The 143,105-nt window shown below is 40.2% G+C and overlaps 4 protein-coding genes across 18 annotated transcripts; 3 read left to right on the forward strand and 1 right to left on the reverse strand.

Annotated features, from left to right (window-relative positions):
- The first annotated feature begins 7,744 nt into the window (after nt 1-7,744).
- Nucleotides 7,745-55,820, forward strand: MYH15 (myosin heavy chain 15). 3 transcript variants are annotated; one of them, XM_026058370.1, is made up of 42 exons: nt 7,745-7,835; nt 8,991-9,094; nt 9,622-9,765; nt 11,482-11,638; nt 13,260-13,287; nt 14,195-14,288; nt 15,652-15,672; nt 16,271-16,363; nt 17,706-17,769; nt 17,864-17,962; nt 19,934-20,037; nt 20,470-20,608; nt 21,239-21,357; nt 22,565-22,714; nt 23,492-23,662; nt 24,740-24,919; nt 26,217-26,349; nt 28,183-28,250; nt 29,991-30,078; nt 30,288-30,405; nt 30,664-30,787; nt 31,477-31,613; nt 31,975-32,230; nt 32,686-32,928; nt 33,372-33,548; nt 34,097-34,242; nt 34,837-34,927; nt 35,955-36,344; nt 37,815-37,941; nt 39,006-39,124; nt 39,597-39,793; nt 40,863-41,212; nt 42,332-42,456; nt 44,764-44,879; nt 46,944-47,136; nt 47,721-47,924; nt 49,046-49,171; nt 50,532-50,702; nt 51,415-51,519; nt 53,049-53,144; nt 53,645-53,782; nt 55,696-55,820. In XM_026058370.1, the coding sequence occupies exons 1-42, from the start codon at nt 7,745-7,747 to the stop codon at nt 55,711-55,713; spliced, it is 5,814 nt and encodes a 1,937-aa protein (XP_025914155.1). In that variant the 3' UTR covers nt 55,714-55,820. The 3 variants fall into 3 exon arrangements, with proteins under 3 accessions (XP_025914155.1, XP_025914156.1, XP_025914157.1); XM_026058371.1 differs by lacking the exons at nt 7,745-7,835; nt 8,991-9,094; nt 9,622-9,765; nt 11,482-11,638 and adding an exon at nt 11,699-11,947; XM_026058372.1 differs by lacking the exons at nt 7,745-7,835; nt 8,991-9,094; nt 9,622-9,765; ... (3 more) ...; nt 15,652-15,672; nt 17,706-17,769 and having other exon boundaries at nt 16,284-16,363.
- Nucleotides 55,821-56,216: 396 nt separating this feature from the next.
- On the reverse strand, nt 56,217-69,247 carry HHLA2 (HERV-H LTR-associating 2). Of its 5 annotated transcripts, none has more exons than XR_003252256.1 (7): nt 68,055-68,954; nt 64,701-64,797; nt 63,379-63,699; nt 62,696-62,956; nt 60,663-60,956; nt 57,211-58,017; nt 56,217-57,096 (listed from the first exon to the last, which is right to left on the reverse strand). XR_003252256.1 is itself a non-coding variant. In XM_026058392.1 (7 exons), the coding sequence occupies exons 3-7, from the start codon at nt 64,762-64,764 to the stop codon at nt 57,860-57,862; spliced, it is 1,098 nt and encodes a 365-aa protein (XP_025914177.1). In that variant the 5' UTR covers nt 64,765-64,797; nt 68,055-68,275; nt 69,194-69,247; the 3' UTR covers nt 56,217-57,859. The 5 variants fall into 5 exon arrangements, 4 of the variants coding, with proteins under 4 accessions (XP_025914177.1, XP_025914179.1, XP_025914175.1 ...); XM_026058392.1 differs by adding an exon at nt 69,194-69,247 and having other exon boundaries at nt 56,217-58,017; nt 68,055-68,275; XM_026058394.1 differs by having other exon boundaries at nt 56,217-56,508; nt 57,923-58,017.
- A 275-nt stretch (nt 69,248-69,522) lies between these two features.
- Nucleotides 69,523-91,595, forward strand: IFT57 (intraflagellar transport 57). 6 transcript variants are annotated; one of them, XR_003252249.1, is made up of 12 exons: nt 69,523-69,719; nt 72,321-72,483; nt 73,566-73,684; nt 74,658-74,748; nt 78,109-78,177; nt 78,728-78,850; nt 81,553-81,624; nt 82,238-82,369; nt 83,639-83,701; nt 85,474-85,540; nt 86,250-86,394; nt 86,744-86,823. XR_003252249.1 is itself a non-coding variant. In XM_026058355.1 (12 exons), the coding sequence occupies exons 1-12, from the start codon at nt 69,538-69,540 to the stop codon at nt 90,616-90,618; spliced, it is 1,257 nt and encodes a 418-aa protein (XP_025914140.1). In that variant the 5' UTR covers nt 69,523-69,537; the 3' UTR covers nt 90,619-91,595. The 6 variants fall into 6 exon arrangements, 5 of the variants coding, with proteins under 5 accessions (XP_025914140.1, XP_025914138.1, XP_025914141.1 ...); XM_026058355.1 differs by lacking the exon at nt 86,250-86,394 and adding an exon at nt 90,607-91,595 and having other exon boundaries at nt 86,744-86,907; XM_026058353.1 differs by lacking the exon at nt 86,250-86,394 and adding an exon at nt 87,447-87,908 and having other exon boundaries at nt 86,744-86,907.
- Nucleotides 91,596-106,328: 14,733 nt separating this feature from the next.
- On the forward strand, nt 106,329-128,047 carry CD47 (CD47 molecule). Of its 4 annotated transcripts, XM_026058336.1 has the most exons (12): nt 106,329-106,466; nt 110,337-110,684; nt 112,100-112,147; nt 115,371-115,460; nt 118,255-118,356; nt 118,732-118,824; nt 119,426-119,521; nt 120,815-120,907; nt 122,428-122,459; nt 124,828-124,852; nt 125,526-125,553; nt 127,466-128,047. In XM_026058336.1, exons 1-12 carry the CDS (start codon nt 106,421-106,423, stop codon nt 127,485-127,487), a joined length of 1,023 nt encoding a protein of 340 aa, XP_025914121.1. In that variant the 5' UTR covers nt 106,329-106,420; the 3' UTR covers nt 127,488-128,047. The 4 variants fall into 4 exon arrangements, with proteins under 4 accessions (XP_025914121.1, XP_025914123.1, XP_025914122.1 ...); XM_026058338.1 differs by lacking the exon at nt 124,828-124,852; XM_026058337.1 differs by lacking the exon at nt 112,100-112,147.
- The last annotated feature ends 15,058 nt before the right edge of the window (nt 128,048-143,105 follow it).

Genomic DNA, 143,105 nt, shown 5'->3' on the forward strand with positions numbered 1-143,105 from the left:
GCCTATTCTCTGACCTGACAGGCAAGTTAGGACACTCAGAATTATTGGAGACTGACAAATTTTCTTTGGCGGAATAGGGCAGCATCAGCTGTTGGAGAGAGAAGAGTAAGAATGAGCCTGATGAAAGACCTTCCTTCCCTTCCTCAGTGTGCCTCCAGAACTAGAGAGTTGAGACCCCTCATTTAATTAGGCTCACTTCTTACTGTTTTTGCCTTTCTGTTTTTCCTAGGGCTGCGAGTCAGTCTGCGATGGATTTATCAGCACCAGTAATCTGCTCTCAAAGAGCTGTCAGTCTCGCTGCCAGAAGCTGAGCTCGCCCATTAAAACCCTGACCTATTAAAGCGTTCTTAAGATACCGTTAATGATCAAATGTCAGCGGGGGAGAGGGACTAATGATGGCTCTGAAATGTTTATTCTCCTGGCCTGGGTTAGGAAGGGAGTGTGTTGGTGCAGCGTGGCGCTCGGTGTCTGGCGCAGGATGACAGACGGAGGCCTGCCGAAAGCGCCGCGGCGGCATGAAGGCTTCTGTGCCCTATGAAGCTAATAGGTTAGGCTGCTCTCCTCCGTGGCTGCGCATGTTGATTCTCTGCAGTCACTAGTGATTTTAAGCTGTTCAAAGCAGGAAGAGGTATTTGGTTTCAGGCGTCTGCATACTGATGGCAACAGATCATGCGTTTTAGTGGTTTAAAAAGCACTTTAAAATTTTTGAGGGACTTAGAAATTATTTCTTCAGGCGCATTTGCTCAGAAGCAGATGCTCTCCATACAGAACTTCAAATTTGCACACCACACTGTAGCTGTCAGTAAAGAATTAAATGATGGACACTATTAAAAATGATTATTCAGAAAGGAGTGTGAACAGAAGTTACTGATATCTCTTCAGGCTGTGGACATTTGTGTTCGCAATCTAATGTGTGCTGGAGCAAGGGAAGCACGAGGGCTTGCAAAATCCAGAAAATCTGTAGTTCTAGTAACATGAGTCTAGCCATCTGAAACATACTTTAGATGTACTGTTTAGCCCCAGTTTTCTCATCCTTTAGAGATGTAGCAGAGTGCAACTATTTTTAAAGCTAAGCTCCTCTCCCCCTTCAATTTCTCTTTGGGGCACCAACCACTTCAAGAATTAAACCATAATTCTTTGCAAGAGAAAATATATCCAGTCATACAGAATGGGCTTGGATTTGCTGCTGGTTAAGATGTTCACGTTTTTCTTCTCCTGAAACTATTCCCGCGTGGATGACCTTTTTCGAAGGGCACCCTGGCTAGTTCATTTTAACTCTTTCCCACTTGTCTTTTAAATGGCGAGTGCAGCAGCAGCAGCAAGGAGCAGTGACCAGACAACCCTAAGGTAAATGGTAAGTTCTCAATCTCATTTAGCTGAGGGATACTCTTTCTGCTTGTTTTGGAGCAGTCCAGAGGATCATGACTCAGAAGACATTTTCTCCAAACATCTGTTTCTTGAAATAGTGTCCTCCTATGTCACGGATCTTGCTTTTCAGGTGTGCCAGGATATTAAAGTGAACACTTTATTAAGAATATTATAAAGGCCAGATTTTGTCAAAACAGTTGGTTCTTTTTTTTTTTTCCTCAAGAAAATAGAGAGGTGTTGGAAATGGGCTTTTACAGATCCAACATGCCAGCTTTCCTAAATAAGACCACAATATTGACACTATCTTTGTCTGGAACAGATAAATGTTATTGCATTCTTTTCCAATATGTAATGTTATTAAAAATAGGTTAGTCACAAGGGCTTCTTATCAAAGTTCCTCGTTTCCCCAGAAACGGTGACCAGCATTAACCTTTCTAAAAGTAGCCCCTGCGAGAGACAAATGTCTTTGGTTGTCACTGATGCAAATTTAATCTAGGGGAAATGTGCTGTGTATCCTGGTTCATATTAAAACAAAGCAAATAGACTCCAGAAAGGCAGAAATAACAGATGTGCAGTGCCAATTCATGTCAGGCTAGCAAGGAAAATTAATTGATCGTGTTTGACTCAGTGCTGTCTGTGTCACTTTTCAAGTGACATAAACATGGCAAGTGCATTGGCATCAGCTGCTAAAACAGTTGTTTGCAGCCCCAAAAAAGAAAATGGAGGTATGGGAGAGAGACTGTAGTGTTCATGCAGGATTGACAAAAACTGAATATTTGCGGTACAGAAAATGTGTAAGTGATAGCAGAGTATTTGTAAAAGATGCTTTCTTCCAAGCAAAGTAGGTAATAATGGTAATATTGTGTCTAGAAGTAAAGCTACTGGCAGAGTGAGAAAGGAGCAAGAGGGCAGAGTGTGAGTGCATTATATCCTCATGGTGTGAAATAATCATATTCACAGTCTTCAGCAGCAGGTTAACGGCGTCTGTAAATCCAAGTGATGTGTGTGATCCACCTTGTTCTGAATTATGTGACCAGGAGCTGCTACTTGAGTTCTACAGAATCATTCATTATTCACCAAAACAGCCTATGCCAAGATCACTAGCTCCATTTTGCTTGTAGCCAAATTCAAAACAGAAAGGTGAAGCATCAAGTACTGGAGCCACCCGTGAGGCCCCAACACAAGCAATCTGGAACAGGAAATCGAGAGAGGTGGGGACAGATAAGGAAACCATTGCTACATTTTTGTCCTATGTTCAGTTTACCAGAAGCCTCTAAGGGGGTAATGCAGTTCTGCTGTGGTTTTTGTCAGTGGTCTCAGGCAATGTTCTTACCTCACCCTTAGCCTCCCTTTCTTACTTGCAAATCAGTAGTGATGCTTATTTAAGTGGAAAAAACCTCACCTCTCACTGCAGTCTTACAGAGCAGGTGGGTTAAATCGTACATCAAAAGACATCCCTGCTGAAGGGCACGGAGTATCTCTAAAGCAGCAGGCTCGGAAGGGTCGGAAGTGATTCTGATTTAAGGAAAGGTGAGAGAAGAGCACAACAGCCAGTCAGGCACTGGGGAGTGACGTGCACGGTTCATCTTCTGCTCAAGCATAGGTTCCTTGTGCAGATGTGTCCTAACAGCACAGTACACTGAAACTCTCACCTCTAGCTTTAACAAAGGATCCTCTCCTCAACTTAAATCCATCTGGAGGTGGACATGGCTCTAGCGAAGGGGTAGTGCTTCTCTGTTGCTTGGTAGCATTCCCTGACAACTAAAAATATAATGTCAGTGAAGCACTCAGATCCTTAGACTTGCCACATCAATCTCCTGTCTTTAAGCATCTCTTCTATAAACCCCTCCTTTTTCTTACAAACCTCCTTTGTCTGTGCAACCTGTCACTGTCCAGTCATCAGCACAACAGCTTTAAAAATAGCAGATTCAGTATGCAAACATTTTTATTCTTGTCTGGTCACAAACCAAACCACTTGTTCCTGCGGGTATCTAAGAATTTGATGAAGCTGTGGGTGAGCTCCCTCCCTCCTCACCCTTGCTTCCTTGGAAGTGAGTTTTCTATAGCCCTAATATATTGTCTTTCCTTGTGGCCAGCTAGCATTATCCACAATATTTATTTTCCTCTGTTTGTGTATTCAGTTCCTTCTGAAACCAAATGAAGCCTATATATTTACCTACGCTGGTGAAATCAAATCAGTCTGGATGTGTCAGTTGTTTTGCTATTTATGGGCTGAAATGAAATGAGACCTGAGCTACTTATGGCATTTCTTTTATAGGAAAAATGGGTTTATGATGAGAAGGCCAGATATTGCTCAAGCTCAGTCTCAAAAATGAGTTTCCTGAAGCAAAACTCTCGCTAAAATTGATGCCTACTTTATTCATTATCTGTGATTCACTTTCCAGACAGAATCAATGTATTCTTAAACTTCCGCCCTATTCTTGCCTTTTTCGTAAACTGGGGAATGCCTGTGTAGTCCAAACCTGAGCCTATGGACTTGGTTCTGATTCTCCAGGGCCAAGCAAGGGGCTTCAAGGTGCTGGACTGTGACTTGAGAACTCTCCTCCCGGCTCTGTCACTTGAGGACAGTGTTCGGCTCATGTAACCGGCTTCCCTTGAAAATCACTTGTCCCTCATGCAAGAAGCTTTGATTTTGCCTTTCTTGGGGAATTGCATCTGAATAGTCCAAATTTTTCCCCACTCTCCCACCCTGCCCTGGCCAATGGTAATTAAGTTCTTAGGCACAAAGAAAAGAAATACTCGCCACTGTGAAAACACAGCGTGGAAGCAGGAGAAGTTTCTTCCATGAAGTCACGGAGCAAGAATGAGGCGGCGAGGGGAAGCACACGAGGAGCCCACTGCTCCTGCCGACATTCCTGCCCTCCCCCTCAGCCAGGGCCCAGCCGCACATGTTCCCTGAGCCGGCCTTGTCTCCTCATCGGGGAGCCGGGCGACAAATATAGGCACAAAGGAAAGCTGCTGATGCCTTTAAAAAGTTATCACTGGTGACCTTGAGATAGGTGTATATAAAGTGTGGGCTGGGCAGAGCTGTGATACTTTCTGTGTGCTCTCCAGGGTGAGTACCGACCTCTTTCGCTTCTCCATGTGTGTCACTGGCTGGGCTCTAACGCTTTACCGTAGTTTTCATGTCACTAACAGCTTAAGGTTTCAGTGGTATTTTCACTAAATGTATAACACCGTCGGTCCTAGGATGCAGTTTGAATGCTAGAATGGCAAATATACCTTTCTTCAGGCAAGACGTTCATGAAAGCGGCAAGTCCCTCGTAATTATGCAACTGATTGGCCAGTACACGCAAGCTGTATTTTCTGTCCTCTCTATCATCTGCAAAAGATGACAAATTACGCAGTTCACTGTTCTAAGTGCTGCAAGGAGTTCTTTAAGGAGTTCTTTAACCCAAACTGAGCTACAATAATGATTGGGTTCTCTTTCAAATGTGCGAGATACCCACTTTTGTTGCTATAGCAGGTGGGCCAGGTGCACTGTGCGAGCTCTTCCAACAGCCACATTGAAGAAAGATGAGGTCCCTGCTTTCCGCGTTTGAATCCACCACCAAACTGGTGGTGGTCCTGGGCATGCCACTTAATTTTCTGTAACTATAACACTTTTCTACAGGGAGTAGGTGTTTTCAAGGATCTTTCAAAGTTCACATGCAAGTGAAGGCTCTTTTTGTTATTTGTCAGGACAGATCAAAAGGAAAGTCAAAGCGTTTAGTTTTACCTTGTATTTCCTGACTATGCTACCCTTTAAAAATAATACTATGACCACAGACTTTACCAGTTTCTCTTATCTTGCAAAGGGTTTTTCTCATTGACTCCTAGGCACCTACAGAATGGGTGCTTCTTGGACTCTCACCTCTGTCTTCAGYAATCTCATATGCTTGGAGTTAGAAAAGATGGATGATCCCAGATGAATCAAAGCGTTTTTGCACCATAATATGCTTGCTATAATCATTGGCCCTGAACATATATGGAAAAAAATACCCCACAAAAAAACAGAAGGTAATAGCTGAGTAAGTGTCCCTAAGAGGTCTACCAATGGAGCAAAACCCCACGAAGCAGAAACAGTTTAGAACAGTTTAATGTATATTTGGACTTGTGAGAATCTGTGCTGAGTCCTCAAGATTAATATTGGAGTGGCTCCTCTTATTTTTGCACATGTGATGTGAACTAACACTTGCATGCTCTACTACTGCTCTGTTTAGATGTATGAACTGACGTAATTTCACTGCTCTGCCAGTGCTAAGACAGGTCCCTTCCTGCCATGGTACCACACCTGTGCCCCATGGGAGAGAGACACTTCCATGCTAGTTTTCAGTTGTCTCTCCAGCTGGGGTTTTTGTCAGCTCTGACAATGTTAAAATAATTGGTGTGAACTGTGCTTGTGCAGGCTCTTAATCTTCAGAAAGAAAGAAGTTAAGGCGAGTTCTGGGGAAGAAAGTTGTTTTGGTGCTACAGCAACAAGACAGCAGATCTCCAGTTCGTCCTGCAAACTGGGGGAGTGGGGTGGATGTAAAGCATTTGGCAGTTTTGCTGCCTTTGGGCTTTGCATTCCCCAGGAGGAATGCGCTGAAAAAACTGCCCCAGTTGATGAGGAGATTTGTCATTGCATGGATTTTGTTAGAAATTGAAAATGAAACTAAATTTAAAAAGACTACAGCGTCTGTTTTGATAGGAGTCTTGAAAGTTTGTCCGCTTGCTCTGGACATGGCATAATGAATAAAATGAGGGAAGAGGTAATATCTGAGGATCACTTGTGCGGCTTTGAATAGTAATCAAATGGTACCTCAGTTTGAAAGAAAAAAAAAGTCTGAAGAAATTCTGTTAAATTTGGGGGAGGTGGAAACCTTTGGGCTGTGGGACTTCTAAAACAATTCCCTGGACAGCACTGTGAGCAAGAATACTTCACACACTGTGGTGTGTGTATACATATATATACACACGTGCACACACACACATATATACATGTATMTATATGTACACACATATATACACATTACATATATGTGTATATACAAATACACATAAAAATGTGTATGTATGGGTGTATATATACAGAGAGAATTTATTTCTATAATCATTATAGAAGTTAAGCCATAAGAATATAGCAATCAAATGAATTCCTAGTGAAAAGCCATCAGTTTCACTGTTGTTCAGTACAGCTTAGTTTGGCCTACTTGTAAAATCCTGCATCTTTAAAAATAGATATAGCCGTGTAAATAAATATAGTCAGGACATAGCTGTTTAAAGGGTAATTTTTCTTTGAGACCACATGGTGTGTTTAAAAAGTTTTCATTATATAAAGTGCTGCTGACTCGAGCTGACTGTCTCCTTTCCAAACAATAAAAATAAGCGTGTCATGGCATAACCAATTAGCTCTTTAGCGCTTGGCAGTACAAACCAGCAAATTGGTCTCACTTACGCAAGAGTACCCTGCCATGGCTTTCATGGTAAAAGGCTCCCAGGCACCATGGCCTCGTCATTTGAAAGGCAAGTGTAGATATTAAGCTGGGCTAAAAAGCCCAGATCAATCTGGAAAGCTCGCAAGCCTTTGCACCAGTGCTGTGGTGGCTGTGCAGGGATACCCACACTGGTGAATTTGGAGGTCGCAGCACCTGGGGAGCTGTGCCAGCCCCCAGCCTCCCCCTGCCGCCTCAGTCCTGGTTTCACGCAGGGCTAATTCATGCAGTCAGAGGGCTGCGCTGGAGGTAGCCTGGTTTCTTTGCCAGCATTGCCTGACACAAGCTCAAGTACACTTTCCCGGAGCCGCGCTAAGTGGCGTTAAGCACAGCCCATAACAATTTTGAGTTTGCAGTAGTGCACTCTCGCTCTGGGATTTCCAGAAAACGCCTGCTGAGTTGACACGTGAAGGGGCCATGTGGCAAAACCCCAAGAAGACACGCTAGAGTGCTCAAGATAGTGGCGCCAGCTCCTGGGGGATTTGAAACGGGGCAGGACAGGCTGCCGCTAAGAGATTTTCAAAATCACAGCATCAAGTGGTTCCTTTTGCCAATTGCTCTTAAGCACCATTTGTGCCATAAAGAAGAGATTAAATTCTCCCATGGAGATAACTGTGATCCATGTCAGGGTTTTGAACCACACAGGATCTGACTGACTTTAACTAAGCCAGGGCAAGCGAAGGGTTTGACTGAGGGTGCAGTATAGCCCTAAACCTGTGTTAGGTATTTGCATTTGAAATTAGTCATCACTTGTACTGCAGCCACCTGCCACATGGTGCTGGGTGTTTTGTGTTGCATCAGATGGACCAAGAAGTAGATCTTCTTCCCCCCTCTTCTTTGGTAGACCAGGTCCCTTTCTTTCCCCTTATTGGGCTGTGCTACCTTGAAATCTTGCCAAGATGATGGACATGACGGAATTTGGGGAGGCTACTCCCTTCCTCCGAAAGAGCGAGAGGGAGCTGATGATGGCCCAGACCGTCGCCTTTGATGGTGAGTTGCCCTGTCTTTTACTCTGACAGGGGCTGGCTAACCTGAATAAGGGTTACATCCATAGCATGGTTGTGGGAATGCAGAGCTAACCAGGCTGTGAGGCCTGTGTTGTCACTGCTGTGTTGTTGCTGTTGTTTGAGGTAACTGATTTAATCAAGCTTTGATTTCTTTATTCCACAAGGCAATAAAAAGCCCTCAGGTAGTATTAACTAGAAAATAATTCTAGTTGATCTATATTATCTTAGTTAATTTATTATTAGCTAATATTAATTTATATAAGTTTAACTTCTGTTGAATAAGTAATTAACTAGTTTTGGAAGTTCAGATCTATATGAACTGCTCTGCTAAAGTAGAAATCACTCCTTTTTCTTTGCCAATTTGAGAGAAAAGTGCCTCACACTGATGTTCCTACAATGAAAGAAATTCTGTGGCGTGACTAGATGTCTCTTTAAATTGTATCTGTATGTCTGCTGGACTTGCCCTCTGTATGACAATCTGCGATCTTAGATTCCAGCTTTCCATAAGTTAATTTTCATGAAATGGATCTATGTGAGCTTTGAGGTGTAATAGTAAGTATGAATATACCAATAAGCACAGTAATAGCTGCTATTACAAGCAAGCCGCCTAAAGTCTAGTGCAGCTACTCCAAGCTTCTAAAAAGAAGTATACATAACAATGCACAGTTATTAATATTACTGTTCTTCAAGACAAACTAGAAGAATGTGCAGACATAAAGTTAAATCTGATAGCTGGCAGGCAAAAAATGTGGGTTGTATTCCTCATTCACATAGCAATTTTCTGTGTGACTTTTGGCGAACAGCTTAATTTGGGCTTGGCTCTCAGTTCCTCTGTCTGCACACTGATGATGATTATGAATTTCCTATGGAGGCTGAGGCTTAGGCAGCATTTGTGAAATATTTTGACATCTTGTGCTGGAAGGACCTCAGGATGACAAGTTGTCATTTCAAAGGAGAAACAACATTTGGGAGCCCTGTACCTTCTGTTTTGGCATGCAGCCCCCATAGTATTGCACATTTGTTGTGGCCCCAGGGGTTTTGTACGCTTGGAGAAGTAACCTTAGAAATCTAACTTAAAATTGGGCATGGTGTTACTATTTTCCTGAAGACTGAACCCTCTGTCTCCTTAATTTCACAGGGAAGAAGAAATGTTGGGTTCCTGATGAAAAGAAAGCTTATGTTGAAGCTGAAATTATAGAAACTAGCAATGGCAAAGTGACTGTTGAGACAACAGATGGAAGGGTACGAAACCTTTTTTGTCTGACCAGTGACTAATGAGGCCTGAGTGCTAAGCTCCAGAAAATACGTAACAGTTTAAGTGCTGTTACCTGATTCAAACCATTCATGACACAGGCTGTGAATGAGAAGCCCTGATGACATATGAAAATGACATACCAAAAACAACCAAGGGAAAATAAAAACACAGTTGAGTCTAAAAGAGTGTTAGTCACTGCACAGCAGTTGGCAATCTGTGAGCAGAGGTATGCAACCAACCAGTTCTGGTTTTGATCCTGCAGGAAGAAATGAGGAGACGGTAGGTAAAATCCCATGCTGTAGTTAGCATGTGTCACAGTCGTACAGTTATAGTCCTTATTTTAATCACCTCAGCCTTCCCTCATTCTTCTGCTATCTGTGAGAGCAAATGGTGTTATGCATGTTTGAGCGAAAGAATTTCCCTCTATGGGGAAAATAGGTTCTCCTATAAGGTGCGTGCAGCAACATAGGATCTCAGTGTTTTCCAGCGGTGTCATTCCTATCTCTCTTGGCAGACCATAACTATAAAAGAAGATGACGTGCAGTCAATGAACCCACCCAAATTTGACATGATTGAGGATATGGCTATGTTGACCCACCTGAATGAGGCGTCAGTGCTGTACAACCTGAGAAAGCGCTACAGCAACTGGATGATCTATGTAAGGGTCATTAKTTGGTATATTTAGAAATCTGCATTCCAAATGTTGTGACGTTTGACCATGTTGTGTTCTTCATATTCAATTTACAACTTTGTTATGCCACAAAATTGGCAGTCTTGCTCATTTCTTCAGGAAAACACTGCTTGCGTTTGGTTTGTGTCTGAATACAGACAGACAACAGTAAATGAATAAGATGGTGTTCTTGTTCTCGGTTTTTGCTTCTTTATCTTGCAAAGTGGTGTCACTGGATATATTCTACAGTCAAAGCCTCCTGGACACCTAGTTTCTTTTCTCCACTCATACTATTAATCCATGTTATTACTAGCCATGGAGATTTCCTTGTTAAAAAAACAGTGCCTCAGGCTTAGAGTACACATATAACTTCATTTAATTATGAACCTTTCTATCTTTAGTTCTCTTCATTTTCAGTGCTGATATCTATCTTGTTTTGCTCTGGACTCTTCCCTTACTCTGTGTCTTCCCCAAGAAAGCATTAACATAATTTCTGTCAGCACCAGAACAAGCTTCAGTAGCATCTAGTTTCATGAGGCCAAATTTTGCCCTAAGTTTGCTGTATCCAGTTGTGTCCAAAGTCAGTGAGAGTGATGTGTGTATATTCTAGCCAGTCCCTGTTCTAGTTTTTGGGTTTGACCAAAGAAGGAAACCACCCTTTGCTTATTTAAACTCCAGTCATCATACACTTTCTGCATCTATCTAATAACCCCAGTATGGTCATGTAGGGCCCTAACACATGGCTTTGTCTTGGAGGTCAGTACAGCTAGACAATGAAATTTGTTGTCTTGCCTGAATCCAGTTATCAGTCCACTAGTCGTTTTCTTTTCCTTGTAGAAAGTTCTACTCTAAGACTCAAGGACTCATGCAAAAGCCATTGTGTAGCAGGTCCTAATGCTGCATTTAGGAAAGGCCCCTGCATTTCACCTGAAGCTTTTAGAATGTAATTGAGCTCCTTAAACAATATGTACGTGGTGCTTTTGCCTATATAATATCTCAGTTTCTTTAAAGACTTCTGTTTCAACCCAGACTAAGTACCTGAAAAGTTAACAGCTAACACCAGTTCTCCAGATCTACAGCTGGAAACTCATTCTTCCTCAGAACTGCTGGGCCCTAGCTAATTAATATAGATAGCTCAAAGAATGATTATAGAGATAGGTTTTTACCAACTATGTTTCTCCAAAAGCTAAAAACACTCTGCAGCTTTGGGGAATAACACTATGAAGTTGTTTTCTTTTTGAACATCCAGCTGAAATTTGCCCCAAGGTGCTCACATCAAATTAATAACGGGAGACTGTTTCTCCCAAATTTCCCTTCCTAAGAATGGAGTTCAGGCAGGAAAGCTGCAATTTTTCCTTCCTCCATAATTCTTATTTTCAAGAGGAAACAACTCTTGTAGAGGAACAAGGTAAAAAGCTTGGACCCAGAAGATGGTCTGTGCTGCTTCTTTGTTCTGCTGAAGGGGCTGCTCCTGTTTGCTTGTCATCTTGAAAATATTTTTCGCCTCTGGAAAACTGTTTATTATCTGTCATTTTAATATCATTTATTGCCAATAGGAAGCACATGGCAGATCAGTGGCTTTAGAAATACATATCAAAGGCATGCTATAAAATCAGATGGGTATTCATTTTTGAAACCGGCAAACACTACTTTTTTCCATTCTTTTAGAATTTTTTTTCGCTCTTATTTCGGGTCCCTTTCTAGACCTATTCAGGTTTATTCTGTGTGACTATAAATCCCTACAAGTGGTTGCCTGTCTACAAGCCGGAGGTGGTTGCTGCATACAAAGGCAAGAGACGCTCGGAGGCTCCTCCTCACATCTTCTCCATCGCTGATAACGCGTACCATGACATGCTGCGTAGTAAGTAGCACTGTTTGCTTTCAAGTTTGGTTTCACTTTCTTTAGCTTACATGACGGATATGGGATAGAGCTTCATGAGAGCATTTGCAGTGCAAGCCCTCAGCACCAAATATGCAAATACTCCACCAGGAACGGGGGTTTAGGAGTCTGCATGAGTAATTTTTTTTTTTTTTCTCACTGTCCCTGTGGTAGTTCTGGTAACAGTAAGCTCTGTGCACTGCTTATCTGTAAGGCCTACAGTTCCTAGCTGTCTGGTCTGAGATCATCCGACTTGGTTTGTAATTGAAATGGGCTAGCCTCAGAAAGGCTGTAAGTATATTCCCAACTTTACTATCAGTTTATGTTCAGTGTTCTAATGCTCGTAAGTTACCTACATTCATTAAAAGCAGATGTGAAACTTGCCTATTCAAATATTTCTACAGAAGAGGCATCCTCATTCGAGACGGCTCAGCATCTGGTGAATTAATGTAAAGCTGTTCCAAACTCTTCTGCCACAGTCTTAACCCAGAGGCAATTAAAAAAAAGGGTCTGATAGTATCTGTTGTAATATTTGTATGAACGTAGAACCTGGAGCCAGCTATTCAGGCTGCTGCATGCACATCATTTGCTCAGACTTGATGTGGCTTTGTGCATCAGGATTACACTGACTGCCCTAGGGTCCTGGCACTTGCCTTGTGGGAATCAACTCTGGATTTTTGTGAGAAGTCTTCCTGTCCTGACCCTTAAATGACTGCGAAGAGAATTTATCAGCAGAGGGCAGCAGTGATGTACTTACACCAGGCCCTACGAGGTTGCAGAGATAAATCCCAAAGAGAATTAGGGGGACACATGCTGCTGCCACCCGGCTTTAATAGCATGGAAAGTGCCACAGCTGTGAGCAGGCAGAAGTGGCCAGGGGAAAGGGGCATCCTGATGTACCTGTGGCTGCAAAGAGATGCTGTTTTGTCAGATAAGGGTGGAATACGGCCAAGCTGGGTCAAATTAACTCTTGTTGTAACATGTGATGAATGGAATTAAAAAAGTATGGAGGAATTTAACCTCCATGGTTTGGGAAGTTGTTCTCATTTTAGCATTTGTTGAACTTGGTTAATAATATATTACGGTTGCAAAGTGTTATTATAAATACTTGTTTCTGCTCAAGCCATTAACAATAGGGAGACTATAAAACTTTGCGTCAGCAGTGTGTCTAGTGAAAGATGAGTATACATAGAAAGGAACAGTTAGTGAACAAATAGTAAAATTGTTTGAGTTGGTCCAGTAATACAGGAGCAGAAAGGTCAGATGTAAGCAAAGATATATTCAAGAGTCAGAAAAGAAACATTTTGCTGACAGGAAATTACTGCCAGTTGTTATAGTTTCCCAGAAATATGGGAATGTTCCTGATTGGCAGGTTTTTAATACTGACTTAAAATATAGAGGAGGATTCAGGGCAGAACTTGCACTGATGGAGGTTGGAGTAGATGATACTTATTTTTATCTTTCCATCTCTGCTTCTTATGATTCTTTCCTATCCTCTTGGGAATGATTCTGGAATAGTTGGTACTGATTTGCAGTGATAATAAGCAATTTGTACAGCCTACTGACTTTGCCTCATTTACTTGCCTTTTTTATTTCTCCTCAGATCGGGAAAATCAGTCTATGCTGATTACGTAAGTATTTCTTTTTTGACAGATTTGAGACTCTGTTCCCCCCCCCCCCAAAAAAAAAAAAAAACTTTAAAAAGAAGAAAAAAATCAACTGAAGTACAAGTTTGCTGGTGAAAGCTCAGCTAATTTGTCTGGAACTTGATCCAAGTCAAGTAACTGGCCTTTTGGCCATCTGATAGTTACACTGAGCCCCCTGGGAAAGGAGTAGCTAAGCCTCTGACAGAGCTGGCCTGCTTTCTGGTCCCTGTTTGGTGTTTGTTCCAAGTGCATGAAAAAGGCTCAGCAGGCAGTTAAAAGAAGCTTGTTCCAGGGTTGTCCTTGCTGTGTGTGCCTGGTTTGCTCACAGAAGACCCTTTCTCAGTGTGATTGCCCTTGCTGCAAAATATATTTAAGAGCATTGGGTAGACAATTGAATGTAGCGATGGAGATGACCAAGGCAGAAAAGAAGAGGCACATCACTTGCTGGCAAGCATAAAAGATGGAGAGCTGGGTGTATTTGTCTCTTTACACTGTTCTCAACTGCTCCTGGATAATGCTGGGAAAGTACTGCAGGTTTTCTGAATGTTTTCCAACTCATTAGCTGTACTTAAGTATACCTCAGTGCCTGAGTCTGGTTGTTTGTAATAAAACTTCATGCCCTTAAGGATGTTCAGTGTAATGTGAGTTCGTATTAGATTTCTGAGACCAGTAGCACGAAGAATTGGTAGCTGTTATCACAGGCATTCACCTCTGTTCATTCAGTTGATTTGATGTGATTTCCTCTGGAATAACCAAACAACAGATTGCAGAAATCACTGTCAGCATCTCAGAGAAGTGCCTGTGCAGAGGGAGGAGCTGGTGGGACTGGCAGGTAAAAGGATGAATTACAGCTGGTTGAGCAACATCATTGTTCCCTTCTTTTTTCCCTTAGCGGAGAATCCGGCGCTGGCAAGACTGTCAACACGAAACGTGTCATTCAGTACTTTGCCACAGTGGCAGCCCTGGGGGAACCTGGTAAAAAGAGTGTAAGTCTGCCAGCATTTCAAACTTCCAAGACTTTTCTATTGTGTACAACAAACCTCGCAAGTCTGTATCCCAAACACCAGATCATGTGCTACACCTCAAAAGACATGGTTAATAAAAGTATTTTTCCCCTTTACTTTGGGAAAGATATTGCTGCCTCTGTAAGTGGCATCACTGAGTCTGAAGGTAGAAAGCCAAAGTAGTTCTGAACTTGCTGTGCTCCAGATGGAGCAGCCAAACCACTCGTGATTTTGAACAACTGCTTGTTGTTCCCTCTCTTTTTCTAGGAGTTTCAGTTTTGGTAATGTTAAATACGTTTGCAAATGTGTTAAAGCTGGTCAAAAGGTGGGGAGACTCTGAGGATTTAAAAAATTCATGGATTTTTTTCACAGAGAACCTAGTGCTGAAAAGCAGAGCTTTCTCATCAAAATGTCTGTTTTGTTGAAAAGCTTTTTTGTCTGCAAAAAAAGAATGTTTTGGCAAGAGATTTTCAATTAGCTTTTCTGTATTTCCCTTTGGATAAGTGCTGTTCTGCTTTTAAGTGCACTCTAAGGTTACGGTGAATATTATATTCATGTTGCTTTTTATCTTGTATCGCTATGAGCTATTCACTAAGTGTTTCATTGCACTTGGAGGCTCAACACACTTTTATGGCAAATTAAATGATTCCTACGAACTCTATAGTTCCTCTAAGGCCAAAATTTCAGCCAGTCTGGGATTCTGCGCACATTACTGACGTCACCAAAATTTGATATGCATTCATCTGTGGCCTGCAAAGCTCTCTTAACAAATAGCTGAGTGCTCAAGAGTGAGCCTTTTATGCCCAGTGAGGTTGGTGCTCATTTTGGTGGCTAAAATCAGATGTGCTCATGGAATAATTGTGCAAATAATAGATACTGCAGTTGGATGCTTTTCCTAATAGATTGTCAGCTGAGGTCACATTTTATCTTCTTTATCACTCCTTTTTACAAAGAGTCCAAAAGTCCAAGTGCAGCAAGATCTAGTTGTCTAAAGCTTGTCCATTTGCATTTATGTCCTTTTATTCTTATCACCCAGTACCAACCTCTTTTCTGTGTCCAGTTTGTCTTTTGGCTTCTTGTGGAACACCTCTAGAGCAAAACCAGGTAGACGTCTGGACTAGAGGTAAAAATAACAAGCTGAGTAGGAACAGCACTTGGCTATTTTGTGATGTGCAGGGAACATAAAGTAACAGCTGCAGTGTTTTTTTGATGCAAAAACAATCCTACTGCTTGCTACATAGATGCCAGCTAGATCTCTAACCTTGCTAATCTGCGTCTTCTGTGATGTCCTTCATGTTAGTACTCACGTTCTGTTTCTTTTTTTCTTCTGTTCCTCTTTTGATAGCAACCGGCTACCAGAACTGGGGTAAGCAGTCAGCTTAACTACTTTATCTTTTGCACGTGCAAATGGTATCAAGCTCTGTTGATGCATTTCGTGAACCTCAGCATTGCTCTTCACTTGGTTCCCCAGTGGAAGTGTTCCCTGGGGCCCAAGCTGTTAAAGCAGTTTACTTCAGCGAACTGGAGTTAGTGGGAGTGGCAGCTAATCTCTGAAAATGCCAAACGGTACAAGCGCTGAGTTCTTTCAAAACTAATGCATTTCTTTTCAACGCTTGTCACTTTCTTCAATAGCCCCTCTCCTACCCACCTGCGCTTGGATGTCCCCGCACGCACCAGGGTACACTGAAAGACATGGTTGCTTCATTTGTATGCAGATGGCATAAAATATAAAATACACAAAGCAAAACAGTAGAGAGCAGCTGAACGTTTGAGGCCTTTTAAGCACTCATTATTGACTGCTGATGTTGCCATTAGGCTGTTAACGCTGTGCCTACCCCTAGTGGGGAGCTAAATCACTTTGCTCCAGATAGTTCCCACTATAAGTGAAATGCATGGCTGCCATAGTTGCCAGCTGAATTTTTAGCCTGCAGGTTTCTCAGCAGTATTTCAACCTTGATTTCTAGGGAACCTTGGAGGATCAAATCATTCAAGCAAACCCAGCCCTCGAAGCTTTTGGAAATGCCAAAACCCTGAGAAATGACAACTCCTCGCGTTTTGTAAGTCCAGAGTGTAATGATGTCTTGTTCAGCAAGGGCTAGTTAATAACATCTCTGTAATAATCTTTTCATGAATTGCTTCTTGTTTCATCCATTAGAATAGTTGGATTCCTACACAGGTAAAGAACAGCAAAGTGGGACTTAAGCAGGAAAAACTATAGGAAGGATTAAAAAAAAAAAAAAAAACAAGAGAAAAAGAGCCACCCTGAATAGCTGTTTAAACTGTTCCATGATCTGGAATGAACAAAGCCTGGTTTTATGAAGCCCTTCACATCCCCTGACTTCCCACAGCAATGGCAGCTCCTCCCCAGGACTGCATCTCCTGCATAGCCTTATTTTCCTACCATGTTTTCCATTAGCCTAGCTTGTTCCCTCTCCCCACAATATCGCTCCTTTCTCTCTGTCTGAAACATAGCACAGTTGCCCTGCTCTCTCTCACACCTTCCCCCTCTGCAAACACACAGACAGCTATGTTTCATCCATGTCATTTACTTTTTTTTGGCTGAGTAAGCCACCCCTGCTTGTTCCTCGGTGCTGTCATTAACTTGGGCATCTCTCCTCATTTTCATTAGGCTTGCAGGAGAGAAATCTCCTTGGGAGCTCTGCCTCTCTGCCACATGGGGTTGATGTTGGCTGAGAAGTTCTAAAGAAATGGTGTGAGGATGACAGTCCAAGTTTGTAGCCCATGTTTCCCTCAGAAACCCGCTTAAAAGTGAGATTTGAAGAAGTGGAAAAGGTCAGAGGTTGTAAGCACCTGTGGGAAACCACACAACTGTATGAGGAGTTGTCAGCTGGAATGGAAATGAATATCAAAAAAAAAAAAAAAAAAAAAAAAGCCAGTGCATTTTAATATGATAAATTGGATTAAATCTACTCAGAGGTTTTCTGGAATTCTGTGGACAAATATGCAAATTTTGTGGGCTGAGTGGTATAAAAAGCACAGACCTCACTGACATAAGTAGTGCATACAGGTCAAGATTGCAAATGTGGAGGAGTCCAGACCGTGTGTCTCATGACCAAGCTTATTGCCCTGAGTCCTGCTTTACAGTAAAGCTGCATCATGAAACTGAAAGCTATGTAGGTTCCCCTGTGACTTAGCCTGGCAGAGAAGGACACTGTTATCCTTTCCCCCCAAGCTGATTACATAGCAGTGTGTATAGCTTTAGGCTTAGAAAAGTGCAATATCATTGTTTAATATTTCTTGTCGAAAACCTGCCTGCGAAAAGTCAAGGAGTTTGCATAAACTGAATTTTTTGACCAAATCACTCCCTTTAAGTAGCATCCTTTGTTTCCTTTGTGTACACTGTATACATTAATTAGAATATTCTTCCATGTGAATTAGGGAAAATTTATCCGAATCCATTTTGGAACCACAGGCAAGCTGTCATCTGCTGATATTGAGATTTGTAAGCAACAAGCTCTTGTCTTCTTCTAAAAATACAATTTCTCATCTGAAACCTTAGAGAATCTTTCTCACTGATTTTTTCACTATGTGACTAGATTTACTGGAGAAATCCCGAGTGATTTTCCAGCAACCAGGTGAAAGAGACTATCACATCTTCTATCAAATCCTGTCTGGAAAGAAACCAGAGTTGCTGGGTAAGCATTAGTTGGATGCACATCTTGCAAGAACCAACCTTTAGCTGAATAGGCAGTGGCTGAAGAGGGTGCTTGGGGGAAACTGGCTATGTTCAAAAAGGGTCTTATGCTTCCACTTGTCAAAAATGAACTTCCACTGACAAATAGATTTTTAAAAGGTGGTGTTCTGATGGCAGTAATAAAGCCAATTTTTCCATGATACACAGGTGCAGGTACCCTTTACAATGAAGTGATATTGCAGAATGGAATAAGGGAATGGAGACTTAGACACGACTTTTAAAATATAACATTATAAAGGCAAAAAGCAGCACACTGAATTTGTGTAGTCTAAAGCCTCAAAATATCTGGAAAATGCTCAAGCCTCAAAAAGCATTTATGGCAATAAAGCCTTTAGCATCCTGACTTTACATATAAGGAGACTGATTAAAGGTCCATAAAGAAAAACTTATTCTCTGTTTCTGCCCCAAATGCTAGAACTGGCATCCTGTCATGCTGCATAGCAAGGGAGAATATGAAAAGCTGCACAGAGCTCATTACATGAGAGACCACCTTCCAGGTTTCCYCCTGCTTGAACGTGGTCCCATAGACCTGCTGGAGAAGAACAGACAGCAGATGAGATCTCTGCTCCCATCTCCCAGTGCTTTGAAAAAACCTTCACTAGTTATTTCTCTAACTCTTTCTCCAAGTAATGTGTTTTGATTAACCTGTGCTCTGAAGAAACACTTTGTAAAACATACTGAAGAATCGTTTTATTGCTGCACTAAACTGCTGCTAAGCCATAGCAATCATAATCTGTTTTGAAGTCTTATTATCCTGACAATGTGTGGTCAAGTCCCTAAATCCCTAGCCTTCTTAGCTTTTATGTGGCCTAATTAACAAAGATTAGGGGAAAGACTTCAAGGAAGTGCTGCACTAAGATTTTTGTGAGAATCTCTATGCTGGGAAAATGTGCTCCTTCTCATAAACTTTCCATCTGTATAATCCACACCAGCACACACCCTACTTGCCAGCAGAAGCACATCTTCAGGCTCTTGAAGAGGTTGAAATCAGTGGTGGCTTTGTTTTATATACAAGAAATATATATACTTATATATAAATATGTACATATCTAAATATAGATAAGTATAAATATAGACAAATATATAAATATAAATGTAGGTAAGTCTATATAATAAATATAACTTTGGCTACATAGCAAAGTAACATATAAGACATATAGAGAGTATGATTTTTATATATACCTATATTGGTAGGCATATATATGTACATACAGACACACAAACACATATATATATATATATATATATATATATATATAAAAAAAAGGCTGAAATCTAGACCAAAGCTTGGTCTGCTGAGTATGGGTGAAACTTCTTGTTGACTTAAGGAAGCAGGGAAGCAGGACTTGCCTGTTGTTGTGGAGCCAGCTAGTTTTTTATAAAACAACTTCACTTTTTGTTTTTGATATGAAGGAAAAGGAAGGAGGAAAGAAGTGGAGAAGTTTGTTCAGACTTGTATTGATTGAGAGCTGAGTGTCTTCTCCAAAGAGTCCTGAAACTCATTTTTTGGGGAATCTCATGTAAATGGAGGGTACCATGCCCATTGTCACTGTCTTGGATCATACTAAAATCTTTTTTCTCCTCTGTATTTGGATGGGATTTTTACCCCTAGAGCCAGGCAAGGCAGACAAGTAGGGCTATACAGGAAATGATGACCTTGGCATATTGCAAAACATCCTTTTGTAGATGTGTATGCAGTATCCACATATCCTTGTTATTCACTTTTTCTCTAAATCTTGGTCTTCAGACTGGAATAGTAGAATAAGAGTTAGTTGCTGCCCTGCAGTTGTAAAAAGTGTTGCACGCATGTTTGTATAGAGACAAATGTATGTCAGCATTAATCTTTTCAATCTCCGTTTTGTTGGGATATCCTAAATGGATGGCAGTTTTGACCCTGGCAGTTCTTTTACAGATATGCTACTGGTATCTACCAACCCATATGACTACCACTTTTGCTCACAAGGCGTAGTTACAGTGGACAACTTGGATGATGGAGAAGAATTGATGGCAACAGATGTAAGCCTGTACTGATTTGACATTTTGCTTAGTAGGCGCGTGTGGGGAGGAAAAGTGCTGGCAGGAGCCTAATTTCTGTCACTGAAATTTTTAGACTAAATAGAAGTAGAAATGGGTCTCAGTTGCTTTCATAATATGAAGTGTGAGAATATTGATAAACTGCTATGCTTTTGAATGTGGTCTTGCTCCATGTAATGTCCATGGGCACAATGTTCTTATCACTCTGGTGTATAAAATGCTACATAATGGAAGCTCTCCCATTGCTCCCCAGTCACTGCTGGGCACCCAGGCTGTGCCAGTGGCTGCTTTGTCAGGTAACACCCATTGGGAGGTTAGTAATATCTGCCATACAAAGGTAGATTGTGGGGCTGCAAGACGTCATTGTTACTGAAGAGGCAAATGACAAAATATCCTGGTGTTTCCTTTTCACAGCAAGCCATGGACATCTTGGGATTTGTGCAAGATGAGAAGTCTGGTGCCTACAAGCTCACAGGTGCAATCATGCACTTTGGGAACATGAAATTCAAGCAAAGACCCAGAGAAGAACAGGCAGAGGCTGATGGCACTGAAAGTAAGAATAACACCTAACATTGCTCCTTACTGTTAAAAGCCTGGCATGTATTTTGAGGGACATTCTGTTGAGGAAGAAACAGGTCCTTGTTGCCTTGATCTTGCACAATGTACTCCTTGCTCAGCCAAGAGTGCTGTATTTTATTTGTAGTAGGGCTTATACAGTGATGGGTGAACTAATTTAGCAGAAGCTGAATAGACACAGTCTGAGCAACCCAATGAATATTCACAGGCTCTATGTTTTTGTGACCATATGAACAAAATGTCAAAAGTTGTTGCCTTCACTCTCTCTTTAGTGTCTTCAGGTCTTGCTTCTTTGCTTGAAGGAGGAGGAACTCCCTCAAGCACCTGAAGTAGTTTTTTAAATTTTTTGAACTGTCTATGATCAATGCAAAGACCTGTTGTTTTCCCTAAAGCTGAAGAGTTTCTCAGGTATGATTTTTGCAGCAAATAGGGTCTAAGCTGAGCTTCTCTACCACAGGGTAGAGCACAGGCACACCTAACATAAATCATCATAAGAGCAAAGTTATCCAGTTTTTCTTAGGAAGTGGAAGTGCTTAACATTTTTTTGGCTACACACGTTTTCAAGTAGTAATTCAAAGCCAGCTGAAATCTTGTTTCTCTTTCTCAGGTGCTGACAAAGCTGCCTACCTAATGGGAATCAACTCCTCTGATTTGGTTAAGGGTTTATTGCACCCTAGAGTGAAAGTTGGAAACGAGTATGTGACCAAAGGTCAAAGTGTTGAACAGGTAAGAAGAAACTTTCAGAGCATTTGGGTGCCTGTCCTGCAAGCCCTGAGGATTCGACTCTCATGTCCCAAATAGAGAGACAGCTGCTAGAAATATTTACGTGTGTCTGTGTTACATAAACAGTGGATCCTCTGGTACGTATTCTCTTGTTATATCCCCAAACTTGGGGAACAGAGAATAATGGAAGGAGAAACTGGTAGACAGCAAAGAGACCAACAGAGGAACAGCAGCCAGTACTGCCTTACTGCCTTTGATAAGATTGTTTCAGTGATGTGTTAGTTGCAGCCACTCAAGGAAGCTAGACACAGCAAAACCACATGGGAACTGGTATCTAATTCGGGATCTGAATAGTTAACTAGGAGAGCTGAGCCATAGTTTATTCACTCATTCATCATTCATGTAATTTTAAGCTCTGTGTGACCTCAATTGCCTACAGGCAATATCCACTTAGAAGTACCTCTTAATTTATGAAACAGAAGTCCCTGGATTAGCAGTGCTGCTTTTCTGAAATGTCCTAGTGGTATCATAGATGAGGCTTCAGCATTTTGGTTATGATAAAAATTGCTGTCTGAAGACAGGTTGTGGTATGAGTCAGTAACCAGCAAACTGCTGGAGACARCTATATCCTATTGGTATAGTTGAGTATTTGGCAGGCTGAATGGCACCAGCGCCATTTAGTTATGTTCCCTGCTTATTGTTTTGATTGCTCTTTCAACCTCCTGCTTATGCATTTGAGATACAAGTCCAAAGTCCCATAGCTTCCCTCACAAATTGAAAGCAAATCACAATAAGTTACTTGAGCACAGAGCTTCCCTATTCTTACAGTAGTTCTGGACTTCTTGGACATCACAGCTGGTGTCAGGCCCACAAGTTTTATGGTATCTAACTTCCATGGCAACATAAGGGATTAAACCATTTGCAACTTGCTGCCCAACTGCTCCCCATAAGGTGCTTTACTAATACTTTATGTACATGTGAGCATATATATGACTGACACATACATACATAACAGTAATTTGAAGAAAACTGAGCACAGATAATAGGAGAAACTGTGTGTTGTATTAAATAGGCATTGGTGATTATATGAACCATTGTGAAATTTCAGTTAAAGCCCAAGCAGGGATTGAAAAAGGCTGCCGTACTGAAAACCTTGTGTTCCATAATGAATTCTGTTCCACCTACTGTTTTTCTGAAACATATATTTTAGGTTTTGTATGCTGTTGGGGCCTTATCCAAGGCAGTGTATGACCGAATGTTCAAATGGCTGGTGGTCCGTATCAACAAGACCTTGGACACTAAGCTGCCCAGACAATTCTTCATCGGAGTCCTGGACATTGCTGGATTTGAAATCTTTGATGTGAGTATTAACGCATGAGGACTTGGGGGAAGGTTGTGAAAGATACTGATCAATAGCTCTTGGGTGGGGCTTTCTTTTTCTAACTGCACAGAAGGCAAACAGCCTAGAAAGCTGAAAAGAAAATAGTCTGTGTAATTTCGCAAGATTTTGGAGTGAACAGATGTAGACAACACTCAGCATTTAGCACAACTGGACATGCTGATAGCTCCTGGGGAGGGAAGAGGCTGGCAACCTTTAACAAAGACAACATCTCATATGCTTTGGGCTGTGTTTTAGGAGAATGTATTACGCCCAATCTTCCTCTCTGAGAGAAAGCACCTTTTATAGGGTGTAATATTTCTCCCACTTTGTATGATCATTGTAAACAGGTATATGTGAGAACAGCACTTTGCAACTTCTGTTTCTCAGAATCCATTCCTGAAGGCTAGCGTTTAATGCTGTTACTGCTGCATGCTGCTCTGCAGTGGAGCAGAGTGCCTAGGCTCTGCTTGACAGGACTGGTGTGGCATGCTGCTGAAGGAAAGGATGCTGCCCTTCCTCAGCCGGAGACCTGAGCAAATCTGGGTATCCTCCTGCTGCGGGGGGACTGCATGTGAGGCAGGTGGCAGCCTGCTACTGAGCTCCCTCCTCCTTTGCCTCCAGTATTACGCTGGTAGTTTCTCAGTCAGTTACTGTTTAGGAGGTTTTAGATGTAAACAGTTTCCTCCTTGCTTTTCCACGAAACCCTTGCCATAGTTAACTGTGTGCAAATGCTTCTCTTTTTGTCCCTTTCTGCAGTTTAACAGCTTTGAGCAACTTTGCATCAATTACACTAATGAAAAACTGCAACAGTTTTTCAATCATCACATGTTCGTCCTGGAGCAAGAAGAGTATAAAAAGGAAGGCATTGAATGGGTCTTCATTGATTTTGGCATGGACCTGCAGGCCTGCATTGATCTAATTGAGAAGGTATGTACAGGAGTGCTAAGAGGTATTTACTGAATTGTTTTTTATTTGTGATGGTCCCTTAGAAATGTTCTCAAATCCTAGTGATAGGAGCAACCGTGGTGAATAAACAGCAGGACAAGTTTTTCACCTTCCAACACACAAAACAGATTTAAAGGAAAATCAGTATTTGTGGTTACTTGCCTTTACCTCAGTAAGTTTGCCATACAGAACCAATAGTAAACGTGTTGTAACTGTTTATCTATATAGCTGTGTAATCTTACTTTCTCTTCCTTCTCTTTCCTTATTCCCCCTTTTCTCCCATCTACCTTGTTCCGCATATGCTTAATGTCAGACTTGCTTGTCAGCTTTTCAGGACAAATGCTGTATTTCAGCCATGTGCCCTGTACCTCCCCCCATGAGGCCCTGATTCTTACATTGCATTACAGGGTGATGTACAACGTCCTTCAGGCTCTTCCTAGACTTAAGCTATTGCCTCCCTCCAGTCTCTTCCCCAGAATGGGCTATGCCTTTCCTTTCCCCCTCCTTATGAGTATAATGTGATCCTGGTGGGGATAGGTGTCCTTGCTATATCTCTTTCTGCCATCTCTTCTTGGCATGGTATGTAATCTCTGCTGACCTGTGAGGAAAAATTAAATTTTGAGTCTTGTATTAGCAAGGCTTTTGGAACAGCTGGAGTTAGAGGGCTGATTATTAAGTGCTCATGTACTTGATCACTTTGTTCTCCAGTGGTAGGATTTCTATGCATGTGATCCCAGCCCCTTCAAACCATTTGTGCACTCTTAAGTTAGTCCATCTTGCCCTGATGGATGAATGATAAAATATGAGTTGGTCCAACTGCCTTGAGAAATAAATCAAACCACTTCTGGAAGTCATCATAAAGCATCCTAAGGCACAAATGTCATACTGAATAGTCAAAGGTGTGGTTACCACTTTAACAGACTAATCAAGGGATTCCTCACCAGTATAAGAAGAAATCTTGCAGGCCTAAAATTCCAYCAGATCAAACTTAAAGACTGCACAGATTTTGAAAGCAGGTAGCCTAAACATTTTCTTACAAAAATCTTTTTAAATTAACAGCCACTGGGAATCCTGTCTATCCTTGAAGAGGAATGTATGTTCCCAAAAGCTACAGATATGACGTTCAAAGCTAAACTCTATGACAATCATCTCGGCAAGTCACCTAACTTCCAGAAACCCAGGCCTGACAAGAAAAGGAAATATGAAGCTCACTTTGAGCTGCTTCATTATGCCGGTGCAGTAAGTTCCTCTGCTGGAGGGTAGATCTATATTAGAGGTTTTCCAGGTGGGGTTTAGCCCATAGTGCAGAAGGGAGGGGAAACAGTGGGAAGGAAGAAAAGGGGAAGAAAGGAACAGTTAGAAGTAAGAGCAGACTTCTACTTTCTCTGCATAGGTTTTGCAACATATTAAGATGCTACCAAACTTCAAGATATATGGTCCTTGGACACACAGATAAAAGGAAACAAACTGAGGAGGGCTGATAATGGTTTTTCTGAATGGTTTTCCAGTAATCAGGGTCAGATTAGTGATTAAACAGCGGCAGCATCTTGCTTTCCATCTTGGTTCCCTGTACAAATGAACTGAGTCATCTCTACCTAACTTCTGTGATGACACCCTGAAAAAAAAAAGAAAGAAAAGAAAAAAAACATATTTCACATCCCTTTTTGCTCATGTTAGGACCAGTATGTTAAAATAGCCAAGGAAAAGGTGGTTGATTCTGCTGTGGAGGTTTAGCTAAAAGGACGGCTGATGATGGGATCAAGAAGAATCCAGCACTGAGCTACCTGAGCCAAAACTTACCCAGTTTCAAAGCTGAGTTTTCAGACCACATGGGCAGAAATAATTTGAGGAGAATGCAATAAAAAACAGAGTTTATATGAAGCCTCAAGAGAGTAGAGCTAGAACCTGCCTGATGCTATTTATGTTGCTTTCAAAATATAATCAAATGTTAAGCTAATTTTCTATTCATTAAGAGAAATAATGTCCATTTTGCTCTTTATGTGTAGATGTTAATGTACTCAGAAAAGAAAATGAATATTTATATCCCCATGTGATACTGAGAGTGGAACTTATTTGCCTACTAAACAGAGCTGTGGCAAAGCCCAGGAATTAGATTTTTAATCATGAAGTTTCTAACAGAATATCTTAATTATTCCAGTGTTGTGTGCTGTTGCAAAGTGAAATTATTACTTGTGTATTTTATAGTTCAGCAGTTACAAGTAGGGTTCCTGGGTCATTTATCAAATGTGGGATCTTTCCAGATGACCACATGGAGACTATGAGAGGATGCAGGGACTGGAAAGCTTGGAAGGAGTGTGCAGGATTCAGATGGTAATTATTAGGAAGAGAAATCTGGGAATTTGGAAGCAGAGAATTGGATGGGAAGTGATGAAAAATCAAATGCCTGATACCACTCTGAAGCAGCACTTCACAATATGTCATTGGCTTTAAGCCAAACCATAAAGAACTACTGGTGCCCCTGAAGGAGAACATTTGCAACCTCTAATTTATGTTTTTAATACGTTGCTTGCTGTAGGTGCCCTATAACATCATTGGGTGGCTTGAGAAGAACAAAGATCCACTTAATGAAACTGTAGTAGGTATTTTCCAGAAATCATCCAATAAACTGCTGGCAAGCCTGTTTGAAAGTTACGTTGGTGCTGACAGCGGTAAGCAGAATTGGCTCACGTGGGTTTTTTTTCATTTCTGGGATGCATGCCTGGCAATGAATTTAAAAAACAAAACAAGACTCTAAACTGCAGTTGATGCAATGCTAAATGAGGCACTGGCTAATTGTTCAGATGTGTGCAGCATCTGTATGAGTTTACCATGTTATCTTAAGGAGGTGATTAACTCAGCTAGTTTGTACATGTAAAACCTCTGGGCAATTCTGGCAAGGATTTGTGTGTTGTGAACGCTGCGATGGGGGTTTGAGCATGCAAATGTTCAGATATGCAGACAAGTGATGCACAAAAGCTTCCATACATAAAAGCAGAAGAACAAGAACAGCTCTTGTTTCCCACACTGTAGCCCTCCTTGCTAGCCATCCTCAATTCAATAAGAAATATAAACTCTGAGAGAGACCTTTGGAATATTTTGTCGGACTATTGGCAGGGAGCCTGTAAGGTAACTGAGCACTAGTCCAGCTTGGCAAAAGCAGCAGAAGGTTGCAAGAATAAACATTCTTTTTCTGTTGCTGTTGGTTTCTCCTTTGACAAGACTGATGTATGTCTGAGGACATATTTAAGCTGTCTGCATTATATACAACTGTTTTATTTGTGGGAAGACAAGTAGCAAGCATCCATAAAATTGCTGTTAAGTAAATAAGACTGGCATTCATTACAAAGATGTAGCTCTTATGTCCTGAAGTTGCAATCACTTACAGCCTATTTATTAGTAACCTCATTTCTATAGATGTTGCTGTCATGAATCGTAAGATACTTTCTGAGAAGTAAGCAGGCTGCAGACTTCATAATGTGGATAAGAAATGGAGCTGAATATAAATAACAAAAATCCTGCCACTAGCAAATTCTTGCAAGTTACTAATTGCATATTTGCCTGTGGATATTCCTGCTTGTCAGAATACTACCTGGCTTTTCTTTAGTGTCAGGAGAAAAGAGCAGCTTGTCCAGATTAGCCTCTTCCAGGCTTGGCAGTGTCACTTTCAAAGGGGGAGAAGTTTTTGATAATTGCATCAAACACATTGCACCCTTCACTTCTCTTTTTATGCTGGCTGCTGTTGACAGGTGAAAGAATGCAGACCTCCTGGGAATGACCTAATAGTCCAGTATTTAGAAAGCTGCAGCAATTGCTGAACATTTTTGGGGTAGTTTTTGGCTCATGTATGGTGAAACTTCATAAGGTCATGTCAAAAATTAGCATCCTCTTTGAGGATCTGAGTGAGTTTGACTGAAGCTTTAAGCAAAATTCAGGGGATACAAAGCTACAGGATCTAAAGTCACAAGAAAAATACTCTCGCTTTCCCTCTATTCTGGACAAATGTTACTTACACAGCTCCAGTATCTCCAGAACAGATATGTGGAAGCTATGATTTCAATTGCATAGTACAAAGTCTCCCTAAGCATTACTTTTCTTTAGCTTTTTCTTTTGCTTTTTCTGCATTGTCTCACCTATCAGTTTTTTAATGAACTACAAGCTACTCTATTTTCTTAAAAGCTATTTTTGCCTTATTCATATTTATGGACTTTCTGCATAATGAGTGACGTTGTTTGGATCTGAAATGAAAATGTAATCCAGAAAGCTTACAGTAGTCTTTGACAAAAACCATGAGTATGGACAGAGAACGGCAAACTTGTGATATATAACACAAGTTCAGAAATTTTTGTATAATATTTGAGCAATCACAGCCATGCAAGTCATTTGCTATGCCTTTCTTTCAAATGAAGTTGTGCTTTTGGAAAGGTTTGTCTGTCTCCTCTGCCATGCCTTGCACCCCACATTAAGATAAAAAATGTGACTTTTTATTTCATTTTTCTTCTTAGCTGATCAGGGCGGAGAAAAGAAACGCAAGAAAGGTGCTTCTTTTCAAACAGTGTCCTCGCTACACAAGGTTTGTTTCTCCCACCCCACCTCCTAGTTTGAGTTAAGACTCAATACACTGAAGAGGAATGTTAAGGACTGTCCTAAATGAAATCGAAATCTCATAACAGATTTTCATTCTGGGCCTGGGATACTGGCCTTGACTAAATGAGTAAATTGTTATTAAAACTGCATGTGTGATGGGCTGTTTGGTTTTCTCTTCTTTGAGTATTCAGTAGAATATGGGATTTGTATTATATTTGAGAAAGTATCACAAATTTTGTGAACTACTTTTATTTTGTGGCTTGTTGCTTCATGCATGTCTTTGGAACTGGAAGTGTTTACAAGTTATTTGCTAGTCCTTGTTTGCTTACTGTTTGTAACTGGATCCTAAAATTAGAGTAACCATGGAAAACAAAAGTCGTAGAATGCAGTGGAGAATAACCCTTCTTTTTTTCCCCTGAGTAATTCCATCCTTCTAGGACTGGAATGCACTCCTGGTGGGAGCTGTCACTTGTGTCGTTTCTGGGGAAAAATGGAGCTATATTTGCCATTACTGAAATTTCTTACAGGGTAACACTGAGGAAGCTGTAATGTAGCTAAAGTTCAGGTGAGGAAGGAGATAGTTGTCTTCCCCTAGTTATGTCATTTTATCTTGTTAGGAGTTACTCCTCATGAAGTGAAATCACTGGAAATTGAGACCTGTATCTTGCCCGTGTAGATACAGCTGAAGAAGTGTGAAGATAGCTGAAGAAAGTGTTTGTAGACAACGGTTTAATAATCCGTAAATAGAAACCCATTTTCCAGGACACAAGGAGCTGCTAAGTACCCAGCTCCTGTTGTTTCATTTATGATTCTGGCTAACATATGAGAAATTTTCAGTTTGAACAGTCTGCTGATGACATCATATTCCACCTTGAATCTTCTCTATTTTCCACATACTAGACAAAAGATGTTTCACAGAGTTTGGTGATCACTGGCAGGCACTGAACGCTTGATTTCCTCTAAGCTGTTTGCTGCCTGTCTGGAAGATGTCTGATTAAGATCAATAAAAGGAAAATGTTGGGACAGGAGGACAAAAACCTAGCTTTTATGAAGAACAAATGGGAAAGCTGATTTATCTTCACTGGGCGAGGAAGTCACAAGGCAAAAATGCAGTTCAAATCAGAGTTTCACTAGGTGAAAGGAACTTAATACTCATAGTAGATGGTATGAAGTCATAGTTCAGACAAGATGGGACAAAAACCTAATTGAGATAGTGCAGTGGGAAGAGGGAGTCCTAATGCTCACTATGGAATTTTATGATTAAACAAGATTTGATGTCAGCAACGTGTGTTAATGAAGTTAGTCATCAATATATCAATACATTATCACACACCACTACATGAATAATATGTCCTTTAGTTAGTGTAAGAGACTTTCAGTTAGTGTAAGAGAAAAAGGTATAAAAGCATAGCTTTACAGAAATGGTCTGCAGGATGACATTGCATCTTGCTTGCTGGTCATATTGGTTCTGATGTCCGGGATTGTGAGTAAAACACCTGTCTCTTTAGGACTTTGCTAAAACTGATGTGGATTCCTAAAATAGAGTTGACTAATATTTGGTTTATTTGAACACATTTCTCTGTAATGATTTTGCTAAGCTTATCATTTTGTTGGGACTGTTCAGGGAGATGACCTTAAACTTAACTGCCAACAAATCAAAGAAATGAATAATTGGAATTCCACTGAAGCATTAAAGCTAATTGTGTTTTTAATATGTGTTTTCTAGGAAAATTTAAATAAGCTGATGACTAACCTAAGATCTACAGCCCCTCACTTTGTACGATGCATTATCCCCAATGAAACAAAAACTCCAGGTATGGAAAACACAGCAATCTTAAAATGTCATTTCAATATTTACTTCCAAGTCACCAGACTGTACTTAAATACTGTCTGTGTTGTCCACCTTATCAAATAGAGTTGCTTTTTTAGGAGATGACACCTTACATTTTCTAATTCCCTCAACGAGATGAAGATTAGCGCTATGGAAGATCCCCATTTAGTTTAGCTTTGTTTTTCCCCGTAGGTGAAATGGATGCTTTCCTTGTCTTGCATCAGCTCCGCTGTAATGGTGTTCTGGAAGGCATCCGCATTTGCCGAAAGGGTTTCCCAAACAGGGTGCTTTACGCTGACTTCAAACAAAGGTAATGCCAAGCTGTGTTGTCTCCTGTCCTACCCTATCAGTCAAAATAAACAAAGCACGTCTTCTCTTTTTTATTTGAGGTATTTTATTCCATTCCAGTTTATTTTCCATACAGATTGTCTGAACATGGAAGGCAGAATTCTGCTCTTGCTTGTGTCTGTGTAGATATGATGTAGGAAATTACTCTAGGTGATATTTTTAGTTTTGAATAAAGCAGAATCTAGGCCAGTTTTATTCATTGTTAATCTGTTATTAACAGGTACCGCATTCTGAATCCAGGTGCAATCCCAGAGGATAAATTTGTGGATAGCAGAAAAGCTTCTGAAAAATTGCTGTCATCTTTAGATATTGACCATAACCAGTATCGTTTTGGACACACCAAGGTAACCAGAAGAGTCCATCAATGACTATGTAAAGAGGAAGGAGATGAATGTAATGTGCAGAATAGGACATTATGAAATTTCTAGTGGTGGTAGTGAACAGTTAATAATACAAGGAGCCAGCAATATAGCAGCAAATTGATACTAAATTTTAAGCTGTGCTAGAGGAATTGTGTTTCTCGAGCTTAAGCTCCCACAAAGCTTTTATTGCAGCAGCACTACAAGCAAACAAAGGAGCAGCTGATCGTCCATGTCCCCCAGTAAAACAACAGCTTATGTAGTATAGATAGGCTCAAACATACATGGACCACAAGATCAACTGCAGCTTTTGAAATGAGGCCATGTGCAATTATGACATGATCTCATTCACAGGGATCTGCGAGCTGGGAGCTGTGGTTCAGTTGACCTGGTTTGAACCCTGCCACAGTTGAAAGGTATTGTGTAATGTGGCAATAGGATAGCCTGGCCTGCTCAAAACTGAGAAGATGAGACCCAGTTTTAAAACAGTTGGGAAACTGTACAATGCAGTCCCTGATGCAAGTAGTATTGGGCCATCTATTTTTTTCTGCTTTATAAATGTGCCAGTAAAAATACCACTCTTCTGGGCAATTGCAATAAAGTCTGTGTAACTGCTGATGTACTGTCAAATAAAATAATTCTTTATGGTCAAATAACATCTGTGCACCTGTCAGGTGTTCTTCAAGGCTGGTCTCTTGGGTCATCTAGAAGAAATGAGGGATGAGAGACTTGCAAAGATCTTAACAATGATCCAAGCAAGAGCGCGTGGCAGACTGATGCGAATTGAGTTTCAGAAGATAGTAGAGCGCAGGTATGAAGGTACCCTCTTAAGTCTTAGCAGATAATGGTCATTATGATTTAATTATATGTTGAATAGAGCCATTATTACAGCACTTAAGATGCTTGCTAATCCTGAATTAAAGGTTTAACATGGACATATGATAAAAATAATAGCAACCATGTATTAGTTGCCCACCACTCTCATAAAAATCAGATTTGGAAATTCTTCCTATGGATATGGAGGAACTTTCTTGCGTATTTTAGAACCTAGTACAATTTCTAATATTACTGAAAACAGAGCAGTAAAGGTGGCTGAGGATGAAAAAAAAAACCTCACTTTCTCAATTCAGGCTAAGCTTTAGGGGATTTTGTTTATTTTCTTCTTAAACCAGGGATGCTCTTCTTGTAATTCAGTGGAACATCCGTGCTTTTATGGCTGTGAAGAATTGGCCCTGGATGAAGCTTTTCTTTAAGATCAAACCTCTTCTGAAGTCTGCAGAAACTGAAAAGGAGATGGCCAATATGAAGGAAGAGTTCTTGAAACTGAAGGAGGCTCTGGAAAAATCTGAAGCCAGGAGAAAGGAACTTGAAGAAAAGCAAGTCTCTTTGGTTCAGGAGAAGAATGATTTGCTTCTCCAGCTCCAAGCCGTGAGTAGGCAAAGCTAATTTGGTTTGCATAATTGTTAGATGTTCTTTCAAACTCAGAGGCTTACAAACCAGGGAATTAGTGCAAAGTCAATGCAGATAAGCTGTTGGTCTTGTCAGAATATTGCCAAAAGCTTACAGCAAATAGAAATTCTTATGTCCTAGGAAATAACCAGGTGGGCTAATGATGCAAATCTTACAGGGCTTTGTCCTGGTCAATGTCCATGGCAATTAAATACAGAAGTGTTCTTACAGGGGCATGCATGATTTGTCATGCTCACCACTCATCCTGCTCCATTAATTGTTGCTCTTGCCTTTTGAAGTTATGAGTAGGAGTTGTTCCTTATGCTGCTGTGAAGTGTTGGGTCAGGCTTTGTGACCACTTACAGGATAGGGGACAAGTGAGGAAGAAAAAAGGTCAGGCAGTCATGGCTGTCCTCTTCCTTGTGCCACACCAGGAGCAAGACACTCTGGCAGATGCAGAGGAACGATGTGACTTGTTGATTAAATCTAAGATTCAGCTGGAGGCCAAAGTCAAAGAACTGACAGAGCGGGTTGAGGATGAGGAAGAGATGAATTCTGAGCTGACTTCTAAGAAGAGAAAATTGGAAGATGAGTGCTCTGAACTCAAGAAAGATATTGATGATCTTGAAATAACACTTGCAAAAGTAGAGAAAGAGAAGCACGCTACTGAAAATAAGGTACTTTTAGAACTTGAGGATATGTTTTCAAAAGAGACTGGGGATGGATTGCCTCAATGACAAGAGCTACCAGTCTTCTGACTGCTTCATTCAGGCCGTGCTGCAGGGTCAGAGTATATACAGAGTCATTTGTCTTTGACTTTATGAAGGAAAATTTTTAAGTTTGAGCCTGAGTTTCTCTTTTTTGGAAGTGAGTTGTGCTGCAATTGAAAAGAATTTAGTGCATTTCAAAGAAAAACACCCGCAAGAAGAATTGGCACTTCCTGGCTCCCTTGACGGCAGTTTCACTCAAAATGCCAAAAACGGGGGAAGAAAAAAAATCCCCTTTCCTTCAACCCTTTTCCTGCATACACATTCAGTATAGGCAGTCCTTTAAGCTTTATGATAACCTGTCACTCCAAAGTCTTACAAATACATCCATCACTGCTTCCTCTCTCACACAGGTCAAAAATCTGACAGAAGAAATGGCAACTCTTGACGAGAACATCAGCAAACTTACTAAGGAGAAGAAGTCCTTGCAGGAAGCTCACCAGCAAGTTCTGGATGACCTACAAGCAGAGGAGGACAAGGTCAACACACTGAGCAAAGCTAAACTGAAACTGGAACAACAAGTGGATGATGTAAGCTGGCTCTGCCTTAATTTTTCTCCAGGCTTGTTTGTACACCATTTACAGTTTTCATGAGTCTGAAATGTCACAAAGCTTTGAAATGTATTTCTGTCCTTTTGTAAATGATCAAGGATGTATAAATACAGTCCATGTAATACTGTCTGGAAAAAAAAAAAGTATAATTACAGCAACTGTGTAAAAACTTCTCCCTGTAGTTAAGCCTTTGAAAGGAGTGCAATAATGAGGGAAAATCCACTACTCAGTTGCATTTTCACTGTAACTGGCATGTAGTCAAACAGAGCTCTGCTACCAAGAGAACTGTAATACTTGCACTGTCATAAATCATGGAGTAGCCCTTATGTTATATTTCTTTAGCTCATATGTTCTTTGTACAGGCCATTGGCTACAAGAAAACAAAAAATGTAAAATCGGACTCTTGTACTTACGCGCTTCTGCTACAGCACTTGCAAGAGCTCAGCACAAAGCTGGGCCTAGTATGCTTCTGGCTGTTGTAAACCATCTGTGCTCAATATATTTAAGAAATGACTTCATTTCTAAAGCTTGAGGGCTCACTTGAACAAGAGAAGAAAGTGAGGATGGATCTGGAAAGGGCAAAACGCAAACTGGAAGGGGATTTGAAGCTGACCCAAGAAAGTGTCATGGACTTGGAGAATGATAAGCTGCAGATGGAAGAAAAGCTGAAGAAGTAAGAGACCTTTTCTGTTGTACAAAATAAAGCAGCACAGTTACCACTGTCACTTCAGGTGCATCATTCTGCTCTGATGTGGCTAAAAGGAAATTCCATCTCAAAGGAGAGAGTGTATAGTCAAAGAGGGAGGGAAAGTTGCTTTGTTACTGGTGCACGTTATACCTGAAATATTAGAACTGATTATACTTATCAACATTAAAAAATATATACTTATGTTTTTCGTTGCTTAGAGGAGAAAGCTGAAGTCCCTAAAATCATCCTAACAAGCTATGACTGTGTTGTTGAAAGACCTCACTCTCTTAAAAGTATTTTAAAAGTATTTTTTCCACTGATTCTGAAAATAACATTACTTGTGTAAGACATAAAGAACCACAGAATATAATCACACAAATGCATCCAGGGTCTTAGCTTAGCACTATTCAGAGGAAGACRTGTTTTTATACATGTAGCAGTACATGAGGTTTGCTCTTTCAATTTCTGCTTAGATATGTTAGGAGTTTTATTGAACAACTCTTTAAAAAATTGCATTAACCTAACTTTGTTTGAGCTACAGGGCAAATTGTCAAAGTGGGTTTTTCCTTTCCTTGGCAGGAAAGAATTTGAAGTGAGCCAGCTGAATTCCAAGATAGAAGATGAACAAGCTATAGTGTTGCAGCTCCAAAAGAAGATCAAGGAGCTTCAGGTCAGCTTGCCTCTCCCATTTTTTTGCATCGAAGAGGGAGTCTCTTTCTGTGCCCCACTGAAGTGCTTTGCGCAGATTTTCACAGGTAGCTGCAGTCCAGTTAGTTAGCTTTGAGACCCAAAGTGGTGCAACTCAGTAGCTGCCCAGACTGATTCCTGTTTCCCTCAGGATGCTCGCTCTGTAGTGGTTCCTTCCCACCAATGACTGCTGAATGCTAGTGGTTTCAAGTGAGGCAGGAAGGCTATGGCATCTTGTTTTTAAGCAAATAACATGTTGTTCCAAACCATGAAGCTGGGGGCAAGGGGAGTGCAGGGGAGGAGTTTAGCAGTGATAGGCATGAATTTGAAATTTAAGGAAGGGACTCAAATGCACATGACATTTTCAACAGAAATGAAAAGGCCAAATACAGTCAGAGCAGTCCAAACAAAATGTTTGACAAAAAAATCAGCTTCTAATTTTATTATAGTTTCTATGTTAAAAATGACCTACAATTAAAGTGGAAATAAAGAACATTCTGATAATTTGAATATGGAGCATTGGTTGGTCAAAATAACTTTTTCAAAAAAAGACTACCCCCAGTGCAATATATCCATTATTCATGCAATTCTACATAATGCTGTATTTGAAATCCTCACCTTAAAACTCCTACAGTGAGGTTACTTCTGTCACATAGCTATTAAAATGGGAGCAAGGAGAACTCTTACAGTCCCCTTCAATTACAATTAATTGCTACTCCTCCCTCCTGCTACAAGTAACCTCTTTTATGTTCTTGACCTAAATATCTTGAACTACAGCTTGTAGGAGAAAATATCTACTGAGAAAGCTGCAACTCATCAGTCTTMCTCCAACTCAGAATCTGATTTATTGGCATAATTAGGCAAGTCCTTTAACTGCTGTGCCTTAGTATCTGTTCATAAGTTGTAAGGTGTGGGCTGGCAGTGGATTCGACTATTTGTTAGGTGCTTCAAGGTCTTCAGGTAGGAATCATTATGGAGGTAACACAAAGGTGCTTGTGTCTCTTTGATAGGCTCGTATAGAAGAACTAGAAGAGGAGTTGGAAGCGGAAAGAGCTGCTCGAGCCAAGGTGGAAAAACAGAGATCAGATTTGGCCCGAGAGCTGGAGGAATTAAGTGAGCGACTTGAGGAGGCTGGGGGAGCCACTGCTGCTCAGCTAGAGATGAACAAGAAACGTGAGGCAGAGTTCCTGAAGCTGCGGCGGGACCTCGAGGAGGCCACGCTTCACTATGAAGCCACAGCTGCCACCCTGAGGAAGAAGCATGCAGACAGCGTGGCTGAGATGGGGGAGCAACTGGACAACCTGCAGCGGGTCAAGCAGAAACTGGAGAAGGAGAAGAGCGAGCTGAAGATGGAAGTGGATGATCTATCATCCAACATGGAGCAGATGGTCAAGGGAAAAGTAAGCGGCCTGAGGTTTCCCTACCCCGCAAAGGTCACATGTAGCCAAGGCTGGTCTGAAGGTTTCCCCGGACACCTGGTAGGGCTGGAGTGTTTCAGAAGGCAGTGCCTTGCAATCTGGGGRGGCTTGACTGTACAGCGTCACCCCTTCCCAGAAGGTGCTATAACCCTCATTACCTGGAGATGGGATGGCAATTGAGCTGGTCTGTCTAAAATATATAGAGCATCCCAAGACCCAGTCATCTCCATATTACATCCGCATATTTCAAAGCACACAACTATATCACTTAAACTGTGCTCCCCCAGCCTAGTGATGACAGAGGGGATGCCATGCAAAGCTGGACATCTCCCATCTCCAACAAGGTCCTCTCAATCCTGCCCATAGTTCACAGGTTGGAGTCATGTTAGCAAGGAGGGCAAGCAAAAGCTTGCAGAACCATTGCATGTGTTTTTACTTCCTATGGATGAATTGTGGATTTTGTTTCCTGCATAGATAGTCTTGGTAGCATTCAGAGCACTCCAAAAAGTCCTTCCAATAAAATGGAAGAAAACAGATTTCAGCATTCTGAGCGTTAGAAAGTTGTCATCAAACTTAATTTATGACAAATGGCAATTAAACCAGAATCAGTAAAGCAATTTTCATTGGAGGTGATTTCCCCATCTAGCAATTAAGAGGGAGGCTTATGCCTGAATTTCATGGGCATGTGATTGCTTTTGACATTCTTGTGGAACCTTTTCACTCTGATACTTCAGTTCAGAACCCAGTCACAGGAAAACAAATGGGGCAGGGTGACATAATGGGGAGACCCCTGGCCTGGGTCGCTATTCACGGGGCTTCTATTTCCTGCTTTACTGCTGTCCTCCTAGGTGACAGCAGGCAGGTTTTCCTCTCTTGACTCCAGTGTCCCATCTTCAAAACAGTGACAAGATTTTGATCTGCTTTGTGAAGTGCTTTAAGAGGTACTGACAAAAAACACACTAAGAACAAAGGATGTCGATGTTCCCCTGTAGCCTCTGCCTTTCATGAGCTTGATCTTGAAAAACATTAAGCACACGTGTACAGACACACATCTGGGATGGGATGGGGCAGGGGGGAAATCATTTCTTCTCAGTCACTTTTAAAGCTGAACTATATCCCAAATTCTTTACTCAAATTCTACTCACTCAGAGTTTCTCGAAGATGCTTTTCACTGTTGTCTTGCTCCAGTGGCAAATGGAAGAGTAGTACTTACTAGGTAAAATTCTTCCTTAAACCAGGTTGTCAACAGAACATGATATAAGTGTTCTTGCTCTAACGCTTAAGAAGAGTAGGTCTTATCCTCTACCTTATAATACCTTATTTGCTGGTGATGAAAATGGTATTTGTGTCTTTGTTATCTGTCATTTCCCTGAAAGGCAAATAAAAGATGACTTTTCCTCTCGGCTTTGGAAAGCTACAGCTTGGTACATGTTTTCTTCTGATTCCTGTTAGGCAAATGCAGAGAAACTTTGTCGGACTTATGAAGATCATTTGAACGAGACAAAAACTAAACTGGAGGAAATGACTCGCCTTATGAATGATCTCACTACCCAAAAGACAAAACTTCAGAGTGAGAATGGTATGTGAAAGTTCAGCCCCAATAAGTTACTGGAAAACAGTATATCAAATGTGTCTCAATGTCAGTGTGATGTATTACGTGATGACATCTGCTTTGAAGGTGGCTGGATTAGGATTGCTGAATGGAGCTGTAGCTCAGTGTCTTTTTACTTGTCTGTCTTCAACATTCTTATAACCTTGGAGAGGGGAACCTTGCCTTGGACTGGCTTAAAAAAAAACAACCTATAACCATACTTACCAGCATGCTGTACTACCATTTCATGAACTGAAATGGATGCGCTGGCTAAGCACCCAGTTTCAGGAACAATGTTACACCACATCTGTTTAGCAATGCTAGAGGGAAGACTAAGGAGTTGGTATAGCACTGTTGTCTGTGTGAATACTATCTTTTCAAGTGTCAACTTGAGCATTGCACTCTAGAAGGCATTCACACCAAACCAAAAATACCCCATATGCTCTAAGCGCTTGCTACTTTTTTAACCAGAGTAGAACTATTTGATTTCTGCATCCTCATCAGATTTCACTGTTCTGCTAGACTAACTTTCTGTGTATTTTCAAGATGCATATATTTCATTTCCTATTTTATAGTTAGTTCTTTCTACTCCTATAAGGCTGTGGTTTCCACCCTGCAGTGATGCCATTCTTGTAAATATCTTTTCTTATGTATCCCTCTGTTCTGTACACTGTCAATTGTGAGGTTCTCAGGTTGCTTTGGAGCCCTCTGAAAAGTCATCTGTGGAAAAGCAATATAAAATAGCGTAGAAAAGTATGAACAAAATCAGCTGCAACCACACATGAAAGTAGGCATTGGTCTAGGCTGATCCATGAGCTGAACTAAAATTAATGAGCTTAGCTAATGGCAGTACAAATAAAAGAAAAAAATAAGGAAAACTATCCTAGTGGAGCGTGTGATGGTTACAAGTTTGGAGGAAAGCTCACAAGGTCAGCCACAATTACTATTGGTTCCTTTGCTCAGCAGAATTGGATAACTGGGACTTTGCTTTTTTTTCAGTAGGAGTGTGCCACTTCCTGTTCTTACTTTTTTTTGGTTAAATCCCTTGGCAGGTGAGTTTATAAGACAGCTGGAAGAGAAGGAGTCACTGATAAGTCAGCTGTCCCGGGGGAAAACGTCATTCACACAACAGATTGAAGAACTTAGGAGACAGCTAGAAGAGGAAACCAAGGTAATGCTTTGACTGTGTCCCATTGGTTGAGATGGAATGGGAAAAACTGTTCACATTCATTTGTAGCCTGGATAAAAGCTGAAATGAGATATGGGAGTGAGAATGCTTCTTGGTAATTATGCTGATGATAAACTCCTGCCTCGGACTGAGACAAGTCACAGGAGGAGAAAAATCTTGGAGTGATCAATGTCCATAAGTGGTAAATAAAATTTACTCAGTAGTATACTCAAAATCTCAGATCTTGCATCTTAAAAGTTTTGATGCTTCTTCAAAGGTGTTACGAGTATCTTCAGTCTTGATAGATTGCTGAGCACATCACCAGGAGAGGTTTTCTTAGGTAATTTCATACACTTCTTACCCTCACTTGTCAGGGATGTCATGGCCAGAGGCAAAAAGAAACAGACTTTGGTCTCCATTTGAATTCCTAGGGGCTGTTTATTCAGGTTTTGCTGTGACCTTTCTATCCCTGCAGTCCAAGAATGCCCTGGCTCATGCCCTGCAAGCAGCTAGGCATGACTGTGATCTCTTGCGGGAGCAGTATGAGGAGGAGCAAGAAGCCAAGGCAGAGCTGCAGCGGGCTCTCTCCAAGGGAAACGCAGAAGTGGCACAGTGGAGAACAAAGTACGAGACCGATGCCATTCAGAGAACTGAGGAGCTGGAAGATGCCAAGTAAGTGGGTTACACAGACTTCATCCTGTCCCTGGTTGGGGGGACTGAGCTCTGTGTGACTTATTATGGCAATAAGGAAATAGGGCGATACAGTTGGAAAGGGCCTTCTGGCTCATTCATGTCATTCACGAATGTCCTTTTTCTGTTCCTTTCATTGCTTGAATGGGTCAACATTTCTGCTGAGTCTCTGTCCACGCAGTAGGGGATCTGGATACTGAGGTTTAGTTAAGTACCAGCAAGATCAAGCTTTTACTCTACTTGATTATCTCACACACTCACTTGCTTTGCCCCTGGCCCAGCAGCACATTCCCTAGGTCTTAACTTCCCTCCCCGGCAGGGAGATCACTGCTGAACTAGAAAAGTAGGTCAGAAACTCATTTCAGTTCATGCTGTGCAGCTGCTCACAGTTACTGCTCTTGGGTGTTACTAGCCAAGGTCTCCGAGCATCCCCCAGCATTTGTCTCCATGCATCTTTCTGATCTGCAGGATCCTTGCCCACTTCCAAGATAATTCCTCCAGCTAGCATCTTCATCTTCTTTCTTGGACCCCTTTTTTTCTTTCCAGGACCCCTTCTTCTTTGCAGAATCCCAACGCTGCAGTCTTCCCAATCTGAATAGACTATGTACAAAAGCACAATGCGTGGTCAGCCTCCTAATTAGTGGTTCTGGGTCATGTCTCTTTATTAGCTGGAGGATTCAGGACATGCCACTTCTGCTTAGTCCAGGCGTTATCAAAATTTACAGCCAGACCATACTGGTCGGAGCTATAGCAAGTAGCAGGCTTCTACTTGAGAGATCAGAAGTTCAGATTCAGATATACACAGACACACACAGACACACACACAGACACACACACACACACACACACACACACACACACACACACACAGCTGCAGCTTGTCAGCATTCACAATTTAAGCAATTTTTTGTCTACCACAGTTTCCTCTCTCTAAAAGCCCCATTTCCCCTTTGGAAGCTAAATTATTGAGATAGTGCTTTGGTGTCAGTCTTGCTGGATAACATGGCAGTGGTTCCTTTCAGTCATTGTACTGTTTCTTCTCACCTGGTAGGAAAAAGCTTGCCGCTCGCCTTCAAGAAGCTGAGGAAGCAATTGAGGCAGCCAATGCCAAGTGCTCTTCTCTGGAAAAGACAAAGCATAGGCTGCAGAATGAGCTGGAAGACATGATGATTGACCTAGAAAAGGCCAACTCGGCAGCTGCCTCCCTGGACAAGAAACAGCGTGGATTTGACAAGATCATCAATGACTGGAAGCAGAAGTACGAAGAGTCACAGGCTGAGCTGGAGGCTTCCCAGAAGGAGGCCCGTAGCCTCAGCACTGAATTGTTCAAGTTGAAGAATGCTTATGAGGAGACACTGGACCATCTGGAGACACTGAAAAGGGAAAACAAGAACCTCCAAGGTAGGCTTCATTCAGGCTCAGTGGTCAGTGTGAGAGCACCACACTTGAGGACAGCTGCAGGGTTGCAGGTGCCCTGTAACAGCTCTGGGGAAAGAAATTCCTCTCATCCCTGAGACAAGATTTCAGACGTTTTTGGAGGCACTGCCTGATGCTGGCAATGAAGGTTTTAATCACAAAAAATGGTACAGCCAAAGGACTGCAAGCTTCCCTTCACTCACCTGCCGATGAAGCTTAGCCTTGCTTGGTGTAGAGTATCTCTACAGGAGTAAAGAAGTCATTGGGGGCTTTTCTATCATGCCTAACAAGCAAGTCTGTACAGAACTTCACTGTACAAAGCACAGTGCATTGTTGCTAACAGTGGCTATACTAATAGATCACTTAACAAACTGGAATTGACTGTTCAGTAAAGAGTTTCAGATCATTCTCTTGTAACCAATACCTTGTGCTACTCAATCTGCTCTAATTAGCAGATTTTGAACAGTTTTTGATCTGTGTCAGTCCTTTGGGATTCATTGCCCTGGCTGTTACTATTTGATTAGAGCTGTACAATCTGACACTTGTTGCCTAGAGTTATGTTTAAAACATGAATTCTTATTTAAAGGATATAGGAAGGCTTTTTAAGAAAAGTCTCAGTAGCTTTTCACTGGCAGTACAACCCACACTTTTTACACCAATGAAGAGCAATTCACATCATCAAAAGCAAATTTCTAATTATAACCAGCACCTTTTTCATCGATCCCATCAATGGGAGGGGCATGGAAAGTGAGCCCACCACCACCACTGGCAGAGGTGCTAGTCTCAGGTGAGGACCAAGAGAGATAACAAAGGCGCAATGGAGAAAGCTTAGATAGCTCCCAAAACAGAGCAGTGTTCTTTGCCTGCAAATCACAGACAAAAGCTGAACCTCTATAACCACTACAAAAAAGCATTTACGGGAAAGTCTGCACTTTCAAGTTGGTCAGGTAAACAAAGCTGCCGTAGTTGAAGTAAGGCAGTGCTTGTGTATAGACAAGCCCTTGAGGTAGTAATTTCAGACAGAGGTCCTGTAGTCACGCTCTGTGAATCATAGTATGTTTTGGACACTTGAATCGCTAAATCCATCCATCCTTTTTGTTTCAGAGGAGATTTCTGATCTGACCAATCAGATTAGTGAAGGAAACAAGAACTTCCATGAAATAGAAAAAATCAAGAAACAAGTTGAACAAGAAAAGTCAGAAGTTCAGCTGGCTCTAGAAGAAGCAGAGGTAAGGAAAGAAAGTTCAAAGGAAAGGGAAAGGCTGTCTTTGTCATGATTTTCCTTCCTTTCTTATCCTCTGAGCAACAGAGCAAATGTTTTGACTGTTAGCAAGTGGAACTTCTCTGCACCCAGCTCCTCCAGGCTTGCTCACCAAAGTCTTCAAGTCACTGGTGACTATTGCAGCTTTCAGTTCTAAGACCATCAAAGGGAGGTCCTTTCAAATGGGGTGTCCTGGGGATTCTTTTTTCTTTTTTTCTTTCAGGAAGCTCAGAAATCCTCTGCCCACCTCCTGAAAATCCAGCCCTTCTCACTTGCTTCAGCTTGGAGTATTGCCAGTCTTTGAGGAAACGGGAATTGCTGAGATTGGTGGTCTTATAGTATTTTATCAGATATTTCTAATATCTAGTTTCCATCAGCAAATTCCCCACTTCTGATCTTTGAGAACAAAAACCCAGACCTCCTGATAAATTAAATAAGGTCTCAGATATTGTGTTGCATACCACAGCCAGCCTAAAATAAAAAAAAAGAGGTATCAGTCTCTGAAACCAAATGAAAATAGGTCATTTAGAAAATTTTTGACTCCCAGGGAAGTTTGGTAAAAACACTTAACATGACTGCATTAATTTGTATAGTGACAAGTATGCATATATTCCAGAGGGATGCCCCATCCCAGTTTCCAAGAAAGAAACAGTAATACAGAATTTATGACAGGCCAGCTGAAAACCCTGGCTATTTATTTAAAGGGTTAGGTTGTCAGTTTTTTGAAAGTTTGGTGCATTGCAGAGCTAAGAAGTGGTGTAGTTGTTGCTGGCTAGAAGCAAGACAGCACATAGCAAGGGATTTTTAGCAAAGACTGCATTTCATTAGAATTTACTCTAATGTTTGCTAAAATGAACATCATCCAGTGACTGGGATCTGTTAATACTTTAAATACTGTGCAAATTCTTTTGTCTGTTACAGGATGCTTTATACGTTGCAGGGATTTCATGACCAAATAAACAGGTGTCATGATCAGAGCGGAGGAAATAGCATGTCTTTTTTCCACAGCTCTGAGATGTGAAGGGTGATTATATGCTCCATCAATAAACTTCTCTCATTAGAAAGAATACATCTGTTCCTGAGGGCTCTAACAGGCACACTTTACTTTCATGAATTGTGTGGAATGCCTTCCTAAAGCTCAGGGAAATTAGAAACTAATGAAAGTAAAGTGATGATGTATCTTACTTTATCTGTGAAAGAAATAGTTTAATGCAGATTTTTTTTTCCCCTTCCTTATGAGTTTGGGTTTCTGGCAGTCACCACTGGTGACACGGTACTTCTGTGTGCTGTTCTCCTTAATACATTGGGGGTCCTTGGTGTGAAGTGTTCATGCAATTGGCCTGTAGCTGGTGCACGATAGCCAGAGATTAGCAATGTTTTTGTATAGCTTCGTCTTCAGTTACTCCATTCTGTTTCCAACATCTCTTGAGGGAAATATAGCTAAGCCTATGTGATTTTACCCTTCAGAGAGCACTTCTAAAATATATGGTGTTCAGTTCTGCTTTCCTTCCCTGTTTGATGTGAGCAGCAGTGAGCCACTGAGCTTGGTTTATGTAAAACCTGGAAGTCAGAGGCCCCATTATTTAACTAAAGACTCTTGTCACATTCCTCAGTTCTTGACCTCAGTATATGAGAAAAAATATAAGAACAAAGACATTGGAACAAATCTCCCTGGTTCCATAGAGTTTCCTTCATTTTAATTGGAAAGAGGGGAGAAAATAGTTTTGTATTTAATCATATAGAGCTGATTTCTATCATTACTTTCCTTAAAGCCATGCTGCCTAATGAGACTGTGTACACTGGAGGTGTTCAGCACTCTGTGATTTGCAGACACCTTTAGGTGCCAGTGGATGTGTGGGCCTCCTCAGCCTCTCAACAATAACCTTGTTTTAGCTTTTGCATATCCCTTAGAGCCCATGGATTTCCAGAGGGTGCCTGTGCAGGGGGGGTGCAGAGCTGGGGGCGTCTGTTGATAACAAAACCATGCTAGCAAGGCATAAGGTATTCTTGTGTGAGCTGAGGACTGTCTGACAACAGGTACTCTGAGGAGCTTGCTACTCAGTTTCCCAGCTGCCAAGTTGCATTAAAAGGCAAATAAACGCATTGTTTTGCTATATAAGCGACTCGTGTCCTTGCCTAGAGACAGGCAGAGATGAAACAGTGCTGCTGTGAACAGGAAGAAAAGTATAAAGGGATCCTCTTTGGGCAGTAGCTAGTGATGTGAAGAAAAAATGGCAATTTCTGGTCTGCAAGATTTTGGTGCTTTCTGTTTTAGGGAGCTCTGGAGCATGAAGAAAGTAAGACCCTTCRTTTTCAACTTGAACTTTCCCAACTTAAAGCAGACTTTGAAAGGAAACTGTCAGAAAAGGATGAAGAAATGGAAAATATAAGGTACTGTGCAGAAAGCAGCATGTTCTATTAAGGGGGAAATCTCAAAAGATCAGAAATTTTCTCAAGGCCCAAGCCAGCCAAATGTACCACAGGTCCTTATGCCAGGAAAAAGGAGATGCTGTCTGGGCCAGAAACCAAAACAGCTCTGGTTATTTGCCAAAGGATTGTCTACCACACTAATGTTTCACAGTTCAAATCTTCCTGTCAGTTCAGTCACTGCCAGTGTCCACATAAACCCATCATACATATCATGTAGCAGCAGTAACATACATTGACTGGCACAACCAGGGTCATAGAGCAGACCCAAAAGCCATCAAGTCTTTGTGTCTGTAATATGGAGCCAAGCGACTCTAGCTTAGTGCCTCCTCCTAATCCCCTAGGATGATGCCTCCCAAAGGTACCACAGGCAAGAGCACCACAACTACATCAGTGGTGCTCAAACCTGTGCTATCTAAAGGCGATCTTTAACCCTGCGTTTGGTTAATTTATGCAGCTGTAGCCTCACTGATTGTGATGAGGCACTTGCAATCATGTTTACCTCCTTCGGGTAAGCAGTGAGAATTGCAGAGATGCAGAAAGTATGACTATAAAAGGAGAAGAGCTTGCAGGTGAAAGGGATAAAAGGAATAATGGAAAGTAATTAGATAACAGAAACACAATGTCTTTTGTCCCTTGTCCATCCCCTCCTCCTCCCTGTACAAACTCTTGTCTGAAGAGCTATGCTTTTTTAATATTATGCTATGATAGGCCAGATTTTTAGCCATGTCTGTCTTCAGTCTTTCAGAAAACTCGAGTTGAATTTGTCCGTGTTGCAGAGTTAATCCAAGAACCACATCATTGTTTACAGGGTAAAGGGCAGGGCAGTAGGAAATCCAAGTCCTCTTTGGCCTTTGCAGATACAAATGTTGTCATGTCCACGGTTTCATAAACAGTGTTTTGGCCAATGTTTCGCAGAATATCTTCTGACGTCCTGCAGATATCTGTATTCCAGAAATCCCAAGACAAGCCATCCTGATTAGTGCTTTGTGTCTCAGCTTTGATATCAATGTTTTACTGCTTAATTGTTCAGCAGACTGGCTGCATTGCTCCTTAGGAATCTAGGGCACAGTTCAGTGTCTTGCTGAAGCGAAAAGTCCCTCAAGGTTTTCCTTGTTGACTCAGTGAATTTCCCAGAACTCCTACACTATCAGCAGAACTTGGCCAGCAGTGAGATAAATAACTTTCACTCCATGAGTTTTACTTCGTGCTTTGAGTTACTTTCTAGTTGGAAGAAGGCAAAACTTCCATCATGGGTTTTGGAGCCTAAAATTCAGGCCTCTCTGTTCAAACTGTTACAAAGTCAGGAAAAATATGCGTCTGTCTATATCTGTCTCCATCTTTATGTTGACACTAACCTACCTTTTCAGGGGAACTAAACTGTTAATTAGAGAGAGCTTAATCTCTTCTAATTTTAGAGGTCCATAATGCAGATTTCTATTCCTGAACTATTCCTCTTCTAATTAAACATAGGAAATATGTGTTTAGATATCTAATTTAAGGTGAGATAAATGGTACCTTACAAGTGCCATTTACTATAGAGGGAGCATAGGGTGATTAGTTTGAATGTAGCTATCTACCTTCAGTTTGATTAATCCTCTTCCCTAATGCCTTCATAAAAAGGCTGAGATGTAAAACATCCCGCTAAATGACTCAGTAAATATCTTGGTAAGTGACTGCTAAGCTTTAAGTGCTTCTTGTTATGTTCAAAACTGCACTTGCTTGAGCTCATAAGAGATCTGAGATAATTCTTTGCTGTAATATTGCCAAAGGAAACAGGGGAGAAGGATGCTATAGGTGCTTACAAATCAGGAGTTAGCTGAGGGTGTGAAACACAGCAGCCAGTTAGATGGCAGTAAGACACTATTAACCAGCACTGTACATGTCATTCAGAAATATACTRGTATTTCTAGAAATGAGACACTTTCAGAAAGTAAAGTATTCTTGTGTGTGATTCTACATTCTTCTACAGGGAGGAAAATGACTCCCTTTACCTTTAATGTCCCTTTTATATTGTTCCAAAATCAGGAGAAATCAGCAGCGTGCCATAGATTCACTGCAGTCCACCCTTGATTCTGAATCCCGGAGCAGAAATGAAGCCATCCGGCTGAAGAAGAAGATGGAAGGGGACCTCAATGAGATGGAAATCCAGCTCAGCCATGCTAACAGGCATGCCGCAGAAGCAACAAAGTCTGCACGTGTCCTGCAGACACAAATAAAGGTACTCCTTTAAAGAGTAAAGACTTGCATACAAGCTCCAATCATAAAACCCCTGTAGGGGCAGAAAGCTACAGTTTGAGGTACCAAAAATCTTTTCTTGCACACTTGCAAGTCCTTCAAAAGTGGAGAGGAAGTCAGGTTGGCTGGAGTACAGGGAGCATGTGTATATTCAGGTTTGTCATCTGTTTCAACATTTGTAACAGTTAAAAAAAAAAGAAAAAAAAGAAAAAAAGCAAAGCTAAAAAGCTTTGCTAAGAGACCTCTTAAATCACCACCTGCCTCATGTCTCTCTCATGCCTATGCAGCTGCTTCTGCCTTGGGCAGAACTGCCAGCACTGACAAGTTTGAACACTCAGGTTTTTCCTCATTGCASCACATACCAGAAAAGCTATACAGTTCATAGTGTGGAGGAAGCCTTTCTCTAAGTTATCTTCTTAAAGACCTCCTGAGGTGAGCCCCATGCAACCTCTACAGTCTGGGGTTCTGTCTTGTAAGCACAGTGGCTGGAAATGGAGTTGCATGGTGCTGCTGATTTAAAAAAAAAAAAAGAAATAAAAATAAAAATAAATGGCTGCTTTGTTCTAGGAGCTTCAGGTGCAGCTGGATGACTCAGGACATGTGAATGAAGATCTGAAGGAGCAGCTGGCAGTCTCTGACAGGAGGAACACTCTTCTCCAGTCAGAGCTGGATGAGCTGAGGGCTTTGCTGGACCAGACTGAACGGGCAAGGAAGCTGGCTGAGCATGAACTGCTGGAGGCCACTGAACGTGTGAACCTGCTTCACACCCAGGTTTGCTTTCTCTGCACTCTCTCCCTCATTGGGTTTTATTGAGTCTTGTCGATTAAGCACTGACCAGTCTCTGTACAGACATGAACTCTGTTTCCCATGGCCATCATAAGTCACATGCTTCCTTACCCTCTGTTAAGGGAGAAAAAGAGGGGAGAGGAAATATCTCACTCTGCAGACATGCCACCTCATTCCTATAAAGTTAGCTGGATTTGATTCACCCAACTGCTCTAAATAAGTCCCAGAAGAAATAATGATGGAAGGTAACAAGAGTATATTGATTTATTTCCTTTCTTCGTGCTGTTAAACCACAGCTTCCTGTTTTAGCTAAGCCGTGGCCTGGATAGTGAGCCATTACTTTGGAGAACCAGCACACATGATGTTTTTGTGCAGACGATTGCACAGCTGTTTTGGTAGTCAGCAATGAAACTTGCAGAGTCTGAGTTCTCTCAATAGATATATTGTGCGGGGCAGGAAACACCCCCCAGCAAAGACCTCTCTGCTACATGATAAACCTTCATTAATGTGGGACCATCAGAAGAGAAGAAAGTTCAGAGAAGGCGCTAAGCCTTTGGGCTTGTTTAACCACTCTGTCACAATAGAGACTGCAGTTTTTACAGGGTCACAGTATAGTATATCTTGACCTGCCTGCATTTTTGCTACAAAACCAAAACTGCTTCTCACCAAATAATTGTCAGAAGGCAATGAAAATGTGCTACAGGCTGGCTGTTTTGTAATGCTTCCTGCAGCGCATTGATGAGATGGCATTTTTGTTTCAATTACCTCTTAGACTAACTGATTACGGATCATTAGTTTCCCAAGATGAACAGCCTAATTCATTCTGCTATTTCAGCCTCTTGTTTATTATTTTATGCTTTTTCAAAATCTAAATATTTACAACTTTGAGAATACCTTTAATACTCACTCAATCTGAAACTAAGCTACACAGTAAAGCCCAGTCCTTACCACATACATGGGTCTCCCTTCCCAAATATTGCTCTGTGTAATCCAGGGGCTGCAAAAATCAGTAAGCCTGGGTTTGCTGTGGTACTTAGAGAAGTTATGTATCTAATAATCATTCCTCTTCCTTTTCCACTTTTCCTTTGGGGGAAAATTAACAAAAGAACACAAGCCTAATCAATCAAAAGAAGAAGCTGGAGGGTGACATTACTCAGATGCAGAACGAAGTGGAGGAATCGATTCAGGAGTGCCGGAATGCAGAGGAAAAAGCTAAGAAAGCAATCACAGATGTAAGTGGGCTGGTTCCTTGCTCACTTTTTTTCTTGCAACCAAGTAAGCAAGCCTCAGGTCTCCATTTCTGTGCTTGTTACAAACTCGCAAACCTGATGTATCCCATGTGCTCCACAGCTATCTGGAGGTAACTGGTAAAACTACAGAATAAAACAGGGTGGAGGTAAAAAGAGAGGAAAACCTCTTCCTGATCTTTTATTTTTTTCAAGAAGGCAGATTCCACTGATCCTCAAAGTCTTAGGTTATGTCACCTTTGAATTAGGTAAATCTTATACCTGGATAGGCTGAGCTAACACTAGCCGATCTCCTGGCAGCGGTGTACATAGAAAAAGAATCTGATGGGCGAAGGAAAATTAGTGAATCCCAAATGAGGCATCCTAAAACTAGGTATCTGTTGGAAAAACATGGGGTCTAAAATCCCAGGAAGAGAGGCTGAGTGCATTCTTCTTCTAGGGAAGATATCAGTTGGGCTAGTATAGTTTCTTTTCCCACAAACCTGGAGAAATCCATGCTTTCAGAGTTCAGTCAGAGTATCACATCATACCAACAGACAGAAAGAAATGTAGAACAGGAGGTTTCCATGAGTTACATGTCTGAAGTTCTTGACAAAGCTATTCTAGTACCACGCTCTTTACTGCTTCTCAGCTGACAGTGCTATTACTGCCTGCCAGAGAGAAGACACTAGACGTCATTGATTCAGCTCCAGTCTGGGCTGTAATGTTTGCTGCCGTCCAAGGATTGCTCAGTAATGGATACAAAATCTGAAAACAGCTCTTGGTGGCAGGGACATGTGTCAAATCAGAAATGAGCTAATTGGCACCCTCGTTACGGGTCTAGCAGAAAGGTCAGGGACTGTGCAAGATATTGAAACTGAGCTTCTCATCCCAGCACAGACTGGGAAAACAGTTCTGCTCTTGTAGTTGCTCAGGCAGTGCTAGTCTATGGCTGTGCAGGGGAACTTCAGTCTGCCAGTTGTTTTAATTCACCGCCTCTGACAAGCTCCAAACTCCAAGATCAGATTCTGAGTAAGTTCTAAGTAAAATGTCTGTAGCGAACAGCACAGGTTTACTTCTAAGCATTATAAATGAGGACATTATATAGCACAGATACTGCAAAAAAAAAAAAAGAGAGAGAGAGAAAGCTGGATCTTAAATCATAGCATTAGAATATGGAGAAGGAAAAGATCTACAGGGTTATCTGTGTGTACTGCAGTCTCTCTGGGCAGGACGCATGCACACAGAATATTCTCTGGAGCTTTGGGTACAATGAATGATCCACGTAGTAGATCTTCCTTCATTTCTTCTGAATCATAATTCAAGAGCATAATAAAGCTGCTGTAAAGTTTGGTTGATTTCTCAGGCAGCAATGATGGCTGAAGAGCTTAAAAAGGAGCAAGATACTAGTGCTCACTTGGAGAGAATGAAGAAGAACATGGAGCAGACCATTAAAGACCTCCAGAAGAGACTGGATGAAGCAGAACAAATAGCCCTGAAAGGTGGCAAGAAGCAGATCCAGAAACTGGAATCGAGGGTAAGTTTGTGATCAAAGTATGGACTGCTATCTCCTGCCTTACAGAGCTGGGACCAGGCAGGTGCCCTGGGGCCACCTGGTGAGTTCAGAGAGCCCAGTAAATTCTACTGTGAACTCTTTCCTCTGTTGCACAAAACGCAAGTGAGCAGTTCTCAGAGGCATGTTTTCCCTTCATCATCCAGTTACAAGAAGCTATTGTTGCACAGCAGATGACCAAGCCCATGACTTAAAAAAAAAAAAAAAAAAAAAAAAGCTGGGGGAGGGAGGGGACACAAGATCTGAAAAAATAGGAAAAGTTTCTCCAATGCATGCTTCACTTAAACTTTCTTTGGCCTTCACTTCTGTATGTAGAGCATCTCGTTCCAGGTGGGCTCTTAAAAAAAAAAAAAAAAAAAAAAAAAGCTGGGGGAGGGAGGGGACACAAGATCTGAAAAAATAGGAAAAGTTTCTCCAATGCATGCTTCACTTAAACTTTCTTTGGCCTTCACTTCTGTATGTAGAGCATCTCGTTCCAGGTGGGCTCTCTGACTGCTGGTGCAGCTTAYATACATTTATGAAAAAGCAGCACAGAAAGGCTACATTTTGATCTGTTCCTGAAATTCAGCTCTATGGCGATCCTGCAAAAACAAGCACTGCTTGAACTGTGAACTAAATTATCTGTTGCTTTAAATATATGGCATAATGGAAAGGGTTTTTTTTTTTCCTTTTGCAGGTTCGTGAGCTGGAGAATGACCTTGAGAATGAACTCCGCCGTAATTCAGATGCCCAAAAAGGAGCCCGCAAGTTTGAGAGGCGCATAAAAGAGCTGACTTACCAGGTATTGTGCGGACTGCGCTAACCACTAGGTCCCTGGAAAGAAATGCATTCTCCCAGTCTGCAGCTGCATCTGTATTTCACTAAAGGACCACATTACCCAGAGTTTTCTCATTGTGGGGATTTTTAGGGATGGGAGGAACATCTCTCTAGGACAACCATTTTTTTGCCTGACCAATTGCTGCTAATGCTAGAAGGCCCGTTACTGCTGGGGTGTGCGCAGTTTCAGCACAGCGCTAATGTGGAGCAGCCTTAGATGACAACCTGCATCTTCTGCATGAGAAGAAAGAGCCCAGCTGTCTCTCAGCTGTGCTGATGTTACTAAAAGGAGTCAAAAGGATTCAGCTAACTTTTGTCCCTGGCTTGGATAGTCAACATTCCTACGTGCACTTAAGTGCTGGTGTGCCAATTTTAATGGTTAGGATCAGCCCATGTGCGTGGCTCTTCTGCAGGGATGGCAACTGACTGTGAGCAGCAACAGCTGGGTGCCAATTTTAGAGGCCACTACTAAGTATCAGCTTTAGCCTCCATGTAAAATCCAAGGAAAATGGTCTGATTCCCAGTAACTCCTCCACTCGCAAATCTGAGTCAGTTGGCTTAACAAGCATGACTTCAACAAAGGGGGGAAATAAAAATGCAGCAGRGAGGTCAGCAGGGTAAATTTCTCCCCCAGACTTTTACAAATGTCCTTTCTGGTTTCTTGGTGGGGCAACCATAAGCCTGGCTCCTTGTTTCTTACCTCTAATGCATCACACAGTGCAGAACTGTCAAGTCCCAGGGCTCAGCCACCTGGTGCTGAGCAGCAAGGCCTGGGCTAAGCCTCTAGCAGGTTTGCTAACAGCTGCTGCTTGTCTTTCGGAAAAAATCTTCAGTGCAGAGCACTGATCCTCTCACTTCCAACAGCATTCTTAGGAAAATAATCCCATCCATCTGCTTAAGGAGGGTTGTTTTTTTTTTTTTTTTTTTTTTAGTTTCCTACCTGTTATTTTACTCTGACTTTCCCACACAGAGGCTGAAGGTTGTTTTCTCAGAATACAATGCTCATGCACAAGTAGGCAGAATTAGCAGGTCCTTCCTTTTATGGACTGTGAGAGCTTAAACCTGGCTCCTTTGAACAAAAATGCCTCCAAATTTTAAAAAGAAGTAAATTAAATGCATTTTAGGCTTGCCCATCAGTCTGTTTCTCTCAATAATGATGCCTTTTGTAACAACAAGAGTGCTCCTCAACCCTGAGCAGGAACTCTGTGTATCTATGTACGTACATCTGTATGCGTGTGTGTATACAGATTTACATATGTATAAATGGGGAGGCTGCTTTTTCTTTTAGTCCTCAGCCTCCAAGTTTACACACATCCCCAACCAACCTACCTATAGATATTTTTCTCATCTATACACAGGGTGATCACAGTATGGTGTGTTTGTATTTCAAACTATACTTTTCCAAAATATATATGCCACCCATAACTACTTGACTGTGGGAGATGCTTTAGACCTTTGTACTCTATTAACGCATTCAGTGGTGTTTTGGTACAGTCAGAAGAAGATAAGAAGAATCTGGCCAGGATGCAGGATCTGATTGACAAGCTACAATTAAAAGTGAAGAGCTACAAGCACCAAGCAGAAGAAGCTGTGAGTAACTATTTGGGCTTTTTTTCTTTGAGAAATTCATTGTCCTGTGACCACAGTCTCTAGCAGTAGAAGCTTTCGGTACAAATACACATTTTGTGTTTGTGTTTATATTTGTATAAACTATGTCTTTACACATGTATTTATAATATATAAAATATATAGCATATATGGTGATTGTATTTAAGAAAAGGTGTTCAGTTTTATCTTAAGATTGCAGTGTAATTTGCTGAGGTGGGGGGGGGAGGGAAGGGGGCCACAACTTATTCCCCTTACTAATCCCTCAGGAGGCAGGTGGAGAGCCTCCCAATTTACTTACTTAAAATGAAGAGTGCCACTGGAAACCTCAAACCTGTAAAGTGACAAACTCAGTCCTCCAAGAGGCAAGCGGTTCCTATATGGCCGTTGCCAAGTCACGTTGAGCACTTTCTGTCCTGGTTGCAATTGAGGGCTTTATTTCACATGGAGAGGAGGAAATCAGCCTCACTGTTTTCTCTCACCAGGAAGCACAAGCCAATCTGTACCTTTCCAAGTACAGAAAACAGCAACATGACCTGGATGATGCTGAAGAAAGGGCTGAAATAGCTGAATCACAAGTTAATAAGCTGAGGAGCAAGTCAAGAGATATTGGCATGAAAAAGGTATGCTTATAACATATGGCATAAATGTGACTGTTTAATACACATTAGTGCATACAATGTATGCATGAAGATCTGTTGCATCTCTTAAAATAGCATGGAGTGCAAAAAAATGTTCTTTACTGTATTTTTGTTTCAATCTACACTTTATTTTTACATTAGGGTAACTCTTTAGGAAAGCAATCTGAGGCTCATGAGAAGTGAAAGATCCATCCCCTCAGTGTTGTCATTCAACCTTTGTTGCTCAGCAGCCATACCCCAGAACTGATTTTTTTACAAGGGATATTAAAAACCTCCATCCCTTTTCCCTCTGATGATGTAAATTCCTATGTACGTGATACAGCCTGGGGATAMCTGCACTAGCAGATTGCCATATACTCTAATGCTGCTCTTTCAATGAAGACGTGTTGATTTTAAGGGCCGGATGAAAAGAAAATATCAGTGATTAGCCATTTGGGTGCTGGGAAATCATTAATAATTAGAAATATATCTGTGCTGTTTTGCACTTGGGCAGAAGGGTAGTAGAGTAATATTAATGAAAATGAAAGGTGCCCAGGAACTTGGTTTGGAACTGAAAGCAAACCTTTGCTTATCTATGCTTGCTTGCCTGATGGGAACCAGGACAAGTAAGTGTGGGGCCATTACTTGTAGAAGCTGGATCATTGTTTTACCTATTTCATTTGTAAGTGTGACATAAACTCCCATGCTTAATGTCTTAGAATTTTTACAGGCGTGACAGGTCCTTAGTCAAGTCAGAGAAAAGAACCCTTTCTAAATCATTTTGTTATTTTAATCACACTGGATCTATGATCCCATCACCTCCTTTTCTCTGCTGTATCCACCATTCTGTGAGAGGAATAAAACCTCCAGTTTCTGCTTTTATATTGCATGAAGAGAATCACCTTTAACTGATATAAATGACTAGCTCCMCTGACCAGAGCAGATCTACATAAAACTAGTTGAAGATCTGGTGTTTCATACATTTACGTATGATGGAAGCAGTACTGCAACTGAAGCTCACAGGATGTTTTACGGCTTTTAAAAGTAAACATTTCACATATTTATTTTTTTCTGCAAATTATTGCAGTCCTACAAAACAAACAAAAACTCATATAATTTCACAAAGCCATGCCTTCACACAGATACTGAAATAGGTAAACTATGGGAGCAGCTAATTTTTTACAAGTTAGTTAAAGAGTGTAATTTACTACCTATCTCTTACTAGTACCCTGGTTCTGCCTCAAACACACAGAAGTCAGAGGAGTGGATGCCTATTTTTAATTGTCAGATAGATTTGGTGTTGCCAGACTCTTAGTTCTGGCTCATAGCAGAGTATTGCCCTGTCAGAGGATGAACTCAGTGGTACACGCAGAGGTGCCATCTCCACAGAAAAGGAACTGCGGCAGTAATGGCAGCAGCTACCAGGAAACATCCTCACATTCAGGCAGCAAATGCTATCCCAGGAGCCATGACTCATCCTCTTTGGGGATGGAAAGGCACTGAAGAGACTTTTTAAATTATTTTTAATAGTGTAGCACTTTGAAATAGCTTGTGTAATGCTACTAGTACCCGTATCCCTGGAAACTCTGGCAAGCGTGTGTTGTTCAAAGAGAACAGCATTGTACACTGTAACAGTGCTGTATAAAAGTCATCTGCTATCAAAGGGATATACATACCCTAGCACTGGGACAAGAGACCCATATTGTTGGCTGAAGTAAGACAGGAAAGGCTAGCTAGCTTCAATATAACATGCTAGGTTAGTGCTGGTCTACTTCAGATATAACTTGGTAATGCCATAGGAGCAGAAAGGTTAGGGAGCAGAAGCTTTTATCGCTCGCTTGAAAAACTTACTCTAAAACCCTCTCAATGCTTCCCTTTTTAACAGATGTATACTATCTCTCTCAACTGCATTTCAGGTTCATGAAGAGGAATAAATACCGTCYGAGTTGGCAGATATGAGAAGATGCTTCATATAATCAGCTGCACAACTGAAAGCATAATTAGGAAAAAATAGGCACTTACTTACAGAAATAAATATCAAGTGAAAATCCAAAGAAACCGTTTAGTGTATTCCATTTATTTCTTTGTATTTCTATTTTGCCTAGCCCCAAGGATCAATAAGAGATTACATTCTGCCAACTGCCCATTTCATTATGTTGGAACAAATCTTAATTGGCARCTCTCTGACAAAATCAAAACCAAGGGTGAATCCAACCATGCTTCACAGCCTTCTGTCCTTTACGTGCAGATAGCTAAAGCAGCATAGATTAAACTTATGCAGAGGAGAGCCCTTAAAATCCATAGCCACTTGCTGCTTACATCTGTCCTGCCAGCCAGCATCTGCACAAGTTTTGTAGGACAGCAAAATAGCAAGCAGTCTCTTCCCTTTACACTGGGAAAAAAAAMCCTCAAAACCGAATCTTTTTCTTCTGTGAAACTTTATTTTCTTTTTAGGATACCCAAGTCCCAATCTTTCATTCAGACTCACCACACACAAATGTCAGTTGATTTGCACATTCTTTCCGTCAGTTTCTTTGCTTGATACTGCTGCTCAGATAATTACATTTCCATTTGCTTCCGGCTGTAACTCAGCCCGGTAGGTCAAGGAAGTCTTTGTTCTTCAAGCTTCGTTTTTAGCAGCAATCTCAGGAGCATCTGTGTTTGCAGAGAGGGTTTTTCCTTTTGGTATGTCAAGGTGCTCAGATGACTTCTCTTCTTTTCTTGCAATTCTAGCCAAAGCAAAAATGTTTGTAAGAACTAGTGATRTGTAAAATTAATCTTCTGGTAGGAACAGAAAAAGACATGTTCCTTATAGAGGTAAGAGTATTTTCTGTTTCAACATTAGCTGAGTAAAAGAAGCATCCATGTAAGAGTGCAGAAACATTCCTGTTTCTTCCATCCATGCCTCCATCAGTACAACAGAACTGTGTTAACCTGTAAGCTGTTCTGCTTCCTCTGATTATGGAATGTTAAAAGTGTCAAAAAGTCCCAAGTTAAGGGAATCTTGTCTAAATTCTTTCAAGCTTTGGTGTCTAAGGTTTTTCAATGAACTGGAACAGCTGCATCTCAAAAGTTGATTAGAGTTACAACTGACTAAAAAGAAACGTGCAAGAACATGGGGGCAAAAYGAGAAAAGATTGAGACTCAACCATTTTAGCGTTTGTTTGCTGATGCATATTTATCATCTCATGGTAACCACTGTAAAATGTCTCCTGAAGCTTTCCAAATTTGGGCAGTCAAAATCTTACAGCCCAGAGGAGTGCAAAGGTAGCTCTCTCTACGGTTAGGGCCATGCTGTCAACCACAGGAAGTTTTACCTTAAAAAATAAGAGCAAAAGCTGTTCTTTTTTTGTTTTGGTTTTGTTTAAGAATACTCACTATAAATGCAAAGGAAGGACAGAGAATTCTGTAAAACAGATCCAGCCTCTTACCAATGCATGAGCATGAAATCCACTGTCACGGAATAACTTGGAAGCCTAGAGGTTGAGCTCTGTTCACCACAAGCGTTTAGTGCAAAAGTAAGATGGATGAGATGGTGTGGATGGAAGAGAGGGAGTAAGGCCCAAAAGCAAATAGGTCCAAATAGCCTTGAATTCTGACCAGCTCAGGAGTTAGGCTGAGGAATGAAAAAATTTGAGGCAAAGAAATTACAGAGATATGCAAGCAGTTGTCTTTATTGCAGCATGGGAATTGGATATAATTTTTGGCCCCACTGCAGACTAGGTCTGTGCACTGTTTGAGGGTCTTTGTGTTTGGGKTTTTTTTTTTCCTTAAATAAGAGAAAATTAAACAATGTTTGATTATTTTTAAAGCAGCTTATCAAAAGATATTTGTGAAGGGTAACCAACTTTCTGATCTTTTCATAAAGCATAGGAGAACATCTGGTCAAGGGAAAGGCACGCTCACATTGTTACAACTAAAATACTATTGTGTAGAAGTACCAAGGAGGGCTTCTGGCCAAAGCAAAGAGCAAACATGAGGACAATTTTCTTATGCTTAGATATTTCTCATTTTACATTTTCAGTTTTTATTTGCATGCTTTTAAGCTATAGAAATCAAATTTATGTTTCGGTGAAACATTCAAGGTCTGAATTTCATCTTAATAGTACATTCAAAAATAACCCCCCTAATGACTGTACGTACCTTAAAGTAGCAATAGCCACAGGCTCCTATCACAGCCACTGGAATCATCACTCCTACCACAATTTTCCAGGTGGTATCTGAATTATTTGAACTTTCTTTGAAAATATAAATACCAAAGAGTTAAGTTCTTACACTGCAAAAGTAATGATGTTCGCTATTGTTCAATAAGTATATCAAGCCATGATTTTTCTTTTATTTATAATTTTAAAACTATGATTTAGGGAGAACCTCTCAGTTTCTTTTTGATGTTAATAATGCAATAATGGCCAAATTACTTGACTATAGTATAAGTAAAGACTTTAAATTGATACTTTAATGACTTAAGTGTGAATAGCTGAAAGCAGATTATTTTACTTAACTACACTGACACAGAATTCTGTATGTTCTCAGATAATATTATTTGAGGACTTCTTAATTCAAGCGGTATTTAAAAACAATTAATTGTCTGGTCTGGTAAACACTGTCTCCAGGTATAGTGCTATGTGCCATTAATAGTACTACTGATTGCCTACAGAACAACCCAGTAAGCGCTACTGAGCCTGGACCACAGATTTTATGATTTCTATTGTGAAATATTTGCAACTTTCATCTAAAACATTTCCCAACTTTATGATGCAACCATGCAGTCCAGGTGAGCACAAGAAGCAGCAGATCCTGAAGTGGTAACAGCCTCCACAGAGAAGAGCCCAGTCTAGTAGAGGTCGGTCCTATATGGTACTGAGCCCCTCATCACTCCAGCAGATTTCAACAACCTGAAACCACTCAGACTCACAGGACTCATTCCTTTCTTTTCTTTTTTTTTTTTTTAAATGGACGTTTCTTCCACTTTAGGTTTCCTTTCTGCTGCTGTGTCCTGTGAAAAATTTTTTTWAAATTCTTCACTTCTCTGAAAACTCCCTATGGCTGTCCAGCCATGAAAAATTAAATTGCCAAAGCATTTAATCTAGTCATTGTTCTTAGCTTGGTTCTCTCCCCACATGCAGATGTATGCTTACATCTTGTCAGCTCTTTTGGTAGAGCTGGGACCTTCCTTTACACAAGGGAAGACCTCTGTAAATATTGCAAATCCATCTAATTTTTCCCATAAAAGTCTCCTTTACAGTATGCTTGGAAATCTTAGTGATGGTTGAGCAGCTGCTGTGCTATTACCACTATACATTATACTTATGCCCTACTGTCTATATCCACTTACCCTATGCTTTCATTCTGTGCTGCCACGAGGATGCTAATCTCTTTGATAAATGTTTTCCCAATTCCATATAATGCATTTCTGGTCCATGAGTAGAAAAATTCTGAGTGGCACAATAATTTAGCCACTAAGGAGAGGATTTATATCATCCACAGCTGCTGTAAGGTCCCTCTGCAGCGAGGGGCTAGAGAAAGGCATTTGTAAAAGACAATTCTGAACAAATTTGGACTGGAGAGCTAGCTTTCCCTTTCCTCTGTTCCCTCTCTCTCTCCAGTAAATTTACAGAGAGCCTGATGGACTGCACACCTAAGTTAGGAGCATCAGTTGGGTGTGTAACGCCTTGGGGGTGTCCTGTACCCTCTGCTTCAGAGGTACAATATTAGGTTTACAGGATAAGGAAGATGATGCTGGATTTTGAGCTGCAAGGAAGTGTCTGACAGAACAGTTTTCTTTAAAATAACTCTCCTCCTCCTTCAGATTGCATATACCCATTGCCATTTAAAATATACTACATACCAGTGAAATGTTTTAAAACATAGCCCTAATCAAGTTTGTAGACTGAAACTAAGCTATCATGGGGGGGAGGGGAGGGAACACAACAATTTGCAGTTATTATTACTTATTCTATTCCCTTTTCTGCTATGTTGCCTTTATTTTTCAAGCCATACTACTGACTTGTTTCAAATTCTCTTCTTGCTTAAAAAACTAAATGGTGAGCTCTATACCATTTTTTCTTTCAGGCTTTTAGGTGATTGCAAATAATTGCTTAAGATTCCTATGTGCTATTGGTTGAATGGTTTTCCTGTTTCTACCTTCGAACTGCCAGTTCAAGGAGGCAGCATCCCAAACAGCATACTATTTTTGAACGAATTTGTAATTTGTTTTCACTATAATTTTAAAAAGCTGAAGTAAATTTTTAATCTTCAGTAAGAATTTTCAACAGGTGGGAAATTCAATCAGCAACTCTCCTTGAAACTGGAGATAATGAAATAACTGTAGCTAAGAGTTCACAGCTGCAAATCTACTACAGCTCATAGAACTTAAGCATGCATACAAACATATGTATTTCTAAGTCTAAAAAAAAAAAAGCTTTAAAAATATCAACAACTGTGTGCTCTCCTCAACAAGGTTTCTTCAGCAGGAAAAACTGTAGAGCAAATTTATACCACATTTTTGGGCTTCCCTGCGTGCTCCCCACTACCTTTAAAGCTCTGTATTTGCTATTAACACAGCATTTAGAAGGTGATTCTGTAAGTTGCTCTGAGCTCTCAGTTCTGAATGCAGTCAGCAGGAAATGATGGCATTCACCAGTTTTCAAACCTTTGACCATAATAAGCTGTTGATTGAAGAAATACAATCTTCCAGTCTTTAAATAAATACATTTTAGGTAACATTTTTTTCCCCTAGGACAACTCTAATACCATATCTCTTCTACCCACTTGTATCTATTGTGCAAGATGTTTTTTCTCAATATTTTACAGATTTCTGATTGACCCTCTGCATTCCCCTCACTAGCTCCCATCCTCTGATGTGGAGACAGCAGTGACTTACCAACATGCAAAGTTCTCACAATAAGTTTTGTGTAGCGAGGTGTTGAAATATTACAAAGATATTCTCCACCGTCGTTTGCAGTAAGATTACTTAACATCAGTGAAAAGTCAGCTTGGTTAATTTGAGCTCGTGGCTGGTAAGAGTGAGATGTACCATTGAAGGAGGCCAGGACTGAAATGACTGCATTTCTGTTTATTGTCCAGACAACGCTGAAACCTTCAGTGTGTGAAGAAGTGTAATCAATGTATTCACAAGGAATTGCAGTGCTATTTCCTTCCACACTGGACAGTTGCTCTGAAACAGATAATTGAAAAACCCTCAGGAATATTTTGGAAAATATTTTAAAAGCTATTTAAATTTTTCTGAAATTTAAACTGATTGATTGTACTACAATTCTAAAAACATATTTCATTATTTTGATATTGTATTCGAACATTACCGTAAGCTTCTACAAATATCTGAATTTGGATTTTTTTTTTAAGAGAGATATTAAGAAATGCAGGGGCTTTTCAGAACAAACCTACAAGAAAATTCTGATTGGTATTAGTCTCTACTTATGAAAACTGGTTTTGTTTTCATTTGACTATTTCTCTTCTAATTGGTTTCAGTTTCTGGGAGACACTAATAAAAGTGATTCAGCCTAGTCTGAATATACTGTTTAAAGCAGCATGAAATTCTAAGTGTAAGGAGTGGAGAGAAAATGCAACTAATCAGATACCTGCATACTGAAAGAACAAAGCTGTTAAAACACAGTTTGCTTTATTAAAGTAATAAAATGATTATATTTAGTTTAAAAATACTATATTTAGTTAGAAATAACTTTTAGATACAGCAGCCTTAAGTCCTTTATCTGTGCTGAACACTTACATTCAATGAATGGCTTTTAAAAAAAGAAGGGAGGGAAAGGGCAGGTAATGGGCACTAATGTCTAATGATTGTATAAAATACTAACATAGGATGAATTAATAACACAGCACAACTATCAATTTAACTGCAGGGATTTGCTGCAAAGGAAGGAAAAGCACAGAGCAGGCTGTGGTGGCTGGCAGGCCACTGGAGAGGAAACTAGTACGTTATTTTGACATGGTATACCCAGGCTTGGTTGGAGTGGGGCTGAAAGCCATTAGGGGAAAGCAAAACAAAACTGTACCCCATGCTGCTATTATCTAAGGAAAATGAAAGCAGTATATTCTCAAAGGGTTCCATTGAGACAATAGATGGATTTGCGTAAATTCAAACAAAAATGTAATAAAATGTAGCATTTTCTCTTCCAGTTCAGAAGGACAAATTAATAAGAGACATTTATAGTGCACTTGTTACCTAATATGATACCATACTTGAAACCTACCATAATTGCGCGCTATTGTAAATTAAAAACAATGTGCTTGTCTGAAAGTGTGTATATCAGATTGGGAACTGACAGAGTTCTGGGTACGTTAGGGAGAAATCAGGGCAATGGAGGCAGCCAAGCGTATCTGACAAGGGAACTGCTCTTGCATTGCTGTTGGTCCAATTAAGAAATATTTCCTAAGAGATACGTGAGGTTGAAAAGCTCCAGTTACTTACCGAACTGTATTTCCAGTGAATACCTGGGATTGCACGAGCAGGACAAAATGGGGACTTTAAATTTCACAGCGCTGCTCTTCCTTAACTAACAAATAAGCTGCTGTTTGCCCAAATCTGAACAGTGCTTGCTGCTCTTCCTTCCCTTGCTCCCTCAACACTGAACCTGGGCGCGTAAGAACGCACTTTGAGTAAAAAGAAAAAATCAAACGGTACTGAACAAACTCAGGCAAAGAATAGGGAATGGACTGAGCAAGGAACATAGGTATCTATAGCAGCAGTCAAACCTTCCCCTCCCTTGCATAACCCACATGTACACTAAGGCTTTCATGTATCTTGGCTCGGCTCAATAGAGTGCAAAGATCAATTATTATGCACCTCTCAGAACATGAAACTGAAAAGGAAAAGAAGTTCAGAAAAAAGCCAGTGATCCAGTAATGGCACAGGAAGCGACTGTAGTTCGTTCCTACCTTCCATCTTCCATTCAGCAGTCCACTCTTCATCAGCGAGGTAAATATGACACTGGTAAGAGGCAGATGTGTTTGCAATGTTCTGGACACTTCTAACAGTATAGAGAATTCCAACCCTGGTCTCCTCTGGATCTGTTTGTTGGATCAATGTGTTGCCTTGTGTCCAATTTATATGTGGCACTGGATAAGTAAGAAAGGCAGAGCACTTCAGCATCCTTTCTGTGTCTGTCTTTCGGTATTCCAGTGCATAATAAGGGAAAACTGTAAATATAAAGAAGTCCTATTACTTTYAAAATACTTTTTAATTTGAAGTGATTGGACTTTTGAAATATTATTGGGGCAAATGAACATAACTGAGAAAGAAATTTAATCTGTTTTGTTTCAGAAGACAGTATAGCATTATTTACTGTCAATGCTGGGGTTTATACTGTTCTGAGAATCCACATTATGTATTTAAAACTCACGTACGCTATCTCATTACTCTTTAGAAATCACCATGCAGTAGGTTATGAGAACAAACTCTGCACTGTGATTTTTCAACAGAGAAAATGAATTGCATGGGAACACTAGCAGGCCAAAAAGGTGCTCTGTTGGGTTGGAGAATTTCAGTTCCATGTGACAAATAATATGGTGTAATCCAATTTCTATTGGTGCAATCCAATCAGTTTTGATGTCTTACTGACCTCTAACGTGCAGCACGACATCCTCTTCTGTTTTAGTTTGCTGTGTTCCCACATAGCAATGATAAAGGCCCCCATCAGTAAAGGTCAGGTTACTCAGTTTCAAGGAGGCATTTCCAGTACTGATGTCCTCGTGAAAAAGGAGCGTTCTGTTTCTGTAGTCCATGTCTTGGCTTCCTAGTTGATCCCTCTGGTAGTAGTAGCTGTGCACATTTTTGTCATTTTTCTTCCAGTAAATTACTACATCATTACCAGGTGGAAAAAAGCAAGGGAGGATGCAATCTCTAGAAAACTGTCCCGTTACTGTTTTCTGTTCTGTAGAACCTAAAGCACATAAATGTTACTGAATAAATTAGATTAAATCCAGTCTACATATATATTTCTGCTCCTCCTTTCCCCTGACAAAAATGCTCTGGCAAGTAGAACACTCCTACTGCTGGCTTCAACAACATGCTCTTTTAAGGATTTTCTGTAATCCTCAGCACAGGTCTCTGGGACAGGAAGGGAGGAGCAACAATGATGTCTTTACTCCACTTTATTCCACTTAGTATTATAATGCAGGGCTCTGGTCTTCGAACTTGTAATCAGTTTAAGTAGGTAAACAGACTAAACACCTATAACCTCACACACACCTATATGCAAACAAGCATGCTTTCACCTTAGCACCTGAGCTTCAAATGATTTCCAAAAGTACCACAAAAATACCACCAACATAAACCAGTTGAAGGAGTCCCCACCCTCAGGCTGCAGTTTGCCATTCACTTAAACCATCATATGGCCACACTGCAATGATCTGGGTTACAAATAAACCTCACATAGTTCCAAATGGTTGTATCATCACAAAAAAAAAAAACAGGATGCAATCGTGCAACTTCTTAAAATGGCTTCACCACCACAACTGCTGTCATGGAACTCTGTCACAGCCTCCTGGGACAGTCCGGATTGCTTTTCCTCAGCCACTTCAGTGCAAAGTGAATCAATTTACTTCAAATCATTTTCAGTATTAGCTGACAATGACCAAGCTAGCTGACTTTGTACAGAAGTGGCTGCTGAGCAGTCGCACAATGGACTCCACCAGCTGAGCCGTGTGAAGGTGACCACTAGCAGAAAGGTGGAGCACAGCCGGGGCGCTCAGTGTGTTCAATGACCACGGCCATTTGTGCAGTGACCTTCCAAACAGTCTTCTTTTGCTTCAAGAGTGCTTTACCTTAACACAGATTCATTCTTTACCATTATTACTTTAACAGTGCTTCACTTAATTCACTATCAAAAAAAAAGTAGTAGTTGTCTTATCATTTTTCATAAACAAAATGTCTAAAACCTACCCCAAACAGTAGAGCATATATGAAAGAAATAGATGAGAAGAGATGATATCTTCTGTTCCGTCATGTCTTCTTTGGTTGATAGTAGACCCACTTCTAACTGACAACATAAAAGAAGGGGAAGAAAACCTGTTTAAATGCAGGTAAAAGGCTTATGCTAATCACATAATTTTCTTCGTATAGTATTTCAAGGACTGTAGGCCTTTGTAACAGGTATTTGTTCGTAACAGTTTAGGCTTAGATTTTCAGCTGTAAGGTCTTTAAGTAATGTTATATATCTTACAATGAATGAGGATCTCTCATCATCACATAATCCCTTGCAGATTTAAAGATTCTATTTATTTTAAATGTGTTTACCCTCAGTGTTCTTATAGGGTTAGTGAACGTTAATTATCACAATTCATAAATATGACACTGAGGAAAAATGGTCAAGTGTTGTTTCCAAGAAAATGTAAGAAGTCCCTTAACAAGCCAGATTTTCCTAGTTTCTAAAATAGGCCCCTGATTACTGCAACATTTATCTTTCTGTGACGCGGAAATTTGCCTGCATTTTCAAAAATTGCAGATACAAAGAACTTTTCATGTTTTGCTCTTCACTCGATTGAAAGGGCATAGGCTGGACTTCCAAAAATGTATACACAGAAATCTAGGGTAGAAATATGCATGAGGAGGAGGAGGAGAAGAAGGAGGAGGTTCTCCCTTCAAATCTGGTTTGTCAGCTGAACGACAATAAACTGAGGAAGCTCGCACACACAGAATTAGAAATTAATAATCTTATTGTATCTGCTAGACCACACAATTCCTCCACCCAGGTGCAGTATTCTAAAATACAACATCATGGTGGAGAAATTACCCTATGAATAAAATAGCCTTAGAAGAGGCAAAGAGCTCCCCCTACTCCTTCTCCCCTCCCCAAAGGACAGCTATAGGTAGCTTTCCTAACTTACCCAGGGCACAGGTTTAGCCAAGCTTGCTAACCAGTTCTTTTAACAATAACAAACAATTTTGACTGGTGTGTTTAAGTGTATTAGTAACAGATGCAAATCTTACTTCATAAGGTATTTGCACATTGTTTCTTTTGTAGAGCTAGGCTGATTATTTTATGTAATCTCAATTTTATTTGAAAACAAAATAAGGTGGCACCAAAACATTAAACCTGAGACAGAGAAGGTGCAAGACTGAAACAAAGACTTATGATCTATAATTTTTTTAATCCATGATAGTTATGCCCAGTAATTGCTAATATCTGCCTTTACACTGGCAAGTGGTGTGCATTATGTTTTCCTGGCCAACACATTTGCCCACTTGTCCATCATCTCCAGACTTGATTAATGCAATACATCATGCTTGATGCTTGAATTTCAGGAACTGTAGTCAATGCTAAATTCCCTTTAGCAAGCACTCTGACACATTATTAATAGAGAGCTTGTGCAGTTTGGCAGTGATGCKCTGGGAATAACACGGATCCAACAGTACCTCTGCAGCGTCTTTGTGGCCTGCATCTGGCTCGCCTGTTCTAACTGCACTCTATAATGCTGTAGTGAAATACAGAACTGGAACTCGTTCGCTGTAAATTTTCCTGTTCAGCACAAGTCTTAGCTTTGGGTTTTCCCATTGTAGTGTGTTGAGAAAAATGTTTGTCACTTTAAGTTACAGAACAGCTTCTTATAGGAATTGATTATGCTCTTAATGACCCTGAAATTTAGAAGAGAGACAGTAGCGGAGGGTAGAATAGAAGGTGAACAGGGGAAAGACCATTCAGTAAGTCCCCTAATGCCGAAACTAGGATGACATCGGATGAAATAAATACCGTGGCTAAACTGCAGAACCTGCTGCCATAGAAAGTTCTGAATGCCAAAATTCCTGTGGATTAGAAAACGATTAAGCAAAATCCCACTAGTCCTTGCCTGATTTTCATTTTTGAGCAAAAAGAACCTCTACTCTGATTCAGAAAGTCCTTCAGCCAATGACAGCTGGGAGGGGATATCAGGGAAATGTAATTCATATCTGTCACATTCTAGGTCTATATAATCATGGCTGTCAAAAGAGGAACTCTGAAAAATTCAAGTTTTTAGTTAATTTAATTCAAGGCTAAAAACTAGCTACCTGAACACTTGCCAGTTTCTTTCTTTGTACCAGAACATTAACACCATTTCACTTTCTATGCTTCTGCAGAAAATCTTGAAGATTGTAGGCTCTGGCAAATACGCTTTTCAAAATTTGGGGCCTTATAAGTATGAGGTACATGTATGCTGATATTGAGAGTCCCACTGCAAGGTACCAAAGAAACATGGTGTTCTGTTTGCTACAGACCTAACCGTCATTACCAAGAAATCATACTCTGTATGTGGCTGTATAGTGAAATGTCAATACAAAATTATTTAAAAGAACAGCACACAACTAGAATTAAGATCACTGCAGTAATGTGAGTTACTGGTGCTCTACTTTTCAGGGGATTTACTTCATATAGAACAACCACAGACTCAATTTGATGGCAGAAGCTCTGTCAGGTTTCCTGACAACAAGGCAAGACACTAAAATGCTTCTTCCAAGAACACATACAAGTAGGTCAGCCAAACAGCTGAGACAGTGCTAGGAGCAACAGGAAACTTGTTTTGGCCACTGCATGAAAAGAACATCAAAAGGCGATTTTTTTTTTTTATTGGTCAGTGATCAAATCACATGCACCAGGTACTGCATCATACTATACTTTGCACTTGACCAGCACCCTGATCAGAGCATTCACTTATACAGTTACTGGGACCAATCTCTGTTTAATAAACTTTTCTCAGTCACCCGCTTTTGGAGCAGCCATGCATATTGTAACATTCTCCGAACACTGCTAAACAAAAGTAAAAAGTTATTTATTCTTTAATAAAAATTACTCTGATTTATTCCTTATCAAGGTAACTTAACAACAGCACATTGCAAGTACACACACGCTCGTGAGAACTGGAAATGCAAGAGGATTTCGAATTTTATCAGCAAGCAAACAAGAAACTCAAACATGGAAAGTTTTGAAAAAACATGTTAATCACATACTGATAAAATCCTGTACTAGCCCTAATGATACTAACTTTCCAGAGTTTTCCAATTAAATCTTCAGGAGCCATTTTAGGTAGTATCAGTCCTCTGCCTTCCCCCTGCTAAAACTCTATGACTTAAATCGTAACTGCATACTTGAGCTGTTGAGAAATGCTCCTGCAGGAAGAAGGCTCCCACATTCTAAATGTACACCTTTTTTTAGGAAGAAGACCTAAAATATTGTTTTTACCTCAATATACATGTATAGTCCCTCCCACCCATAATTTATAACATCAGAGTTGTTATAAGAAGATTTGTTTTTGTTTTTTTTACCTCTTCTGACTTCACAAGTAGCCCAAAAGTTCAGAGTCCTGTCAATTGTCAGGTGTTTCTCGGAGGCAGGGTTATAGGTTGTGTGTGTATATATATATATATATAAAATATATATATATTCATATAAAATGAACATATAGCTTTCTCTTCCAGAATGGTGGAACTGTGTCTCTTTCCTGCTTCTCTCACAGCCACACCTACACATGCCAGATATATTTCATCTGCAAGTACATTCCAATTACACAACAGAAAGTAACTTTTTTATACCATTGCTTTTGGGGTGGAGGTATGCAGTAGTCCCAGCCCCTACTCATAAAGACTAAAGTTTCCACGCCTCTGCATTCCCTGCTTTTGCTCTTAACCACCTTTCTGCCTGGCTTAATTGAACGAGCATTTTAATAATTCCTGCAAGCTGTAAATGAGTAACAGAAGAAATTAATTATTGCCAAATATGTGGTTTCACTAGCAGCAGTGATACCACTTTGGGATTGCAACTGTGCATTATGAGAGCATAAGTGCTGTAGCCACAGTACAAAGACTGGCAATTCTTGTATTTTTATTAATGCGTAATTTATGAATCTCACTCATGGATTGAGAGGTAAATTCTGTACAGACACTGGGCAAAAAGAACTTACAATCTTAAATATAAACCAAGACGTAAATCAGTATGATGCTGTTCTTGGAAAGCTGGTAGTCTTAAACAAGAACAGTACATGCATTAGGCTGTCTTGCAGCATTAGATAACCAATTTTCTCTTCTCTCTAACAGTAGTAATTTACTAGCACTTCATTTTCTCTGGGCAATTGAAACACCATGTTAGGTGATTTTCAACAGAAGAACCCGATAGTACAACTGAAATTAGGGAAGAGGGCTTGCAACAACTAAAAAAGGGGGGGGGGGGAAGGGAAGCAAAAGGGAACAGGCTCCGCCAAAATCAAAGCAAGTGTAAACAGTAGGACTGTGCCTACACGACCTGTCTCCTGGTTTCCTCCAAGGACTAGGCTTCCACCCCCCTTTCCTATGCACAAGCCCAGAGAGCACAGCCTTTCAGCGCGCAACTGCAGCACTGCTTGTGAGGTCAAAGCCAAAGACCCCGTAGARAGCCCTTGCTTGTGCATAAAAGCGCAAAGCTCGGTCACCTATTAGGTAAAGGAAAGCAGCTAAGGGGGGCACTTCGGAAATGTTTTTAAAAAAACGCCCCCCACCCCGCCTATTGAACAAGGACGCCATGTTCCCTCGCCACCCCCCTGGGTACGGAGCGGAAGTGACGRCCGCGACGCTTTCTCGTCCCTCCCTCTCATCCGCGGAATTCAGGAGGCGGGGCCGGGGRGGGGGAAGCGGCGCTGTGCCGTAACGGAGTGGTGATTGGATGCCTGGCCGGGCATGCCTCGCCACCATTGGTGGCTCGCGCCGAAAGTGCGGCGAGGGGATTGGTGGAGCCGGTTGCCCTGGCGACGGGCGGTGGTGGTGGGGGTCCGCGAAAATGGCGGAGGAGGCCGGGAGCGGCCGCGGCCGGGAGCAGCGCGGGGGGGAGGAGGCGGCGGAGCGGGGCCCGGGCGCGGCTTATCACATGTTCGTGCTGATGGAGGACGTGCTGGAGAAGCTGAAGCTGCTCAGCTACGAGGAGGAGGCGCTGCGGCGCCACAACATGCGGCCGCTCTCCAGGTGCGGGCCCGAGCGCCGCAGCGCCCACCGGGCCCGATGGGGGCGGCCCGGGGAGGGCAGGGGCTCCACTGCTGGCGGCGCGGGCGCCCGGGACCACCTCCACCTCCTCCTCCTCTTTCTCCTCCTCCTGGCAGCGGAAAATCGGGGAATCCCCGCTGCCGTCGGGGAAATCGGGGGCTCAGGTCTGTCAGGACGCCCAGCTGGGGAGGGGAGAGGAGGAAAACCGCCTCAGAGTCTCGCATGGCGTTGCCTGTGCCCTTCCTGTGTGCTGTCACACGAGGCAAAGGCTTGAGGTGCCTTACAAGCAGTGAGCAGGTGCCCCTTTGCACTGACTGCCCTGAGTTTGTGCAGGGATGTGGGAAGGGCTGGTAATTCAGGGCTTTATTAGTACTGTGTTGCAGGTCGGTGGACTTGCATCTTGGCTATGCTTGTGGTTCCCACATCTCAAGTTTGGTTTGGTTAAGACTTAAACAGTAGATGTTGAAGGCATAGTATGAAACTCTTGACTTAAAAGTTTATAGCCTTCTTGGTTGCAATGAAAGGCATCAAAATGTGCCAATGAATATGCACATCGAAGATGCTAAATCCAAGTGTTAGTAGAAAGAAATCCCAAGTATTTAATACCTCTTTATTTTCCCCCACTTTTTTTCTGTTTGATCTCTCATTTGGGATGTAGTAGACAGTCCCACAGATCTTACAAAAGTCTTCATGTATCTCACATAAATGATCCCATCAGTTTTGGCGTCTTATTTAAGGCAAGATAACAATTATTAGGAGACAGAAATTATATTAGCAAAGGTGAACACATATTCAGCTTGGTGGTTTGGGCTTTTTATATTGTTTGTTATGTTTAAAATATACAATGCCAAGAGGCCGGCATTCAGATATTTTCAAAGATGAAGGATTATTATTAAGATTGATTTAAAAACCTGTTGTCTRTTCATAGCTATGACATATCACTGCTAATTAACACTTTAGATTTAAAAAATCCTACTGTTTCAATTAAGATGGGAGGGCCTGTTGTAACAGCATATTTGTGAAGACTTTTAAAGAGAATGAAGGAGATGGAGTGCATACACCAGAAATTAGGATAGGAAGATGTGAGAATAAATATGTCAAATGTAACAAAAATATAAAGCTTTTAAAAATTTACTTTTATGCTCTCTAAGGAAAAGAATTTAACTTTTTTTGCTGATGACATTTAATAGGCTGTTGTTACAGCCCATTAGATGCAGTCTTGGACCACATCTTTCAATTTACTTTCATCCAGAATACATCCGGTTTGTATACTCTGCTCTGTAATGCAACCCCAAGCACAGTAGGTGGGGGAGAGTGGAAGAAGTACTTCAAAAGCATGCTCCTGATCTGAGCTTATACACTTATTTAGATGCCTCTTGCTCACCTGGTAGTTGAGGGACATGGGAAGGGGAAGGGGTTTGGGGGATTTTGGAGCAAAAGGAACTGGATGTATTGTTGTTGTCAGGAAGAATCTTTGGGGATGTTAGGGAAGGAACAGGAGGTAGGATTTCTGTGCTATAATGGCATGGATGAGGACTGTAAACAGACACAGGACACACCTCTCTAGGCAACCAGGCTTTGTTAAATTTGTTCTCTCCTCCCCACAGAAGTGCCATTCAGGTTTTCATGTGGTCACTTGGAGGAATAGAATTATCTTTTTATAACATGAGGGAGGATATATGACCCAAATACAGATACTTGTCTTTGAGCTATTTGTCTAGACCCCTTTTACTGGAGAGAAATAAGCATTTCTGATGCATTTTTCAACTTTTCTAAAGTAAATAAGAGGTGGATGAGACAAATCCACCCTGGCTTCCTGTGTCATGGGTACAAGTATAAAGCTTTAGCAGTAGATCATATTCATATTGTTTTTAGAGTAGATTTTTTCCTGTGTGACATTGACAGTTGTTATCAGGCCATTTTAATAAGCTGTTCTTAGGATGGTTTTAAATTTAAATTTTCTCTTGCACTTTAAGTCCCTTCCCTTGTGAAAACTGCCTGAGATTAAACAAAGCCAGCTCATCTCATTCATGGACCACAAGGTGTCGGTGATTATGGGTCTATGACTTTTGATTCTTTTGAGCTTTTAAAGATGCATTATGTTATGCAAGTGACATTTGAATGACTCCTTTCTATAGAACCTTAATTGCTTAGTGACATTTTATGGAATGATGGAGTGGATTCTGCATCCCTAAAAGTCAGTGGGAACAGAATTGAGCTCAACTCATTTCAAGACTGTTCAGGTAAATTAGAGGAGTAACTTGGTCTTATATGGAAATGTTAATTCAGTGGTGTTTAACTGAAGCTGCCTAATCTTGCTGGAAGGGAGGAGGACACCCCAGTTTCCCTTTGGTTCTAAGTCTAATGTTGACAATAACTTAAAACAGGAAACAAATGAATTGCATGTAGAAAATTTACTGCAGTGGTGTGTGAAAATAGACATCCTGAATTTAGTTCAGGTGGCTCACTCATTGAGAAGTCAGTTAACGAAACTGCTTTCCTAGCCTGTGCTGACCTGTAATTTTAGAATTGCTTCAGGAATGCAAAATATCTTTTTTTACCATTTTTTCTCCTTTTTAACAGGCACTACTTTGCGCTGCCCACTAATCCTGGTGAGCAGTTCTTTATGTTTTGTACCCTTGCTGCTTGGCTGATCACTAAATCAGGACATCCCTTCGAGCAGCCACAAGAGTATGATGATCCCAATGCAATAATATCAAAAATACTCTCAGAACTGCGATCATTTGTAAGTGTTTATCATGCTGTCTTTCCAAGGGTATTTCAAATATGTTCATCGTCTTCAGAAATAACAGTAATCACACTTCCTCCCCTGTCTGAGTATATTCCCGAACAGACTTTTTCCTGTCTATAAGTTTGTGTGATGCTAATTAGCTAATTGGAAGTTTATAACAGTACCTATGTGCTAAATTTTGGTGCTACAAAAATGGTCTTATGGTATTATATGTGGTTCTAATTAGTTTTGTTCCATAGTCTGTAAAATGAATTAGATCAGTTTCACTGCTTGTATTGCCACATATATAGTGCTTGTATATAGTAGTATAATTCTCAGAAATTAGTGCTTATGGTCCTGCTCCTGCTGAAGTCAATGGTATAACTCATAGTAAAGAAATGGTTTAGAATTGGGTTTATATTTTTTTGCATAAACTGTCAGGAGCTATTGGGATTTTTTTCAATAGTTAAAAAAACCCTTAAGGTCAGGAGAGTATATCTACTTAAGAGGGCTGCCTGAGGGAGAATTCACTAACTRCTCTTTAAAATGTACAGTTGAATAAAAAATCAAAACCTAAATGGTGTAAAATATTTAGAATATGATCTTATGGAAGATTATACTGTGGTGCACTCCTAAACAATGTTAAGTACGCTGTTTGCTAAAAGAGTAAAGCTGTAACTTAGTAAGATGTTCATTCTGCAGGACAGTAATAAATTATAAATAAAATCTGGAACAAACAAGGCAATGTTGAAAGGTTGCTATTTGAATCTCAGTGCCTGATTTCCTCCTTTGCTGTTCATTACCTTGCCAGCATGTCATGTATCTGCTTGACCATCCAGCTCCCTTGCAGCTTCTGACACTTCTGCTCCCTGTGCGTATCCTCTCACTGGGTACTTTAAGATTGTTCCTTGGGTTGTTCAGTTTTCTCTTCTGTTGCCTGACTGGAGTGGCACAGGGAAAGAATGTGAATTAAATTGGTAAATTCTTCATATGAAGTGGACGCTTCAGTATTAGTGTGAAAAATCTGATTACTTTCCTGAGAGGAAAACCTGATTGATGGGTAGCAGTTATTAAACAGCATTATCTCTTTATTTTAGGGAAGGCCTGTGGATTTTCCTCCCTCAAAATTAAAGGCAGGTTATGGAGAACAAGCATGCTATGTTCTTGACTGTTTAGCTGAAGAAGCCTTGAAATACACTGGCTTTAGCTGGAAAAGGTATATAGTACACTTTTAAGACTCCTTCCTTATACCTCATTTTCCAATGAACAAATGTAAATTGTAATTGTAAAGGATAGCAGACAAAATGTGATAATGATAGGAAATGTTTTATTTGATATTTCTGTGAGATTCAAAACACAAATTCACCTAGGCTTGAAGCAGTGGGTCAGATTAATTCCTCTTTCAAATTCACACGGTTTAGTGGTATTACTGGCAAGGATGAGTTTGGGTAATTAATAGGCTAAATTTATAAAAGGTTGACTGATTACCTCTTTTTGTTCATTTCCCTATATGTAACTGTTTGCTAATCTGACAGTTGAGTTGAAAAATATTAATATCCCTTTAGGTCCCATTAATCAATAGCTAAATTCTTGACCTGTTAAGTTGGAGGTATGCACACTATTTGAATCGTGTTGCAAATAGACTACAGTAACTTTGAGTATTTAAGGTGAAGGAAATATCAGGAGAAATTAGATGAAGGATAATTTTAAGTATATGAAAATTTGTTTAAAAGTGCTCTTTATTTCATTCCCCTACCTCTGATTGGTTTTGCCAGGATATAGTGAAGTAATTTCTACCTTGGAAATATTTTACCATTGTGTCTATTTAGTACTTGGATTTCAGTAAGCCAAAAATGAGTCTGTCAGACTTGCACTTGAATTTTATAAAGTTAGACCAGAAGAGAAAATGAATCAAAAGTTAATCCCCAGGTGTCTTTTCAGTACAAATGTGCTGTACTGCTTAGCATAATAATTAGCCCTCGCTTTGAAGACTAAGTTCAAGATAAACAAAGACTTTTGAGGCTGAGTATTAATTTTATTTGTTTAAATATATGAGAGACCAATCACTGTCTAGTCATATTCTGCATCATCCATATTTCTCATGAAGTCTTTTGTTTGATTAGGAGAATTTACAGAATAACATCTTATTAACTGTGTTTAAAAGCTGGTGTTCTTTGAACATTTTACAGACCAATATATCCAACAGAAGAGCTAGAAGAAGAAGAAATAACAGAAGATGATGCAGAATTAACACTTAATAAACTGGAAGAGGAAGTTGTGGTAAGTTTACCTGGCTGGTTTTGATTATGTTGGTATTGGTCAACTATGAGGGAATTTTACTCACTATTCATTTTATTTGGCTTTGTTTAGGAAGTATTTTCTACTGTCTGTTTCCTCACGCTTTTTTCCTGCATCTTCTTTCCTATATCATCAGCTTTTCTGTAGGATTTTTTGTTTCCTTTTAGATAAGATTATAAACTCTTCAGGACAGAACATATAGGCTAATGAGCATTTATAGTTAATATGAAGTGTGGCAGTATCTAACAAGACATTAAAATTACATAGATTCAGAACTGTTTATTTTCTACTGAGACAAGCTGTTATTGATGTTAAATGACACTTGAACCAATCCCGGCTTCCAGAATTGGCTAATATTTGTTTAAATAGTTGCTCAGCATTTTATTAATAGAGAGCTAACTGTCATAAATCAGACTTTACTGTAAATACCAAACAGTAACTTTGATACTTAGTTGATCTGAAGATTTGGGAGTAGGGTAGATGAAAAAGTTTTTCTAGAGACTGAAGATTTGTTTTAAAACACTTGCAATGACCTAAATAAAAGTTACAGAATTGTTTCTGAAGGGCAATATAATGGCACTTCATCACAATATATTCTATGAATAAAATGTTTATATCCTGTCATCCATTCAGACTGCGAATACATCTTTCTATGTGCTCTAATTACCATGATTGATGTGAAGAAAAAGGTATAAATTATTCCTATATCCTRTAGATTATAGTTTGAAGAGCTTTGAAATACATTTTTCCACCACAATGGCAATTTTTGAGGATCAACTTTTTTGTTTATGCCTGTTCACCTATAATCGTTACAGTGAAGTTGCCTTGTCTGTGAAACAGCTTATGAAATAAGGCTATAAGCTCAAATATGTTTTTAGCATTTAGTGATGGGTGGATGTTGAATAGAAGTTTTGTTGCTGATTGACTTTCTCAGCAGATTGTTTTTGAGAGTTGGATTCTCGTTGTCTGCAGCCTAGTGGCATAATGTGATCCCAAGGAGGCATTTTCATTTTCACAAACCTCTGTTGGTGTCCTAGAAGTACATCTTTTTACTGCTGACTTAAACAAGACTTTTCTGGAGAGGGAAGCTAGTTGAAGATGATTGAAGTGGAAATAACAAAAAGAAGTTAGTTTCACATCTGACTTAACCAAAAGGTGATGATTCTGCGCAAAGTAAATATAGATCAGAAACCAAAATAGTCAAAGCTGTGCCTGAAGAGTGCTCGCTTGCTAGGTCAGTAAATTATTTGAGGACAAAAGAATTTTCTGGAGTCTTAGGCACAGCAATACTGGATAGAATATGCCAGAACCATCTTTTTTTTCTATCTAGCTTTTTCAAGTGCTTGGAAACAGCTGAAGGTCACAAATGTGGGAAGTAGTGTGCCAGTAACGTTATCATATGGCTCTGAATGTGGCCTAACTCATGGACCACAATAGTCCTCAAACATATAAGCTGAAGAGTTTGCTTCTCTTCCTCCTTTCCCCACAATTTTGTTAAGAATTGCCTTATTTTTCTCATTTTTATTATCCAAGAAAAATTCCAGCCTATTCTTAAATTTCATGCAGTATGCAAATACTGGGGTGTGGGTGTTAATGTCTGGTTGCATTTTTATCTGCTATGAAGTCCCCACAGGAAAAGTCTGAATAATTATGAGAAAGAAAAGAGGCATTCTATACTGCGTGTTTGACAAGCCTCAAAACTTAAAACTGTTGGCTAAAAGCTTTAAATATGAAAACAGTCAGCTATCTGCTCTTACTTGTGTCTTGTTAAGGTTTAAGGTTTAAATGGGGAAGTGGGGAGGAAACATGTAACTAAAGCACAGATGAAGCCCTTCRAAGAACCTCTGTATTTGCTCTGAGATTGTGTCTGAGACCATGATTTTCACAGCTAACATTCAGTGAGATCTCTGAAGTTTGTAAAACCCCAAACTAGGTTTATACCATGCAGATGACCACATTTTGGAGCCCCTGTTGGTTCTACAGGGTTTAATTATGTGCTGATATAATAATTTATTTCCAATCCATTGTTGCTGCCAATATATTGATACATCCTGAATATATTACCCGCATGCATAATTGAATTTAGCGGGATTGCTAGTGGTTAAATGCTAATGATGAGCTTCCTCGATTGTTTTTCTGTTTTTGCTTCTTTCAGATAAAATTGATGAGGCTGATACAGACATGCTTAGTCCTATAAGTCTTGGGGAACCACGTGAACAGTAGCTAGTCCAGCCAGATCTGTTCAGTTTTGATCTTCAGTTCTGATAACTGCACTTTTATTTTGTTCTTGTAGTGGTGTTGTAATACATTCTTCTGTGTGCTGCACAAGTACATATTGTTTGTTTAGCAGAAGAAAGTCCTAATCTAGTCACCATTAATTCCTTACAGAACTGGGGGGCTAAGGGCCAAACATGCCAGAAGAAAATAAACTACATGGTCCTTGTTAGTTTAAAAAATAGGTAAGGTACAGGAATAAGCTCCCAAGTTTTCACTAATTGAGTCCTGAAGGTGTCTGTACTAAGACCTGTGCTATTGCAGCATTCAAGAATTGTTTAGAAAAAGGGTGAATAATGAAAGCTGGCTTGAGAGGAAAAGACAAGGGCTGACTGAGGAGAACTACAGAAGGTCAAACTGCACAAGGGGGAAGTGTCTGGGTGATAAAATGGCAGGTGAAGTTCAGCATAGATAAATGGAGGGTAACACATGGGAAAAATATCTTTGATTTTACATATGCAGTGATAGGTTCTGAGCTGATCATGATCACTGAGAAATGCAATCTTGAGGCTATAAAAGATAATTCTATAAAACCATCATCACCATGCTCAGTCATGGGCAAGAAAGCAAATTGATTGCTTGGAGTTATTAGGAAAAAAAATGGAGCGAAACAGAAAGCATCGTTCTGGACCTCCGTAAAAGACAGCATCATTCTGCAAATCTAAATTCATGATGCAAACCTCATCTTGAATACTGTGTACAGGTCTGGCTTTTTCTATTTCTTTTAAAGGCAAAGTTTTAGGGCTTGGTTACGCCAAAATAGTTCTGTGGTATTGTAACTTCTTGATAATGGCTCATGTCATGTTTTTTGTTTGGTTGGTTTTTAATCCTGTAGCATTTCCAGGGAAATGTGAGGTAGTTTCTATCTGCCTCCTTGTACCAGAAGATGCGGAGTGTCCTCAGAAGATTTTAAGTAAATGCAAGCTCCATTTTCAAAAACTCTCCATGTTTTGGTTTGTTCATAAATTTGGAATTTAATACCCCTTTTCCTATACTCCTGCAAAATAAAAAATTTGAAAAAAGATTATGCAATAATTACTGAAGTCTTGCTTTGCAACTTTTCTGAAGGAAGAAGAGTCAGACAATGAAGAAAATTTCATCGATCTGAATGTTCTAAAGGCACAAACTTACAAATCAGTAAGTTGTTACTCATCAGTCCTCTTTTAAGAGATCTTACATGTTTAGCTCCAATTTATTCATGCTAGGCTTAATTCTGAAAATACTTGGAGAGCCTAAACTTGAAAAATATTCCAACTGAAATGAATTAGCTTATTTTAAAAGAAAAATATACAGCCAGTTTCTAAAGTGATCTCCCTGCAAGGGTGCTGGAAACATTTGCAAGATGTTTTTGCAGAGACCGTTAGAGAAACGTGGCGTTAGTTTCTTAAATGTATTTTTATTATTTTTCCCTGTTGTTTTTGAAATGTATTATAATTTTTTATTATATGCATTTCTTCTAAATTCTATGTATGTTCAGAAAAGATACGTATTATTTCAATTCCTAATCTTTATGAATTCAAAGAAAGCCATTAAAAATTCAGTTATATCTGTAGTTCTAGATCTTTCTGGATATAAGTGTTTTACTGATATAAACACTGTAAGGCATTGTAATGTGGTTTCCAACAGTTCTCACTAGGTATAATGATTATCTCTTGTATAAAACTTTTTTTTTTTTTTTTTAATGCAGGGCATGAGTGATTCTACAAAGCAAGAAGAGATTTTGGAGTCCACAACAGATGCAGCAGAGTGGAATCTGGAAGTGGAACGTGTACTTCCACAGCTGAAAGTTACAGTCAGGACTGACAATAAGGTATGTGAGAGTGGATTTGTGTGTGTACATTTGGTGAATAAAGTGTAATTTGAATCAGCAGTGTTGATTACATTTCCATTTACATTTATTCTCTTTTTTTGTCATGCCCAGAATTGTTAATAATTATATTATTATCATTATTAATAGTCTTCTAAATAATAATCTTCTCCAGGGCTATCATTTCAGAACCTTTGTTGCTTACTTTGACCCTACAAGAAATACTTCACAGTAGGGTTTTCTCCAATATTATATAATAATTTTTTTTTTTCCTGCTACCAGCAGGGCACCTTATTTTCATACATTTACGTGAATTCAGTGGAAACTTCTTAAATCGTTAAACATTTCCAGTGAATTCATACTTTTGAAAAATTATACCTTCAGTCTAGCAGCTATTAATAGCTCTTCCTGGAAGATAACTGAGGAGCTTCTTAATATGCAACTGTTTTGTCAGACGCATAAAAGGTTGATTGTATGGAATTCATYTTGCTGAACTTTAAATGTCAGTAAAGTAGGTCTGTATGTCTGATCTTGTCATCATGGGCTGTCCTTATATTCAGCAAAAAGAAAGGAATACTCTTAGGACTGATTTTACTTGTCTAGCTAGATAGCTACCTCAAGATGAAATTTATCATTTCCTAGAAATGTGTGTTTCTCTCCATAATCCAGTCCAAGGAATCTAGAATGAGGAGCTCAGATGCAGACATCTACCTTTGGCCAGTCAAAGTGTAGTGCCCTTTTCTGGCACTGCCACAAGCATTCTTTCTCAGAGCTTGTATAGCACTCGCAGATTGGTGCAATAGTGAAATTGCTCATTTGTAGTGGCCCAGATAGTTGGGGTGGTGGAGCAGTCTGTAGCAGTGATAGAGAATTCAATGAAAGATAATTGATCTTGCCAAAAGAAGGCTGAGCTGCCAAATACATGTTAAATTGCTTGCCTGTCTTATGCTATGTTGCCTTCTTCTATGTGAAGAAACTTCTGGTTTTGGCTACCTTCCACTGGTATTCAGCAAGCTCACCTGTTACAGAGAACATGATACTTGATTCCCACATTAAGAAATGAAAGCTTGATAAATGTGTACAGTGAAAATTAAAGCCACAGTAGAAACTGAGTTTTACTAGTTCCCATTTCAATGCACCATCTCTTGACTTTAAGGAATGTGTCAAAATGAACATGAAAAGAGGATTCTACTTCTTCTAGTTTCTGTGCTTTCAGAAATAACTGGAAAAAATATTCACTCTAGTTTGACTTTTTTCTTTCTATAAAGAAAAGCATCATATTCAGTTTCCTCAGCTGTGCATGCATATGTTGTGTCAGGAGAGGGTTAATGGTTTCACAGAGTGCATTAGAAAATTGATTGTATTTTTAAAGTTTCAGGGGGGTTGTTTGTTTTGCGGTGTTTGTTGTTTATTTTATTTTTTTAAACTCCAACATTTGCCAAATTGCTAGCAATTGTCACCAGACCAAGAAAAGGATCTTGAATCTGCTGCCAATGTAAGACCCTACAGACAGCATACACACATTTTCTTTACTAGCCTTTGTTTAATTCCTGAAGAGACTAGTGGGCAGCTGCATGCCTATAAATATTGAGCAAGCCTCATGGGCTGAACAGCTGTTGAAGGTGCTCACATGTGCTCATCTGATAGAAGCACCAGTCCTTTGGTAGTTTTGTGCATGTCCTATGCAGGTGAGTAGAATAGCCTCACTTCAAGTCAGGGAAACTCTTTGTGATTGAAGGAAGGCACATGTTTAAGTATGCAGCTGCCATGTTCTGCTGTTTTGTACCTATTTTACAAGAAAGTCTGCTAAACTTTGATTTCAAGTGATAAAGATTTATCAGCATCACTTTATTTTTTAACACCTTGACCAATACACTACCAAAAGATTAAAAATCTTTTAGTATGTTCAGAAACACAATATTGGAATAACATTAATTGTGAAGTGCTGCTACTCTGCTTCATTCTGAACTCAAAGTACTGCCTGCAGCTGTGCTCTTGGTCTTGGGGATATAAAAGTCTGGACTGATAAGTGAAAACTTGTGATAAATATTGAGACTGGAATTGATTTCAAAGTAAAAGATGCCTACCTAGTCAAGTTAAAACAGCCCCTTTTGTCTTCCCCCATGCCTGACTCCATGTATGTTTCCTATGACCTAGCTGCTGCAAATAATTTTCTTCCCTTCTAGCTTTGTCCCACTATTGAAAACAAGTTTAGTTATTGCTGCATCTTTCATTTCTTTCCATCTTCCTCCTGATAACAGTAAGGCTTAACTAGAAAAGAAAGATTGGATAGTTCTGAAATTTGTAGGTCTTGGACATTCAAAGCACTTATTTTCTCTCCCTAAGAATAAGCTGAGCTAGCAGAGCTATAATCAATATTTTCAATATTTGTGCCCAGAGTGGTTTCTAGCAGAAATACTTCCATGAAGATCAAACAGACTCTAAAAAGCATAGCTACTGTCCTATCGCTGAGCATGTCAGTGTTTGTTTCTAGATCTGAGCATCACATTGTGGTGTTTAGGAGATTTATCAACTGTCATGTTAAGCAAGTGCCTCTGGCTATGAACATAGCAGTGGCAGAATGATATGTGGTAATAATACACAAGAGGACTGACCCTGAGTTGCGTATCGGCCTTTCTTTAGCAACCAGTGAAGGATAAAGCTGTATTTTACTTGTGTTTTACTTTGTGGCATCTCTTTTTTAGGATTGGAGGATCCATGTAGATCAAATGCATCAGCATAAGGATGGAATTGAATCTGCTTTGAAAGAAACTAGGGTATGTCTTGTATGTGCTGAATATTCCACTGATGTATCAGTGTTTTTATTTTCTCTTTTATTAGATATGCATTTAGAGCTAGATTGAAAATTATATTATTTTACTTAAGATAATGCTGTACAACTAAAAAGGAAATATGTGATAATGATGATTAAGGACAGTGGGACTGGCAAAAGAGATCTTGTGGGAAGTAGAGTTTTATATCTGAGGATTAACAGGGATATAATAGTTCATTAACATATCATTAGCATAAGTACATCCTGACTACAGAGGGCAAAATAGAGTAATACAATCTGAATAACAGTTGATTTAAAACAAAAAACAAAAAAACCCAAAGCACTGTCAAATGCTGCTGTTAAAATAACTTATTGATGGTGACATTTGTAATTAATTTTGTGGGAGAAATGATGGAAGCATTACAGCTCAAGTACATATTTTGAAGTTGGGTGAAACAGAAGACATCAGGGAATAATTCTTCATTGGCTATACATAGTGTGCTGTACTATTTTTCTCTCACTTGTAGGATTCCATATCCTTTCTGAATTACAGCATCATTTTAATGCTCTTTACATGTTATCTGTATACTGTCAGCCCACAGAATATGATTTTCTAGGGTTACCTTGACAAACTTCATAATGAAATCAGCAGAACGTTGGAAAAGATCAACAGCAGGGAAAAGTACATCAACAATCAGTTGGAGCATTTGGTTCAAGAATACCGTTCAGCACAAGCCTTGTTAAGTGAGGTAATGCACAGACCTGTTGTGGTTGCCTTCTCTTCTATTAACTTCTATTAACTCTTATTAAGAAGAATTGGGGGAGTGTTCTGTGAATTCTGCTGTTGGATGTAAACCATGGGAAAACTTGATTGGCTGTCAAATTATATAGTTGTTAAGCTAAATTAGCAATTTTTATTCAGCTATTCTACAAAGGAAAGTAAATGTTTTTTGCATGAATATTATGTAAATCTGTTGCCAGTCTTGAGCTGCTAGTAAATTGCTAGTTCTGCTTTCCCTGTGAAGTTCACACATCTGTGATGAGTGGAAAAACTACAGTGTCAGTCCAGCACTCATCTCTTACATTGATTACTTGCGCTAATTTGCACAAAGCACCCTGATTACCACTTTACTTCATTTAGTTTTTGTCCTAATAGACTGCTGTTTGAGAAGCTTCTTAATTTTCTAGTTAGGAGTCCTGTATAAGCTGCCGTTTGGCTAGCCCTTTTGCTCATGTTTCTGGGCATCACATAAAAATAAGACTAACGGGATTTGACTTTTCTGCTTGCTGTTTACCTTGCTGTTAAACTGAAGTATCGAATATGACTGTTACCTACCTCAGTTAATAAACTAGGAACACCTGTGTGCAACATTGCTGTGTAAACTCATTGTGTTCAATAAACCAAGTAAAAATGTGTTGATGCATGATGATTTTTGATGTCTCCTGATTTCCAGGTATATGGGGTAGCGGAGAGAGGGTTCACTGTAGAATGACTGCAAACATAATTTCAGAATATATAAAATATTCTCAAAGTTATTTTTCATAACACCTTGAAAAAGATTGCTGCAGCAGTATCTTTTGATTTGTTTGCAGCTAAAGAAACAGCAGCTTACATTGTCTACTTGAGTCATAAACTGAAACTTCAAGAGAGTAATTTACCGTTGAGGAGAAAGTATTCTGGATTTCAGTATTAGGTTCTGTCTCCATTACAAATTTTCTGTGTGTTTGTGTCCTCGCATGTAAATAATTAGGAAAACCTACTTCTTACTGTATATGCATTAGGGCTGTTACTCAAAATTTTTAAAACTGCTTTAAATTTCTGAATGATAATCATTGCACAGGCTGATGTTTCAAGCCCATCCTCATATGTATTGCCCTGTTAATGTTGTTGGGACTCTGTGGGAGAACTTCTGGGCTTGTGACCCATGACAGCAAGTTCTGGTGTAATAAATTCTGTGAGCTATATGCATGTATGTCTTCAGCTTTATCATTACAGCAAAAAATTTGCTTCCTTCCAGGCTAGAGAAAAGTACCAGGAGGGAAGTGGAGGAGTAACTGAAAGGATTAAAGTGCTTTCAGAGGTAAAACACATCTTCACATAATTTGCATTCTGCTTATTTTAAAATAAATTTCAGAGACTTGATGTTCAGTGTTTGCAGTTTTATAAACTTAGTTTTTTCTGATATGTTCTTGTGTTAAAGCTTAATGTGTTTGTTTAGTGAAAGTCCAATTCCTGAATTTTCATCCCAGGCTGCCATTGATTTTAACTTGTGAACTTGGGCAAACTATTTGTGAGCTCTCCTAATTTCCCCAATTTGTAAATGAGGGTAAATGTTCTGTATGTTATAGCCTCTCTCCTAGAATTGTGGAGAATTAATCAAGTCGCGTCTATAAAGTCTATGGAAGAAGAAAAGCTCAACTCTTATTTTGCTAAAACTGAACACAAAAAATAAGAAATTTTCACCTTCCAAGCATTTGAAACATTATTTGACTAAATAGTAACTTTTTGATGCCAGTCAAATTATGCTACTATTTAGTACTGTTTTTCAGGTAATTTTTTTTAAATCCATGTTGTGACAAATAGAAAAACCCCAAACCCAGACTCCTAATTGCCCCAAGTTTTTGAGTTTCATGGCTTTTCATTCATATTTACTTTCAGATTTCCAAATATTTCAATCATTTGTCCAATTCAGAATTTTTTTTAACAGTTCTGTTGTTTGGATTTGAAAAGTCCACTTTATTTATTAGATGCTAATATGTCTGAAATAGTCATGTAATAGACCATGGCTTAAGAACTTGTTGGAAATCGTAAAAGAGATTTGAGACTTTAAGTAGGTAATAATCATAGCAGCTTAACAAAAATTTTCTGTCAAAGATTTCTTAGTGTGTGGCTTCCGCAGAATTAGAGCTTCTTTCTATTTTACTCTCCAAGTAGTAATTTTGAAAAAGAGAGTACTCTATGATTTCAGATTTAAAATGTTTTTGTGCTTTGGAAATTGTTGGCAGATTAGTAAAGAAAAATATGTTACAGGCTGGTAGACTTTGAACTAGTTTAATATAGTGGTGCATATCTGAGCTAAACTAGACATAATGGATATTACCACAGACTTGCTCTCAAAGATGTGATCAAGTCTCAGCCCACTAGGCGATATGGATAACACTGTAGGCACGCAATAAAAATGTAGTGACGTGGGGGGGGGTTGTTTGTTTGCTTGTTTTTAACTGAAAAGGCTTACTGAAGCCTTAATGAAAGGCTTTTCATTTTTATATTACAGCCAAAAATATTAAATAATTACCTTGACTGTGGCTTAGAATCATATAGTTGCTTTTCTTCATTGTCTATAGAGGCACACTGGTTGATAGTCAGTGCTSAAATGTATTTTATTCTTCATACATGCATTTCACATACCTATACCCATGCCAGCAGACTTTGCTGCTGCTTCGTCTTTTCCTGCAGTGCCATTTCTCAGGGTTCCACCATCACCTGCTGAAGCCCTGCCATTTCCAGGAGAARGGCAGTCGTCATGGTCATTTGGTGAATCCTGGTCTGCGACGATATCGTATGGTTTTGCACTGCAACACTTCCACTGTTCTTTCTATTGCTTTGGGAAGCGCAGATTCTCAGTAATATCATGCTGCCTGGCCAACCTGTTACAATTTTTGCCTTAATTTTTACCACATTTACTTAAAGGTTAATTAAAATTTTCATCATAGTTGAAAAAAATTGTTTCTCCGTATACAGCAATTAAGACTTTTTTTTTTTAATGAATGCAGTCATTCAGGAGAGTGTTTTGTTTTGTTTTTTAACTTGACATTCATCTGGTTTAATTAGGAAAATCTTCTCTAATTTAAGATTACGGAAGTATTAGAGAGAGTAAAACAGGAAATGGAAGAGAAAGGAAGCAGCATGACTGATGGTGGTGAGTATGTTTCTTGCCTCAAAGCACCTGTTTTCTCAGGTGATGGATACATAATTGGTCCTCTATTAAAGAAAAATAAACAGAGTGAGGGACTAGTCTAAAATATCAGTATTAAAAATTTTTAAAGTGTCTAAACAAATTAGGAGTCTTAGCCTCTTTCAAAAGGTTACGTAGGTTTGTGGAAGCTAGGGATGCCAGCATTTCCTCCCTTTGGTAAATTATCTGTAAAATTTAAGACAAAACTTTGGGGGCTCTGATTTGAATAATTGGTAACTTACTGGAGGCAGTTCACACATTTGCAGGTTCAAGCCCAGTTAATTCTCAAATTGTTACTGGCAGTAGCTATTAGATTCCCTGATAAGGCTGGCTGGAATCAAAAAATTCATTTTGGTGTTTGTGATGAACTTTTTCAATATGTAAAACTATGTAGCTATTTGAATTAGTTTGTCTCAGACTCAGGGTTTGGTGGTTTATTTTTTTCTGATGAAGGAATTCTGTTTCAACTCTATAAGGAGTGTGAATGCAGAAACAAATTGATGCACATTATAGTATGGCTAAATATACAGGCTGTATCTGTATTTAGCTGTAACCACTACAGCTAATTTACTTAAATAGTCACAGCTGTTGTTTTGTAAGTAAATTTTGTGCGCTGTCACTTCAGTGTGAAGGAGCTATTCACCTACCTCACAACACCCTTTTTGTATTACAGCGTGGCCAAGGATCAGGATAAACTCCAAAGCCTAAAATCATAAGGATCAACATGATGCAGCAGCATCTCTAGGATGATACTAGTTGGAAGTGAGGGACTAGAAATTAAGTGTGGAGCACAAAACATTTTAATAGCTTTTTCACAGGTAAAGAGGACCTCCTGTTGAAGGTGTCTTCTGTTCTCTACCAAACCCCAAGTCAGCTACGAGGATGAGGCTTACAGCTGAGCAAAATACATCATTGACAAACCTATCCTAATGTTTATGCACATCTTTATGCAGATCCAAGATGTCAGGAAGATAGCAAAATTGTCACTGCCTATTTTCATCTTTAAAGTATCTTGCATATTAAAAATGATGTATCAGTACAATCATGTCTCTAGAGTAGAACACCCTTTTGTTCATTCAATTTTAAGGAGTGAATTATAGGAAAATAATGCTTTTTTGTGTTAAGTCAGTTGACAGAAAGATGCACTATTTATCTCTTTTTGAACAGCTCCTCTAGTGAAGATTAAACAGGCCTTAACAAAATTGAAGCAAGAAACTATTCAGATGGACATACGAATTGGTGTAATGGAACATACCTTACTCCAGTCAAAGCTAAAAGAGAAATCAAATATGACTAGAGATATGCATGCAACAATGATTCCAGAAACCACAGTAGGTGCCTATTAAAATTGTTTGGAACTGATTTGGTTTGCCCAAAGTACAGTTTTCCATCATTTGCTTTTCTGTTATTTTGGATTTTTTTCCTTTTGTTTTTCTATTTTGGTTGTTTTGGGGKTTTTTTTGGTTTTTTGTTTGCTTGTTTTTTAACAAGGTGCTGGTTTGTGCACTTTTAAGTAACATTATGCACACTTTGGACTCAACATGGATCCATGTTTAGTTTTTTGCTTTAAAGATTTATTGCAGATATCTTACAAATATACTAATAAATTCTTATTAATGAACATGTCTACTTCACTGTAGAATGTAAAGTAGTGTGAAAGTGTATAGAATTTTACTGACATAGCCTGTACTCTTTAAACCTGATTAGATATTCTACAGTGCTGGAAGAACATTGCTTGCAGAGGAATTGAAAGAAATTTAAAATGTCTATTATTGCCATTTATATATATTTAATATAAAGTATTTAATTGCTGATATTGAAATAATACAGCATTACCCTTTCTAAAAGCCTGCATCAAATTTGATTTCAGCTGCAAGTCAAAGTAAATTGTTGCTTCCACTTGAAGTTTATGAACTGAGCATAGTAATCTAAGATGTTGACTTCAGGTCACTGGGTCCCACTGAAAATCAGACTGTGGTTGAAGGTCAGTCACTGGTTAGCATCATGACTCCGGGAAGATCTTTGTGTATGATCAGTGAAGATGAGTGTGATCTAGTGCTTACTGCATTTGACATTCACATGAAACATGGGCTCTGTTCCCAGCCCTGCATGACTTTGGTTTACTCCTGGAGTGGCTCTTTTCCTTAGCCCTATGGCGGGTGGATATGTAATGTTTCAGGCAAGAGCTGTTCTGCTGATATTTCTCTGAAATTCTGAGTATTGATAATTATTCATAATTAGGATGAAGCAGGAAAGGTTCTGTATATATCACTATTGTATATATGTTCCCAAGTTGTTATGAATTAAATGAGCCAAGATTCTTTTCCCTGTATTTGTAGTAAAGCCTTGAATTTATTCTGACCTTGATGTGTTGGTAACGTAAGTAACTTCACTGTTATGTTTCTGTAAGGACAAAGGTGCAAAGCAGAAATTAGACAATAGTTGTGGGGGGTGGAGGGGGGAGAGACAACACAACGTAACACACTCCCCACTAGTGCTGGAACAATCTTGGTGTGCTCCAAGGGCAATTCAGAGCTGCAGCTGAGCCCTACACAACTTTGTGAATGCACAACCCCATTCCTCACTATTTGTTTTTCTTTTTTGAGTAGTCCTCTGACATGGATGTTTTTTTAGTTATTTTTATTTTTACATTGCCTGTAACAGAAGCAATGAAAAGGAAATCTACACAAAGGCCAGCGAATGTGAAAACTGCTATTAGGAGATCACGGCTGCCTTTCTGTTTTTCTTTTTGGTATCATCACTGTATTTCAGAATCACTTTGTATTAGCATTGAGTCAAATGTTGCTTTCATTTACAGCATGTAGTAGAGCCCCACTGACTTCATTTGGATTATTCTTGATTTCTGTCATTGTGTCAGAACACCTAATTTTGATCTCTATCAGGCAGAAATGTTGCCGAATCTAGATGTGTAATATGGAATGAGAATAAAAATGTAGGGAGAAAGGGCCGGAAATGTAATGGCAACAGTAAGCTCACTCTCTCTTGGTAAACATGAAGTAGGAAGTGATTCTAGAGGATATAAGGTAATGAAGGAGTGTGGAGTGAAGARCAAGCCTTATTAACGTACCAGTACATGCTTTGGATTAGCACTGTTTGTAAGCTGTAGACAAAACTGTTACAATTCCAGTTATATCACATTCCTCCCCTAACTTCTGTAGGTAATTGCATTCATCTTGCAACAATTTGTCTCACTTAAAAGCAAATTCATCAGGTCAGCGGTATTTTCTAGAAACAATGGATCTGTCCTGTGTAAAAGTCAAGACACTTGACTTACAGCCAGTCAGTACCATGGGTGGCAAGTTTCTCAACTTTGTGCTTCAGTATTTCATTTGCAAGAACCCAAACCCCCCAAAACAAAAACAAAAAACAACTCCCCCACCAGATTTTAATAAGTGAAAAGCTATATGTAAATGCTGGATATTATAATTTACCTGTGCAAGCAGCTGCCAACAGTCTCTATGAAACACACTRGAAATCAGTTTCCAACCTCTTTTGCTGCCTACCTATATCCTCCCACATCCAGCTTAAATTAGAAAAGTTATTCATGTTCCTTTTGTAAGGTGGTGTTGCTACTGCATATTTACTTCAGCAGGTTTATTTCAATTTAGGATAAAGCAATCCCTTCTGCATTGCCTGCAAAGCACACAGATGCTTTTGGATTGAAAATGGTGTGCTGTATAAATGCTGTTTATGTAAATTCTTTCCCACAAAACTCCTCCTTTGTGCTAATACAACAAATAAAATTAATAAAAACCTTCCCTTATGTGAATCAAGACTCTTCCTGTATTTAAAAAAAAAAAAAAAAAAAAACTCTAATGTGGTAGAAAGATCTCCAGAAGGGAAGCTAGTGTCCTTTATGCCAAAGTAATTCTAAACTACTGTGTGCTAATTTTATGTAATTATTTTACATTATTTTTCACAGTACTGTCTGACACTGCATTGATCTAAGCATGACACTTTTGTTGTCATGAGAGTGATATGTGGCCCTTAATTTTCATCTAGCAAAGAATAGCATTTGCCCAAGGAGCAGTAAAATCACTTGACCCTGCTTTGAAAGCAATCTGCTGAGCCAGCAAGTAGCCACACCACCTTCCTTGAAAGCATGAGGAGAGCAATGGGGTCTGCCATGAGAAGTCTGAAAGGCTGTTCTAAAAAAGCAATTATCCGTGTAATTATTCCACTGCTGGATCAACGCAGGAAGCAGATGCCACATTAAAACTAAATCACATTATTTCCTACAACGCTTGTATCTAACACAAGGTCAGAACTGAAGACTAATGGAATTAAGGTGTCCCTAAGATGTAGGGGATAGGATGTAGTAGGGTACATGTGAAGCTGGGGTGTGCTATAAAAGTCCCCTATCTTCTGAAGAATATTTGGGGACAGAAGTACTATTCCTAACACTTAACTCCTAGGCAGAGCTCTCCTCTTCCAAAGTCCATTATTGTTTTCACCTTCCTGACCGGCGTGGAGGCACGGTGTCGTTTAGAAGCTAGCTGTAGATGGGTCCGTAAGTAGTGCAGATGGAGGAAGAACAGGAGTTTCTTTCGCTGCGTCTGGTCAGAGAAGCCATCATCATCCTTGCCATGAGGATTGCAATAGTTTAGTCCTATATGTGGTCCTAACGAACTGAGACTCGGTTCTTGGAAATGTGTGACTGGGTAAAGCTCATCAGTAGCCAGCTTTCTCCTGCATGTACTCCCCAAAGCTCCAGAGGAAGGCTAGCAATGCATTACTTAGGGTTTCTGCTGCTCTGAAATCCCTCTGAACCTCATAACCTGATTCAGTGTCTTACCTAGTATACAGCATCTCTGGGGCTCTCTAATCTCTAGGCTAGAATGGAACGGATCTAAGTATCCTACTAGGAACTGGGAATAGACTTAATACTGTTACTGTAGTGAAGGTGCTGTTTGCAGCCCATTTAGGGTGTTTGAGAGTGATGCCAAGATGATTAAAAGTACGAAGGTAATAAATATAATACTCCATTCTAATCCTCATTCTCTTCTAAGGTCAGCGGATAGCATGATTTGCTGAATAATATGTGCTCTGCTGGTGAAGAATGCTAAGTAAGGACTGGATTTTTACCTCTTACTCCACAGGAGATTCTTTATATTAGAACTGGATTGAGCGACTTAACACTGAAGTAGCAAGAGTTGAATAATGTTTTTTCCATCATATGCCAAGAATTCAGTATTTCAGTGATGACACAAGTTAGTTGCAGCGAATGCTGTGCAGAGAAAGTGAATTGAAAGTTCACATGAGTTTTAGAAACTGCTAAATGTGTTATAAACAGCTCCCAGATCTGGTCAAAGCACTCCTACTCTTTTCTGCAGATAGTGTTAAAAGTCTTTCCCCCTCCCCACCCTGAAAGAGGGGAACTTTGGAAAAAAGTCTTTCTTGAAAAGGAAAACAAATGTCCATCTACTGTTAAACACTGGCACTTTCTTGGAGTATCTCTCTGCAATGCACTGTGACATACAAGAAAATCACCATGAATATTACTATGAATTACAGTAAGAGCAATTAAGTCATCTTTGCATGACATATAAATAGGGCTAAGCATGAATCAAGAGCCTGCATGTGAACATTTCCAGCTTCTGAGATCTTTGAATTTTGCATTCAAATTTTGCAGTCTGGGCTTCTATCCAAATTTGACAAATGTTAATTAAAAAATAAGAAATTAGTGTGAAGCTGTTTCTTTTGATGCTGGCGCTCATCCCGCTCCCTGAATGTCAATGCTGCAGTGTGCCCCCACAGTGCAGCTGCACGTGCATGTGCACATGTGTTGAACACGCCTGCCTGTCAGTTTGCTGAAACTAGCAGTCGACTTTGGCAGCATAAAAACATCACTGAGAATACTCTGTCCCAGCTCCTGCAGCCTCACTGCTTTCCCCTTTCACATTGATGTATTAAAGTTTTTTGAAATGGCTGGGTGTTTTCTGAGAAAGGCTTGAAATAAAACTTGGGAAAATCCTGACCTATAACATCAGTACCTGTAAGCTTAAGTAAACATGATAGGAGAGCCAGCATGCGTGCTGTTCAAAGGTGGGGAGTTTCCACAGAAGGTTATGAGGTTGCAGAAGATTTTTTATCTGCTGTTTCCTCCTCTCAATGTATTTCTTCATTCAACAAACACAATTACCATGGTTTTGTCAAATGTTAGCTAACGCTTGATTGTTGCTCCAGGGCTTGGCATTACTGGAAATGTCTTTCAGATTCCTAGGAACAGCCCTATGCTTTTGGAAATAATTATTCACAGGCAACACTGGCATGAGTGGGGTTGAGGAAGTTTTTATTGAGAGCAAATATCAATTTGAATAATGCTAGTCTGTTGCTTATCGTATACAGTTTGACTTTGTTATTTTTCGTTCCTGATCCTAAGTAATTAAGAGGGCTTATACCGCAATACTCTGTGCCAGAAGTGGCTGAGACATGCTAGTCATTCACATGTCTCTTAATTCTCTGTTGTAAAAATTAACAAAGGTGAATATTTTAAGGTCAGAAGTACAGAATAATTATTTTTAACAATGTTCTTCTTGACTCAATAATCATAATTGTTCATTCAAAATATTTTCCTGTTTCCATGGCTTTCAAGGGATGGCAATACTTTAAACAACATCTTGGTGTTATTCGGCAGTAGCCTGAAGAATTAAGCTGTGAATTGTAGCCATCCCTTGGGCTAGTTTTCCTATCCCTGCTCCTCTGCTCTAGTTTTAGGGCTGAAGTTTCTTACTATATGTATCTTGGGGCAGGGGGGAGAAAGGGATATATATACTTTCTAGTAAGGTTTTTGAGAGATTTCTCTATCCTTCTGTCAGTATTGCTGGTCCATGATCGTGTTACCTCCTTTCAAAGAACCCATCTGGGAGAGAATACAAGCCATTAGTCAGACCAAGTGAGACAGGCGATTGTGAAATTTTGCAGGAAACTAGAGCCAAAAAATGTCATAGAAGGTTTAAAGAGGTTTTACAATCTGTTGATCATTGTTTTCTTTGCTAGAGGAAGTGCACAAGTTCCCAGTATGATGGCAAGAGGGATTTCTGCTGAGTTTGACAAATGCTATCAAACAACAGTAAAAACAATGAAAACTCTATGATCTTAAGAGTACCATTCACTAATTATGCACTAATCTGTCTAGCAGCCATTTCATTACAGCTTTCAGTAGAATGCCCATATTATGCCCTATATAACATACTTGGGATTTTTCATCATCTTCAGATGTACCGTATGGCAACAAAGAATAAAAACTATTGTGCTGAGACAACTTTGTTCCTGGGCCAAAAAGGTATACTTTGGGAACATGTTTTATTGCTGAAAGTACTCCAATACTCTGACATTTCTGCTTTAGCAAGAATGTACTTACATTAAGTATGGGTTTGTGAAATCTGTACTGAAAAACAGAATTACAGACAACTGTGTTAGAAAAGATATGCAATTAAAGGTCAATTAGATTTTCTCTCTGTTGTATGCAGGACTGATAAATAGGTAACAAATTCAAACTGATGGAATGAAAAAGCATCCTTTGAAAAGCTCTTCCATAGTCTCTTAGCTTAAATATAGAAAATTTGCCTTCACTTAGTTATATTTCCTTCATTGCTTCTAATTAGTCCTCCATTTCTCATCACTCTTAGATGTGCAGCTAACTCCTCCATGATGATGATTCCTTTCAGGTATGTAATGACAGAGATTTTGCATTTCATAGTTAGAATGTTTTCTGCAAACATTTAGAGACTGTTCATACAGACATGAGCCAAACTAGCACTGCAGGCATAAAGCAAATTCTCCTTGACCTCAAACAGTGTAACACAGCAAGGCAGAACCAGATTCTCTCCTGTGCCTAGCAACAGAAGATTGACTGATTACATTACACTCTTTAGTTTTCAGTAAAAATGTACGTTTTTAGAGTTTGGTCTACATTTAAAAGTTGTGCAGACATGGCAGTGTTGTGAGGTTTTCTTCAACACTCCTRCCTTTGTCTTTCATAGTTGTGCTGACAAAAAAACCTTGCTATAGTTATAGTGCATATTCAGTCTCTGCTGAAAACTGCTTCCAGTGTAGTTCTCAAACTCTTTTGCTATTTTGACTGTTTGTCCTAAATGTTGACAGCCCCAGCTTACGTGGTTGCAAAGAAAAGTTTGACAACGTGACCTGATGATAACTGATGTGGTTAGTCTGTCTGAATTTATGGTAACCTGGATGTAAACTATGTGGTGCAGCTCTGGAGGGTGTCACATGTAAGCACCCACTGCTGGGAGGCAGCAGGCCTACTGACATCATTTTGATCTGGGTGTCAAGAGGAGAGCAGGAGCAGTAAGTTGGACCCACCTATCCTGGCATATGAACCTTAGCTGCTCTATTAAGTATTTAAGAGTCCCCTGCTGCTCTCACAGACTGTAGGAGGGAGGGCAGACCTAACCTGCTATCACAACTACACAGTAAAAGGAAAGGGGAAGTCCATGATAGTTGTCACCCTTCTGATAAAAGCAGCTAATCCAAAATCAGTGTCTTATTGACTGCCGTAATAAGGAGGAGGAGAAAATGGTTATCAAGCCAGGAAGTTACTTCTGTGCCCAGAAAGAATTAAAACAGCAAATAAAACACACAACCTGCTCACAAATTCAAGTCTCCTGTAGGCAGACCTATTACTTGCTCTTTTGGCTTGTTCTCAGGGTCAGGCTACCCATGCTTCTGAGTCAGGATTAACTTTTCTCCCTCAGTTTTTTTTCAGGTCCTCACTGTCTCACTCTTCACATGTTTCCAAAAGCTGTAACCTTTCTCCCTGAAGCCCTCAGAACTCTGGATGGATCTTCTTTTCTCTTGGTCTGGAGGAGAGACGTATTTGTGTTGCAGGCTTTCAAAACCCCTCATATTTCAACCACCTGCTTCTGCAAAGAAACTTTGTTCTCATACACATCTTAAAGAGCTGTAGTTATGCCCAGAGTTTTGAAGCAGCTTAACTCAGCCTTTAAAAGCAGAAGGTTTGGTTAGAAAGCGGGAACCTTTTGCTTGTGAAATAAGGCTGTTCTGTCCATGGTGTGCAAGAGAAGGAGAAATGGCCACAGGATGAGTGAAGCCTTTGGAATGCTGTAATATTCCCTTTAGCCCCAGGTTGTTAACCTGTGGCCATATATTTAGGGGTGTCTTTGAACCTCTGGATTTGCTGTTCCTTGTTTAGCAGAGTGACCCCAATATAAAGCTGCAGGAACAAAGAAGTGGACAGGACCCATAGCCTACAGAAAGATATCTCCATGCATACCAGTAAAATGGATCTGCATCTCAGAAGAAGCATGGCATTTATCTTTTGGTTACTTGGAATATAAAATGCTAGTATATTAGAGTAACTTAGGAGGGACCTTCTGGCAAGTGGAAGACAGAATTTTGCTGTGACACAGCAAATGCAACCACAGTAAGGRGCTATGAAATCTTTGCACAACACTCCATTTTGTATTTCATCCTGGAGAATGATGATAATCTCCTTTTCACTGTCTGAAGTGTGCTAGCTCCACTATATATGTCCTGATCTTTAAAGGATGCTTTGGCAAGTATATCTTTTATTGCACCCTGTGATTGATTATGCTTTAATCAGTACAGTAATTGTTTACAACACACCACAGTCTTCCACTGGGTGAAAACACATTTATTACAGACAATGGTGCCAGTGCTTATCTGTTCTTATTGGCCATTTGAAAACAAAAGCCAAACAAGAAGGCTTCTGTTTCCAGTGGGTGGTCAGGTTAGTACTGGAAGTCACTTGCTGGTGCTTTTCACCCTGTGTTGGATTACAGCTGTCAGCCCTCAGGGTCCCCTTTCATTCAAGACTGCCTCCTAGTAGTAGACTCAGTTTGGGGCTAATTTTAGCAGTGACCTCACCTTTCACAAGCTTTGCAGTGAGGATGTTCCAGGGAAGTTTTCAGACTGAGTCATTAGGGCCCTGACAAATCACTTATACAGTTAAATAGCCAAAATGAGTCATATTCTTTGAGTGACTATTTTGCATTGCACATACCAGGACATATCATGACCTATGGTGTTTAAGCCTTCCTGCTGATTTCTGTTCCCGGCACACACCAACTAGGGAGGTTATATCACTCATATCACTGAACAGCACCTTGCTCTTCCCCAGTTCTCAAAACCACCTTACTGGGCGTACACCTCACCATGTCAGGAGGAAATAACTGTGGGTTTCTAGGAAAAGTTGCTTCAGGCAAGAAAGGGTGTTGCTCTCCATGGCCAGCCCCGAACCACAGACCTCATATCCAGCACCTCTGCCTCAGAGTGAGCTGAAAATGGAAGAGAGACCCTAAGGGCACCCGAAACCGTGCAAGCGTGCAGACTGAAGGGAAGGCAAGGCTAAGGATCTCAACATGCTAGCTGAGATCATTCACATGGAGGATGGACTCAGAGGACAAAAGCCAGAGGAGCAAATGGGAAGTATGAACATGAGGAAAGAATCAGATGTGCTCATGTAGAGAAAGGAGTCAAAAAGGAAATAGGAAAGCTGCTGCTTGGGAGAAGTCATTAGTACCTGGATGAGGCTGTTTCTGTGATGTAAAGGGGCAGAAGGTAGCTGTATTAGGGAGGAAGTTAGCAGGGAAGCAAAAGCACTGGAGCAAGTATATTTGCAATGAGAGTAAAGAGGAGGGAGGCGCAGTTGCTAGGAAAGAGGAACAGCTTGCTTGAAGGAAGAGGGAAAAGAAGGCAGTGGGGGTGGGAAGAACAAACTGGTGTGAAATTAGTTTGCTACGGCCTTAACATAAGCTGACATAAGTTGTCATACACCCCCACGCCCCAGCCCCGAGCACACACTGACAAAACAAACAAAACTTCTGTTTACCGGAACTAGCTTTGATGTGCAAAAGCCACAAGGAGAATCGAAGGAAATAAGGAGAAAAATTTGGGGGAAGTCAAAAGGTTAGATGAGGACGGAGGCTAAGCAACTTCAGAAACAGATATACAAGTAAAGGAAATAATAAAAGGAAAAAGAGGAGGGGGGAGGAGGAGGAAGGCAGAGCCCAGTGAGCTGAATATGCTGTAGTAATGCTGTTTTTTCACATAGACCTCATTTGTTAGTTGCTCTTTCAGTTCTGGTCTCTGAATAGCTGGAACTGTTCCAATTGTTATGCAGGGAGATATTACATATCTGCTGCAGCCACAAAGAACTAGTTAAGAGCAGTATAAACTGATGCAAGACTACAAGTAAGACCCTACTTGTAACAGCTACAAGCCTGGATAAATTTGTCATTGTTTGGCTACTATCTTGAGGGGAAAGGGTAAAAAAATTCTTACAGTAACCCTTTCCAGGGCACTATTTTTATCGCCTTGCTTTTTTCCTCCTTATTTGGACATGAACTGCATTTATCTGCTGTTACTCTGCAGATAAAAAGGATTTTGTTCCTTAACAGTATACGTCCAACATAATTTTTACAGGCAATAGCGAAATTTAAAACAAAACGAAAGCTGTGTTTTGTAGTTTTTCAGTTCACCAGCAAAAACTCCAGTGGTGTTCCTGTTGAATACTTCCGTGTTTCAGCTTGCAAGTTCAGCTCGGGTGTCAAAGAGCAGAACCTCACAATTACCACTTCAGGTATATCAGGTGTGAAGGCAGTTATATTCCAATCAAATTTAGCTGGAAAAATATCCACTGAAGACCTGCTCCTGGATGTGAGACGAGCTAAATTTAAAGTTGCTTCATTCAATTCGGAAAATAACTTCTGGTTTCCTTTTTGTCCCTACTCCAACTTGAAGACAAGCTGGTTGGAAATACTCCTGTGTAACAAAAGAGGTGGAAAAATGCCCACTGAAATGTTTCATTTGAAACAAGTGAGTTGCAGCATTCAAGCTAGTGTTGAGCTGGACTCCTGCCTGCATCCCTGGCACAATGCCCCAGAGCCATGCACCGGCCAAACATCCCCATGCCCCAGGCCTGGGCCAGTCCTCCTGGGAAGACTCCTGGGTCCAGGGCTCTGAGGCAGATCCACCAAGCTGGAGATGGTAATGTCTCAGAAAGCCTCGTAAGCCCCAGCTTCAATAGCTGCTCAGCTCTACAGCTGGAAGGGGGACGAAGCCCATGTGGAGCCACAGCATCCCGCTGGCAGTCACTGGGGCAGCACCGCACGTGCAAACCCAGGACTTCAGTTTCACCACCAGCTTGAGCTGATCTAATGAGAGGCTGTGGTGGAAAGGTCCATTTTCCCATTTTTGTTTCCTTGTCCACACCTTTCTACTGCTTGCTCTGCACCATCCCTTGGGAAGAATGAGAATGCAAAGCAGAGGAGAGGAAGCTACAGGGGTCTTTTGCTGGCAATCCACAGTTAAATCAGCTTCAGCTGGTTGTCCAGCTGCACCACATGAGGCCAGAGCCTGTGATTCCAAATTAGCCATGAACAGCTCCTGCCTGAGTAAAGAGTTTTGCCAAGCAACAAGCAGGCAACAGTACATAATACCTAAAAATAAAATAGCCTACTAATTATTCCAGTATTGGTGAATCTTACTTGTGAACTCAATCTTGAGAAGCCCTTCCAGAGAAACAGTTTAATGATCCCACCTCCACCTTTTGATGGTAGATCCATCAAAAGAAAAACAAAATCCATTTCATGCAAGCTCATCAAGAAAATGTACACAATATGCAACCATTTCACAGCTGCCAAAAGAGATCAGTCTAATTTCTTTTTTTAGCCAGAAGGGGAAATCTAACCAGACAAAGCTGTTGGGAGCCAAGGAGACTATTAAAAAAAAAAAAAAAAAGTAGAAACAAGCCAAAATTTCATCCAAAGGCAGAAGAGTTTGTCAGTGAAATGAACATACCAGGCCAAGCGAAATAATAGTGTCAGCAGTGGTCACTGCTGTTGACATTAATGTGGCTGCATGTGGGGCATGGCAGTAGTGAATTTGCACCCACCTTCTTGCTTTACAGAGTTGAACAAACATTTTAAGCTGCTAGTGCAGGGAAGAGCACTATGGATGAATAGTTCCCAAGGAACTAGGGGAAGCCAAATGCAACTTTGTCTTCCTTTCTGTGGACACAAAACATGTCCTGTACCTTTTTTTCTAAGTGTTTGGGATAGTGAGTGCTTCTTGGCCAATATTTTCCCTTCTGCCGGTGCTATTAGGTTGGTTAGACTGCTGCCATCATCCCTCAATGAAGCATATTACAGCTGCTGTTCTACGTATGCGAGTTTGGAGGGTTATTTGTAATCCTGGAGACTAGAGCTATAGCAAATGTTTTATGAAATCCCTCTGTTCTTATCTCTCCCATCATTCTTCCCCCCTTCCTCAGCCCTTCCCCATACAACTGACTGCATGCTAGCAATATTTCTCTTCATATTTATGTAAATACCATTAGATCCAAACATGCTTCAATGCATTTGAGCTAATCATCTGCTTGCATGTATTGGGTAATCAGTAACTTCCATAGGATAAACAGTCTCCTCAGTCAGCTTTCATTTTCTTAAATATATCTCCGGAATGGTATGAATTGTTTGAAAGTTTTAAATTAGTACTAAGAGCAATCCTCCTCTCTTCCCCCTGCCCCACCAGGCCCAATTCACATACCATTAGAAACCCATCCAGCCTAAAGAGAGGCCAGATGTTGAAACCATTTGGCTGAAATGTGTATTTGGACTGCAGGCAGGGTGGATGGATTATCCTGCCAAGCTCGAGAAAAGGATTCATTGGCTCCATATATGCAGCAGCTCAACCAAGAAGGAGCGAGGACGAGCACCGTGGAGTCCTTGTCTGGGCTCCACTACGAAGCAGAAGCAGCGTGATCAGGGCGCAGGCTCCTTCTGGGGGTGATGTGTGAGCTGTCAGACCAAAGACAGCTCTGTGAGGCTTTGTGATGCAGAGGGATACCTAGCAATCAACATTTTTGCACCTCTCTCCTGAGAGTGCAATTAATGACTTGCTCCAGAAATAAGTGACTTCTAGTGCAGCTTGGGATCCCAGTGCCATAAAGTAGGCTTTACAGACATGCTTACATTTTTATGTCTGTGGCCCAGTCACTGTTTAGCCCCATGTGCTTCCAGCCACTTAATTACCCCCTTGAGACCTCAATCACCACCTCTGAAGAGGGAGATATGTCCCTAGCTATGCATTGCTCAGATGAGAGAAATGGTATTATTGTAATTACTACAGTGCCATTCTCCTGCAAAGAGATTACTTGGGCTTGGTTACCTACCACATATTTAGTCTGTGAGCACAGCAGTCTTCTCTCCATGTTTTCACAGGCTGGCTCTTCAAAGCAAGGCCCTGTGTTCCCAGATAGGATGATAAATGGGTTTTAGCTTTATTTTCTCAGGGGCAAGCTTATGGGATTGTGCTGTCTGTCATCTGTCTCCCCCGATAAGTTTTTAACTGCCATGGCCAATTTTAATTATCTCTGAAGAAAAAAGATCCCTAGAGGCAGAAGTTTCAATGATAACTGTATTCCTATGCATTTTGTGAAAGACAGCAGCAGGCTGGGTTGGGGGTAGGGGAGAGGAGGGAGAGGACAGGGCACAGGGCCATGCTGAGCACATGCCATGGTGAGGAGGTTTGGGAGACCTCAGCGGATCCATGTTCCAGGCAGAGGCGGCCAGCTAGTCAGTTCGCAGGCACCAGAGACTAGTCGGCACGCATGCACCTCCAAAACAGCCCGTGAGATGTGCCTACCGCCTCTTACTCACTGGCTATTTTATAGGGGACATCATTGCAGTGGCAGTCACTGCAGTGCAGAGGGAGAGCAGGCACCGGGATCATGAGTTCACAGGAGCAGAGACTGCGGTAACTCCACTCCTCACATCTTTCTTACAGCCGCAGCTCCTGGAGACATCTTTCATCCTCCCTCTCCCTTACTTCACTTTCTGAGGCCGATTGCTTCCCAGTGAAAAATGTATTCAGCAAACCTAGCAAGCACTTTAAAGCAAATGGCTCTGCATTGCTATTCAATCCTTGCAAGGAGCATCCATCTCTTCCTCGGTGTTTTTTCCTACATTGTCTTCTGCTAAAACCTTCTGTCTGCCAGCTGTGATGGAGGGAAAAGATGTGGCTGTTTTGAAGCAGGCAGTGGCACTATTTTGTGCTTGGCTTGAGATTGTAAAACTTGTAGTGGCAGAGGGGCTGCGTTGGTGGGCACTTCTGGGGAGGACCGATTTGCAACGTGCTGTAACTAACTGAACAGACTTACTACATGTGTGGCTAGTAAATACTTGTGACATGCTGGACAGCGAGTTTTATGTGTTCACGGACCTGCCGATGATACATCAGTGAAAGCTGCTAGGGCCAGGTTTGTAAATGTATTTACGTGACTGAACCCAGCTCTTTTAAGATACATAGAGTTTAATTCTCACTGAAATCAGAAGACACTATGATTTCATTGCATGGGAAGTCATGTCTTTAAATAGGTTTAAAACTAGGAACCTTGCTTCCTAAATACTTTGGAATAACTGACCCTCTATCTGAGCCAATCCTGGCTGAAATGAGAGATTTCTGGAACTGCTGTAGAGAACTGAGTAGGAAATTATAGCTTTCCTTCAATAAAACCATTCCCTAGAATCAAACATTGTTTCACTACCACAGAACTTTCTTGAATGGGTCAAAATGCCTAGGGTGAATGAAGAGCCTCTTCAGCACCAAAATACCACAACATGTAATTTCCATAAGCTTACTGATAATCTGATCCAGTTCTCCAGGAGCCTCATGTAAGTGGAGGACACCTGCAGATAACACTGAAGCCAGTTGCTCTGTTGCCACCAGTTCATTGACAGCGGAGCAGCTGATCTGCCAAGTCCTGTCTGGGCAACACCGTGTTACCTGGACCAGAGCATGCACAGAACMGCAGGCTCTCTTTATCAGCCTGCGAAAGAAGGTTAGATATGCAAATCTTTTGCTCTTTAGGTTCAGCCTCTGTCAAACCTCATCTGGTTTGGGCGTGCAATAAATACAGGTAAGAGCACAAAAGCTATAGTGTCCTGGGTCAGACTGACAGTCTACCTAGCTGTCTCCGACAGTGGCTCATAGCAGATGTTTAGGGAAGGCAACAAGAAGCAGAGATCTGATCTTGTGCACAGTGATCTCAATTGCAAAATTTCTCACTGAATTCAGCAGCCTTCGTGGCAAAAGAGAATTTTTCACAGGCTGAGTTTTCCGTGGCCCCAAAGTTACTAAAGGAATAAGATGCTTGATGAATCCCATCAAGCAGGTGGCATGTGAGTAGAGAATGCAAAATAAAAATAAAAATAGGGAATTCTTATGCCTGGACGTTGGTCATGCTACTGCACTTGGATACAAAGCATGAGGAGACAGAGAGAATGACAGAGAGAGAGAGAGAGAGAGAGAGGCACATGTCCACCTGAATGTTTTTTTCCTTAAAATATTTAGTTTTGAAAGGAAAGAAAAGTGATTGTACCTTAGTCCTATCAAGCCAACACAACTGTGAAAGGTTAACACTTTTTCACAGTACTGTTTTATTTTTGACTAGCTCATCAGCAACTATTACTCAAAGTTAATTCAGGCTTTGCTCTTCTTTTGGAACTTTTTTAGCATGCTAGTGCTTGGAGTCCCATTAATATTTATAAATGTCACTTTAATCCCATTTTTACCCTCTTGGCCAGGCAGGCTCTCTCAGAAGAAGAAATATTGTTGCTATTCCTTTATTTTCTTCTTTCTTTCTTTTTTTTTTAGAACTATAATAAGGGTTTGGGGTTGAGCCTGTACTAAAAATGTCACATTCTATAGAGCTGTGATGTATTGCTTTGGTAGTGTGCCTATGCCCCCAAGACTGGTCTGAGAGTTAGATTTTGGACCTGGAGAAATGGATACAGAGTCTATTCTCAGCTCTGCCACTGGCCGATTATGCAACCTTAGCCAGTTTATTCAGCCTCAGCATGCCTCAGTTTCCAGATGGAAAAAAAAAGTGGGTTAACACTATGCTCCTTTGTGAATGCTTTGTGGTGCTAAAGGGAGAACAAATATTACCTATCATGTTACTGTTATACTGTGACTTCTGGATATGGGGTTGTTTCTGTGAGTGTTATGATACAGGACAGCATGTATGTCAAATGAGCCCATGAATACAGATGGTGGACTGGCCACTGCATTTCTTGCTAGGGGAGACAGCACTCACAGTCAGTTTGACAAATCGTAATTACAGATACCCTTTGCTTTAGGCATGCAGGCTTTCATGTCACTCTTCAGACTTTTCCTGAAAGCTCTGGACGTCAGCTGGATGTTGGCTTGTGTAGGGTAGTCATGTCTACAGCAGCTTCACTCGCCAACCCCAGATAACAATCAATGGGGCTCCAAGGAGCAGTAAACCAGTCTAACATGGCAGATCACTGCCCAGCAGTGGGACTCTTGTAGGTATCTCATTTAAGGACCAAAAGGGTGCCTCCTCACAAAGCATAAATGAGGGACTCATACAGTTTTCAAAATATATGATTAGCCATTATTTTAGAAGCACTTAGATTCAATATGCAAGTCTGAGATGGCTCAATGGTTTTCACAGCTTCTGGGAGGTGTTCCCGCACAAGCTTCCAGAGCATTCAGGCACTGGGTGAAGAGAAACGCATAGTTCTTCAGGGCAAGAGCAGATGAAAATTGTCACAGGGATGTTAGAGAAAGTGGTTGCAAGCACACAGCTCTTTTATTATAACAGGGTTCGCTTTGCATACCTATCGTAGAAAGAAAAGCAAGAAAAAAAAAGCAAGAAAGAAAAGAAGAAAAAAACTGCGTAACATTTCTCTCAGTAGGCCAGAAGCATCAGAACCGCCTCGTGCTGCATAATCTAGCTTCCTGAAACTACCAGTAAGTAGAGGCATTGCAGACCTTCCTTTCTCAGCAGCAGAAGACAGAGTATTGCAGAGGCACAGCTAGCTAGAAGCCACTGCTCCCAAAAATCAGGGGAGTTGCATGCACATAGAGTTATCTTTCTGGGATTTGTGCAATTCGATTCAGTAATATAGGAGACAGCACCCAATATAAAACAATGCTCTCTCAAGAGATCCCTGGCTGTAAGAAATTTCCTGTGTGCACTGTGTTGCTTTTAGGCTAGTGTGGGTGTGTTATACGCTACCTTAGCAACAGCAACAAATGGGTGCTGCAGCTGTAGCCTTCTCCTCTTTGCAGCGGGAGTAGAGCATTTCCCCAGGTTTCTTACAGATAACACGCTGTGCAAATCTCCACAGAGCTGACAGTGTCCCCCAGTGCCTGCCTGCAGCTCTCAACATGCTGGCATTTAGTCTGGACACAAACACATGAACTACGACTGAAGCAGCCATGTCTTTGCTGCTGCCCTCCTGTTTCTTCTTCCTGAGCCTGTTTTTTTCTGGCCTCCAGTGAGCATCGTCCAGATCAGTCCGCCAGGAGCAGGATCAGCTGCTTCATGCCAGCTCCCTCCATCGCTTTTGGAGTCAGATGGCATCCACTGCTAAAGGCTTTTTACTAAACATGACTGCTGGAGGATCTCTGAGTACTTTATAAATATCTGAAGAAAACAAACACAGTAGTCAAGGCAGAGGTATCCATTAATCACTTAAGGAGGGTTGGGGGAAGAATTTAAGAGAATACAGTGATCCTCAGAATGGGGAAAAAAAAGAAAGAAGAAAAAGAACCCTCCAAGCCAATGTTAACGTCACAGCTGAAAAAAAAAATGTAGTAAGACCATGTGAGGCATTAAAAATACGGAAATTCAGTTTCTCACTGAATTTTGATTCTATCCTGGCTTTCACTAATTCATCCTCTGTTGAACTTTGGGACTTTTAAAAACATTTATATATACGTATATATATGTGTGTGTGTGTGTGTGTGTGTGTGTAGTGTGTGTGTGTGTTTAATGTCCTTTTTTAATGCTTTATCAACACGTCACGTCTGAGAACAGAGTATGCGTTTAGGGTGCAAATATAGATCCAAATTTTTGAGATCTCTTCTGAAACAGGAAGGTCCTAAAAGGGGCTATTTCATGTGAATAAACTTTTGTTTTATGGTCAGCTGTGTATTATTCTAAATGAAGGAACAAGCTAAAGAGAGAATTTACCCTTGCTTTTAATTGAGAGGCAACAACAAATGAGCAGAGTTATGGTGGTCTCAGTCTTAGATCACTTACAAATTCTTTTGTGTTTTCATCTGTTTTGCATTTTCTTCAGAAACCTTGTATTTCCATTTTAGCTAGAGCAAATTATTCCTCACATTTCTGTAATAGCTTCACCATTAGCTGCCTTGCGCAAGCAAACTGAAAACTGTCAAAATACCAAGTGCTTTGGCATTGGCTGTTGTGAGAACCACAGCAATTTTCCCCCTGGCAGGCAGCTATTGCTTGATGATGTGAAATGAAGTGCTGCTGAATCAGTCTTTGATCGTCCTCCACCTTTGTGGAGAGCTTCAGATGCCAGAGTTTTCCTGTCATTCAGTGGTTTGTTTATTTTTTCTCTCTCTCTGTGCAATGTCTGAGTTCAAACTGATTGCCAGTTGCAGTTGACTCTTTGCAAAACCTCAGAAAGGTGCGTTTCCCTGCAAAGGCCAACCCCAGCGGTCAGGCCAGCAAAAACGCCTGCCAGCACCAAAGGCAAGCTGCTCCCGTCCCACCTGAGACGCCATTCGTGCTTAGAAGCTCGGATAATCTACGGATCGCACTGTGAACATCTCATTGGCTTTATAGTTCTGCAGATCTGCATGCATGCAAGGATCAGGAAGGGGGAAATCATGCAGATTTTTTCTGCGAGAAACACAAATGTCATTTGGCAGGAGCGAGTTTTCAATATGGCTTTCAGCTACAATGAGAAAGGCTTTTCTCCCTTCCTCTACATTATTTACAAGTAAAACGTAAGGTGATTAACCAAAAGTGGGAACTGAAATAGAAAACGTGTGTCATCGCTCTCCTCCCCTTCCCTCCCTTCCGCTGAGGATCTGTGCAGCAGTGTATTCTTGGTTTTGGTCTGCGCTTGCACAGCCAGTTCCCCGCTCAGCTGAATGGATCTTTCATACAGATGCAAAACAAACAGGGCACAGGAAACATTTGCACATATTAAAGAGGAAGCCCTCCAAAAGGGTGTTGTTTTGTTACTGCGTTTAAAATCGATTAAACTATCAGCAAGCCATTTGGGGAAAATGGAGTTGGGAACAGCACTGTCAGGGCTCATCTTTTACCAGACTTGGCACCTTTCTCCTCGCAGCCTCAGCCATTTTATTCGGCCACTACTCAAAAAAAATACAGAACTTTTGGTTTTGTGTGTGTGGAAAAAAAATATATATGTATAAAATATATATATATATAACCCCAAAGCTCAAGCACCAGATGGACAAGGAAAATACGCCGTGATAACTACTTAAACAAGTCTGCTTAAGCCATTCCTGCGGGCTGTTTTGGTTTCTCTGGGTGGGAGGGCAGGAGGGCGAAGGGAGTGGGGCCGACGAGCGCAGCCAGCGGCGCCCAGCCTGCTCCCAGCGCAGGGCCCGGCTCCTTCCGGAGGTCAGCGGGTCCCGCTGGCCCGGGGACCCGCCGCTGCGGCCGCCGCCACCACGTCCCTTCCCCGGCCAGGAAGCGCAGCGGCAGCTGCGCCCGCTGCCAGGAAACGGCGAGGGCAGGGAAGCGGCGGCGCCCAACGGCCGCCCGCGGGCGGTTTCCTCCGTCACTGCCCTGGCGGGGGCGAGGGAACAGGGACGCGCGGCTCCGCCCCCGCGGCCGGCGGCGCGCGGGGGAAGCCGCAGCCAATCAGCGGCGGGACTGCGCCCCCCCCGTTCCRCGCACCGCCCCCCCCTCCCGCTCCGCCGCGCTCCGCCCGCCTGCTGCGGCGAGGAGTTGCCGAGGCTGTAGCGCGTCCTCGCCGCGCTCTCCGCCGCCGCCGCTCCGCCATGTGGCTGCTGGGGGCTTGGGTGCTGCTGAGCGCCGCGGGCGCCGGTGAGTTGTCGTCGTCGTCGTCGTCGCTGCTGCCGCCGCCGCCGCCCTCTGCCGCGTCTTTCCGACCCCGGCGGCTGGATTTGTGGGGGCGGGGACCGTGACACCTTCCCTCCCCTCCCTCCGCCCGCCTGCCCCGGATTGCGGTGCAGGCGCCCTGCCGGGGGCGGCGAGGGGGCTCCGCGGCAGGGAGGGAGGGAGGGAGGAGAGACCCGCCTGCCCGCGCGCCCCTCGGCCGTTGGGCGAGGGGGGAGGGGCGGCGGCCCGGGGCTGCGCGGGGGCGGAGAGGCGCGGAGCGGCCGCTGCCCGCGCTGCCGTGGCGGCGAGGGGAGAGGCGGTAGCTCCCTCCGGTTGGCCTGGAGGTTCCCGGCGGTGCTGCCCGGGGCTCCCGGCTGCCGTGGGCTGTGGCAGAGCCGAGGTGTGACACGGGGCGCCTGCGGGCTGCTTGGCAGTGCCTCGCCGCGGGTTGCGGGGTCGGCGGGCTGCCCTGGCGCTGCGCCTTGCCGCTTTCCTCATCCTCCCGCGGCTCGGGTGGGTGGCGGCGCCTTTGGGAAGCGATGGGGGAAGAGGAGGGACCGGCGTCGGCGCGAAGCTCCGTGTCTTCCTGGTCGTTGTAGCATTAGGGCAGCTTAGCGTTACTGTGTTTTCTCGGGAAAAATGGTGATCGAATTGGTGGTCTGCTATATAATTTCTAAGGTTGACAGCAATTCCTAATATAAAAAGTTTAGGTATCATTGATGTGTAAACGGCACCTAGCAATCTAATCTGTTTTCCCTGCCTCAGGAAGATACTCAATTGGCGGGGGGGGGGGGGTTAAAAAAGTTAAAATACTTTCACTGAAGTCACAAGATGTTACCTTGTTCTTATACCTATAGGCAGGATTTCCAAACCTACCTGTTTAAAGCCAGGATCAAATTAATGTTTGGGTTCCTGGGTTAGAAGCAGCTTGACTTAAATGTTGAGTGCCCTACAATCTTTTGAATTCAGTGAGAAAGAAATCCGTGTATTCAGCAGGTCCAGCTAGCAAGTTCAGCTAATTTTAGACATTGTACAATATTCCTGAACTTGCATTGCTTATATCATTTGAAACATCTTTTCTGTGGCAGGTTCACAACTGCACATTCTCCAGAAACAAATTTCCCAAAACCCTTTCCATGAGTCTGTGAAATGGTCGCCTTTATGTGTCTAAGTTGGATAATCCATGAGAAAGTTTGAGGCTAGTAGCCGCCTAGTAGCCCAGTGCCTGCAGAATTCGGGAACCATTGCATAAAGGGTCTAGGGACTTCCTCATATCGCAAGAAGAATGTCAGAAGTTGATAGTAGCAATATCGTGTGCAGCAAGCGGTCCAGTTCCGTTTAGTGAGATAGTAGGTACCCTCTTCTACTAATGCCGTTAGATTTCAGGACAGTACCCCCAGATACTTGTCTCTGTGCTTCTGTTGGTGGCTGTCTGCACACTTGCTCCTTCTTTCCTGAGCGCTCTGCTGGTGGAGCAGTTCACATAAGTGCTTCTTGCTTTGCTTCAGGCAAAATGTGCCAGTTCTCATAGACTACACAACAGCAAATTGGTGGAATCAGTAACATAGAGACCCCCACCGTTCAGTGCTGCTCGTCTGCTCTAACTCCTTCCATTAAGATGGTTAGATCTAGAAGTGGTTATCCTGTATTATATCATGTTCAGCTAATTTTAAATCCTTATTTTTTAAACATATGAATAGTCGTATTTTTGTAGGATTTTCATGTTGAATCACTATGCTGTAAATGTTGATGAGCTTAATACTAGTGAGAAAATCATGACCAATTTTTGGGGGGCGTTTTTTCCTTCAAGATGGTTGTTTTTTAATATGCTTTGGTAAATATTTCGAAGTATAGTTGCTTCCTTTAACTGCAAGTCAGCATTTCTCAATGAGGTGGAGCTAGTGGAGAATAAATTGTTCCCACAAAGTATAAATGTGCCAGTTCTAAAGAAAAAGGCAAAAAGAAAACCCAAAACAGAAACCTTTTACTGTAAGATAGTATTAAAATAAAACATGTGGAATTTATCTCAGGAGAAAGAACCACTGAAGCACTACAGTTTTTAATTTTGTGCATTTATTTTTATAAGCCTCGCTAAAGGATTTTAGAAGTAATTTTTACATATTCTCTGATAAATGTGTGGTTTGGGGTACCATTTCCCTTTTGGCTGCTTTTATTACTTCTGTTTTTTGAGGTACAGTTTTAAAATGCAACACAGTTTGTAAAATGGAGAATAATTCTGTTGTCGTTGCACAGTGCTATCATGCATAATACATATTAATCAGTTTAGTGTAAGCTTGTGATATAGAGTAGTGACCCAGTGACTTGTGTGATAGTATTAAAGCRGTATGTTTCAAAGTTCAGTACTTTTTAAATTTGATTCAGGACTGTTGCTCTGAAAAACTTGAACTACTGCAAATAAAGACTACTTGTATCATTTTTTTTTCTCCCTAATTGAATTTAGTCATGAAATACATACCAGAATTTGGAGTTGTTTTAAACATGAGAATATCAGTAGTCCCACTGAAGTCACTGGATCCACTCCAGTTTGTAAGTCTGTGTGCTTACAGTGTTAGGGGCTGTGTTCTTGTTTTACTGTTCCTATTTTTTCCTGTCTGTGGTTTTATTGGGAAGTATAATCAAGCTCTTTGGTTAAAGTCACTGGGACTTTTGGGAGCTATAGCTATTAAGATAATTATGGATGGAACTAAACTATGGTTTTGCACAAATGATGAAAAATACAGAAAATAAAGAATTCAAATCCTTCATACTTTGCAATCAGGCTAGTTTAATTACCCTCTTTTTTAAGGTTCTTGGTGTAATTTTAATACTGATGTTAAAATTGTGTTTTCGAACTGATGAATGGATCTTACTTTCAGATAAAATCTCAGAATTGAATTTAGCAGTTTATTGAAACAGTGATCAGTAATACTGTTTTAGAACAGAGGTGCAAGATGGGAGAGAAAGGGTAAAAACCAGCAGTGCTAATCAAAGTGATAATATTATGTGATGTTTTTTCAGTACTTTCACTGAATGGTACAGTTAGTAGCATTAATCACAGTGGTTTATAATACAGGATGTTTCTTGTTGCAAACTCTCCACTTTCAATTCTGTTATCTATATACTCTAATACTAAATAAGCAAGAATCTTATTTAGTCTGTACTGTTGTGTGTGCACTTTCTTTATCAGAAAGGAAGGGGAGAACTTGCAAGAAATGTTCTAAACCTATGGGGATTTGGCTCCACCTTCAGAGTTCAGAAGGAACAAATGACAAATCTCTTCATTTTTTAACTGAGCTGTCTTGCCTTCCTTCTCTAGGAAGCGTAAAAGTAGAAATCCCAACAGAGTAGTTTTTTCCCTGTGTTGTTAATGAACTATAAAGGATGCTTATCTAGAACTGATAGCGCTGTACCTCCTTTTCTAGATACCTGAGTGACCAGTAGCAGAAATTTGAACATCAGTGACACTGCCTGGGCTTAATGTTACATATATGCTTTGCAGAAACTAGGCCTTAGTGCAGTATTTTTCTGTGTATGGCACATGTTTTAGGGGAGACGTCCAACTGGGCTGCAGCACAAACTTTTATTACTGTTTTCTATTTATGATAGGTTATAGAATTTGTACATTATCTAGTTGTGAGAATGAATAAGCCCTGTGAATAGGGCTGTGATAAACTATAATAATGCCTTTTTTTGTTGCCCCTTTAAAGCCTGATATTCTGTTTTAGGGGTTTTGCAGGAGAGTTGGTTTTGTTTTCCCAAGTCACCTGTTGTAATTATTATTTTTTTCCTGTTTGTTTCTTGTCTTGTATATTAAGAAATAATTCTGAATGTGTTGATTTTCATTTTTCTTTCTAGGTTCTGCCCAATTGCTGTTTAGTCCAACCACGTTTGTTGAAAGAAATATCTGTAATAAAAGTATCCTCTTACCTTGCATTGTGACTAATCTGCAAACGAACAATAAAAAGGTCATGTACGTTAAGTGGAAAATACAAGGAAAATTATTTTTTTCTTTTGATGGAACGCGGCAGGCTGTCAGGGATCCCATGTTTTCATCAGCTAAGTTAGTATCTGAATTGGATTTATCCAAGGGTGTTGCCTCTATATTACTTGACAAGGAAGAAGCAATTGTTGGAAATTACAGTTGTGAAGTGACAGAATCAAACAGAGAAGGAGAAACTACGGTTGAGCTTAGGAACAGTACAGGTAAGTTGTCTGCCATTATTTTAGAGCCTACTGGGAAAGAAAACAAGCAAGATCTTATGGGAAAGAGAACTATGACAATATACTACTTGAAATTGAAAATGCCAAGAATGTAGGATACAGTTCTTCAGTCTCTTCTGACTTGAATGCTAATTTTAGTTATTTTGTTTTAAGTTAGAGGGGAGTGCTTCTGTGGGAAATAGCTGAACAAGTTTTTTGATTATATACTAATGTCTGAAGAGTGTTTGTCTAATATAAAATTATGCTTTCCCACATCTTTTGGGTTACATAGTTGGTGATAATTTCAGCACCCTTATGTTACTGTATTATATACTGAAGCATACTCGATGTCTTTATAATACTGAGATGTATACATCCATGAGCTATTTCACAGTGGCTACAGAGACTTTTTGTTTAAAGAAATGCATCTTGCCTTCTTTAGCTATGCTGGAAAAATTACAGATAGAACTAATAGAAATTTTGTGTAAATTCTAAAACTTAATCTAAAGGTATGCTATTTTTCAGTGAGGTTGAAATCGCTGCTGCCAGATGGTAACTTGTTAATGTTGCCCAGCATTAAATGTCTCCTTTGAACAGACAGTGTTAAACTAAAATAATGGTGACTAAGTGATGAGTTTCTCATTTAGTAAGCCATTTTACCTTGTCTTCTTGTCAGAGGCAGCCCATATGCTGCAGTGCCTTAGCTATTGAGTAATGGGATCTGCTATACCTGCACCATCTGTCTAGTATTCTGCAGAAGCAACAGTTTCACTGAACGTGTGCACTGTTTATCTGTTCTGCACAGTAGTCTTGATTCTTGCTTCTGGAAGGTTTCTCAGAAGCACTGGATGTGTTACAGATAAATAGCACACAAAATCTTGCCCTGTGCACTGTAGAATTGTCCCATGAAGTTTTTGCTATCATTTGTCATTAAAACATTTCTGAATATCAAACAGATTGAGAGGGATGCAGCCACTGAAAGAGTGAGGATGCTACAAAATTATTCAGTTCTTAGAATGCTGCCAAAAAAATGGAAAGAAGAATAGGCAGTTTCCTTCCTTGTGTTAAAGCTTCCTCTCAAGCTTTACTCAGCCTTCTCGGATGATGTTTTTGTCATTCAGTGTTCAGCTCTAGAAGAGGAAGCARGGCCTGAGCAGGTAGCAGAATCAAGTCACACTTGCAAGTAAACTATGCCATTGTTAATGAAGGTTAATTGAAGAGTGGGTGTTCTGTTCAGGTGATTTTTTTTTTCAGAAGGTCAATAATTAAAGTAATAAAACACTTTACATGATGCAGAGTACAGTTCTACTATTGTTTTTTCTTTTTACCTTTCTCTGTGTTTAGAACTTTAGCTTTGAAAGAGGTATAAAGACTACAAAGCAGAAAACTGATATAATTTTTCTAATTTCATTTTCTAGTTGTCAGTTGCGGCGAGGAAAATATCTCAACACCAGAGGAAAATTGTGGTTGGTGAAAAATTTATAGTGGCGAGGTCATGTTAGGTTTGAGAACATATGTTAGAAAATGTAAAATTTAGTCATATGTTTGAGGGTTTAACTGAAGGTAAAACAGTCACTTGTTCTTTCTTTAAAATTTTTTGCGTAATTTTTCAGGCTCTGTGCTCCAATATTCTAAAGAGATTCTTGAGACAATATGTTAATACAAGAAAGCATAGTAAGTGAGTTTTAAAAAGGGTTAATGAATAATGATCGTCCTATACCAGTCTTCACTCTGTCATTTCTGAGCAGTCAACTCATGTTATCGCTAGTAATATGTTCCAACTGATCTTTTTACAGAGGTAATATTATAAAAGATAACTGTTTTCTAGTTCACTTTACATTTACATAGGAAATCAGTAGCAAAGTAAGGATCAGATCCATGTCTGCTGACTTCTATACCTCTGCACTCATCTTTGGACACAATCTTTTCTGATCAAGTATCTTACTAGTAAAAAGAGAGTTAGTTTGGAGCTGATTTCTTTATACCGGCTCCCAAAATAGTATTTTTGGCCAGGAATTTACTTTATTGCTATGAAGCACAAGAATAAGGGCAGTGTGTTACCAGGAGAATGTATTCTGCTGTTCCTTTTATGCGCAGTTTGCATGTACTGGGAACATTGCAAGCATTTCCGTATACAAAGCACTTTTACATTCTGAGACTGGACCACCTTAATTGGAGGTCCCATGTTGAATGCTGAAGTCCTAGCAGACACCAGGCTTCATGACTGCTTTTTGTGTTCAGAATACCCGGTAATGTCATCCATAAATGCTGCAGAGGAAGCAAAGTTACTTTTCAGGCTCTGTTTCCAGATGCTTTCAATCCATGAATAATTATCAGTTAAATCACTAGGATTTGCCAGTAGGATTCAGCTTATCCAGAGAAAGACAACTGTGTGTTAAAGTTACTGTTCAATACTAGCTGCTTTTTTGCAAATATAAATGAGAAGCAGTTTATTAACCCTAGGTTTCTTTTGGTGATAAGGAAGCTGAAAAATGTTCCTCCATCTGTCCTCCTCTAGTGTCTTTCTTGTTTCCTTTTATTTGTGTTGTGACCACAGCATCTCTTCTATGACCCTGGAGGGGAAAAAAATATATTATAATTATGTTTCCCAGCATCCACATTTCCATCAATTCAAAACTGTCAAACTAATGAAGTGTTGACTACAGTGCTAATTTCTTGGAATCCTGTACCAATACCAGTTTCTCTGACAGTTCTAGCACAGAGTGAAGTGGCGTGCTTGCTAGGCTTAGCTTCCCATCTCCTACATTTGTGTTTATATGTACCTTTCCTTGATTTTATATGCTCATTATGGCTACAGACCCTATTTTTTAAAGTGACCCATAGTCCTTATGAGTAGTACTAAATATTTTCAGAAAGAAACATTTTTGTAGCCCCTTACTACAAAAGGGTGCAACTTAAGAGTAGCAGTAAACATGGGCCACAAACTCTCAGTCTCAGGTTTGTGATCAGTTTGGGGACTAACCCATGCACCTGTGCAGGAGTTACAGTGGATTTGTGTTGAGCCCATTGCTGCCATGGTTACGTTATTACTAATATGTGGGATCAGTCATTTCAAGGCAGATTCTGAAATACCGGTAGATGTACTGTCTGTTAACAGGTGTGTTCCCCATGGTGCAACATTCTAGTGCAGTGGCACATGTACAAATGGTGTGTGCCACTTCTGGATATTGCGGTGACCCTGTGCTGAATTGTAGCAGATGAATAAAACTCCAGTCAAATGCCAAACTGACATTATAAGAATTACTTCATTGGATTAGATCTGAATACAGATACTGGGTGAGAAATGTGAATGAAAGATTTTGAGCCGGAAGACTGATTTAAACAAGAATTTGAAAATGTCAAATGCAAAGAGAAGGCTGCTTATGATATAAGGAAAAAATGAGCCTGAAATGCACACCTGTAGTTGCATCTAATCTTTAGCATCCTTGCTCTGAGTAACCTGTAAAAGTTGTGGTGTAGCTTTGTAGTACTGTTCATTGGGGGGGGGGGGGGAGAGGGATGAAAGTGTAGGAAGCCATATCCTCTTGTTGTGAAATAATGCTTCCCTTCCTTCTAGGCATTAGTATTCTTTCAGAAAAATGGATCTTGATCAATAGTCTTTATTACTAACACTACTAACTAGTAGACGGTTGAGCTGACCCCATTAGGTAAAGTCAAAATTCTTAATTTCCATTCTACTTAAGGTTGCTTTTTATGGAATGCATGAGCTTCAAACTCTCTTCAAGATACTTGGCATTGAAAGCTGTGAGGTATTGCTACTTAATTCCATGTTTCTGGAGCTGCAGATACAATTTTTAAGTATAGAGGGTACATATGAGTAGTATACATCAAAAAGAAGATGAGAAATCTCTTTAGAAGTAAGCGTGGAGGCAGAAGAACAGTGGCAAGTATAATGTAAGAAGGGTAAACTTTGAATTCCAGAGAATGAATCTAAATAATGTTATAAGCAGAGATGCAAGAACCAGCTGTATTTTCTGGTTCAGCGGGGGGATATTTTAGGAATAACTGTATGCATGTTGGAAGGCGGCTTGCATGATCTTACAGCATGGATGACTGGGCAGCCTAAGGCATCTGAGATGCAAGGAAAGAAAGCCAAGTGGATGATGGTGGGAAGACATAAAGGAGAATGTGTGATTTCTAAAATTAACAAAGCAGTGTTTTCCTCTCATTTAGATTAGCTCCTGTATTCTATATCACACATCTGAATTTGTTTGAGTATTTTATAGTAGTATTATAGTTGTTGGAGCTAGAATAAAATAACTGGAGAAACACCAAATTGGACTTCACAGGTCATGCCACCTTCCCTGATTAGCCTACATACATTGCTTTGCTGATCTGCTGTGCCATATGTAATTCCACAAGCTCGCTAGCTTGTACTGCCAGACAATAACATACACATATCCTCTGCTGCTCTGGAGATTAAGATCTACAGTTTGGGAAATGTTACAGTAACTAAAATGTGCAAAAAATAAGCTGTCACTCACAAGATTAGAGTAAAAATTCAATAGGTAGAAGTCATAGCTTTTATAGCATTAAAAGTTTTAACAGACTAACCATTAAATATAGTATTGAACATTCTAGAGTATAACCTAAAAGGAGCACTAAATGTAAAGCTAGTAACATCAGTTTTTGTATTCTTCCTATCATATTTCTTTGTTTATTCCCTAGGATCATGGTTTCTTCCAGTGGAAAGTGCTTGCATCATAGTGTTGCTATTCTTAGCTATTATTTTTTGTTGGGCTCAGTTAAGTGTTATTGGTAAGTATTGACCTTTTAATTCTTTGCAACTGTGATTTGCCCTAAAATCATTTGTATAAAGGCAGCCATGTAAAATGAAAGGTGCTTACATATAAAAGATGTGTGGTAGAATTGATCTGGATAATATACAGAGGTATGTCTGCTCTGTCAAATAACTTAGCTTTGCTTTGCTGCGGAATCCTCTCCTGAAGATCTCCAGTGTGTTATATACATTGTTCACATTTGGGCTTTCTTTTGGAATGAATCAACTAGTACCACGAGAGACTAAAGTCAAATACAGTTCTGAGGATAGTTCATAGTAAGTGCTGTTACTTGCAGGCATTGTCAGTAAGAGTACCCCCCAGCTACACTCTTGCCCTGTGTAGTCTTCCAACCCCCTTTCAGCAGGCTTTGCCCTCTTTCACAGACCCTTTCGGGGCATGTATTGTACACTTCTGGCATTGAGTTACAAAAACACTAGTGTGGCAGGTTGCAGTAGCACTTGCAGAGTTTGGGATCTTTAAACTGAAAAAAACCATGACCTCATCAATAAGATCTGTGTTTTGGGGCTTCAGGGTGTCACATGGTGCCAAAGTTATGCAGTGTGGGTCCAGGCACTAGTCTGTAGGTGGGGCTAGCCCTGAGCAGTGGGATCTGGGTCAATCTGCCCTACTTTACTGGAGGCCAGGGGTTGCTTTCTGGGGTTAAGATCTTCAGCAACTGTATGTCTTTCTATGCAACACAGAGCATGGCCTAAAAGGTCTGTGTTTAGCGCTCAGTCTGCTTTGTAGTGATGTTTCTGCTGTCAGTACTGTTGCAAATTATAAGCTTTTATTCATGAGTGTGCATGTAGATTATAATTTTTGCAGGGTGTAATTGGTGATGTCTGCAGTCATTGATTAGAGCAAGAAAGTGTTTTTTCACTGTTGCTTCACCATGACATTATTGAACCATGCTAAAAACAGAAGCATATTTCATTTTATGGTTATAAAGTCAATATTAGAGAAAGGTGGTGCTCTCTTAGAGTAAAATTATACACTAGATTTTTAGCACTAGCTTAGTTGTAATTTAACACTGACACCAGTGATCCTAGTAAAAGTTTTCAGAAAAGAATCATTCAGCAGTGTCTTAGGCATTCTTCATATGCTAGTATCCCTCATGTGTGAGAGAGCTTTGTGTCTTAGTCTGGTTTCAGATTCTTCCCTGTGGTGCCATGTGTTATGTCAGTCTTGGTGATTTTCAGCCTTTTTCAATTTGTAGACTTCTAAAAATTTTCTTTTTAATATAAGAAGTATCACACTCGGAACATTTTGTAGTAATCAGTTACATATTCAGCCATCTAAATGTAATTTTCTTTATTATCTTTTTATAAACCTCTAAAAGTGGTCTGTGATTCTTCAAAGGTTATTGGTCAGAGGTTGAAAACTAATCTTTTTCTTTTAACGATTTTGTTTCTGAATGTTAGATTCCTGATTTTCATTATTGTTTATAATGGTTTAAGACTCTGACTTGTTCTGTAATGTTCGGGAATCATCATTGCCTTGTATTTATATCCAGAGCTTGCGCATTTTCAGCATTTGATAGGATAATAATAGTTGTTCTGAAATACGCATAGATACATCCATTAAAAAGCACTGTTGTTTTATAGGCGTAAGTTGAGCCTGCTTGAATTTTATTGTGCCTTTGCACTTTATTGCAAGCTCTCTGACTTCACTGAGGAAAAGTATGCATGCTGTCTCTAACTTGTATTAAATTTGGGTCCTATTGTTTTAGGCAACATGAATACAATGAAAGATGGAGTTTTAGTTACAAGAGAGGTCATTTTGTAACCCTTCAATAGAGTAGTATTAAAGCTTTTTTGCACGTACCCTCCAAAATATTTAGTCTGTCCAGGTGATAGGGTTTTTTTGTTTGTTTGTTTGTTTTTGTGCTAATGCAAGGTATTGAAGTAGGATGTTAATTCAGTAAAAAGTCCTCATTATTCTTTTTGAAGTTACTTCCTCTGTGTGTTCAGTTTTTGTTGATGACTACCAATTTACGTTTTAGTTCAACATAAACCAAAGTTATTGGGGATTTTCTTCAGATTTTTCAAGCTTGGAACAAGCTGTGCCTTTTTTGTCTTAGTTGTAACAACACATAAGGCAGAAACAAACACAGCTAGTGATTACAATGCATTTGTAATGTTTCTTCTTTTCCAAAGGCCCCTCAAGTGCTACTGGTTTGAAACCCTCCATTGGAATGAGGCATTTCTGAGATAGCGGCCATTCAACAGTGCAGTTTTACTGCAAATTAATCCTATGTATGGCTTCTGAACATGTAAATCATTTGTAGCGTATTCATGCTCAAAGCACCCCAGTGAGAGGGAATCATCACCCTGTTCCTGTGGGAACTGAAATGATGCATCTAAGATCACACAGTGTCACTGAGAAGGGAATTAAACTTGGACTTTCTAAATTGCTGTTTAGTATTCACCTGAATAACAAATTCTTTATAACGCTATTTAAGTATCAATAGTGCATCTGACTGAATTAACCTGTATCATGTCCTGAAGTGATTTTGATAGCATTTGGCCTGGATTGGTAGAAGGCAGGATTAAGAATTTAACTAAAGCACCAGTGCCAGGTTTCATTGATATAAGCCATATGATATGATATTAACCATATCAAACAAAATAAATGAGATCTTAATGATTATAGTTATGACTAGGATTGTCGTCAAGAAACAAACTCCTAAAAAATCAGAAGATCTGTGTGTTCTTGTGAGAGAATCTTAATGTCTGATGAGTTTCTCTATTTCTCTTCATTTTGTCTTTAAGCATCAAAATTTGAAACTGTACTTCACAAGAAAATCAGCATTATTATAGCATGTGGCATCTTCACAATTGTTGCTGTTGTAGGTGTTATTCTTTTTGTACCAGGTAAGTTTAATAAAATTGTCTTTCTAGTTGACGGGAATAAGCACAATTCAACCTCTGCCCTAGTTTAGTGCTAATTATTCCATTTTAAAATTAGTAGATGATAATAAAATTATAGAATAAAATAAAAACAGTATTATGATTTTCAGGCCCTCAAGGTGGCCATGGCCATAGAGTGATAGAGATTACAAATTGACTTCTGTTTTCTGTCCTGCTGCCTCAGGTGAATATCAGGGGCTAGGGAGTGACTTCTAGTGCTAAAGTGGTATCTTTCTGGGACCCTAAAAATTTGACAAAACTGATGATTTACTTACATTGCTTGTGCTTTATTCCAGCCAAGGATTTCTGTTTTACTAATTTACATACAAATGTTTGCAGATGGCTATACTCCAGGAAGTCGAGCTGGACTTGGTTTAATTGTAGTCCCTACTGTGATCTTATTGCCACTTCAATACCTTCTATTTGGAATGGGTGAGCATTTGTTTATTCACCAGCTCAAAAATATACTGATAGATACAGTGATAGATAGATACACACTCCCCCTCAACTCACATAACCTGCATGATATTTTCATCCTTCATAAATAGGTGCTATGATAACGTGCTGGGTTTCTGACCTTCCTACTATCTCAAAACAACATGTTTATCCTGATTTTGTTTGGCTCAGGTGTTACAGGGAAGAGGTATAAGTTATCTTCCTGGAAAACAGGATTTAGTGTAGGATGTCTAAGTGTTTTCTGCTCTTCCTTTCTGGGTCTTGGAACTGGGATGAATAATTAACTCTCAAAATGGTGGGGTTTTATTGTTGTTTTTTTTTTTATGCCTATGGTTTATATATATAAAAATATATAAATATAAATAAATAAATATATAGATAGATAGATATTAAAAAAAAATGCTTTAAGGAAAAAAAGCCCGGAGTAACTTGCTTAGCTTGTTTTGTAAACACTGGCTGGCTAAGCCTGGAATTTAGGAGAACCTGATTCCTAGCTTTGTGTGAATGATCTAGCTTTCGTTTCCCTATAGTTAATCTTTAAAATTACAGGTTTTTTTTCTCTCCCCCCCTTTCCCAGTTTTGGATAGTCTGTCAAAAACAGCATATGCTCTGATAGGTTTGGAATCTCTTGGTTATATAACTGCTGTGGCTGGTTTTGCACTGTGTGTCTCAGGTAAGAAGTTTATCTTCTGTAAAAGTGTGTTCTTACCTTTTGTCTATACCTGATGCGAATGTTTTTTGGTAACACTAGAATGCTGTCAGAATGGCTTCACTACATTGTGTTTTAGCAATAGAACTCTTGTAACTATACTTTAGGACTACTGTGTTAATGCTGTTTTATCTGATGAAGGAAGAATAGCCCAAAGGCACTATTACATACACTGGTTTCATTAGTATGGCTATATCCAGCATGACTGCATCCTATGAGCAGCTGCCTTTAAAATCAAACAAACAAAAAATAAACAAAGAAAAACACTTTATACATTTATTTATTTTGCAATACTGAGAACACTAAAGAGTCACCCCAAACCGCTAATGACTTTTATTATTACATTATTCTTACTGTGGCCTACAACCCCCCCAGAAACCCAAATAGAGCCATAATCAGTTTCTCATACTCAGATGAATAAATCTCTTGCTAATCTCTGCTCGGCACATGAGTGATAACTGAATTGCTGGGAATGCCTATCGTTGCATTTGCCTTGCACTGTTTCAGAAACAGCAAATTAGGAAGGAATCTTGAACTGTTAAAGTTTAGTAATGGCTGGCATTTTGTTTCAGCCTTGAAAAATAATCCCTGTTGAAAAGGAACACCAACTAAACACAGCACATAGCAACCCCCCTTCTCCCTTCTACCCCTTCCTTTGTCCTCTCCCTTCCTTCTCCTCTTGAGGAGCTCACAAGTAGTTGCAGTGATTCCATGTCCCAGGAAACATGGATCATAAAGATCAGAGAACAAGAAGTTTCTGAAATGGGATCTGGTTGGGTTGTAACAGCCAATTTCTGCTCTGGGGTGTTGTTGTAAACTTGAAGCATTCCTATTATCTTTGGCAGATTTACTTCAGATCTACATATTCTTCTCCCTTCTTCCCCTTTTAAATTCATTTTTTCACTGTTTTATCAATAATAGTATTGTATTCTGTAATGCCATTATAGTTTTAAACAATTGGGATTGAAGATGTAAGCTTAAATTGAAAAATTAAATAATGAAATAATGTCTTCAATTGCAGTGAATGACAGAATATTACAGCTAAACTATTACCAGGATGAATCAGTAAAAGCCTTTGTATAATTAAAGAACATATGCAGAAAAAGAGATGCAGAAATAGTTCTGGGATAGCTTTGAAAGATGAATTAGATTACTTCTGTTTTTATCAGGCTTACTTATTTCAGTATTCAGTTCTATCTGAAAATGTTTGCTTTAACTTGTGTCAGATGATATTTCTTTGTATCTTGTTTTTAACAGCCTGTCCTGTGTTACACGGGTCTGTTGTGATTGCTGGCTTAGCTATTATGGCTATTGGAGCTTTGCTTAGTCTGGTTTATGTGTGTTTTGTGGGTAAGTAGCGCGTAATATTCTGCTCTTTTTTTTTTTTAAACCACTTTAATGAAATATTCAGAGGAACAATTTTCTGTACTATACTTTCTGGAGGTACACATAGCTTATTTAGATATAAGGCGTGGTCTCACAATTCCATAGTTTAACAAAAATTACTGAAAAGTTAACTGTGTGTAGGTATTGGCTTTGTTTCATGGAGACTGTGGGGAATCTGAGTGCAAAATTCTAAATACAGCTCATCATCATAATCTGTCCTGAGGTCAACACGGCCAGGTTTCTTAAGTAAGAGTGTTTTAAGCTCTAGGATAAAAGTTGCTGTTTCTATGTTCTGGAGTTAAACAGTTGCCTAGCTGAGGCAAGGAACTAAAAGAGCAAAAGGAATTCAAGGATTCTATAGAGTGGTCTGTGGGATTGTGCAAACAAAAGCTTATTGCAGATACACTCGGAATATGAGTTTAAAGAAGTAAAGTCTGCCTAATGATTTCCACTGCCTATATGGAACTTTTATTTAAGGGAGATTTGAACATAGACCTTTAATTTTATCAAATCCTGTTTTTCTTATGCTTCATTTTAAAAGTGGGAGCAAAGAATAGCAATACTTTGTTTCAGAAACCTGTCAATTCATCTGGTCTCAAAGAGAAGAAAACTTAAAGGTATAAAAGGCAATCAGGCCTGCTAAGTAACCAAAAAGCACATCAATGCTGTTAAAAGGGATGTGGTGCAGAYATCTGTAGGCTAGCATACCACAGCATAATGCTATGTGGACTTTATGGTTTGGTTCTGAGAGCAGAGTAGCTTTATTTGCTTTGAGCTGTGCATGAAGGTTCTTCAGACAATGTGTTACTTTGGACACAGAATTATATAGGTGAAGATACATTGCTTCCAGACTAGTGCTGACTTACGTACAGTAAGCTCAGGGTTGTCTGCATTGGCGTATGCAGTCTTCCAGGTTTAGTGTGTGCAATCTATGTGTGGGTATGGGAATTCCACTAAAGAAAAAATTAAGGCAGAAGGCCTAATATACAAGATGGATGGAAGCCAGTCAAAAATGTAACAGAGGTGAAGCTAGCCTTTTAACAATGATAAAAGTAATTTTTATTGACATTATAAGCTACTTGTTTATACTTCCTTGATGCTATGTGGTAATGGTCTGCATAAATCTTGCACTTGTACTTTGATTATGCTGGCTGAAGAGGTTGAACATGACTGTAATAGGTAGATTCCAACATCCCAAACAATCACAAAACTGAGTGCAGCATAATTAATTTCTAGAGCTAAATGCCTTAACTGTGTTAATTCACAGATTGCATATAATAAGAATATTCAGCTCCTAAACAGAAAAGTGCTTGGAGGCTGTTAGGATATACAGGTCATATTAAGTAGTTTTGGGTAAGGAAAGCTGCAATCTTGTGTTATTACTGTGTTCCAAGTTTTATTGGTAGATACTTTTATTCCATTGGTCATGGAATTTGTTCATCTGTCTGCTCAATTCTTAATTTTTTTCTTGGCAATTATTTTAGGTTCCCGCATAAGAGATCATCAACCTCCAAGGGTAAGCTTAAAGTTAATAAATTTGGGGTGACTAGATGGCTCAGGGGATTATAGTGAGATACTGAGCCTTTCTTCAGTAGTTCGAATTCAGACCAGGTTGGTAGCAAGCAAAAGTTCTGGCTGTGTAACACGTCTCATGTTGAGTGAGTTGGTGGTCTTCACTGTCCCTACTGAGTGTGTCAATAGTACTGTAATTGCCACCCTAGCAGCTGGCATACCCAAGAGCTACTCCAACTGTTGTGCCCCAATGGAGTCTCAAGGGCTGTCACAAAAAGGTAGCAAGTGTGAAGGGAATCTTGATGTTCCTTTTGCAATGTGCTCTTTTCACATTATTTTATAAAGACTTTTGGTTAATGTCTTTTTTGTTATGGCAAATGCGGATTACTGCTGAATTTTTTTATACAGGTGACCTATATAAAAACTAAATCTTAATTTTTTCTAAAGCTTTTTACTCCAGAATTCTTTAATGTTCTCTTAAATTCCCAACTATGCAAATGCTGTTGCCTTGATTATCCCCTCCCTTCCCCCTCCATAATGCCCCTTAATATTGATGAGACCATCTGAAAGCAGTGTGTCTGTCTTTAGGTCGCACAGAATAAATGAAAAAGTACTTGTTTTTTTTTTTTTAAAGACTCTTTTTAGTCAATTTTTTGATTCTAGAGTAATAATTCCTCAAACAGTTGTTTTCATAGACTTGCACTGTATTTTCTAGTGGTCCACAAATGTGAACAGCCTGTTTTCTGGAGTTTTGTGAAAGCAAGTAAAAAGGCATAACTATAGAAAATCAGTAAAACTTCCTTGTATCAGGGAAGCAGGACAAATGCTAAGTCATCCCATTTCATGGCTGCCAGACATCRTTTGAGACAAGTTTAGCCCTGTCTCCTGCACTCCACAACTATTGTAGAAAGATGATTTCTAACAATGGGACAGAACTGACCACAGTTAAGATAACAGAGATTTTTTCCTTTGCTTTTTCTCATCCATTTTCATTTTAAGGAATAATATTTCAGAGGATTGGTCTCTTAGGGAAGGAAAGTGGTAAGTACATGAAGCTGGAAAAAGAAAAAAAGAAGAAAAAAAAAAGAGAGAAAGGAGGTGCACAAAGTCCATTCCATTATAAAAACGAGCTGAGAAGTGTATTACAGAAACACTTCTTTCAAAATGCAGTACTGCCTTTAAAGTAGCATGTTCATGTTTACTTGTAGAACGGAAGCAAACTGGGCAAGGAGAGATTTTTTTTCTTCCTATTTTATAAGAAAGCCTTGAGATATGAACCAACATGCTAAACCTTTGTGGAACTCCTTTCTCTTTATGAGCTATTCTCTGTATGAGCTGGTTTCACAATGCAGCAAGGATTTGACAAAGAAATGGTTGCAATTTAGTATGTAGTACTAAACACCATGTTAGTGCATGAATTGGAGAAGGAAATGAAATCTAAAGAAATTTTAAAACTTTGATGTCATTGGGAAGTTCAGCCTCTAAAAATCTGTGTGTTTTTGCAGCTGCAGTTAGTTGAGGGTCAAATACAAAGTGTTCATGTCACAATAATTTGTGCCCATGAACTTGTGTGAGGATATAGAAAGGAAGTCATGGAAAGACTTGGTGGAAAATTAAGTCTGCTAATATGCTGCTTGTTTCCGTCAAGGACTATTCAGCATATATTGCTGTACTTTGAGGTGATAGAGATGTGAAGGACTTCTGAAAATACCTTTTTATTCTGTGTAATCTAAAGACTAAGAAAAACTTGCTGTCAGTGGACTGTGCTTTGTTTTGGCACTGGGGCACACTTTTTAAATGATGTCTGTTACTTTCTTGAGGCTGAGGGGGAAAAGGTGTGTATTTTGAAATCTCTTAATCTTAATCAATTACCTATTAAATTTTTAACACATCTGCAGTTTGCTTGTGTTTCTGATGATTGACTGCCAGACTAAGTGCACAGCTATTTGGTCCATCTCCTGAGGAGATAACACTTGAATGCTTGACAAGTTTTTTTGCTTTTGTTTTGTTTTGTTTTTTTTTAATCATGCTATTTTATTCCTAACCACTGATCAAGTTGCAGAAATAATCTGTTACAGTATTACTTCTTAAAACTAGTATCTGCATGCCTTTTGCTGCCACCTAGAGGTATTGCATCTGGGAAAAAATGAGATGTGTAGTGGGAAAAAATGACCTGGAGAATGCAGTTCTTGATTGATTTTTTTTTTTTTTTTCAGAACTTCAATAATCAATTTTATTAACTTTCAGCTTTTTTCATTTTTGTAGAATCACTACTTACTGTATATGTCAATTAGAGTAATTTAACTGTGGCGAGCCAAAAATAAACACGAAAGCATTTTATACATATATATATATTTTTAAATGTTTTGCAGAAAGCTGTAGAAGAACCATTAAATGGTAGGTGGTGTTCAAGATTTATCTTCTAATTAAGGGATTAATTTTGGAAATAGATCAAAAAATAGTTCTCACTACAACAGCACTGAGATGGCAGATAGGTATGTCAAGTTATGTGGCTCTGAGTTAGTAAGAATTTGCTTCTCAGTGAAATTCTGCCTGGCACTCCTGGCATAAAGAGCCTTGTTTTGCACTTCTGTACAGGTGTGCCAGCTAGCCAGCAGCATTGCTGCCTGCTCTGGGACAAGCATAGTATCTTAGGATGTTACAGGCACCCCATTTGCTTTGCAAAAAGAGAGCAATTTTTAAGAGGAAAAGTGGGACAGCTCTTGATAGCTGGTTCTAATTCTTTTTCACGATCATTTATTTCAGTGAAATATTCGTGACTATAGCAAAATCTATCCATGTCACTGTATTCTTTGGATATTTCTTTGGGTTGGGAAAACTCCACTGTGGTGTTGTGAAATTCTGATAGTGCTTTAAGATGGGGGAAATTTTACAGTGATAGATGGATGGCCCTGAAATATATATATATTTTAAATATACTGTTCACTAATTGGCATACTGAGAAGTAGTGGCAAGTTATAACCTGTATTTTAGAACTACTGTGAATATTAATTATAAAGCATTTCTTAATGTTTGGCTAATTACTAATCCATTTGCTTGGCTTTTAAAGATGCAAAAGGAGTGATGTTAGAACGATGGTGAGTCAAAATACGTCCCCGAATGTTTATTTTAACTAATGTATGTTTGGGAATTTTGATGTTTAAAGTTATCCAGTGCTAATATGATGAAATTTGGAGTTACAGTGCTGGTACTGTTCTAAGTCAGATTATGTTTCACTGAGTAGAAAGAATAAATATTTCCTGTATCATACATAGAGGGCGAATGTGTATTTCTAAGTAGTGATGAGGATGTGTCAGTGAGAGAGAACTTATAGGTAGATTTTTTTTTTTTTTTTAATCAAATGGGAAATGTCATATATCTTGTATGAATGTTTCTTTATGCATATATTGTATGGTGTATGGAACGTTTTCCTGGGTGGCGTGTGTGTTATTTTATTTTTTAATTAAACCTTCTCTACCTATTTAATTAGTGATCTCTCATGGAAGGCCACGTGGAAGTGGTTTAAAAGTRGATTCTCTCTTCTCCCCCAACTTTAGATGTTATTTAAAATCTCTGGGTTTTGCTAAATTGTTCTTACAGAAATCAGATTCACTTGTTTTTTGTTTTTTTTAGTGTCAGATGGTAGTGATTTTTAAAAAACAAAACAAAACTGAACCACACCTTTCTCATTTAAGTACTGCTTAAATAACTTGAACATGTTTTTGACAAAGCAGAATATTTACGATTTAAAGCTGCAATGTGGTTTCTGCTCATTGGTTATGCTTGATGTTTAAAAGAGTAAGGCCACTCTAAACCTGGTAAATTATTTGAAAAAAATGTATATTATGCCACTTCTAGAAAGTGTGAATTGACAAGGTGACAGTAAATGAGACACTGGTTAGCCCTAACTGAAATAAGATGTGTCAGTTGATTTTAAAAAAAAGGCTTCTTTACAAATACTATGTGCTGCTAGATTTATGTTGCTTGCGACTACTGTTATATGATTCATCCAAATATGCCCTAGGATTGTTTCCTAAACCAATGGGAACACATGTATTTTTCTGGTACAGAGGACAACTGCATCAATATCTGCTAAATATGTTGATTAAAATGTACCCCAGTTATTATCATTTGAAGTAGACGGGAAAAGTAAAAGGTAGTTCCTGCTTTAGAAGTGACTATTTCTTATTCTCCTCAGCAGTGCTTTGATACCAGGAAACAAGTAAATACTTACAGGTCCATTGCATTCTTTTTCAAAATTTACAAGAAGCTAGATAAGGGTGGGATCAGTACAGTCACCATTTGCTGCTGAAAAACAAGATGGAATTTTGCTTGGAGATGCAATTTTAAATAAGTTGCCTGCTTCTTCTTGGGTCTCATTCAGGTTTATAACAACCTGCCTCCACTAAAGAGCATTCTGATGCTGAGATAGAACTTTCAAAAACACAGAAATCTGCTAATTATCAATTTCCTTTTGCTTTTTTTAGGGTAGAATTAGATGCCCGACTGCTTTTTCTGCCTTGAGAGATAGCTCCTCAAAATAACATATTTTACAGATCAGAGCTGAGGGCTCTGACTCAGAAGCTGGCGGCAGAAATCTTTTGAGCTGTACCTGCTTTCTACCCTAACCTTCCCTTGAAAACTCACTCACAGTCTGCAGGGATAGTTCAGCTGCTGAAGCACATTAGCTTACAATATGGCATGTTTAAGAAACCAGCCTTAGGAGTAAAGACAGGGCAGGGCAGACAGCTAAGGTTGGAAGCCACTATACTTGTTCCCATTCATGAGTTAGAGTTCCAAAACGTAGTGTTCACTTGTCTGTTGTGGAGAAGGTGAAACATTGGCTGTCAGTGCTACTCTTCTCTGTTACTGGATGCTAAGCTTGTTTCCAAAAGTTGAAAGAAAAAAAACCACAGTTTTTTAAGCTATAATTTGGACAGGCAGCACAATGTTCCTTGTTAAAACTCTTCCTGAATAATCTTTTTTTTTTTTTTTTTTTTTAATTTCTAGTGTAACTAAAGAGAAGAACTGAATCTGCTGCAGAGGTGGGTGATGTGTGGAAAGAAATTCACCGTTGTTTATACACCGTGGCCTTGAAGATGCACTACTCAAAGAGAAGAAATTCAGGAAACTAGCTGTTCTGCATGTGTGGCAAAAGTGCTTTTGATATAAATGATGTAATTTTGTAGTCACAGCAGCTGTAGCGAGGAACATGTGTGTCTACCCACATCTGATCTTTATTTTCTTTTATTATGGTATATATGGTGTGGTTGAGGGTGAGAATATAAAAAGCACTATTTGCCCACCACAGGGTCTTCCTGTAGTATCCTTAGTGGTATTATTTTTCAAAACCATCATCAGTCACTGCTTTGATAATGGGCCTGCTCAGCCCAAAGATTGCAATACCATTTAGATTGTTTTCTTTATTTGTGTGCATGGGCAAGGTGTGGTCATATGTCTATGATATGAGCAGGAAGTAGGATTTGTACGAATATTTCTTTTCTGACATTCAGCAGAACTTACAGGAAAAAAAATTGCTTATACATGAAATTAAATAAATACAAAGTTTACTCCCAGGTCTTCTTAAATGTTTACCTGAGTTATCCTAATTCCACAAAACAGTAATATTCCTCTCTTTAGACAGTAGTCATGTATGCTCTGGTGGCCAATATTTTAGTCCAGTGAGAGAGCTCTCTGTGCCTCTTTTCTTTTATTCTTTGATGAAACATTGCTCAGCTGTTGGAGCCAAATTCTGCACTGGAGTTACAGAGCATAGCACCTAGTAATTTTCATGCTGAATATGATTCTTATGTTTGTTCATATTGTATAGTGTGTGGTACTGGAACCAATTTCAGACTTTCTTAACAGTGGGTTCGTAAAATACATTGGTACTTCAGAAAAGTAGGAATTGTCCTATTTAGCTTAATTTTTAACAGAGTTTTTAAATCTGCTTTCTTGAATGGAAATAGGGGCTAAATTATTTCTGACCCATGTTTGTGATGCTGTCTTTATGTCACAAATGAATAAAATAGAGAATAAGCAGGAGGAGCTGATGAAAAGTGAGGAGGCTCAGTTTCCTTGAATATTTAAGTAGTGTAGATGAAAATCCATTGTAGGATCAATTCTATAGGATTTACACATTCCATGAGACTTTACCATGTTTTACAACTGTTTTGAGAGTTATTCCAAAATATAGTTGGTTTCTCTTGAACTCTGTGCTTTGTAGAAATCTTCGCATTGTCTCCATTGGTATTAGGATAAGATTTTCAAAGGCACAAATATTTTTCTCCTTCTAACAGTTTAAAACTTTGTTTGAAAAGCTGTTGCCCAATAGTAGTATAATGCACGTTTTTAAAGATTCTGAGAAACTGAGCAAGTCTCAGAGTTGGGTTATATAAACTTAGGGTTCATATTCATGTTGTGGGTGCATGTTGCATAGGTCCCCGTGTAGGCTGTAGTCTTGATGCAGACACCGTGCATCAATAATTCAACAAAATTCAATTGAGGCATATGATTTAACAGTATTTACTCTCACTAGGGCTGCAGGACTGAACCACTAAAACAACCTACAGTCCAGCCCTCACTAAAAGTCGAATTATCCACCATGAAGAGGGTTATACATGTGATAAAACATTTAAGAAAGGAATATGGTTTACATTTACTTTCACTCCTCAAAGTTTGTCAGTGGGAGTATTCATGTAAGTTTTGAGATCCTATATACAAATCTTTTGGTATAGGTTGTTCCATAATCATTGCAGTCCACCTGAAGATGGGAGACATTACTCTCCATTAATAGATTTCAGTGTAAGGATTTACCTGATAAGTAGTACRCAGAGCTCATCATTTGTAATTACCAGTTCCCCTGGTAAGTTGAAAGTCGAGCAGTTGAGGAATAGAAAAACCCTGGAATTCTGTTGAGATATTCTGCCTTATAAAACCATGATGTTTAATAGCTTTATATTAACTACTGTAAAGCAAATTGCAGTAGAATCTGTTTTGTATCACTGTGGCGATGAGGCCAAGCCGTTATTAGGACATTGCTGAAAAATTTAGGACTCAATGGCCATGTACAGACTGAAGAAGAAATTGTTCCAGAAATTGGAGACACCTCCCCCTCCCCCCCTTGCTGTTGTGTTAAGGGATTTCTTGTACGTACAAATTTTAAAATGTGAGTTTAAAATTCATAGATTTACCCAGCCCTTTCCCACCAGTAATTTAAAACCAAAGTTGTTCATAACTGTATGATTCCATTCTTGTGTGTATGTGTATGTATGCGTGTATATATATGTGTGTGTGTGTGTATATATATAAAAAAAATTCTCACTACTGGACATTTTAAATATCTATAGCCTTTACCCAAGAAAATGTTTTTATTTATGAAACATAATTTTGTAAATATTGTGCTAATATACTTAAAATAAAGCCATTTCAAGTTGTTTTTGTGAGAGATCTTGTTGCTATCACACTGGACTCCTGTAACTACTAATACGGAGAAATTCATAGTAGTAGCTCCTCTTCCACCTGCCTTTCTACCCTCTTTCTCTCCAGATCACTAATTGAATATACAGTAATATTCTCAGTGTTATTTAGATTGCTGCAGATGGTTATGCTTGGGAGATATTCTTTCTCTTTAAAAATGTCATCCAGGTGGGGAATGAAGTTTGTACATTTATAGATTGCCCTCTAATCACTTTAATTGGACTGATCATTGTCAACCATCAAATGTTGTTACCAAAAGACACTGTGGGAGGAAATAGGGGCCAATGAATAACAGGAGCTCCTTGTATAACTTTTTAAAAACAGAAGAGCAGTGCATATCTGTAGTCAGTCTTTGTTAATCCTAATAAGCTTGAAATGATTTCTCTGTGATAAGAGAATTTCTTGTATTACTGTGAAGGCACTACTCAGTTCTAAAATTTGGGAGGATGCATTTGACATGATCTTGAGAGTGGAGGAATGAGAAAAGGCTGTAAGTACTGTATGGAAATGCTTTCTTCAGATTCGCACATCCATTTCAGTGGAGCTGAGCTAATGTGAACAGCTAAAGGTTATTAGCCATTCCCTGCTTATTCAGGGTCACTGGGACCATGCCTGTTCAAGATCTCTTCTGAAACCTTTTGTGATTCCTACCCCCCTCCTCCAAAGGGATCACAAACCCCAGTTTGAACTGTGAAATTAAAATACATATATGTAATTTTAAGTGTGAACCCACTTCAATCATTACRTAAACTTACAGGGTAAACTAAGCTAAGGGTGACCCTTGTGCTGAAGCTCGGAAAAACTGCATGTTTGAACCTGGAGGGGGAGAGAAATGGTACTCATTTAAATGTAAGTGGTTGGAGAGTAGTGCTTTCAGAAAAGATGGAGGAGTTGCATCTCAACATAATCAAATCTAAAACCTATACTCACACTGCTCCAATCAGGTAAGCCAGGAAAACCAATGCAAACCTGAATTGTCCAGTCCAGAAGCCTTCTGAAAGACCTTTAATGCTTTATTAGGGTTGGATAATTGGGTATTTATTACTGTGGTTATCTGCTTAACAGAGAAAATGAACATCCACTAATGCCCTCCACTTAAAGAAAAATTAAGAGAAAAATCATTTGTTAAACTTTTTTTTTCATCTGGTAGATAATTACTTTGGGCTTACAGTATTTTCTGTCATAGGTATAGCTATTACCAGAGTCTTGAAGATAAATGTATCTTGCTTTCTGCATTACTGAGAACTCCTGAAAAAACTTTCACGATTAAAAAGGTGCATGAGCTAGACTGCCTGTCTTGCCAAGTGCTCACTTTTTTCTTCATGGTCTACTGTGCATGCTACTGAAATCAAGTGAGGGTGTGCTGTGAACGAGTAGGTATGCTCCAAACCATGCACGTCGTGCTTTCAGGGCTTGCAGCCATGTCAGTGTTGATGACTAACCTTCACAGGCCACTTTTCTGTTGCAGCTGGGCTATAGTATAAGATGAAGGACTAGTCATAAATACGAGGAAAAATGCAGAACAGGGAGTCAGACTATATTCCAATGGATTGATGAATTAGCAGAAACTTTTTAATACAAAAATATCAATAATTATCAAAGACCAGGATCACCTGTTCTGAGTGAGGGAATTGCAGCACTGAAACACAAGTTCTTGTTTTCTCCTGTTCTGTTTGCTTTTTTGTTCTTAAAAAAAATTAAAAACTATAGGAAGGAGGCTTATGAAATCAGTGGGCTGGAGAGTGGGTGTGAATGCATGGGCATGTGTGCGAATGAAGGGAAGAGAAGCTCAGTCAGGAATACACGTTTGATGAGAGAGGCATTTCAAAGAGCTGAGAAATTCCAGATTTGCTGGAGAGGAGGGAGCAACTTTTCCAACCCAACTCCAGTAGAAGCATTTTTGCACCTTTCAGGAATTGTAAGATTATTTATTGTAATGCTAGCTTCTGTATGTGACCAACTGACTGATAAAGCAGAGGTATTTAGGAATGAATTGCTGTTGTACAAAGCCAGTGTGCTACCTCACACCTCAGTGGTGTCACTTGGGCATAGTAACTAACAAGTGGAGAGTAGGGCTTTTGACTTGAATTAGGAACTGTGTGTGAAGAAGTACTAAAGTTTACTTGTGATTCATAGGTTGTGTCTTTGCAGATAATGAAGTAATCTTTTACTGATTGCTCAAGTTAGTTACTTTTTTTTTTTCTTTTAAGATCACACAGTAGGTAGGTGCAGGTTAGACTTAGAATGACAACCAGGACTATGGAAAAATGAAGGATGACACTTTCCAGAACCTTTACCTTAGGGTCAGTTTCTTGAGGGCAGTTTTATTTGGTCAGTATTTTAAGGCTCAGTTGTTAGCTGCTACATTCATTTAGCTTTTCTATTTATAGTGTGTTTTGCTGTGTAAAAAAGCCTGATATTCATTCTGCTATTGTCCAGAAGGTTCATCCAAGCATTGCATTAACAAATGACAAAGTTCAAACACAACAGTGAAGAGAATAAGGATTTTTAAGATCTACTCGTTACATTTAATTTCATTTAACTTTGAGCATAACCAGGCAAGATGGAGTTTCACAGAAGCAAAAGGTGATTTAGGCTTCTCCGACATCTCTTACGACGTGAGCTCTGTAGAAAAGAGAAAATTCATAATATTAAACATTAAGTGTAAGTAAAGGTGCTATGTGGTGTGCAGACCTTTTACCAGATATTGGGAATCAGGCTGTGTAGGACTTGATGCAGGACAAATCAAAATGTCCCAGAAACACTGAGAGCTTTAATAAAAGGAGCCCAAACATGGAAACAGATGCCTCTAAACCCTTCACTGCAATTACAAAACAGTGAGGTTTTCTAAAACGTAATCATTGTATAGCTGGAACTACTGACAAGAATAGAAAAGCTGCATCACATACTTCTGGCTTGGACAGAGCACAACAGTTCCTCTTCTAGGAAGTTTGTGAGGTTTTGAATGGCATAGAAACAGCTCGGCAGGTAAAACTGTATGAAATTGAAATGTAATTCCTGATTCTTCCTCCCTCACCCAGTAGGTAGGTAGGAAGGAATAGCTATTTATGGGTAGCGTTAGAAAGCCAAACAGTATTGTAATATTGCTGTGGATCATATAATGTTAAATAATTTGGATAAAAAGCTTAAGAAAAGCCAGTTGGTCTGGAGCAGGGCGCAAGATTTACCTTGTACTGCCCTACCATAGTTACAGCTATATTTAATAATGTTGCTGTCTTGATACTGTCATAGCCCTGTTACTTTGCCCATTATGATACCATTTCCCTCATATCAGCTCTTCAGAATAATATAAATCAAATAGTAATGGGCAATCAAGGAATAAAGAAAATGAACAAAAAATTGTGCACCACTAAGCTGCTGTTGGCATTTGCAATGAAAGCATACTACAGTGCTAAAGCATGAACAGCTTTTAGTGTCATACCAAGTATGAAATGAAGCTAGTTACAGCACCAGTAAGGAAGTAGATGTCATCACTGTGCCAGTCATCGTAAAGACAACAGAGGAGAAGGTGGCTCCCGTCCCCCTCTGGCTAGTTAAATTAACTACAGATACTTGCGTGGCTATTTCACAGGAGATAATGTGAGCTCTTGACAGGCTCAGCAAGTGAATTAATAGCATGATGCGTGTAAAAAAGCCCGGAGGAAAAAATCCTAAATGCAAACAAGCAGTGCACAAAAACTCTTGCACAGGTTGCTGCTCGTTTATTTACCAACAGTAAGATAACACCCTCTTAACCAGGTGCACCTGGATCAGTGCAGGAGAAACTGTTCTGTGCCTGAAACTCCTCTTAATTCAGATTGCAGCCCTAGCCTGGGAAACCTGAATGGAAGAACCTACTCTGTACATAGTAAGGTACGCCAAAGCAAAGTCCGGTCCTGAGACAGTAGCAAAGAGGATGATCACAAGGCTCAAAGGAAAAAGCAGAGCATGGCAAAAGGGAGGAGGTGGGGGAGCCTTTAATTGCTGAGTGTGTCTTTTCTGTGTAAAGCTAGTTTCTGGGGTGTTTTTCACATGAGCCTGAAACAGTTGTAATTGGCAATACAATTCACCAAAGTATGGGCTGGACCTCCTCTTGCCTTTAGTACCGAGTTTTGCTGCTGTAATGCCTTTAACTTCACTAGACATCCTGCAGCAGGACACAGACCCCGCGGCAGGTGAAAGAAACCTGAATCTTGTTTTATACGTAGTCCTGTTGCTGGAGGTCACTGTTTCAGCTAAAGTTGGGTTCAGCCTTCCTGTCGTCTTGGAATGAGACCACTTGTTTGTTTGTTTCAGTTCCAAAGCTCGAAGTTGTATCTGATGATAAGTTTCTTCATTTTAAAAATCCCCCTGCCCACACTCCTCCCCAGGGACTATGATACTAAAAGTGAAATGGAGGCCATTGCAAGACTGACTCTTAGCTCAAGTCCCATAGTGCTATAGAAATGTCAAACTTACTTACAGGGGGGGAAAAAAGGGCAGTGTCAAAACTGAAAGATCAAAAAGCATCGTACTAGAAGGCTTTTCATGTTGATATTTTTCATATTTTCATATTCATGTTTTTTCTGAAATATTTCTTAATGTCAAGAAGTATGGTTCTTATCGGGATCTGGCATGTATTATGCTTTGATGAGATCCTCATGAATTGCAAAAGCAAGCAGCAAGGGAGTTAGTTTCTGGATCTTCAGATAACTCTTCCGGACCAGTCAGTCTGTGGCTAGGTTTTCTTTTTTAATGAAGCAAATATGTGCATGCAGTTAGAAGCATGCCTTTAGCATTCCCTCCTTTAACATAGTGATCTCGCGTATCTGAAAAGGAACCCAATAAAAGAGTAGCTTTGCCAGAAGGAAGTGTAAGGGAAGATCGGTTTTATGAAATTGGATTTTAAAGCTGTACCTATAGGCACAAATAGTATCTCATCAGAGTCTGAACATCACTAGGTGCCTAAGTTCCCTCAGTGGCAAAGAGGAACTGATCACTTTTGAAAGCCCTTGGTGTGTCTGTGGCTTTCAGTAGCTGAACGTTTCGAGAGAAATAGCCTCTCGGTGCTAACCTCGGGCTTGCTGGTGAGTAAAGCTGAGGGCAGGCAGAATGGCCTCCTCAGTGGCACGAGGTGGGGTGGCGTAGCAGGGACCTGAGCTCCACTTCCACCAGYGCTCTCAGAGCGATCACTCTGGCCTCTTTGCACCTATTGCAACAACAGTGGCCTTCGGGTGGTATAATGGCAGCCTACCTACTGCAGTGAAAAGCATTTTTTCACTACAACGTTAACAATCTACCTATTTTACAGTACCTGGGCGTATCTCCTGTGGTCTGATCATACCAGAGTGACTTTCCTGCCACTCTAACATATAATCAGGTCACCCCAAATAAACAAACAACAACAGTGGGAGAGGTGCGGGCAGAAGACTACTGCTTTAAAGATACCACCACCGTATCATGCAGATGGTAAGATGCTATTGGTCATTCCTGGGCTTCTCAGTTAGGAAATCCAAACTCACAGAGTACTCTGAGAGCTGTGCAATGTAAAAGGCTTACTAAAAGGTGCTGTCCCTCTTCCTGTTACTACAGAATTTCTCCTTAATATATTTCTCCATATTCTAATTTAAAGTAGCTTAAGTGCTGGTGTATTCACCACTTCTCCTGGGACCTTGTGCATATGCTCATGAGTCCCAGGAAGGCTGGCTTAGATTTTRTCCCGCAACTCTTAGCCCTTGTCCAAAGTAGCTCCCTCAAATCTTACTGCTGGAGCCTTTCAGGTGCTCATAGGCTGTTCATGTAGCAAACTGCCAACCCAGATGGGCTTCTCATTAGTAAGCCCAGCTAACTGCATTCTGTGAAGCGCAGCTTCTGACACACTGATTAAAGCATCTCAGACTCTTACAACATTGCATGTGTATCAGATTCCATTTGCTTTCGATTTACTAGCATGTCTTTCTCTAAAATAACTAAAGTAACACTTTTGATAACACATGAATAAACGGAAAGGATCTGTAAAGAAATTGCCTATGCAAACAAAAACAAAAGATTGTTTTCACTTTAGTGTAAAGGTGAATAAAGGAAAAACCCTAACCGCTTTTAAGACTGAGCTTGGTAGATATTTGAGTGCTATGGTAAGAAATGTCAAATGCAGATTTTCAACTTGCAAACCTATAGTGTCTCCGAGTGCTATAATCCTAAAACCTATTTCCATTTGCCATTTTGGCACCTTTCTTACCTATAGTGCAGAGGTAAGAAAAAGAAGCAGCAAGTAGTGAATAAAGAATGCAGACCACAGCAAAAACTGCTTTTGGAGCAATGCATCTAAACCAAAACATCAGTATAAAATAAATACTTGGAAGCTGTTAAATTATTTAACTTGAACCTATGCCTATGTGTATTTATCTGTTCACATACATATACAGCCACAGAAATTTTTTCTATGCATTCCAAGTCAGTAGGAGGAGATGCATAAAACAAAGCCAGCTCAGAGCTCTGGAGAGGATGGATTTCAGGAGCAAGTGCCACCATTTGAAAATCTGTAGCTGTAACAGAGGATGCAGAGAAAGAGAGAAAACTGGGCATGCCATAGAAGACAGATACACCCTAAAATCCAGAAGGTGCAAATGGAAAGGTGTCTCTGCATTGCTTGAGAATTAGATTGAATCACAAGTAGACCGAGTCATCTTGTGCTGTTGTTGAGAAATGCATCGCATCAGGCTGGAGCAAGAAGGCGACAGCCTAAAAGATGCTTGTCATTTTTCTGTTCTGCTCAGAGCTGTTACGGCCTCAGCTGAATTTGGTGAACAGTAATTCAGTTGTGGCTCAGTGGGAGAGAATCCAAAGAGCCCAGTAAAAATGACCCTACATCTAGAAAAGCGGGACCGTAGAAGAAAGATTGAAACTAGCAGTTAGTTTAATATACAAAGGTCTGTGACAAGGCATGACAATAGAAGAGATGAAAGGGGAGATAATCAGTTCTCCATACCTGTAGCAGAGAGGACAAAAAGTAATGGGCTTAGAGTGGCAGTGAGGGATAGATAGGTTATACATGAGATGAGAATAGATGATTTAAGATGTCCTTTTCTCTTTGTACAATGTTTATGGTTAAAAGCTAACAGTTCAGAAAAAACAATGGAGGGGAAAAAATTTCCATTACGGTAGCTGCCAGCCATCTCACTAGGGAGCCAGAGTAATGTGGTGCCTTAAGAGCACACACAGATGCGCTCTGCGAGGCTTGCTGAGCTGGGCGCTGCACCTGCATAAAAAGGCAGTGGCAGAGATGAAAGTGTGCAGAGACCTCTGATCCCTGCTCCCATCTCAGCTCAGTGCTGCTCCACGGCCGTGGCCACATAGCAGCCAGCATGCAAAGGCAAAAGCAGTGGTGGAAGGCAAGGGAGGGGGAGGAAGAAGGGATGGTGGCACCAGGGAAGTCAGCTGAAAGCCATGGTTAGATTCTGTTCTTGCAGAACATGAAGGACTCAGATCAATGACAGAAAAGAGGCAATATGGCTTTATCTCTTATTTCCTGTGCAGCCACTTGTGAGAACAACAAAGTGACAACTAAAGGAAGCAAATTTTAAAGATTTGCCCAACTTTTAAAAAGTTAACTTGGTTTATAAGCCAGTTGATTTTTAGGGCACCATAGAGGAGATATTAACAGAAATCCATACTGCTTGTTCTCCTATGAGATACACTGAGGACATATGGACTTGAAGTTTCCATGGGAATCTCAGTCTTCCCTTCTAGTGCAACAGTAACACTTGTAGGTCTGTAATCCTGACAGCCAGGGCTGGGAAAATTGAATGTTATAAAATCTACAAAGTAAAGTAGCCTGCACTTTTTTTTTTTTTTTTTTTTTGTCTTTTATACAGCTCCAGCTTATGATTCCAGTATCAGATACTTCTGAAAGCTTGAGGTTTCTGATACTGAGAATTATATGCTCTTTATAATATTTCCTCTGGGTTACTTATGCTTCTTCCCTGTAAAATGAAAACCGGCTATCAAAACTGACTGTAGTGCCGGTATTTAACCTCTTCCTAAGACTTTAACCGTGCTCAGTTTCTGACCGTTCCTGATGTCCTATGACATATGTGWCACCTAGGGAGATCCCCGGTTCCCTTTCACAGAGGAGAGGCCTTGCCTTCCTCCAAGTGATGTTGGRTAGGAGGGATAGGACTTGCTTCATCCCACATTACTCATCTAACAGCTAAACATCTGACGGTCAATGAATCAGCCAAACTTCAACAGCCAAAAAAGAGAAAAAGCACATCCATAAGGCAAGTTATATCAACTATTTTGGGAAAGGCATAAGTTGCTCTTGATCAAGTTTTTCTGTGTTGTTCATAGCCTAGACTTAGAGGACAGCTTTTTGGAAGGGGAAGACCAGGCCAGGTGAGTGTCACCCATGGGAACAGCCACTGGCTGAAYGTCTCAGAGAGGAACTGCCAGTGCTCTGAATTTAATCATGAGTCTTTTTGTTTGTGCCGCTTTTCTTAAAGGCCCAGTTCCTGGTTTCACATAGTAACATGGGAATCAGTTTTCACTGAAAAAAAAGCCATCCCTTGTGGCCTTTGAAGGCTTGAAAACATCAACTCTTCCACTTATTGCAAGCATATCCATACACACACACTTGCTCCAGCTGTGCAAAATCCCGGCGTAGTTATTTTTAAAGACATCTAATGAGTTCTGGCAGACCTGGCACAGTAATTTCTGAGGTTACATTTCAAGGGTGGCATGGTGCGAAAGTGTAAGAGGAAAGCAGATGGTTTGGATGGCCTGAGCTCCTTAAACATTCACAATGCATCTTAGCAGAATGTTCTCCTATATATGTTTGTGTAAGTGTATATACATATACACACATGCACACACACACACACACATGCACACTTCAGGTGATGTAGGACTTGGCTCTGCATTGGTCAACCTGTTTTGTTTTTGCAAAACCACAGTAGAGTCACGTTACTGTATCACAACCGGTAAGAGTTTAGAGAGATCTGGAAAAATGGTAATCAGCCTGTGAGACTGGACGTTGCTTTTCTGAGGGCTAGTCTTGCAGACGAAACCTCCYGCCAAGATGGGACAGACATGATTACAGTTCAGGGAGAAGTGTGTGAGGTACTGCACAACGGAGGGTTTGAAACTAAGTTTTATGGAAAGAAAAAAAATTAGGATTCATGGGGTGGACAAGGCGTGCATTTGACTGGAAGAAGACTGGGGGCTTGAGGACTCACGGCCTCGTCCAAATAGGACTCTGGATCATGAGAAGGTAATAACAGGACCTGCAAAATTCATTCCCATGAGATGTATCTGCCATCACTTGGCTATAGGATGATCACATTTAGTCAGACTGGGCTCCCAGCTCCAAGCTCACAGCAGCATCACGTTGCTGCCCAGGGTGCTCCCAACAGTTTGGACTAAGGCCAGTGAGGAAGCTGCAGCACATGGCATTTCTGTATGTAATGTCTTGTCACCCATGGCCAGACCCCTCACATGTCTGAGACCATCAGTCATTGAGCCTCAGGACAGACCATGCTGTGGGAGCAAGCCCTATTATAGGCCTCCACATAGGCTGTGGATATTGTTTGATAGGGTGTTTAAAAAAAACATCAGTGCTGCTTAGTTTTATTGGTAAATATTGTGCCTCCATCACCTGCTCTGCTTTCCTCATCTGTCACCAGAAAGGCAAATATTTGATTTAGTACAAAGTTTTCCACACAAGTAGCATAACAAAACCATAAAGCAGCTAGAAATAATATTTCCTCTATCTAGTGATAGGCTGACTACAGGAAAAGTAGCCATTTCAGAAACTTTTGTATTTATTGCCTTATTTGAGCTTGAGAACCCACTCATGCTAATGCCACACAGACAGAAAATGGAAAAGAAACTCAAACTTATGGCTAAAAATTAACCATAGCCATAGGTGATGCTGGCCTCCTCCCTAGCACCTGTGCCGTGGGGCATGGCCATGCAGCACGGTCCACCCTGCAACCAGCAGCCGCGATGGTTGGCGTTAAAGTCTCCATAGCTAAGGATTTCTCATACAGACCCTGAAGTGGGCAGTGATTTCCTGCTATGAGATAAAAATCAGTGTTCTTGCTAAACCCATGTTTTCTGACACACACAGCCCAAGCTGTCAGAGCCTTGCTCCGAGCTTGCATGTTGGCCGTTGAACACCAAACGTGGCATGTCCAAGGTGTGCCACCCCTGGGCAGGAGCCAGAAGAAAGTACTTTTTTGTGATGGGCCAGAATTTTCCCTCAGTTTGGTGCAATTCAAAGTCAGCATTGCATGAAGGTCAGAGGTGGGATTTGGCTTGCTCTTTCTGCACTTAGAAACTGGGATTTGTTCACCTGTCTTAGGCATGTAAAAGTTAGGCTTTCATCTCCTTCACATCAAAGGGAGAGAGAAACACCTCCAGCAGGCTCTGAGGCCCTCCTGAGATGGGTGTCTGAGACGAGTCAGGGCCTCTGGACATCTCTCTTGTCTCCATCAACCAGACAGGAAAAGTAGAATGACTAGTTCAGCATTAGATGACTAATTTTTTAGATGATTAATTAGAAAGTAATTTGGTGCAATAGACTAGTAGATCAAGACAGCTGAGTCTCTGACACTATACTGCGATTTCAGGTGGTTTATATGGGACTAGATATAGCCTGATCCCCTCCAAACAGGGGTCACCACCACACAGATGGTTTAAAGCTGTCCAAAGAAGGATGCCCAGTACATATCCAGATGTCCCCATGAGGGGCTGGCGTGCATTTGGTGCATGCCTGGCACAGATCGTCCAGATTATTAAATTCCAGAAGCAAATTAATGCACACATACCAGCATTGCTCTGTGAACCAAACTAATGTGCAGTAAGGGAGGTAGGGGGCATCAGGGGATTTGATCCAAAATTAAACAACTCTTCCAAACCAACACAGTCAAGGTAAGGTGAATTGTAACAAAACACTACCAATTGTACCAGTTTAATGCAATGCATAGTTGAGGAAATACAATGAGACTATCGCACCTTGATGCTTGGCTGTGTTCCCTTGGGTTTAGGTGAGATTAGTTTAGACAGCATTTTGGACCTGCCTACAATAACCTACAAATGGTTTCACTAGCGTAGACATCAGTCTGGGACTTGTTTATATTTGTTTGGTACTAAATAGATTTAACTGCCTTATTGTGGTTTAGCTTGAAACAGTGCTTAATGAATGTAAACTGCATGGAAACGAGTGACTGAAACCATTATAAGGGTGTACTTGCAGGAGTATCTACAACTTGAAAAACATTTGTGCTTATCTGGTCTGCAGGAGGCAGAGGATCTACAGCAGGACTGGGCCTTCAAAGAGTTGTGAGAACCTCTGAATTTGCTAGCTTGGTAGAATTAACTGAAAGACATAGTTTGAGTTGCATTTTTCTACCTTAAATCATGATTCTATACTGATTTTAGTCTAGTCTGGTATGTGCTCAATATCACACTCCCAWGTCAGCAATTGAGGGATATTTTCAGTAGCGTGTTAACTATTTAAAATCAATTAAATGATTTATTTAATCTTTTCCTTACGCCTTTTTCTTCACACCTCAGGACTGCCTGTCCTGCCACCTCCTCTTCCCTCCAAACCTTTTGTACCTGCCCCCCACAGCTGGAGCAAAACCATGTCGCTGGGATTTAGCACAGCAAGGGGGCTGAGCTGGTACTGGGAGATATCTTAACTATGGTGAAAAGTCAGAATCACCCAAGCAYCACATGTGGTAACACATTCCTATTGCAATGCCAAGCAGCTTCCCCTCACCACCTCCTCCGAACATTGTGGCTTATACCAAAAAGAGAAGCAATGCAGAACAACTGTCCACCACAGCACCGCAGCTGGCTGCTGCTTGAAGACACAGGCAGGCGAGGAAAGACTACGGGCAACACCAGTCAAGAAGGCTGCTTTTGAACTTGGCCAATCTTTCATTACCTGCATGTTCACATAGAGCACATTTGGTTTTCTTTTTTTTTTTTTTTTTTTTTGTCTTGTTTAAACTTATTCCAACGTAGAGATTTTACTTTTGAGAGGTGAATTTCTCATTAGCAGCTGCACTTGCTAGTCACTGTGGTATTGCAGATCTCTAAACACGGTATCTACACATCTGGTGTTTAATGTTGCTCTTAGAAGCATTACCCTTAAATTTGACTGTAGTTTCTAAAAACCCATGAAACCACAGTTCAGTGTAAGAGCTTGGGGTGTTTATGCCAGGCTTACACCATGCGTGCTTTACTTGGAAGAGGCCCCACTGATGCTGAAGTGGCTTTTAAGAGCACAGCTCCCCCATAGGTCTGCTGGTAATTATTTGCATTACCATCAAACGCAGCAGCTAAATTATGCCCTTAGCAGCCAGCCAAAAGTCTTTTTGTGTTTGGGTAGTGGTTAAGGCTGGATCACAACACTGCCTAAGAACAAGCCTGAGGAATATAGATGAGGGGGGAATAAACAGGTTTACAGCAGAATTGGCAGTGCTGGTTTATCAGCTCACCAGTAGCTAAAACAGCACAGGAGAGACCTGAGATATATTCAGCTTCTAGCTGAACTTGTAGCAGTTTAAACCGATGCTATTTGATAAAAGTTTGCTGAGCGCGCTAACGCAAGCGGGAGGTGGGCCTCCTCCCACTCTCCTGGGAAACGTTGCTGTTCAGCGGAGCCACGGCAGTGGAGCCCAGGCACCGCGGCCCCCCCGGCAAGCCTTGGGAGGGACGCTGGTGTTCGCCTTCAGCAGCTGGGTAGGAAAAACAAAAACAAATGGAAAGCATGCCTCAAAGTCAAATGTGCTCTGTGCAATCATATAGTTTTTACCCTAAAAAATGATACCATGGTTTTGTTAGACATTTACCATGTAAGTGAACATTGTGTAACTAAACCTGCAGACAAATTTTTTTTTAAAAAAAAGAAAGACTGCTCAGACTGTTTAAAATGTGTAAAAATACCCTCCAATAGACCCTAGACCAAGGAGGAACAAACCCGACCATCAGTGTCCATCTCCCAGCAAAGGAACTGGGATGCTAAGCATGTGCCATACCACCACGTGGAAAGGGTAAAATAACACTGGAAAAAGGGGAAAAAGATACAATAAAGTCTGTATAAATGATTTACTGGACATTAGATCATTTGGATTACAAATTTTAATAATATGGTAACTGGATTAATAAAACCTCATTTTTTTTT

Source organism: Apteryx rowi, unplaced genomic scaffold, assembly GCF_003343035.1.
Source record: "Apteryx rowi isolate R43461 unplaced genomic scaffold, aptRow1 scaffold_146, whole genome shotgun sequence".
Taxonomy (NCBI): domain Eukaryota; kingdom Metazoa; phylum Chordata; class Aves; order Apterygiformes; family Apterygidae; genus Apteryx; species Apteryx rowi.

What these genes read in the sequence shown, in the direction of transcription:
- HHLA2 (XM_026058392.1), bottom strand. Translation starts at nt 64,764, where the DNA reads ATGACGGAACAGAAGATATCATCTCTTCTCATCTATTTCTTTCATATA. An exon ending in TGTCGTGCTGCACGTTAGAG is followed by an intron (nt 62,957 to 63,378) that starts GTCAGTAAGACA and finishes TTATATTTACAG; the next exon opens with TTTTCCCTTATTATGCACTG. An exon ending in TGCTGAATGGAAGATGGAAG is followed by an intron (nt 60,957 to 62,695) that starts GTAGGAACGAAC and finishes TATCTGTTTCAG; the next exon opens with AGCAACTGTCCAGTGTGGAA.
- IFT57 (XM_026058353.1), top strand. Translation starts at nt 69,538, where the DNA reads ATGGCGGAGGAGGCCGGGAGCGGCCGCGGCCGGGAGCAGCGCGGGGGG. An exon ending in ACTGGCTTTAGCTGGAAAAG is followed by an intron (nt 73,685 to 74,657) that starts GTATATAGTACA and finishes AACATTTTACAG; the next exon opens with ACCAATATATCCAACAGAAG. An exon ending in AACTGGAAGAGGAAGTTGTG is followed by an intron (nt 74,749 to 78,108) that starts GTAAGTTTACCT and finishes ACTTTTCTGAAG; the next exon opens with GAAGAAGAGTCAGACAATGA.
- CD47 (XM_026058336.1), top strand. Translation starts at nt 106,421, where the DNA reads ATGTGGCTGCTGGGGGCTTGGGTGCTGCTGAGCGCCGCGGGCGCCG. An exon ending in GGCTCAGTTAAGTGTTATTG is followed by an intron (nt 115,461 to 118,254) that starts GTAAGTATTGAC and finishes TTTGTCTTTAAG; the next exon opens with CATCAAAATTTGAAACTGTA. An exon ending in TTTTGCACTGTGTGTCTCAG is followed by an intron (nt 119,522 to 120,814) that starts GTAAGAAGTTTA and finishes TGTTTTTAACAG; the next exon opens with CCTGTCCTGTGTTACACGGG.